The sequence below is a fragment of the Crotalus tigris genome, unplaced genomic scaffold, assembly GCF_016545835.1.
Source record: "Crotalus tigris isolate CLP2741 ecotype Arizona unplaced genomic scaffold, ASM1654583v1 scf7180000019366.124370, whole genome shotgun sequence".
Taxonomy (NCBI): Eukaryota; Metazoa; Chordata; class Lepidosauria; order Squamata; family Viperidae; genus Crotalus; species Crotalus tigris.
The window spans coordinates 1-124,370 of record NW_024097502.1 but is presented as its reverse complement, the minus strand read 5'-3'; the positions used below and the strand labels follow the sequence as shown (position 1 = coordinate 124,370).

Here is a 124,370-nt window from a genome sequence, read left to right as displayed (position 1 = left end):
GGGCTTGGGCTTGGGCTTGGGCTTGGGCTTGGGCTTGGGCTTTGGCTTGGGCTTGGGCTTGGGCTTGGGCTTGGGCTTGGGCTTGGGCTTGGGCTTGGGCTTGGGCTTGGGCTTGGGCTTGGGCTTGGGATTGGGCTTGGGCTTGGGCTTGGGCTTGGGCTTGGGCTTGGGCTTGGGCTTGGGCTTGGGCTTGGGCTTGGGCTTGGGCTTGGGCTTCGGCTTGGGCTTGGGCTTGGGCTTGGGCTTGGGCTTGGGCTTGGGCTTGGGCTTGGGCTTGGGCTTGGGCTTGGGCTTGGGCTTGGGCTTGGGCTTGGGCTTGGGCTTGGGCTTGGGCTTGGGCTTGGGCTTGGGCTTGGGCTTGGGCTTGGGCTTTGGGCTTGGGCTTGGGCTTGGGCTTGGGCTTGGGCTTGGGCTTGGGCTTGGGCTTGGGCTTGGGCTTGGGCTTGGGCTTGGGCTTGGGCTTGGGCTAGGGCTTGGGCTTGGGCTTGGGCTTGGGCTTGGGCTTGGGCTTGGGCTTGGGCTTGGGCTTGGGCTTGGGCTTGGGCTTGGGCTTGGGCTTGGGCTTGGGACGGTGGGACGGTGGGACGGTGGGACGGTGGGACGGTGGGACGGTGGGACGGTGGGACGGTGGGAGGGCTTGGGCTTGGGATGGTGGGATGGTGGGACGGTGGGATGGTGGGATGATGGGAGGGCTTGGGCTTGGGATGGTGGGATGGTGGGAGGGCTTGGGCTTGTGATGGTGGGATGGTGGGATGGCTTGGGCTTGGGATGGTGGGATGGTGGGAGGGCTTGGGCTTGGGATGGTGGGATGGTGGGAGGGCTTGGGCTTGGGATGGTGGGATGGTGGGATGTGCCTTACCTCCAGCATTTCTTACCTGTTGGTTGCCTCGCATTGCCACCATGCCATGTAAAGAAAGAAAGATAAAGATAGAGAAATACAGATAAAGAAAGAAAAAGAGAAAGAAAGAGAAAAAGAGAGAGAGGCAGAGGAAAGAAAAAGAGAGGAAAGATAGAAAGAGAAAGAGAGGAAAGAGAGAAAGAGAGGGAAGAGATGGAGAGGAAAGAGAGAAGAGAAGGAGAGGAAAGAGAAGTGAGAAACCGAAAGAGAGAGAGAAGAAAAATAGAAAGAGAGAAAGAGAGAGAGGAAAGAGTGAAAGAGAGAGGAAGGGGAGATGAAGGAGAAATAAAAAGAAAGAAAAAGAAAGAAAGAAAGAAAGTTGAGAAATAGAAAGAGAAGAAAAAGAGAAAGAGAGATAGAGAAATACAGATAGAGAAAGAAAGAGAAAGAAAGAGAGAAAGAGGAAAGAGAGAAAGGGAGGAAAGATAGAAAGAGAGGAAAGAGAGAAAGAGGGAAGAGATGGAGAGGAAAGAGAGAAAAGAAAGGGAGAGGAAAGAGAAGAGAGAAACAGAAAGAGAGAAAAGAGAGGAAGAAAAGAGAGAAAGAAAGATAGAAGGAGATAGAAAGAGATAGAAAAAGAGACATTGAGAAACTGAGAGTGAGAAAGAGAAAGAGAAAAATAGAGAAAGAAAAAGGGAGGGAGAGAAAGAGAATGATAAAGGGAGATAGAAAGAAAGAAAGAGAGAAAGAAAGAAAGACAAATAGAGAAAGAAAAAGAGAAAGATAAAGATAGAGAAATACAGATAAAGAAAGAAAGAAAAAGAGAAAGAAAGAGAAAAAGAGAAAGAGAGGCAGAGGAAAGAAAGAGAAAGAGAGTTAAGATAGAAAGAGAAAGAGAGGAAAGAGAGAGAGGGAAGAGATGGAGAGGAAAGAGAGAAGAGAAAGGGAGAGGAAAGAGAAGTGAGAAACAGAAAGAGAGAAGAAAAATAGAAAGAGAGAAAGAGAGAGAGGAAAGAGAGGAAGGGGAGATGAAGGAGAAATAAAAAGAAAAAAAAAGAAAGAAAGAAGGAAGGAAAGAAAGAAAGGATAAAAGGAACAAAAGCAAGAAAAAGAAAGAAGGGAGGTAGGAAAGAAAGAAAAATGAAAGAGATGGAAGGAAATAAAGAAAGAAAAAGAAAAGAGATGGAAGGAAATAAAGAAAAAGAGATAGAAAAAGAGAGACATTGAGAAATAGAGAGTGAGAAAGAGAGAAAGAAAGAAATAGAGAGGGAAAGAAAAAGGGAGAGAAAGAGAGAGAATGATAAAGGGAGATAGAAAGAAAGAGAAAGGAGAAAGAAAGGAGAGAAATAGAAAGAGAAGAAAAAGAGAAAGAGAGATAGAGAAATACAGATAGAGAAAGAAAGAGAAAGAAAGAGAGAAAGAGGAAAGAGAGAAAGGGAGGAAAGATAGAAAGAGAGGAAAGAGAGAAGAGAGGGAAGAGATGGAGAGGAAAGAGAGAGAAAAGGGAGAGGAAAGAGAAGAGAGAAACAGAAAGAGGGAAAAGAGAGGAAGAAAAGAGAGAAAGAAAGATAGAAGGAGAGAGAAGAGATAGAAAAAGAGACATTGAGAAACAGAGTGAGAAAGAGAAAGAGAAAAATAGAGAAAGAAAAAGGGAGGGAGAGAAAGAGAATGATAAAGGGAGATAGAAAGAAAGACAAATAGAGAAAGAAAAAGAGAGAAAGATAAAGATAGAGAAATACAGATAAAGAAAGAAAAAGAGAAAGAAAGAGAAAAAGAAAGAGAGGCAGAGGAAAGAAAGAGAAAGAGAGGAAAGATAGAAAGAGAAAGAGAGGAAAGAGAGAAGAGAGGGAAGAGATGGAGAGGAAAGAGAGAAGAGAAAGGGAGAGGAAAGAGAAGTGAGAAACAGAAAGAGAGAGAGAAGAAAAATAGAAAGAGAGAAAGAGAGAGAGGAAAGAGTGAAAGAGAGAGGAAGGGGAGATGAAGGAGAAATAAAAAGAAAGAAAAAGAAAGAAAGAAAGAAAGAAGGAAGGAAGGAAAGAAAGGATAAAAGAAACAAAAGCAAGAAAAAGAAAGAAGGGAAGTAGGAAAGAAAGAAAAATGAAAGAGATGGAAGGAAATAAAGAAAGAAAAAGAAAAGAGATGGAAGGAAATAAAGAAAAAGAGATAGAAAAAGAGAGACATTGAGAAATAGAGAGTGAGAAAGAGAGAAAGAAAGAAATAGAGAGGGAAAGAAAAAGGGAGAGAAAGAGAGAGAATGATAAAGGGAGATAGAAAGAAAGAGAAAGGAGAAAGAAAGGAGAGAAATAGAAAGAGAAGAAAAAGAGAAAGAGAGATAGAGAAATACAGATAGCGAAAGAAAGAGAAAGAAAGAGAGAAAGAGGAAAGAGAGAAAGGGAGGAAAGATAGAAAGAGAGGAAAGAGAAAGAGAGGGAAGAGATGGAGAGGAAAGAGAGAGAAAAGGGAGAGGAAAGAGAAGTGAGAAACAGAAAGAGGGAAAAGAGAGGAAGAAAAGAGAGAAAGAAAGATAGGAGAGAGATAGAAAGAGATAGAAAAAGAGACATTGAGAAAGAGTGAGAAAGAGAAAGAGAAAAATAGAGAAAGAAAAAGGGAGGGAGAGAAAGAGAATGATAAAGGGAGATAGAAAGAAAGAAAGAGAGAAAGAAAGAAAGACAAATAGAGAAAGAAAAAGAGAGAAAGATAAAGATAGAGAAATACAGATAAAGAAAGAAAGAAAAAGAGAAAGAGAAAAAGAGAGGCAGAGGAAAGAAAGAGAAAGAGAGGAAAGATAGAAAGAGAAAGAGAGGAAAGAGAGAAAGAGAGGAAAGAGATGGAGAGGAAAGAGAGAAGAGAAGGAGAGGAAAGAGAAGTGAGAAACCGAAAGAGAGAGAGAAGAAAAATAGAAAGAGAGAAAGAGAGAGAGGAAAGAGTGAAAGAGAGAGGAAGGGGAGATGAAGGAGAAATAAAAAGAAAGAAAAAGAAAGAAAGAAAGAAAGAAAGAAGGAAGGAAGGAAAGGATAAAAGGAACAAAAGCAAGAAAAAGAAAGAAGGGAAGTAGGAAAGAAAGAAAAATGAAAGAGATGGAAGGAAATAAAGAAAGAAAAAGAAAAGAGATGGAAGGAAATAAAGAAAGAAAAAGAGATAGAAAAAGAGAGACATTGAGAAATAGAGAGTGAGAAAGAGAGAAAGAAATAGAGAGGGAAAGAAAAAGGGAGAGAAAGAGAGAGAATGATAAAGGGAGATAGAAAGAAAGAGAGAAAGGAGAAAGAAAGGAGAGAAATAGAAAGAGAAGAAAAAGAGAAAGAGAGATAGAGAAATACAGATAGAGAAAGAAAGAGAAAGAAAGAGAAAGAGGAAAGAGAGAAAGAGAGAGGAAAGAGAGAAAGAGAGGAAAGAGAGAAAGAGGGAAGAGATGGAGAGGAAAGAGAGAGAAAAGAAAGGGAGAGGAAAGAGAAGAGAGAAACAGAAAGAGGGAAAAGAGAGGAAGAAAAGAGAGAAAGAAAGATAGAAGGAGAGAGATAGAAAGAGATAGAAAAAGAGACATTGAGAAACTGAGTGAGAAAGAGAAAGAGAAAAATAGAGAAAGAAAAAGGGAGGGAGAGAAAGAGAATGATAAAGGGAGACAGAAAGAAAGAAAGAGAGAAAGAAAGAAAGAAAGACAAATAGAGAAAGAAAAAGAGAGAAAGAAAGATAGAGAAATACAGATAAAGAATGAAAGAAAAAGAGAAAGAAAGAGAAAAAGAGAGAAAGAGAGGCAGAGGAAAGAAAGAGAAAGAGAGTTAAGATAGAAAGAGAAAGAGAGGAAAGAGAAAGAGAGGGAAGAGATGGAGAGGAAAGAGAGAAGAGAAAGGGAGAGGAAAGAGAAGTGAGAAACAGAAAGAGAGAGAAGAAAAATAGAAAGAGAGAAAGAGAGAGAGGAAAGAGTGAAAGAGAGAGGAAGGGGAGATGAAGGAGAAATAAATAAAAAGAAAGAAAGAAAGAAAGAAAGAAAGAAAGAAAGAAAGCAAAAAGAAAGGAAGGATAAAAGGAACAAAAGCAAAAAAGAAAGAAGGGAAGTAAGAAAAAAAGAAAATTGAAAGAGATGGAAGGAAATAAAGAAAAAGAAAAGAGATAAGGAAGGATAAAAGGAAGAAAAGAAAGAAAGAGAAAGGGGAGAAAGGAAGGAAAGAAAAAGGAAAGAATGAAAGAAAAACAAGGAAAGAAAAGAAAGGAAAGAAAAGGAAAAATGAAAGAGATGGAAGGAAGAAAGGACAGAAAGAAAGAAAAAGAGAAAGAAGAAAGAGAAGAAGGAAAGGAAGAAAGAAAGAAAGAAAGAAAGAAAGAAAGGAAGAAAGCAAAGAAAAAAGCAGGAAAGGGAGGAAAGAAAGAAAAATGAAAGAGATGGAAAGAAAGAAAAAGAAAAGAGAAGAAAGAGAAGGAAAGAAAAAAAATGAGGAAAGGATGGATAAAAGGAAGGAAAAAAGGAAAAAGAAAGGAAAAAAAGAAGCAAGTAGATAAAACAGCAAGAAAAGGAAGAAACGAAGGAAATAAAGAAAAAAGATGGAAAGAAGGTAGGAATGAAAGAAAGAAGAGAAAAGGAAGGGAAAAAGGAAAGAAAGAGAAAGAAGAAAGGGAGGAAGGAAGGAAAAAAGAAAGAAAAAGAAAGCAAAGAAAAAAGGAGGAAAGGAAGAAAGGAAGGAAGGAAAGAAAAGTGAAAGAGATGGAAAGAAAGAAAAAAGAAAAGGGAAGAAAAGAAGGAAGGAAAGAAAAAAAATGAGAGATGGAAGGAAGAAAGGACAGAAAGAAAGAAAAAGAGAAGAAGGAAAGAAAGAAAGAGGAAGAAAGCAAAAAAAAGCAGGAAAGGAAGAAAGAAAAATGAAAGAGATGGAAAGAAAGAAAGAAAGAAAGAAAGAAAGAAAGAAAGAAAGAAAGAAAGAAAGAAAGAAAAGAATGAGAGCCCAAGCCCAAGCTTGGGTTTGGGCTGTGCCATGTGCCTTACCTCCAACATTTCTTACCTGTTGGTTGCCTTGCCTTCGTGCCGTGCGGTGCAAAAAAAGAACTACAAACTATACAAATTACCTTCCCTTAAATATTCCACCATTAAAAAAAGACCTCTGCATTTTCAGATGCCACAACTTCAAAGTTACAAAGTTACAAAGTTACAAAGTTACACAGTTACAAGCCCAAGCCCAAGCCCAAAGTTCTCCCTCCCTCCCGTTGCGTTGCCGTGCCCACGATAGGACAGGCTAGGTTGGTCAGTTTGGGGGCAAAGTCATCAGAATGCAGCCTTACGTCGACCTTACTCTTTTCTAAGTAGAAAATTTGCAAAAGACCCTTTTTCCCGTGCCAGGGCGACGTAATGCTGTAGCCAGAAGCAGCTTGGCACGCAGGCTTTGCAATAGGCTTTATGTAGGGACCAGATGCCCTGGTCCCTGCACCGTTCCAGGCTGAGTGTTGAAATCAGAACTTTGATTGAAGAATCAGTCAGAGGCCAACATAACCAGCCCTGGGAGCCTGGGAACCAGCATTAACGTTTGTAAAGTGAGGCTTACCTATAGTGTATAGCCTTACAATTGCACACCAAGTGTATTTATCTTCCAGGATCACAACAAAGAATATAATAATAATAACATTGGAAAGGACCTTGGAGGTCATCTGGTCCAACCCCCTGCTCAGGCTGGAAACCTTATATCATTTTGGACAAATGGCTGTCCAGTCTCTTCTTAAAAACTTCCAGTGTTGGAGCATTTACTGCTTCTGGAGGTAGGTGGTTCCACTGGCCAATTGTTCTCACTGTCAGGAAGTTTCTCCTTAGTTCTAGTTTGCCTCTCTCCTTGATGAGTTTCCATCGTTGCTTCTTATCCTGCCTTCAGGGGCTTTGGAGAACAGCTTGACTGCCTCTTCTTTGGGGCAACCCCTGAGATCTTGGAAGACTGTTTTAATGTCGCCCCCCCCCAATCCTTCTCTTCTTTAAACCGTTCCTCATATGTTTTAGCCTCCAGTCCCCTAATCATCTTTGTTGCTCTTCTCCCTCCCTTGCCTTCGTGCCGTGCCGTGCAAAAAAAAGAATTATACAAATTAGCTTCTCTTCAATATTCCACCATTAAAAAAAACCCTCTTCTTTTTCATCTCCCACAACTTGAAACTCACAAAAGCACTCTCCATTTCCCCCCCTTCCTCCCCCCCAGACTGCATTTCTTGTCTGTTGGTTGCCTTGCCTTGCCTTCGTTCCGTGCGGTGCAAAAAAAGAACTATAAATTATACAAATTAGCTTCTCTTAAATATTCCACCATTAAAAAAAACTTCTGCATTTTCAGATCCCACAACTTCAAACTCACAAAAGCACTCTCCATTTCCCCCCCTTCCTCCCCCCTCCGCATGTCTTACGTCCAGCTGATATTGCATTTCTTGCCTGTTGGTTGCCTTGCGTTGCCTTCGTGCCGTGCCGTGTAAAAAAAGAACTACAAAGTGTAGAAATTAGCTTCTCTTAAATATTCCGTTTTCAGATCCCACAACTTCAAACTCACAAAAGCACTCTCCAAAAACTTCTAGCATTTTCAGATCCCACAACTTCAAACTCACAAAAGCACTCTCCATTTCCCCCCCTTCCTCCCCCCTCCGCATGTCTTACGTCCAGCTGATATTGCATTTCTTGCCTGTTGGTTGCCTTGCGTTGCCTTCGTGCCGTGCCGTGTAAAAAAAGAACTACAAAGTGTAGAAATTAGCTTCTCTTAAATATTCCGTTTTCAGATCCCACAACTTCAAACTCACAAAAGCACTCTCCATTTCCCCCCCTTCGTCCCCCCCAGACTGCATTTATTGCTTGTTGGTTGCTTTGCGTTGCCTTCGTGCCGTGCCGTGTAAAAAAAGAACTACAAAGTGTAGAAATTAGCTTCTCTTAAATATTCCGTTTTCAGATCCCACAACTTCAAACTCACAAAAGCACTCTCCATTTCCCCCCCTTCCTCCCCCCTCCGCATGTCTTACGTCCAGCTGATATTGCATTTCTTGCCTGTTGGTTGCCTTGCGTTGCCTTCGTGCCGTGCCGTGCCGTGTAACAAAAGAACTACAAAGTGTAGAAATTAGCTTCTCTTAAAAATTCCGTTTTCAGATCCCATAACTTCAAACTCACAAAAGCACTCTCCATTTCCCCCCTTTCCTCCCCCCCAGACTGCATTTCTTGTCTGTTGGTTGCCTTGCCTTGCCTTCGTGCCGTGCGGTGCAAAAAAAGAACTATAAATTATACAAATTAGCTTCTCTTAAATATTCCACCATTAAAAAAAAATTTCTGCATTTTCAGATCCCACAACTTCAAACGCACAAAAGCACTCTCCATTTCCCCCCCTTCCTCCCCCCCCCCAGACTGCATTTCTTGTCTGTTGGTTGCCTTGCCTTGCCTTCGTGTCGTGCGGTGCAAAAAAAGTACTACAAACTATACAAATTACCTTCCCTTAAATATTCCACCATTAAAAAAAGACCTCTGCATTTTCAGATCCCACAACGTCAAACTCACAAAAGCACTCTCCATCTCCCTCCCTTCCTCCCCCCCCCCAGTGCCTTACCTCCAGCCGATACTGCATTTCTTGCCTGTTGGCTGCGTTTCGTTGCGTTGCCCAGCGTTGCGTTGCCCAGCGTTGCGTTGCCCAGCGTTGCGTTGCCACCAGTTGTACATCGCCTCACAAGCTGCCGGCTTCCTTGCCGGCTTGCTTGCCTAATTATATACCTAAGGCTGTTGCTGTCTCCGCCCCCTCCTACTACGCTTGCCTGAGCAGGGCTGCTACTACCTGCCCCAGGTGGTATGCATACCCACCGGTTAATCATAATAGAGTGACGGGAGGCCCGGGGGCTGCAGAACAGGTATGGAAGCAGGAAACCCGTTTCTCAAAGCCTTAAACCGAGTTAAAAAGGTCGATGATGGCCTCGGTGCTAATGGTACGGGACAGAAAACTTCGCCCACCTGTGGTCAAGGCAGGAACAGCAGCCCCACGAGGAAATAAACGTTACCCCAAAGAGGGCAAAAAAAGCCAGGGTTACCCAAGATAGGACAGGCTGTGTGGATCAAAGTCATCAGAATGCAAAGTTTCTTAACTAGAACAATTGCAAAGAGCCTTTTTGCCTACACCCGTGCCTGCTTTGCAGAAAGATACAGAATAATAACCTTAAAATCCCATTGAATGCAGCCTTACGTTAGCCTTACTCTTTTCTAACCCCCAAAGTGGGCCAAAAGTCTGGCCCTAATATTTCCTTAGCCCAAAGAGGGCAAAAAAATCAGGCTTTCCCAAGATAGGACAGGCTAGGTTGGTCAGTTTGGGGGCAAAGTCATCAGAATGCAGCCTTACATTGTCCTTACTCTTTTCTAACTAGAAAATGTGCAAAGAGCCTTTTTCCCTGGCAGCGTGCCAGGGCAACGTAGTGCTATAGCCAGAACCAGCTGGGGATGCAGGCTTTGCAATAGGCTTTATGTAGGGACCGGATGCCCTGGTCCCTGCACGGTTCCAGGTTGAGTGTTGAAATCAGAACTTTGATTGAAGAATCAGTCAGAGGCCAACATAACCAGCCCTGGGAGCCTGGGAACCAGGATTAACGCTCGTAAAGTGAGGCTTACCTATAGTGTATAGCTTTACAATTGCACACCAAGTGTATTTATCTTCCAGGATCACAACAAAGAAGAGACAAAAAAAGTAGCCTTTTTTATTTTGTACATTAAAGTTTTTGTTTTAATTAGTGTCATACTTGGCACAGTGCCAAGGGGACAACATCTTTTTATTTCTGGGGCAAGCCTTGGCTTTTGGGCTTATTCTTCTGAGGAGCTTGTGCTGATACCGCTGCTGCTAAGGTACCCCCCCAAAAGAAAAGGAGATCAAAGCACCATTACCAAAACGAAAAGTTTACTGAAGAAAACAAACAAATAAAAAGAATAAAAACAAACAAATAAAAAGAATACATTTTCATTTTGAAGCCGACATTGACTTTTACATAATTCCAATTACAATTATTTCAAACATTTGTTTGGGAGCAATAAAGGAGAATCATTGTACCTCTGGGTTCGAATGTGGGATCCTTGGTGCTCTCTGAGCTTGCTTTTTTTCTTGTAGATGTTTCATGACCCAGCTAGGGAACATCATTAGTGCTAGAAGAGAGTGCACTTTCCTCCGTTGGGAGTTTCTTGATAGAGTGAAAAGAACTCCGTATGAAGTAATACCAAGTCGGACAAGGCACAAAGGGAAGACAGTAGAGGAGGGGATCAAGTATGAAATTAATCTCGAGGGGAAGGAAGGAAGGAGGGAAGGAAGGAAGGAAGTAGATAGGTAGGTAGGGAAAGAGAAAGAAAGAAAGAAAGAAAGAGAAAGATAGAATGAAAGAAAAGGGGAAAGAAAGAAAGAAATTAAGAAAGATAGATAGATAGAATGAAAGAAAGAAAGGAAGAAGGAAGAATGAAAAAGCAAGGAAAGATAGAGAAGGAAGGAAGGAAAGAAAGAAAAAAAAAGAAAAAGAAAGAAAGAAAGAGGAAGGAAAGAAAGAGAAAGAAAGATAGAATGAAAGAAAAGGGGAAAGAAAGAAAGATAGATAGATAGAATGAAAGAAAGAAAGGAAGAAGGAAGAATGAAAAAGCAAGGAAAGATAGAGAAGGAAGGAAGGAAAGAAAGAAAAAAGAGAGAAAGAAAGAGAAAGAAAGAGGGGGAGGGAAAGGAAGAAAAGAAAGAAAGAAAAAGAAAGATAGAGTGAAAGAAAGGGGAAGAAGGAAGGAAGGAATGAAAATGCAAGGAAAGAAAAAGAGAAGGAAGGAAACAAAGAAAGAGAAAGAAAATAAGGAAAGAAAGAAAAATAAAGAAAGAAAGAAAGGGGAAGAAGAAAGGAAAGAATGAAAAGGCAAAGAAAGAAAGAAAGATAGAGAAGGAAGGAAACAAGGAAAGAAAGAGAGAAAGAAAAATAAGGAAAAAGAAAGAAAGAAAGAAAGAAAGAAAGGAAGAAAGAAAGGAAGGAAGGAAGAAAGAAAGGAAGATTAAGGTAGGAAGGAGGGAGGGAGGATGGAAGGAGGAAAGGAAGGGTCAGGAAAGGAAGGAAAGAAGGAAGGAAAGAAAGAACAAAAAGAGGTAGGGAGGTGAGGAAAGAAGGGAAGGAGGGAGGAAGGCAGGGTGAGGGAAGGAAGGAATTAAGGAAGGAAGGAAAGTTGGAGCAAATGCAGAAAACAGCTGATCTCAGACCATCGATTATACAGGACATCAACTTCCCCATCAATCAATTAATTAATTGTGCCCAAGATCCAAAGGACAGATTCCTTGGTTGGGAGTCAGCTTACTGCTTCCCACCAGATATTTTACACTATGCACAAACCTCTTAGCCCGTTCAGCACCATCTGCTTTCCAGTCCCTTTGAGGCAGGTTTGCACGCACACACGCACACACACAGCCATCCCTTTGTACACACGATGGATGGAATGATTCAGCTTGCATTTTGAGCAATTCACCCCCTCTCCACCACATCTTATTGCTCACATATTCTTAAAAAGTGAAACCAAAAATAAAGTGCTGCTGGGTTAAGCTTTTTGGGTACTTGGAAGAAGTTCTAACAGCAGCCGTCAGCTTATATTGACGGCCTTTTGAGGCTGAGGGAATCAACTGAGAAGTTCTCAGGGTTAAGGCGAAGACTTAAGGAGGGTGGGCTGGCTGAGGAATGCTGGCAGTTGAAGTCCACAAGACTTCACGGGGCTAAGGTTGAACACCCCATCCCTGATTTAAGGTGAATGGATGGATGGATCAACTCCATTGGAAGAACGCTCCATGCTGGAAGATGGCCAAAGTTAAAATACAAAGCTTTAAAGGGGAATATTGATAGCTCAGGGTTGAACTGTGGGGTCCTTGGTGCTCTCTGAGCTTGGTGCTTTTCTTGCAGATGTTTCAGGACCCAACTAGTCAAGTACTGATGACGTTACCTAGTTAGGTCATGAAACGTCTGCAAGAAAACCACCAAGCTCAGAGAGCAACATGGTCCCCTCAATGCAAACCTTCCCTAGAACATATCTGAACAAGGCAAGCATCTCGGTTTTTCTATCCTCCCCTATCTAGCCCAACATTGCCTCTTGTGCCAAAGCTGCCTATATTTTTTATTATTATTATTATTATTATTATTATTATTATTATTATTATTATTATTATTATTATCATCATCAACATTATTAAGATCAATGTCCCTGAGAGGAAGCTACAAAGTCAAGATCAAAAAGAAAAAAAAGCAGAAGTCACCCCAATGGTTCAAGTCAGGGAGCAAAATACAGGAAGCACAGTTGCAAAAGGCTACTTCCTCCAAACACTGGAGGTTACATGATTCTCCCTTCTCAACTAAGCCTTGTTCTTTGGCACATAAAACCCAACCCTTGTGTCCAGAGTCGAACAAGCAAGCCACTCGGTCCATTTTATTGGTCCCCGTTCCATTCAATCTCTTGGTCCATCCTCATCAGAAGAGATGAGATGTCCTGGGATTCCTCGCTTTTTTTAGGGCCGAACGGAGAGATTGATTCATCTGTTCGGTGGTGAACTTCATGTCTTTAGCAGCTTCCACAGCCCGGCTTAAAGTCCAGTTCAAGTCTTCCAAACTGGCGGAGGGGAAGCAAAAGGGACGATCCTGGAGACGCTGCCGTGATGTTTTCCACTCTGAGGCTTGCCGTCTGCTGGAATCGTAAGCTGGGAGAGCTGCCGAGGAGCAGATTGAGGTAGTCAGCGGTGGCGGAGAATAGCTGTCCAGAAGGAAAGAGAAATGGAGAGGTCAGACAACTGTCGCAGCAAATGTTTGCACCCAGCTAAACCTCGGCTGATCCTTGGAAAAGCTAAGCAGAGGTGGACCTGGTTGAATGAGAAACTAGCATGAAGCCAAGGGTTTCCAACTCAACAGAGAAGTCAAGCCAGCAAGCTAAGGTTGCCAAGATCAAGTTCAAGCAGACCTTAGCTTAAAGGAGAATATTTGTAGCTGGGGGTTGAAATGAGGAGTCCTTGGTGCTCTCTGAGCTTGGTGGTTTTCTTGCAGACGTTTCATGACCCTAACTAGCTAACATCATCAAGGCTGATCATCTTCACCATTACTAGCCCTGATGATGTTACCTAATTTGGGTCATGAAATGTCTGCAAGAAAACAACCAAGCTCAGAGAGCACCAAGAACCCCACAGTCGTCGTCCTCCTCCTCCTCCTCCTCCTCCTCCTCCTCCTCCTCCTCCTCCTCCTCCCCACACATCCCTCTCTTCTAGTACTGATGATGTCACCTACTTGAGCACCAAGGGCCCCACAGTACTCCTCCTCCTCCTTCTCCTCCTCTTCTTCCTCCTCCTCCCCACATATCCCATTCCCTTCTAGTACTGATGATGTCACCCAGTTGGGTAATGAAATGTCTACAAAAAATCCCATCAAGCTCAGAGCACCAAGGACCCCACAGTCCTCCTCCTCCCCACACACCCCACTCCCTTCTAGTACTGATGATGTCACCCAGTTGGGTAATGAAATGTCTGTAAGGAAACCACCAAGCTCAGAGAGCACCAAGGACCCCTCAGACCTTACCTTACAAAAAATTTGGATGCCGCCCTAACCTTGGCTGATCTCTTAGGAGACATGTAGATGTCCCTTTGTGAGATTGTCCAGACCAGCCAGGAAGAGGACAGCGGTGGCTTTGCAGATGTTTTTTTTTTTTTAAAAAAAAAAAAACCTTTATTCGCCAAATAAAAATTACAAATCCGAGCAAGCAAAACTAGAAAATTAAAATGGGTCAGGGATGATAACGCACACGGGTACCCCTTTAGGGACTTCTTAAATATGGAGTGAGGTCCACAGAAGTCAACTTAAAATTAAATTAGAATGAAAACCTTGGGAAAGTTAACGGCTGAGGCCACTAAATCAGGTAAGCTGTTCCAAAGTTTGACAACTCGGTTAACAAAAACCCGACTTTTTTACAATCGAGTTTGGAACGGTTTACATGAAGTTTAAAGCGGTTGTTCGCACGCGTCACTAGTCGCTAGTCTCTGATTGTTAAGTGTGCCTGGACTAGAGATTCAGCACTTTCCTACTGCTAGGTAAGAAAACTAAGACATCATCTATTAAATCCTGTGGGGGAAAAACATTACTTACATTATGGACGAGAGTGGGCACTGTGCCAAGGGAATAGCCGGGATGTAATTCATAGAGGTAGCTGCAGATGGTACCGCCCAATACCAAAGACCTGCCTGTTTTGGTTGCTGGTGGTGGGTAAACTTTGGTTGAGTCCCAGAGATTTCTTCTGGAGCAATCTCCTTGTGGTCTCCTGCCCCTAAGAAGGACGAGAAAATAAAATAAAATAAAATATACTGGTCACCATATCACACACACAAAAAAAGATGTTGAGAGTTTGGAAAAAAAATTCAGAGAAGAGCAACTAAGTTGATCCAAGGCCTGGAGACTAAAACGTACGAAGAACGGCTGCAATAACAAGGGCAGCATTTTAAGGAAGAGAATAACTGTACGGATGAACAGCTGGGTTTTAGACTAATGAACTGGATTGAGAGGAATTTTCACACCCTTCAAGGCTGGCCCCATCTTGAACCGTCAAAAGTTTGTCTCACCGGCTATGTCTTTGTTCCTGGAGTTTGCCAAATCCTTACACGAAGGACACATCCATCCTTCAGTCAGTCTTTGCTTAGAAGGTCTGGATCCATCCGTAGGGGAACCTTAAAAAAAAAAGCGGGAGGGGGGAGGCGAAAATTCCTGTTATAATGAAATAGGCTACAATGCTAAATGAGCAGATAGGGAAATAGAAGCCTTTACGAACAAGCCTTAGTTTCTGAGACTTTTGCTAGAAATGTAATCAGCAAAGGGGTTCTTGTATCTTCTGAAAGGCATCTCCTTTTGGGAAATGCAGATCTCCTAAAGTTTTGCAAGCTTTGCTTATTTGCAGGTGCTCCGGCAGGGAATCTGCTGAGACTTGGAGGTTGATGGAAGAAAGAAAGAAAGAAAGAAAGAAAGAAAGAAAGAAAGAAAGAAAGAAAGAAAGAAAGAAAGAAAGAAAGAAAGAAGAAAGCAAGTAAAGAAAAAAAGAGGAAGGAAGGAAAGAAGGAAGGGAGGGAGGGGAGGGAGGGAGGGAGGAAGGAAGAAAATAAGAAAGAAAGAAAAAGCAAGGAAAGAAAGAAAGAGAGGGGGGGAAGGAAGGAAGGATAAAAGAGAGAGACAGAGAAAGAAAGAGGAGGGAGGGAGGAAGGAAAGAAAAAGCAAGGAAAGAAAGAGAGAAGGAAGGAAGGAAGAAAAGAAAGAAAGGGGAGGGAGGAAGAAAATAAATAAAGAAAAAACAAGGAAATAAAGAAAGGGGGAAGGAAGGAAGGAAAAGAGAGAGAGAGAGAAAGAAAGGAGGGAGGGAGGAAGGAAAGAAAAAACAAGGAAAGAAAGAGAGAGAGAGAGAGAGAAGGAAGGGAAGGAAGGAAAGAAGGAAAGAAAGAAAGAAAGAAAGAAAGAAAGAAAGAAAGAAAGAAAGAAAGAAAGAAAGAAAGAAGAGGTCCTGATTTTTAAACAGCAACGAATCAAAAGCCGGTTAATGTTTAACCAAGGGTTCCAATCATTTTTTCTATCCTTGCCTGTGTTCAATTCTGGTTATGACAAAGGGGATGGAGGGCAGGGCACGGAGCTGGTTGAAACTTGATTCCTCACCTGCAAACATGTTTTCACATTTCTCTGGAATTGTCCGCTGGTGCAAAGGCTCTCTGAACTCTGCTCACCAATTGTTCTTGAACAGGGCGATCTCCCCGTTTAAAAGATCAGCTCGAGTGTTTTTGAAGCAGATCTTTTTTGCTCCTCTGAAAATGTCTAACGAAACCAAAGCCAAACACTTCCCATATGTTTAGAAATTCTCAAATGGCCTGGATCATCCTGAAAGATGATCTTCTCCAGCTTGAGTATTCTCTAGCTAGACTGGCTTGCAGCACCCATCCGCCAAAATTTGAAGGAAACGGGTTCTGCTTAATTTGACTTTTGGTGAACCTAAAAAAAAAAAAAAATTACTCAACGCTTCAGCTAACTAATTGGGAGAAACGAGGAGCAGTTCCAGACAACTTTATGTGTTTCTCGCTTGATGACATTGGTTAACAATCTGGAAACCTTCATCCGCTTTCTCTCCAACATGGAATGGCATCCAACAAAGGGAAGTGTGAGTTTGGGGTGTCTTAATTTGCTTGTTGGCATTAGCGAAATTCCATTGATCGAGCCTGCAACTTAACAGCGGCAAGAATTGTTTTTGCGCAGAATTGGAAAAAAAAAAACGCCCTCTGAAGACGACGTAATTAAAATAAATACCGCAATGTGCAGAAATGGATAGACTGGAGATGAAAGAAAAAGAAGATCCAGAATATTTTCAAGTTATGGGACGCATTTTATCGATGGCTGGAAAAACGGGGTAGCGAGCAGGATTTGACTCCGTGTTATTAGAATAAGACCCGGACGGTCACGTCGTTTGTTAAGCGCTTATGAGTTGCAAACTTCAAAAAAATAAACAAAATAAAATATACACTAAAAAGAAAAACAAAAAGGTCTGTAGATCCTTTGCGTGAGAAGTAGATCAGCTCCCTTGTCTCTCTATATTTAAGAAAAAGGGATGCTTGATAGCTCAGTGCCCTCTCCTTCCAGTTCTTGTCTAGTTTATAATTTCCCATCGGTGTCCAGAATGCCTTTGTACGTCAAACGTTTCTCATAACTGATTAAATTTGCGTGCACAAACGCTTCCGTTGTCGAGATCCATCGTGGTATTTGTCATTTTTATCTTTTCCCATGTCTAAGCGGGATGCCTGCTAAGCGGGTTCTGCCCCGTTTTACGAGCTCACTTGCCAGAGTGGTTACGTGAAACACTGCGGCTGTCAAATTAGCCACACGGTTGTTAAATGAACCCAGATTTTCCCCCCATTGACTTTGCTTGTCAGACGGTCGCAAAAGGGGATCACACCTGTCACACTCCTGAATGTGTGATGCCACCAAGGAATGTATCACCGGAGGAGATCTGCGTTAGTCTCTGGCAGAAGAATGTCGGGAAGTAGCCTGGGAAACACCTTTCCCAGCTAACAATTTTTATTCGAATGTGTTTTTTTTTTTAATGCATCCGACGATGGACGCTGCCGTTTGCAAAAAACTGATGCCTGATGCCACTAAACAAACAATCGTAAGTCGAGGACTACTTGTATCACACAGAGGCAATGCACATCAATGGTTACCTTTGGTTTCCTTGCCTTGCAAGGGAACTGCAGAGTCTTCTCCGTGATGTAACTGGGCATTCTGAGGATCAACAGAAGAGTTTTCAAGTCTCTTTGGCTCTTGAGACTCCAGAGTGGAAATGGGATACTGTGTCCCTAGGAAAGCAAACAGAAAGAATCCAGCAGGTGCCGATAAAATTATAGAATACAGAAAGACAGAGTTGGAAGGGACCTTGGAGGTCTTCTAGTCCAGCCCCCTGTTCAGGCAGGAAGCCCTATATCATTTCAGACAACTAACTGTCCAATCTCTTCTTAAAAACCTCCAGAGATGGAGCATCCACAACTTCTGGAGGCAATCCGTTCTACTGGTTCAATCAATCAATCAATCAATCAATCAATCAATCAATCAATCAGAATAGACCTGAAAGGGACTGTGGAGGTAATAATAATAATAATAAAGTTGGAAGGGACCTTGGAGGTCATCTAGTCCAACCCCCTGCTCAGGCAGGAAGCCCTATACCGTTTCAGACAAATGGCTGTCCAGTCTCTTCCAGTGTTGGAGCATTCACCGCTTCTGGAGGCAGGTTGTTCCACTGGTTAATTGTTCTCACTGTCAGGAAGTTTCTCCTTAGTTCTAGGTTACTTCTCTCCTTGCTTAGTTTCTATCCGTTGCTTCTTGTCCTGCCTTTGGGTGCTTTGGAGAATAGCTTGACTCCCTCTTCTCTGCAACAGCCCCTCAACTATTAGAAGACTGCTATCCTGTTGCCCCTAGTGCTTCTTTTCTTAGACTAGACCAGGGATAAGCAACCTTGGCTCTTTTATGACTCGTGGACTTCAACTCCCAGAATTCCTGAGCCAGCATAGCTCAGCATGGAAACTCTCCATTTCTCTTCAGCATGGCTGGCTCAGGAATTCTGGGAGTTGAAGTCCACGAGTCATAAAAGAACCAAGGTTGCCTACCCCTGGATAGACTAATGTGGAACATTGAATCTTAGGGGTGGAAAGTTCCAAAATTTGCATCCTTCCAGCGAGTAAATGCAAACTTTTAAGGGACTAACAGAAGGGATTTTGCTTATTGATTTTGCCCCTCCTCCTTGCAAACCTAACTCCCTTCTAGCACTGATGATGTTACCTAGTTTGGGTAATGAAACTCCCATGGGTGTATGTTGGTTTACCCTACGGTGGTTTAGATGGTGCTCTTACCTGTGTAAGGTCCCCAGACAGTGCGTTGTTTGGAAGGTCTTATCCTGGAAGCTGGCTGGGGTCTTCCATTCTGCAACTTTGACGTTGCGTCATCTGACTCGGAAGGAGCTAGGAACAAAGCAGGAAAAGAGAGTCCTCAGATTAATTTGGTACGTAAAGTCTGACATTATCTCAGGGGTTCAAACAACACTGGGGAGCATTAACTGAATTGCAGAAGAGCATGCAATTGCCAGGTTTGACAAGGGGCTCAATCTAATCAAAGTATTTAATATGACTAGCACTGATGATGTTACCTAGTTGGGTATGAAATGTCTGCAAGAAAGCAACTGGGGTCAGAGAGCACCAAGGAACCCACAGTTGTCCTCCTCCTCCTCCTCCTCCTCCTCCTCCTCCTCCTCCTCCCTGCAAGCCCCATTCCCTTCTATCACTGATGATGTTACCTAGTTGGGTAATGAAATGTCTTCAAGAAAACAACCAAGTTCAGAGAGCACTAAGGACCCCACAATTCTCCTCCTGCTCCTCCTCCTCCTCCTGCTCCTCCTCCTGCTCCTCCTCCTGCTCCTCTTCCTCCTGCTCCTCCCTGCAAACCTAACTCCCTTTTAGCACTGATGATGTTACCTAGTTTGGGTAATGAAATGTCTGCAAGAAAGCAACTGAGATTAGAGAGCACCAAGGACCCCACATTCCTCCTCCTCCTCCTCCTCCTCCTCCTCCTCCTTGCAAACCCAACTCCCTTCTAGCACTGATGACATTACCTAGTTTGGTAATGAAACTCCTGAAAGAAAACCAGCAAGCTCAGAGAGCACCAAGGATCCCACATTCATTCTCCTTCTCCTCCTCCTCCTCCCTGCAAGCCCCATTCCCTTCTAAACACTGATGATGTCACCTAGTTTGGGTAATGAAACACTTGCAAGGAAACAACCAAGCTCAGAAAGCAAAATATTTTAAACAGACAGCACCCCCTATTTAGAGAGGATCATTCTTTTTGCCTAAAATAGGGCTCTCTACCTAACTAAATTAATCTCAGGGTCCTTCAGATGCTTCGGACAATATTTTGCCACTGGCCAGATTGACCGGCGTGGCTGCCAATTGAAATCCAGAGACTCTCCCAGACACCACGTTTCTAAATTCTAGACTAAGCCAACAACATTTAAAACCTTTGCCACCTACTGAAGTCCAATTCGGATTCATGTGGGGCCAACGGTGGCTTCTGACTCCTCCGTTTTGGTTCAGTCGCCAGAAATGACCCATCGTATTCCACCACGCTTTTCCTTGAGGTTCTGTGGAATAAGACAGCATGTTATACCAAGGCAAGACTATAGCCGAACACAAAACAAGAAACTTGCCCCCCTTTCATTCATTCTCCCTGATACTGTCCCCTCTGGATTCCTAAAATCTGTCTGGATTCGTTTGACTCAGATGTGATTTATTCTAATTTTTTGTTTGTTTGTGTGAACACAGACAAGGTGTATCACGAACAAGCCTGTATGGTTTAGCATTCACCTGGAGACAAGGCTACTATGGTTTGCTAAATTAATTTGATGAATTAAGGAGAAACTTATAATAATAATAATAATAATAATAGTAATAATAGTAAAGTTGGAAGGGACCTTGGAGGTCATCTAGTCCAACCCCCTGCTCAGGCAGGAAACCCTACACCATTTTGGACAAATGGCTGTCCAGTCTCTTCTTAAAAACTTCCAGTGTTGGAGCATTTACTGCTTTTGGAGGCAGGTGGTTCCACTGATTAATTGTTCTCACTGTCAGGAAGTTTCTCCTTCGTTCTAGGTTGCTTCTCTCCTTGGTTAGTTTCCACCCGTTGCTTCTTGTCCTGCCTTCAGGTGCTTTGGAAAATAGCTTGACTCCCTCTTCTTTATGGCAGCCCCTGAGATATTGGAATACTGCTATCATGTCCCCCCCTTGTCCTTCTCTTTGTTAAACTAGACACCCAATTCTAGCAACCGTTCCTTTTATGTTTTAGCCTCCAGTCCCCTAATCATCTTTGTTGCTCTTCTCTGTACTCTTTCTAGAGTCTCAACATCTTTTTTACATCGTGGTGACCAAAACTGGATACATTATTCCAAGTGTGGCCTTACCAAGGCATTGTAGAGTGGTATTAATACTTCACGTGATCTTGATTCTATCCCTCTGTTAATGCAGCCTAGCACTGTGTTGGCCTTTTTGGCTTCAAGGAACAAAGTCCAGTTTTCTTTTGAAAAAGCATCGTTGGGACAACCCTGACCTGGATGACGGAGCATCTTCAAAGACATGTAGTTATGAAGAGGCTCACTAGAGGAACGTTTGCCCAGAATCTCTTACACGTTCAACAAGAGCTTGGTTCATCCCTTACCCTGTTGGAGGGATGCTTGGATAAAGGTGAACCAGGTCCTGGATGATAGATGGGTGGGGAGAAGAAGACTGCCGATGGAGAGACTCTTCTAGACTTCGTCGCAACCGAGAGACTTCATATTGCAGAGCTTCAATGGCTTCGCTGGCGGAGGAATGAAACAAACACGGGAACACCAGGTTGACTTTGACAACTGCTACTAAGCGTGTGTTGAAATCGTACCAATTTTATCCAAGGCAAAAAAGGGCGGACACGAGTTTTACGTGCTTCTCTCCCTCTTCCCGTGCTGGAGGGATGGGGTGCGTGTGTGAAAAATTACAGGTAAAAAAATTGTTTCGACTTACTCTCGCTCCAAGCGTGTGTGAAGGACGTTCTTGTGGTGAGCCTGGGCCAGGTTCGGAGAAATTGGGGAGGGACTGGGAGAAACTCTCCCACGAGGAGGGGGGCTACCATCCAGACTGGTACCACCGTGGGTCTCGGTGTCTGTCTCGAAGTCAGGGTGAGCTGACAAGCAAGAGAGAGAACAAGCTATCACGAGTTTGCCTTAAGGACTGAACTCTGGTAAGCCTTCAAAATAGATACATCAAGATCTGTTTTTCTTAAATACGGTATGGAGACCACTGGCTAGAAGTCCCGTGGGATGGGTCCATGCTTAAAAAAAAAGGAGGAGGCTGAATTTATCTCTTGTACTTTCTTTCCACTTTCCACTTTAGCTCCAATCCCAATCACAGAAAAATTAAACTTATGGGGTGGGGGGAAACTAGCACATTATTTTTAACAGAATAATAAGGTGAGGAGGGACTTTGGAGGTCTTCTAGCTCAACCCCCTGCTCAAGCAAGAGACCCTAGACCATTTCAATCAATCAATCAATCAATCAATCAATCAATCAGAATAGAGCTGAAAGGGACCTTGGAGATCTTTTAGTCAAACCCCCTGCTGAAGCAGGAGACCCTAGAACATTTCAGTCAGAAAAATCTTGACCTAGTTCTACTGTAAACAGGGGAAGGGGGAGAAAAGAAAGGAGGAGGAGGAGGAGGAGGAGAAGAAGAAGAAGAAGAAGGAGAAGAAGAAGAAGGAGGAGGAGGAGGAGGAGGAGGAGGAGAAGGAGAAGGAGGAGGAGGAGGAGGAAGAGGAGAAGGAGAAGTTGTTCATGGTTGTCCAGTCTCTTCTTCAAAACCTCCAGTGTTGAAGCACCCACAACTTCTGGAGGCAAGTTGTTCCACTGATTAATTGTTCTCACTTCTCCTTAGTTCTAGGCTGGTTCTCTCCTTGATGAGTTTCCATCCATTGCTTCTTGTCCTGCCTACAGGTACTTTGGAAAATAGATTGACCCCCCCCCTCTTCTTTGTAACAGCCCTTTAGATAAATTGTGGCAGCCCCTCAAATATTGGAACACTGCTATCATGTCACCCCTTCTTTTCACTAAACATTTTTTCGTTAATCACTTCATTAACATGGTCTTGGTGACCTGGGATATATTTTTGAACAGTGTTGATCCTACGCCTTAAGATCTGATCTCCAGGATCTGGGACTTGTGAGTTGTGATGTATACTTATAGATGACAGCTTGATACTGTTCAGAAACATTGAGATGCTGGCCTCCATAGTTGAGTCAAAGCTTCCTAAGCAAACAGGCGAACCTTGGGTAGCTGGGCATGATGGAGGTGGTACCCCATCCACATGTGGAGTTCAACTCACAGTTCTCATTGTCTTCGGGCTCCCTCTCATTTGTCCACCTGCAAGGAGAGGTCTTCTGGAGGGGGCTTCTTTTCACCAAGGTACGTCTGCTTCTCCCAGCCTCGGGCTTCACTTGCCCAAGTGATTGGTTGGATCCCAACTGCTTCACTGCACCTGGTGCTTTCTTTGAGGATGGTGAGCAGGGAGGCTCATCAATCGTAGATGATAGTCCTGGGGTGCTGTAGGACCTGGAACCAAAAAACCCAGGTAGGTAAAATTGGTAAAGTGCATTACATTTGTTTTCTGTTCCGCTACATGTGCTTCCTTTCTGAACTGTGGACTGCCCTTCCGCGGAGGGCAGAATTAACAGGCTGGAAGGAAAGAGAAAAAGGGGAGTATTAAAAGTGAGTGAAATTTGAAAATAGAAGGGAAGAAGGCTGCAGAAGAAGAAGAAGAATGAACAGGAAGGAAGAGAGAGTGTTGTAGGACTGAAAAAGTGGTACATAAAGGAGAAGGACAATAGCTAACATGCTGTACCTCATCTTTGCCAACTGGCGCTTGGGCAACTGTGCCAAAGGGGATGCCCTGCTGGTTTCTGATCCCACAAAACCGCTGTCTGTCTCTGGAGACACAATGCGCAGATCCTGCAACAAGGACAGAGAGTGACTTATGGAGCTACTGGCCAAATCTAGACATCTACACTTCTCCTGAAGGCCACCAGGCTTGGTCATAGACGTATCTCCTTCATTTGGATTTACCTTCCTTCCCTGAATGTTAAAGATCTGGGTGAAAGGCCTTTAAGAAAAAGCCATAGCTCCATCCAAAATGGACTCAACCATGTCCAGTGGACTTACCTGGTGAGGTTTCTAACTATCTCCAATACCTGAAAGACCCCAGAAATGGGGAAACAAAAGTTTTCTTTCTATCCTGGTCTCCAAAATTCTGTTCTGGAGATATTTGAGATTATATTTCCTTCCTTCATCTTCCCAAGGAAGTCAATGGGATTCTCCCCCCCCCCACCCCATGTCTACCATCACAAACGTACCTCACACAACGTTGTGTTCGCCTTCCGGGGTAAATGTGGAGCTGCAGGTTCTGATGCTAGGCTTCCCCTCACACTCGCCATGCTGCTTTGAGGTGAAAACTCTGCCTGCTGTTTTCTGGAGAACGTCTTGGGGACAGCAACGGTGGGACTGTTGATCTCTGCAGGTTTACGAAGAGCTGCTTCAGCTTGGATGGAAGACAAACGTCTGCTCTGGCGGGTTGGCTGCTGGACCTTTCTGGAGTTCTTCTCGTGAAGTTCCCTGTCACAAAAAGCAAAGTTTGTGAACAAGTCCCTATATGTAAGGGACATGCGGATGTTTCCAAGAAGCTAATCAAGGTGGCAATTGACAATCTGACATGCAAGCTGAAGAATAACAGAATGGCAGAGTTGGAAGGGACCTTGGAGGTCTTCTAGTCCAACCCCCTGCTCAGGCTAGGACCATTAGTATCCAGAAGCCAACACAAACTCCAAATGTACGTTTGTAAAATGCAGACAAATCCTCCTACAACCAGTGTGTGCCTTGGGAAGCAAACATCTCCTAGCTAAGTGGTTCTGTGCAACTTAGACCTAATTCACAAGGGCCTAGAGACCAGAACATACGAAGAACAGTCGCAGGAATTGGGTATGGCTAGTCCGGTGAGAAGAAGACATGATAGCAGTGTTCCAATATCTGAGGGGCTGCCACAAAGAAGAGGGGCTCAGCCTACTCTCCAGAGCACCTGAAGGCAGGACAAGAAGCAGCAGATGAAAACCTATCAAGGAGAGAAGCAACCTAGAACTAAACAGAAATTATCTGACAGTGAGAACAATTGACCAATGGAACTGCTTGCCTCCAGAAGCTGTGGGTGCTCCATCACTGGAGGTTTTCAAGAAGAGCCTGTATGAAATGATAGAGGGTCTCCTGCTCAAGCAGGAGATTGGACTAGAAGACCTCCAAGGCCCCTTCCAGCTCTATTCGGATTGAAATCCTCCTTACCTCTTTTCTTAGAAACCAACCCTTCCCCTTCACTCAGAACCTCCATCCGTCCTTACCTCCTGTGTAGGAAATCAGAGTGATGCTGAAGTGTTAAAACCACAGAGAAATCTTTGTGGCAGCCTGGAGGCAGTGCCAGGTTTTACATGCAAGAGCTGAAAACTTGAAAAGTGGGGCACGATGGCCTCCAAACACACTCTCTTCCAGCCAAATCCCACGGCTTAAAAAAAAAAAAAAAGGACGTTGATTCTCAGCTATTGTTCCCACCTCTTAAGTTTTCCCCGCTGAGTTTTGACTTCCTTCTTGTCAAATTCCTGTCTGTTCTCCCTCCCCTTCTGCATTCTCTTCCTCTGCCTCCCTTCCTTGCCAAGGTAATCCATTTATAAGGCAGGGAGGGAGAGGGGCGAGGGGGCGGCGGGAAGGGGATGAGAGAGAGAAAATGAGAGAGAGAGAGAGAGAGAGAGAGAGAGAGAGAGAGAGAGAGAGAGAGAGAGACAGGAGAAAGAGAAAGAAAGAGACAGAGAGAGAGACAACAACAGAGACAGAGAGAAAGGGAGAGAGAGAGAGAAGAGAGACAAAGAGACAGAGAGACAAAGAGAAAGAGAGAGATGGGAGAAAGAGAGAGAGAGAGAGAGAGATGTTTATGTCCCAAAGATGCTTTTTCAAAAGAGGCTAAAGCTGCTTCTGACCCAGTCTTGGAAAGAAAACAAGAAAAAGCAAAGACGTTCTTTGTTCCTCAGCTTCAGATGATGCAGCTCAAAGAGCCAACAAGCCCTGTTTCTAATTTTAGTCACATCCTGGAATGCCCAAAGCACCAGAAAGAAAACAAAACAACAACAACAACAAAAAAAAGAGGAGCTGCTGCTTTTGCAAAAAAAAAATAATGTGGCCAAATATACGAGGCCAGGATTGGAATGTTAATTTTTCAAGTTGAAAGCATGGCTGTCCATCAGAGTCTAAAGCTTCGGTTTTGATCCGTCCCCTCGGTTAGATCCCGCTGTTCAAGGAGGGTCCATCAATCTGGTTTTTTTTTCCTTTCAACTTTATGTCCCACACATGCTAAAATATAAATGTTTGCGCTTTCCTCTGTGTAGGTGTGTTTCTTCAATTTTCTCATATATTTGCGTGCATGGTTTAAACTGGGAACTTGAACTTGAATATAGGAAGAACGGTTGCAGGAATTGGGTAGGTCTAGTTTAATGAAAAGGACTAGGGGTGACATGATAGCAGTCCTCCAATACCTAAGGGGGCTGCCACAAAGAAGAGGGGGTGAAAAGAAGGACTAGGGGTGATATGATAGAAGTCTTCCAACATCTAAGAGGCTGCTCCAAAGAAGAGGGAGTCAAGCTATTCTCCAAAGCACCTGAAGGCAGGACAAGAAGCAACGGATGGAAACTAACCAAGGAGAGAAGCAACCTAGAACAAAGGAGAAACTTCCTGACAGTTAGTACAATTAACCAGTGGAACAACCTGCCTCCAGAAGCGGTGGATGCTCCAACACTGGAAGTTTTTAAGAAGAGACTGGACAGCCATTTGTCCGAAATGGTGTAGGGTTTCCTGCCTGAACAGGAGGTTGGATTAGATGACCTCCAAGGTCCCTTCCAACTCTATTATTCTGTTATTCTATTCTGTTGTTCTGCATCTTATGAACTTCAGAGCAGTAGGAGGTCCAAAAGAGAAGCTTTTCTCGGTCATGTTAAGGCTGGAGGTGGCATCTTAGGTCTTCCAAGAAAATGAATTAGCTCGAATTGCTTTCTCATGGACTTACTTGGAGGCAGGGGGAGTTTTATTAGCCTCAGAGGACTTCTGCGGGGACCCATTCTTTGTCCCAGCAGCTGCGGTGGCTTCACGGCCCAGTTCTTCTGCATTGTGTTTGTGACTCAGAACCTCTGGCAAAGATCTGAAGCTGCTGCACCTTAGAATAGAAAATGGGAAATTAAGCTCAGCTTATTTGGAGAATCAAATAAGGTTTTTCCCTACACTGATTTCAACTTCTCCCATCTGATTTACCCTTAACAGTACCCAGGAGAGTGGAAAGAGTCTTCTCTTTCATCCTTCCATGAAGCTTTGATGACCTCAAGATCAGGTGGGAACACAGAGATAGGATGGTGCCAAGTCTGAATGAATGAACCCAGGGCTGAAAGTGCATGAAGCTTAGAGGAATCCATCATGGATTCTTTCTCATCCCCAACCTTTTTCACCTTCTTTTTTTTTCCACGGGTGGATATGAAGTTGAAGGACAGCCTTACTGGTCCAGAAGATGATCCAGGTCCTCCTCCTCCTCTTGGCGCTTGCAAGGTTGGGGGAGCTCCAGGAAATCCCCACCTTCTTCATCTTCTTCTTCTTCACCAGCCCCATCACTGATGGAACTCAAGTCCCCCTCCAGCTGGACTTGAGTGATGTTTTTCTTTGGGGTGGAGGCCTGCAGAGCAGATGAAAAAACTCAGGTGGGCCTACATGGAACCTTCCCTGGACATGCTACTTCCCTCACTCCCTCAGAAAAACCTTCTAAATATTCATAATTTCACCTCAGGATAGGGTATGCAGACAGCTGGGACTGGGGCATGGACGGAAGGCGTCGGGGTTCCCAATTGTTCCTCAGAAAGCTGGACTGAGAAGCCTGGATGTGATGGGGCCCTCCGTGGAGAACTCTCTGGTCCGATCCGTTGGTTCCACGCAGGCTGCTCCATTCTCTCTTTCAAGCCTTCCAGACGCAGGCCCAGATGGAAAATGTTACCTTCCACTGCTCTGAAAAACATTAAGCCGTAGCCAGAAGTCCTTTAGTTCAGTGGCCCCCAAACTTTGGGGGGACCAGGGATTGGATCTTTGTTTTTTCCATGGACTGCAGGGAGCATGGTTTTGTATGCTGCCCATGTCCCTCAGATGGGCTTCTCTTATTTGCAGGGACCGGTTCCCTGGCATGCTATCTATCTATCTATCTATCTATCTATCTATCTATCTATCTATCTATCTATCTATCTATCTATCTATCGTCTATCCATCCATTATCTATCTATCTATCTATCTATCTATCTATCTATCTATCTATCTATCTATCTATCTATCTATCTATCTATCTATCTTCTATCCATCCATTATCTATCTATCTATCTATCTATCTATCTATCTATCTATCTATCTATCTATCTATCTATCTATCTATCTATCTATCATCTGCCATGGTGTCGCAGTGCTTAGAATGCAGCATTGCAGGTTAACTCTGCCAACTGCCAGCAGTTCGATTCTGACCGGCTCAAGGTTGACTCAGCCTTCCATCCTTCTGAGGTTGGTAAAATGAGGACCCAGATTGTTGGGGGGGGGGCAAGAGGCTGACCCTGTAAACCACTTAGAGAGGGCTATAAAGCACCGTGAAGCGGTATATAAGCCTAAGGGCTATTTCTATTAAAACCCAATTGCCCCATGGGCAAAAAAAGGACCACTGTTTCTGACCCACTGAATCAGTTCTGGAGACCTGAATGGGATGATGAGGAAACCCAGGTGGATTTTTGAACGTGTGTTTTCGCTGGGTGGGGATGTCTACGTACCGGCTGGGATCAAATTCTCCTAAGGACTCCATCGCTCCATTCGGATTCAACTCCTGGTACTTATTCCGAGCCTGCAGATAAGCTTGCTCCAAGGCTTCCTGTGCTTCCTTCAGCCTTGTAAACCCCTACCAGGATGGGAAAATTGGAAGTGGAATAAGCGCAGGTACGCCTCGACTTACAGCGGTTCATTTAGCGACTGTTTGAAGTTACAAAAAAAAAGACTTAGGACCGTTTTTTTACACTTAGGGCTGTTGTGGCATCCCCACGATCCAAATCCAGGCGTTTGGCAACCGACTTGTATTTATGACGGTGGCAGGGGTCATGGGTCTCAGTACTGGACTGGAAAAATCAGGACTTAACAACAACAACAACACAACAGTGTTGGAAAGGATCTTGGAGGTCTTGCAGTCCAACCTCTTACTAAAATATTTTGTGCAGAAACAAGGCTGGGCCCAAACCTTCTGTTTGGTAAGCGAGACATTGGTTAAGCAAGTTTTGCCCAGGTTGTGACTTTTCTCACCACAATTGTTGAGGGAATTGTTTGAGTGCGGTTGTTAAGTTAGTGTCAGGGTTGTGAAGTGAATCTGGCATCCCCGTGGCCTTTGCTGGTCATCCTGACCCCAGGATGCTGCAACTGTCACAAAGATGAATCAGTTGCCAAGCGTCTGAATTTGGATCACATGACTCTATGGACGCTGAAAGGGTCATAAGTGTGAAAAACGGTTCTAAATCCCGTTTTCCAGGGCTCTTGTCACTTTCAGTGGTCACTAGACAAGCTGCTGTAAATCAAGGACTATCTTTGGTCACTTAACGGGGGGAGCAAAAATGGCGTACCTTCAGCTGGTCCATGGCTTCCAGCCTATCAGTTTGAATTAAATCCTCCAAGAATTCCATCTAAAAAAACAGGAGAGGGGTGAATCAATCATATCTCATTAATAAGGCATGTAGAACGGTGGTCCTCCTATCTCAGTTTCAAGATGTGGGGCAAGATTAAACAATGATTAAACGAAGGGCAAGAACGAGTGTGCACAAGGCCAAAAACAACTGCAACCCAAAATCCAGTAAATGAATTTAATCTACTTAATGTCAAAATATGCACAACAAATACTCCCCTCTTTTTCTGGCACTGATGATGTTACTCAGCTGGGTAATGAAACAAGAAAACAATCAAGCTCAGAGAGCATCAAGGACCCCACAGTTCAATCCTGGGCTACACATATTCTCCATTATTAGAAGTAAAAAAAAAAAAACTTACCTGGATCTGAAATTTACTTGTTTGGGCAGCTAACAATCGTGTGAGATGATCACCCAAGAAAGGCGTTTTGCTGGAGATAGGATGATCTGCTTCAGAAGAACTGATGACTGTGGAATTGTTCAAGGATGAGTGTTGTACTTGCTGCCTGGGAAAGCCTGCAATTCAAAAAAAAAAAAAACCCAGATAAATCCTGCTTGAAGTTCAGCTCATTTCACCGAGCGTAATACCTTCAGGATGTGATCCTTTATCTGTTGGCAACAATAGAGGAAAGTGGGGCCCTTGGAGCTCTCTGAACTTGGTGGCTTTCTTGCAGATGTTTCACGACCCAGCTAGGTAACATTATCAGAGCTAGAAGAGAGTGGACTTTGTGGAAGAGAGCAGAAGTGGGGAAAGAGGCAGAGGAGGAGGAGGAGGAGGAGTGTAGGGTTCTTGGTGGCTTTCTTGCAGATGTTTCAATACTGAACTAGTTAACATCATCAGTACTGGAAAGTAGTGGACTTGTGAAGGAGAAGAGAAGGAGCCAAAGAGGAGGAGGAGGAGGAGGAAGAGGACGACGACTGTGGGGACCTTGGTGCACTCTGAGTTTGGTTGTTTTCTTGCAGACTGTTTCATGACTCAACTAGGTAACATCATCAGTGCTAGAAGGGAGTGGGCTTTGTGGAGGAGGAGGAGGAGGAGGAGGAGGAGAAGAAGAAGAAGAAGAAGAAGAAGAAGAAGAAGAAGAAGAAGAAGAAGAAGAAGAAGAAGAAGAAGAAGAAGAAGAGGAGGAGGAGGAGGAGGAGGAGGAGGAGGAGGAGGAGGAGGAGGAGGAGGATGGTGTAGGGTCCTTGGTGCTCTCAGAGCGTAGTGGCTTTCTTGCAGACATTGCATAACCCAACTAGGTAACATCATCAGTGCTAGAAGGAAGTGGGTTTTCCTCCCTATTTATATACTACTAGCTCAGTGGAGCTGGGAGCATTCTTTGTAGTTATAGAGAGAAATGGCTTGCTCCGGTGTCTTTGAGGGAGCCTGTTCTGCTTGACAGTCTAGTCTACAGCCCTGGGACTTCCCAGTCATACCGTATCTAGTTACGACTGGTATTGACCATTGGAGAACCAGCCAATGAATGACTCGCCCAGTTTACAGTGGTTGCCTTTACTGGCAATCCCAAGAACCAAGGAGGAAAAGATGCAGATGCCTCAGACCTACCTTCACCACTCATGGACGCTTGGCTGGGCCGCCTTGTGATCTCAGCAGACCTGATTTGAGGGATGCTGAAGGTTACAACTTTGGACCCCTCTGATATTCTCCCCATTTCAGGGGCCGCCTGGCTGGGCTTCGGAGGGTCGCTGTAGAGGCGGACCTGAAAGGCAGAAGCAATGAGAAGAAACATCCCATCTCACCAGAATCTCCAAACAGAAGCAGGCAATGCAGAGGTATCTCATCCAAACCCGGCAAGATATCTACCTGGGATGGTTTAAAATAAATTGATCTCAACCATCCCTGGAAGACTTTGGAAATAAATAATCCAGTTTCTCGACTCGCCAAGACTAGCAACGCAGCAGTAAATTCAGGAAAAAGCCATGTTTGCACTTGCCTTCTTCTATACTTAAAATGAGAGTGGTCATGAAACATAACCTTCGGGTTTTTTCACAGCCTGGAGATTCGCAGAGTAGATCTGTGTCAATAGATTATATTCGTCTGGTTAAGAATACTCAAGACGTTCTCCAGTCAACCTATTCTCCAAAGCAGCTGAAGGCAACCCAAGAAGCAATGGGTGGAAAATAACCAAGGAGAAACTAGGGAGAAATTTCACGACAGTGAGAACAATTAACCAGTGGAACAATTTAACCTCCAGAATTTGTGGGTTCTCCAACACTGGAGGTTTTTAAAGAAGAGATTGGACAACCATTGGTCTGAAATGGTATAGAGCAGTGGTTCTCAACCTTTTGAATGCCACGACCCCCAACGGGTCGTAAGTCGAGGACTACTCAATCGGTCGCAAGTCAAGGACTACTCAACTGGTTCAGGACCATTTGCAGAATGGGACTTTTGGTGGGCTCAGCAGGGCAGAGACAGCCTGGACAATTCCTATTGGCTTTTGAGAGCCAATAGAATTAGACTCTATTCAAGAGAGTCTATTCTATTGGCTTTCAAAAGCCAATCGAATAAAAGGGAGTAGCACAGCTAAGGAAAAGGGGGAAAAAATGGCGGACTGCGTTGTTTGGCGACCCCCGTGAAATGGTCGTTCGACCCCAAATGGGGTCCCGACCCACAGGTTGAGAACCACTGGTATAGAGTCTCCTGCTTGAGCAGGGGGGTGGACTAGAAGACCTCCAAGGTCCCTTCCAGAACTATTATTTCTGATTGATATAGAGTCTTGCCAAGAAGCAGATATGAAATTTAAGGTTTTTAATGGATGGGGTTTCCTGCTTGAGCAGGGGGTTAAATTAGGAGACTTCAAGGTCCCTTCCAGCTCTTGTTATTCTCTTATTCCAGGCAGGGCCAACATCAGAACGATTCTGCTGGGTTTATCTCCATCTCCGTTCGCTCCAGGGCTGAAAATACGGACCTTCTCTTTGCTCCTTTAATTCATGTTTCAATTCCATTTCAAGCCGGAAGCCTGGATTTTATAAAATGGCTGCCATCTTTACCCGCTTTCTCTGGTCCCCGATTGCCATCGTCCTCTGAATATCACGAGGCGGAGGCGAATTCTAAACCGTCTCTCCTTGCTTATGTTCCACCAGCTAGAGCTGGATTTTTGAAACTGCGCCACATCTCTTTAAGCTGAGGCTCCAGTTGCCACAGCCAGCCCTCCTTTCCGTTGCTGAGTTGTCCCCACAAACTAAGCATTGTGACTGTGTAGGAGCATCATGGTGGACAGGGCCTTTCCCCCCCAACCAACAGGGAAAACTTGGTGGAGATTTTTTTTTTCCAGCAAAAGATGGGGAACAGGAGAAGAATTTATAGAAGGATGATTGGGCCAAGGAAGAGCTGTAAAGCTAGTGCTTCTCTCTCTCTCTCTCTTTTTTTTTTTAAAGGGAAAAGAAATCCATTATAAAAAGCAGCCAAAAGACGAGCAAAGACTCTTTTATACATAAATAACATCGGGGACAAGCGATCCTTAAATTAGGACAACCTCTGAGCCCAACCTTTACGATGCTAAGTGAGAAATTGGTCCAGTGAGTTTTACAGATTTTCTTGCCACCTTTGTTAAGTCAATCACTACTTCCATTCATAGTGACAAAAATGGTCACCTAGAATCTTAGATCATTCTACAGGATCTGACTGATTCAAGGAAGAACAGAGTGGGAAGGGACCTTGGAGGTCTTCTAGTCCAACCCCCTGCTCAAGCTAAGTAACAAAGCAACTACACCACACGGTATTCTCGCAAACCTGACCTTCTAACGTCTACCTCTGAGATTCTGGAGGCACAAAACTGAGATGGCGACTCGGTTTGGCCTCAGGACACTGGCATTTGGGGTGTTGAGTGACACAGTACTCCGTTTGGGCTTTTCCTACAAAAATCAGAAGCTGGAAGGGAACTTGAAGGTCCTCTAGTCCAGCCCCCTGCTCAAGCAGGAGCCCCTGTATCCTAAGACTTTTCTTTTAGTGTCACGACTGTTGCTGTGCTTCCGTTTTGGGGCTGCTGTGCTGTGGTTTTCAGAAAATGCTGCTGGGACCCACAGGAAGGGGAAAGAATCTGTCACAATTCTGAGACGCAGGAAGTTGACGAGCAGAGGACAGCCAGTTGCGAATGTGTTCTTCGGGGCAATGTTCTCAAATTCTCCCCCTCCTCCTCCTCTTTGCACTTCCTGTTCAAGACGAAACTGCCTGAGTCATTTTAATAAAGAAACAGCGGCGCTTGCTTCCCCCCTTGAAAAGCACAATTCTCTTTTCTTCTTTCTCAACCGCCCTCGGAACTAAAGACTTCCTCACGACGTGTTTGCAGAACTGTAGAGCTGAAGACAGCCTTTAAAGCTAGCCAGATCTGATTTTATTTGCAGACCCTTGGAGGGGTTTCTAACAGCAAGGATTTGTGACTCACAATTATCTTCTAAAAGTGGCAACAACAACCGTGGATCCAGCCTAACCTGAATTCTACCTCTGAAATGAAGTAAATCTGAGATTTAAAAAAAAAAAACACACACAAATGAATCGGAAGTAATGGTTTTGTGATCTTCTGGAGAATTTTGTGATGTTGAATAGGATGAGAGATGGGGCAAATTGATTCCGAGTAATCTAACCTGGGAACTAGGAACTTTGAGGACCAAGCTGGGTTGCGGATCCTGAGACCCGCAATCCAGCTGAGAGATAAACCCAGAATTTTCTCGCTCCAGCTGAAATAAAAACCCAGAGCTAAGATAGAAAGCCAGAATTCATGGCTTTAAACTTGGAAAAGCCACATTTCCACTTGTCCCCAGCCACTATGATCCTGATAGATCCAGGACATGATAATTGTTGATCAGAGATGAATGGGAAGGTACTAAACTTTCTGGATGGTCCAACTCTGATCATGCAACTTATATCCTCTAATATCCTTCTGTCGGAGCCATATGGAATCAGCATGGTCTTCTCCAAGCAGCAGGCACCATGAAGTCCTACGTACAAAACCTCAGCTCTACCGTCAGCTACTACCTCTTCCCCAAGCAGGTACTATGTCATAAGGTGTTCCATTTGGAGTATCTGGCACCCACAAAGGATCCGGGGCAAAAGTTACAGAAAGGACTTTGATAATAGGACCATTCCTTATCATCTTATACCTTGGCACTCAGCCGCAATCGGTCGATGGTGTTCTCAGCTTCGGCGTACTTGGTTAGAAGTTTGTGATAGTCTTCCTAAAAAATGATGAAGAGAACGTGATATTTCATTTAGAGGCCCCTTCTGGCATAGGAAGAGTTTTGCGTACAGTAAACTTAGTATGTTATATATATATATATATAAAAGGCAGCTATTACAGATATGATGAACGGTGTTGTTTGAAGGCAACAAGCTAGTCTTACCAATGGATTCAATTCTAATACAACGGCAAAGAGAAGCACCGCTAAAAACACATTCACATCCATCAAAACATAACCCTAGAATCCCATCGTTGGAGATGCTCCGATTGTACCTTTTCTTTTCTTTTCTTTTTTTTTTTAAAAAAGGACAAGTTTCCAGGGATTCAAATCGCAGAAAATAATACTCTCTGGAGTTCATTTGCAACTCCACGGTAATTCCAGATGGAGCCTCTGTATGAAAAGTAGGAGTTTGCGCCTATGGATGAATCAGAATGCTAGAAGCCAAGGACTGAATGGCTACGAAGGGTGCTTTAACCTTGAAGCATGTACACACAAAGGGGGGGGGACGACGACACAAAGAGGGACAAATCTGCATAATGTGTGCAGGTTGTGACCTCTTGGCTCGCTTAGATTGATGGAGACCTAGGCAGTGTGCATTAAAAGCTTGCTTTGGGCTATTAGCCTAGTTTCTTTGATGGCTTCGAAGCCAGGGCTCCCACATGAATGATCACACCTCCACACCAGCAAGAATAATAATAATAATAATAATAAATTGTTTTTGTTGTTAGTTGCAAAGTCGTGTCCGACCCATCGCGACCCCATGGACAACATCCCTCCAGGCCTTCCTGTCCTCTACCATCTTCTGGAGTCCATTGAAGCTCACGCCTCCTGCTTCAGTGACTCCATCCAGCCACCTCATTCTCTGTCGTCCCCTTCTTCTATTGCCCTCAATCTTTCCCAGCATTAGGCTCTTCTCCAGTGAGTACTTCCTTCTCATTATGTATTTATTATTGCTTTTGGGAACCCATGGGCAGTACCAAAAAGCAATAATAAATACATTTCTGCAAATTGAAAACCTCTATGCCAGACAGAAGTGTTTTCTCTCCCTAATGCTTGTGTGCTAAATGGGAGAAATTTTCTCCGGAGCCCACAGAGATAGTTTTTGACTTACAACAGTTCGTTCAGTAACTATTCAAAGATACAACGGCACTGAAATAAGGGGCTCATGACCATTTTAAGTCAAAAGATTATCTGTATTCAGGGAGAGAGTTTTTGCAAAGCATACAGGAAGATGCTACCTGAAGCTGATGCACCAGCTCAGTCGCCTGTCTGGGGGACTTCAGTTCCTCAGGAATAACGGAGACGGCCGGCGTGGGACATTTTTGAGGAGATCCTTCAGTGCTGCTCAACAAGACTTCTCGGACAATCTCAGCAGGAGACTTAAAGATCACCAGCTTCCTAACCTCCTTCCTACTAGCTGGAGAAGTCTTTCCTTGGGGTGGATGGTAGCTTTCACGATCCTTGGGGAACCTGACCCGGGGTTCCACTTTGGATAGATCTGGTAAGGGGTAGTTGAGCTGTCCTCGGCCGTATTGTGTGATGTCCCTTGCTCCAGAGTTTGATTGAGTCTCTCGATCCAGTTCTTTTAAAGCAAGATGTCCAGATTTCTTCTGAGGGGTCCTCCGTTGAGGGCTCAGAGACCTGGACTGCCTTGGACCTCTAGACAACAGCCCATGGGGTACATCTGTTTCCAGCTTCCGTGTTCGTTTCTCCAGTTGGCCACCAACTCGCCTTTGGGACATCTGTGTTGTCTTTCTCGAATCCAAAAGTCTTTCCTCAGTGTTGTTCAAAGCAAGCTGAGCTATCTCAGCTGGAGGTTCCTCCTCAGGAGATCGTTCCAAGTTCTCCATCCATGACAATTCTGGACAAGTCTCGGCATCAATGCTGGGACAATTTTGAAGATCTTCCAGAGATTGGAAGTCTAAGAGTCGCTGAGAAATTTCTAGAGAACTGTGTCCATGACTTTCCAGGCTTCTTCCTGACTCCAAGGAAAACTTTCGATCTTCAAGGAAGTCCAGACTGTCCCCAGGCAGACTCCGAGGTTCAATCTCCAGTTGGATGCAGATTGGAGAAGGACCACAAGGAGAAGGGCTGAGATTGGAGCTCTCAGATAGTTCATCTACATTATCGGAGGTAAAGCTGCATTTATACAAAGCGAGAGGGTCTTGCAGGATCTCAGGACTGGGACTGAAGTCTGAGACATACTGGTCCTCAAAAGAGAGCTCAGGATGAACATCCTCCTGGCTGCCAAACTCCCATGTCCCTCTTGGCTTCTCAGGTTCTGTGCTGCCTACTTCATACATCACATCTGGTTGCAAGTAGGACCTCAGGCCAAGATCCTTGGCACTTCCTTCATCCTCTAAACATGGGAAGGAGATAACATTAGAAGATCTATCTCACATTGCCCTAATTATCAACCCATTCCACTCCAAATTCCTTCTGTGTCCAACCATCCCAATAAAGAATTCTATTCTATTCTATTCTATTCTATTCTATTCTATTCTATTCTATTCTATTCTATTCTATTCTATTCTATTCTATTCTATTCTATTCTATTCTATTCTATTCTATTCTATTCTATTCTACTCTACTTTACTCTACTCTATATTCTATTCTATTCTATTCTATTCTATTCTATTCTATTCTATTCTATTCTATTCTATTCTATCCTATCCTATCCTATTCTATTCTACTCTACTCTATATTCTGTTGTATTCTATTCTATATTCTATTCTATTCTATTCTATTCTACTCTACTTTACTCTACTCTATATTCTGTTGTATTCTATTCTATATTCTATTCTATTCTATTCTATTCTATTCTATTCCATTCCATTCCATATTCTATTCTATTCTATTCTATTCTATTCTATTCTATTCTATTCTATTCTATTCTATTCTATTCTACTCTACTCTACTCTACTCTACTCTACTCTACTCTACTCTACTCTACTCTACTCTACTCTACTCTACTCTATTCTATTCTATTCTATTCTATTCTATTCTATTCTATTCTATTCCATTCCATTCCATTCCATTCTATTGGCACATCTAGCATCTAACATCTTGTGCTTTGGTATTTCAGGGTCTGGCCGAAAATATACCCAAGCTATCTAGGAGTTGGAAAAGCCAAAGAGAGACAGAATTTTAAAAGATGTTAAAAAAAAAAAATTAAGGATTGCATCCAGTTTTTGTTCTAGCTGCACCCAGTGCTTCCTTAAGATGCACCAGTGACAAGGGGGCTCTCCAGAACATCTGCTCTCAACCACTGAAAGCCCGATCAGTTACCTTCCCTGAATGCACAAAAGCTCCACTCCAGTTCAGATATTACTCCAAATAACCTTACCAGAGATTTGGGTCCCTAATTTCCTCTGCTACTCACCAGGCAGGAGACCTGAAGTGTTGACATCACGTTCAAGATCTTGAAGTTCACCGAGATCAAAACCTTGTTCGCCTTCTTCCAAAAGTTCCCCCAAAAGTTCTTCATCTTCCAGGATCTCCTGGGAAGAAGACAAGGTCCAGCAGTCCAAATTCCCTGGCAGGCTGCTTTCTCCAAGGTGAAGGTCTCCATCCCTTCTCCCCTCAACTTCAACACCTTCTTCTGACTCCTCCTTCTCCTTGTAGGGCTGCTCTCCAAAGCCATGGCTTCCTCTCCCAGCCATTCCTGCATTCCCAGGAAGGGAAGCTAAGGGCGTGAACGGTTGTGGGATAACTTCCTTAATGCAAAACAAGTAAAATAAGCAAGACCATTCATTGGGGCCTTTTCATCAGAGTTTCTGCAAAGACCCGGAGGATAAACCTGGAAGAAGATAGGTCATGTGGAGGCTTCATTGAAGGCTTCCATCCAAAGGAGAGTGAGGGAACAAATAACAGCCCAGAAAAATGGTCTCAGAGAAGGTCCAAAGTGGCATGGTTTATCCATAGGCTGCTAATTCAATACGAAGATGGACGCCTTTGACGTTCTCAGTTGGGGTGGACAATGTGCAATTCTCAGTGTATCTTTCATGGATCTTCTGCAGGCTCTCAATCAGGAAAGGGTCACCTGGAGAGAGAAAGAGAGAGAGAGAGAGAGAGAGAGAGAGAGAGAGAGAGAGAGAGAGAGAGAGAGAGAGAGAGAGAGAGAGAGAATTGAGAAAGAGAGAAGAAAGTAAAAAAGAAGTGTCCCTTTGACCAGTCCACCTTATGCTTTAATCCTATCACTACCTCAAGTGTTTATTCCCAACAGAATTCGACTTCCAAGTGTGTTAAAAGCTCCAGAAGGTATTAGAAGCCTAATCTTGAATTAAACTACTTAAAGCGAAGACACGAATATTCAGAGAGTGGAACCTTCTATATTTGAAACCAGCCCAGGAGTTAGCTTAGTTCTGGGAAGTCCCTCCTTTCCCCCCTCCAGCTCTTCTTTCTGTGCAGCTGGAGATGCACAGATGTTGTTTCAGGCAGTGCCATTTACCACACAAACACAAAAGTGGCAGCAAAAAAACCCCCAACCCTACGCCACCACATTTGTCCCGGCAGAATGACTGCATTGATTCTGTAGCTAAGAAAGAAATGAGGTCTCCCCCCCAGCTGATTCCCCAGAAGAAAATTAATGCTTCTGAAAGCAAGCTTTAATAATCACTTTCCTTCTTTCTTGTCCAGTTTAATGAAAAGGAGGATTAGGGGTGTTCCAACATTTGAGGGGCGGCCATAAAGAAGAGGGGGGTCAAGCTATTCTCCAAAGCCCCTAAAGGCAGGAAAAGAAGCAACGGATGGAAACTTATCAAGGAGAGAAGCAACCTAGAACTAAAGAGAAACTTCCTGACAGTGAGAATAATTCATCAGTGGAACAGCTTTTCTCCAGAAATTATGGGTGCTCCAACACTGGAGGTTGTCAAGAAGAGATTGGACGAGTCATTTATCTGAAATAGTGTAGGGTCTCTTCTTGAGCAGGGGGTTGGACTAGAAGACCTCCAAGGTCCCCTCCAATGTGGTTATTCTGTTTCTATTTGATAGCCTCCAGATTTTTTTTCTAATTTCCTCTCTCTCCTCCTCCTCTGAGGTTTCTTATACCTATCCTGCCCAAATTTCAGAAGCCCAAAATGAATTCAAGTGCACACATGGGGAAAGCACATGAAAACCATCTCTCTCTCTCTCTCTCTCTCTCTCTCTGTGTGTGTGTGTCTTTCTTCTCTTTCTCTCTTCTCTCTTTGTTTCTCTTTCTTTGTTTTTCTCTCTGTGTCTTTCTCTCTTCTCTCTCTCTGTCTGTCTTCTCTCTCTCTCTCTTTCTGTTTCTCTCTCTGTGTGTGCCTTTCTCTCTTCTCTCTTTCTCACTGTCTTTCTTCTCTCTTTCTGTTTCTCTCTCCTCTCTGTTTCTCTGTGTCTCTGTTTCTCAGAGAGAGAGAGAAAGGAGAGAGAGAGAGAGAGAGAGAGAGAGAGAGAGAGAGAAAAGAGAGAGAGAGAGAGGGAGGGAGGGAGGGAGGGAGGGAGGGAGGGAGGAGTTTCTTTGCTCCTATTTTATCCTTGCTGGTCAAACGTTGGATCACTGCCTGGAGCAGATCCAATCCGATGCGCGGAATCCTTCTGTATCCTCCACACAGCATCCAGGGCCTTTGCTGAATTACCAAGGCAACCCCAAAATAAAATAAAATAAAATCCAAGCATGCGCTCTGCACAGTCCTTGAGTTACTGACTGGAGCTCACTGGACACTTCAAATGACAGCCACCGATTTCAGACAGGGAGTCCAGGGTGGGGAAAAAAAACCAATCTAGGGGAAAAAATCTATCTAGGTCGCCCCCAGGAGTGGAAAACGACACAATCCCTCCACTGTGTGCCACAGTGGTCCCCATTTCTGCAAACTGCCTTACAGAATCTGCAAGTAGCTCCGATTACAGTTCCGTGATGATGCAAAACATATTTTATTTTTACTAAGGTTCCACCCTCAGAAAGCGTCCAAAATTCCTTGCTTTCCGCCGTGTCCATTCCATTTTGACCATTCGATTTGACAGCTGCGTTTGAGCCTGCCAAACACGGCGGATAGATTTTTTTTTTTTTTTTTTTGCAAACGCCTCTGCCCTATCATAAGACCTAAATGATTATTATTTTAATAAGAATAATAATAAAGAACGTTGCAATGGTTGTGAAGTTGAATTCCTTATGAAGTTATGGTTTGGTAGAAGAGTCCTGGGGTCTTGGCACCAAGCTTGAAAAGATGTGGCTTTTTTGACAGAGGAAGAACAGCCCAGCCGTAGAGCCATTAAAAGCTGGTAGCCTCTCTCATGGAGACAAAACCTTGAGATATCAAACTGAGGTCACACCAGATGCCTCCTGGCTTGCTCATGCTTTTCTCACACAATGTTTTGTTTGAGGAAAGGGTTGTCCCACACACAGTTCTGGAGGTAATCTAATCCAGGGACTGGATGGGACTCATGGAGATCACCTAAACTTTTCCCAAGGCGGGATGTTCTTCTGTTGCTCACGTGCTCCTAATGTTTAGCCCGTGAGTCTAAATCTTAGAAGCTGAGGTGTAGAAAGAAAAGGAACTCTCCGATTTAAGAGGTCCTAGACCAGTGGTTCTCAACCTTTCTAATGCCGTGACCCCATAATACAGTTCCCCATGTTGTGGTGACCCCCAAGTGGGTGTGGCCACCAATAAGAGGGAGTAGGACAGCTAGGGAAAAGGGAAAAAAATGGCGGACAGCGTGGTTTGGCGACCCCCGTGAAATGGTCATTCGACCCCAAATGGGGTCCCGACCCACAGGTTGAGAACCACTGCCTAGAGACCTAAGTTTGCTTATTTTGAAAGCATCTCTTGCAAAGATTAATAGAGATTTGAATTGAGCTACTAGCATTATCTGATGTAGGTTTACTTGATTGCATTATGGCAGGAAACGCAAACAGGAAGGGTAAGTGATAGAAATATGTGCAACTGAGACAGTTTTACACACACACACACACACACACAGAAACAGAGAGAGAGAAGAAAGACAGAGAGAGAGAGACAGAGAGAGACACAGAGAGAGAGAGAGAGAGAGAGAGATAGAGAGAGAGAGAGAGAGAGAGAATTGTGTGCAGCAAGGATAAAATCTTATTCAGTGGAACATTCTAAAACAATTTGCAATTGAGGTAGAAAACCACAAACTCTTTAACATGGAAAAAATAAACGTGTCAATTGCCACAAACTTTTTGTACACCATCAATTCTACTCTAAACCAGGTCACAGAAACAAAACACAGGGTGTCGGACAGACAAGATCCAAGACAGAAGACCTATAGCCTGAACAGTCAGACATGAAGTGCGAAGAGGAAGCTCAGAAAACCAAGTGTCGCCACACACTAAAAGCAGAATTGCCAAAGACTGTGATGGAGAAATAGGCCATCGGGGAAGCAAAAAAAGAAGCCTAACCGCAGAGGAGTGAGAAATACAGCAGCCAAATTGCAAAGCTAAAGAATTTCTTGCAAGCGGCAAAAGAAGCTTGGAGCAGCCCTGCAGAGGACCATTTATTTGGTGCAAAGTCTCCCAGCAACTCAGTCTCAAAATCCACTTTGAGCATCAGATGTTAACATCATGTTATAGACATCCTGATTCACTCAGAGATGAGACTCTGGCTGTAGAAATGTTGAAGCTGAGGCTTCCTTCCAGACATTAAGCCCTTAAAGAATTCTCCAGAGCTTCCAGACAGAAGATTTGAGGACCAGCTACTTAGCTATCAAAGTAGGTCACCTATTTTTTTTTTTTCACTTGGACCACGATCATCCCAAGAAGGGTTCAAAATCAGATAAACACATCTTCTCTGCGACTTTTGAACAGAGTTTAATGGCAAGATGGAAACAGGCATTGGAAAACAAGAGAGGGCTATATAAATACATAGGAAACTGTACCACACAGCAATATTTTCAGGATTATACAGTGAAGATAAGTCTATCCTTCCAAAAGGGGTATCATTCCATCCGGTGCTTCACCCTTCCAGGACACCGTGGGAAATGGGGAAGTCCAACTTCTCCTTCCCAATCCATTGGTCTATCATTAGACTATGATTCCCACCATCCCTGAAGAGCAATTAAAAGGCTATTAATTAACCAGAGTCATTCTAAAATCTTGGTTGGATCCATCCTGTCAGGCACAAAGAATCAGGACCGCCGGTTAGGTTGCAGCAGAGACGATTGACGTATTGATCCACAAGAATCTGGTCAACTAAAGTTCCACACTAAACTGGTGCACAGATAATGCAGGAGGAGTTAAGACTTGAATTGCTTTTGGCAACATAAGGAATCTAGGCTGATGACTTATTTCACTCCACCCTCCAGCTCTGCCTGCTTTTCTCCTACACATCCATGGTTGATGGGTTTTGGAGCTTTTGACATAAACGCTAGGGAGAGGTATTTCAGAAACTCTTAAAAAAAGCAGAGGGGACCTCCAAAGGGGGTGGGGGAGAAAGATAATTTAATTAGAGTGACACTGATTGAATGCAAAACACTGCAGTTCAGGACAGACTGTCTAGTTTGATTGGCTAAAGAGTCGCCTATTCAGTTCTTCTCCAGATGAGACTCAGCAAAAGATCCATCTGAGATTCTGGACAGCTGCCTTCCACCCCCATCCAGAATCCAGAGCTGGACAGCTGATGGCCTCCGCAATTCTGATTGTCCAAAAACTACATTTTTAAAGCGAAGATTGCCAGTTTTGTGTGTCTAAACGGACGCTATACGAATAAAAAGCAAGGAGTTTCTCTCTCTCCTTGCTAATCAAACAGGAGCAAGAGAAGCCCACGCCAGTAATAAGACAGGTCCTGTCCCTGCTAACCTAATTAATATCCATCTGCTTTTTTTTTTTTTTTCCAAACAAAGCAACTGTCCATTTCAGACACTCAATTCCCCCATCCCTCTAATTCGCAGCAAGCTTTTCCCCTCCTCCACAATTACACAAACATCTGGCTGGGAAGCTCACAAAAAGCCTGGGGGCATCTCTCTCTTTCTCTCTTTGATGCCCCTACTTCAGTTAGACAGAAAAATATAAAGAATGGAGACGATCTGATTTCTCCAGGTCACAGAGGACTTTTCTAAGGTTTATGGACTATACAAGGTCAAAGAGACACACCAAACAGGCAAGGAAATTTAAGGTGCTCCGTTGTGTCCCTTAAGTGCCCCTCCCATACATATACACCATTGTAAAGGAAGTTTTTTTTAAAAAAAATAAATAAACGCAGAGAGTCTTTAAAAAAAGAAGAGCTGAAATAAAATCAATTTTAACAAATCCATTTACTGCCCCCCTCAAATCTGAATTCTAGAAAAACATTTGCATTAAAAAAAATTATTCTAAAGCTAGAAAAAGCATGCAGTATATATTTTGTTGCTGTAAATAGTCAGGGTTTCCTTCTGTTTCTTCTCTTTCTGGATATTGACTCTTTTTTTTCAGATTCCCCACCCCCACCCCAGCTTTAGATGCCCATTTGGTCCAGTGGTTAAGGCACCTGGCTAGAAAGTGGGAAGCTGTGAGTTCAAGTCCCACCTTAGCCTGAAAGTTGACTGGGGGACTTTGCAACTTGTTGGATTAAACCCCCCTTTTCAAAGCGTGCACGCTGGCTTAAGGATTCAGGTTTGAACGCAACCTGTTTCCCAGTCAACATGCTTTAAAAGTGGTTCTTACTGGCTAGCTGAAAGTTTTTTATAATCCAGACATGTGCATGAATTCTGCCTGATGAAAGCGTTCAGCCTCTGCTGAATGCCAAGCCACAATTCATCAAACAACTTAAAAGGACGATACACGCTTCAAAGGAAAGAAACGAAAAACTATTCCACATGCAGCAAAGGGGTTCCCCACCCCAGCTCTGATTTGCAGACCCTCTTGACTTGAAGAAACTTCTTAAAAACAAAAGAGGGTTTTCAAAACTTGAAACCAAGAAGAAACTAGCTGCCTCTCACATTAGAATTTAGCATTTCTGTGCTAAAGTGCATACCTTTTAAATTTTAGGATAAGGGAACAGAAAGGAGAAGAGAAATTGGACATAAAGGCAGGGATGAATAGAATAGAATAGAATAGAATAGAATAGAATAATAGAGTAAAATACTCTTATAATAGAATAGAATAGAATAGAATAGGAGTAGAGTAGAATAGAATAGAATAGAATAATAAAATACTCTATAGTAGAATAGAATAGAATAGAACAGAATAGAATAGGAGTAGAGTAGAGTAGAATAGAATAGAATAGTAAAACACTATAGTAGAATAGAATAGAATAGAATAGAATAGAATAGGAGTAGAGTAGAGTAGAGTAAAATAGAATAGAAGAGTAAAACACTCTATAGTAGAATAGAATAGAATAGAATAGAATAGAATAGAATAGAACAGAACAGAACAGAACAGAACAGAACAGAATAGAACAGCTTTACTGATTGGACACACAACGAATTTGTCTCTGGTGCATAAGAGGAAGCACTTTCAGCTACCATGTTGAAGCTGTGCAAAATTCTTAATAGTTAGAAAGCTTAATGGTAGAGATCTTATCTCCCCCACTACTGTTTTCTTCTACTAAATTGTTTACATAACCATATTATTTTTGGTAAGCGCTGCAGGGACAGTTTCACGTGGATTTTGCTGGGGTTTTCCCCTCCCCTTCTCCTGAACATGGTCCACAGCAAGCCATCTGGTACCCTAGGGTAAGTGTGAGGCTCCCCTGTTCACTGAATCAAAACCTAGTTAATCTTCATAAGTGCACAAAGACACACCATCCACCCCAGGCGGCATGAGTGGGGTTCAAGATTTAAAAGAATGGTTTTCCTATTCTCCAAAGTATCTATAAAAGTGTCGCGAAGAAGCCTCTCTAGCAGAGAGCTTGGTAGCTTAATATTTGGAAATATTAACTTTTATTACCGTTAACTTTGGCTTCCACTTTGTTCCATCCTCTTTCGTTTTTTCCTTAGCTAGTTACCGAATCCACCCATTTTGTACGTTTCCACAAGACAGTGAACCCCTAGGCTTGCACAATGCAGGAAGCCGCAGAAAACTAAGGTTAAGACAAACAGAATAACAAGAGTTTTAAAAGGGGTCTTTGGAGGTCTTCTAGTCCAACCCTCTGCGAAGTGGCTGTCCACTCTCTTCTTGAAAAGCTGCTGTGATGGAGCACCCACAACTTCTGGAGGCAGGTTGTTCCACTGGTGAATTGTTCTCACTGCCAGGACATTTCTCCTTAGTTCTAGGTTGCTTCTCTCCTCGATTAGTTTCCACCCATTGCTTCTTGTCCAGCTCATAGACTATATTTAGCATATAGGGCCAGAAGGAACCCCAGAGGTCTTCTAGTCCAACCCCCTGCTCAAGGCGTAATACTCTGCCAGTTAAATCATTGACCAGTCTATTCCTGAAAACCTCCAGTAATGGAGCACCCATGACTCCGGGAGGCAAAATATTCCATTGTTCTCACAGTCAGAAAATTTCTCCTTACTTCTAGGTTGGTAACTCTTGCAAGCAGAATGACACCCCTTGAAATAAAAGTCTGGGGAGATTCTCGGTCATCCAGGCCACAGTTGTCCCAAAGGTGCTTTTCTTTTTTCAAGAGGCAGCTGGACTTCTTTTTTTTCTTGGAAGGCGTTTCGCCTCTCCTCCGAGAAGCTTCTTCAGCTTCTTCCCCACAATCCAGCTTTTTGGAGGAGAAGCCAAACGTCTTCAAAGAAAAACAAGAAAGGCCAGTTGCCTCCTGAAAAAAAGCAGCGTTGGGACCTTGAAATAAAAGCCCTCTGTTCCCCCTTGGAAGAAGAAACAAAATCTTAAAAACTCTTACAAGGAGAGGCAGATCAGCCGACCAGCGGCCCCGGCGTTCCCAACCGTTGCTTAGCGAGAGGAACCCAACAAGACGTCTCCGCAGGCGATGGCTTCCCCCCCCCCCTCCTTCAAGGTAACCCAGAGCAACAGGCGGTTCAAATCCAGCCTGGGCGAAACAGACCGGGCACAGCACGTTCCTCGCCCTCATGAAGGCGGGCGGAAACCAGCGCTTCTTTATTTTAGCTGTAGGGCATCTATTGATATAAATCAGCGCGCCAGGAAGGGTAGGAAGCAAAGAAGGCGCGACTGGGAACGGAAAGAGGCTCCGGGGGGTGGGATAGGGGTAGGGTGTGTGTGAAAGCGGGCACAAAGGGTTTCACTTCGGGAAAAATCAGAGAATCAAACGGGGCGGGTGGAGAAAGAGCGTCCCAACTGGTGATTTAAAAAAAAAAAGGAAAGCCACGTTTCCACTCCCCTTTTCTTTCCCTTTGCACAAAAATGCGCACTAAAATGCGCTCCCCAAGGATGCAGTTCTGGAAAGAGCGCTCACCAGCCAGAAAGACAAGGGGAGGGAGGGGGTGGTCGCCAGCCCCTTGTTTAAAAGCAACCCACCCACCCACCCGCCTTCCTTCCAGGACTGCATTGCCCACCCCGCCCAGATCTTTCCTGCAAGCCCACCACCTCTGCAAGCAGCTAGAGGAGAAGAACAGAAACGGACCACCGGAGGGGAAACCCCCCACCCCCAGCCCCAACAGTTACCGAGGAAACGAAGTTGTTTCTCCTTGTTTTAAGTTGTTTTAAGTTTTGCTCTTGAGTTGCAGCCTGCGAAGTTTCGGACAGGGCGGAGGGAAGCAACGTTTCCTGGAGTTGTAAAAATTGGCGGCTACCAGTGTCGAAACGCATCTGGAGGGTGGGGGGGGGGCTGGGAGGAGCCAGCTGGGCAGAGCTGCAAATGACAAGGCTATCCTCCAATGAGGGAGGCGAGGGGTGGGATGTCATTAACATAAGGAGATCCTTGAATGGAAGTCAAAGCCTCTCCTTAAGCTTTGGGTCCTTGTGGGGGGGGGTGATATTTGCCTGCACGAGCCAATAGGGGAAATTGGGATAGGAGGGGTCGGATCCCCCTGAACAAGGGGGGCATTTCCACAAACCCGACTGTCTTTGGCGCCGCCCGTGGCAACTGCAAAGGGGAGTGGGCTTGCGACCCTTATCAGCCAAGAATAAAAAAAAAAAGCGATGCGTGCATTTGTTTGTGTTTGCTTTACAAGAGCGGGAAGGTCTTGCCTCCATCCCTGCTCACATCCACCAGAAAAGAAACACCTATTTTAACGCCACTTAAACCGGGCAGCGAAGAAAGTCCTCGACTTACAACGCTTCGTTTAGTGACCGCTCAAAGTTACGACGGCACCGAAAACAGCGGCCGAGGAGTGTTTTCCACACTCGCAACCGTGGTGGCTTCCCCGGGGTCCCGTGATCCACATTCGGACACCCGGGCAAGCGACTCATATTTACGACGGTGGCAACGTCCCGGGATCAGGGAGTTTTGCCCGTTTGTGATGACAAACGGGTGGAACGAAATAATACCCACTGTTCTTCTCTCTTTTTTTTCTAACACGTTTATTGAAAAATTAAACCAGAGTCTCTCTTTTATGTACACAGAGTGAAATCGTGAAGGGTTGCCCCGTTATTGGCTAGGGACCGATGACAAGGCGGGATCTGGGGAAATGTCACTTCAAGAGGCGTCCGTCACAAAGATGAAATCCTGAAACCGTCAGAATCGGTGTCCCCAGATGGTCCTACTTGGTGTCCCCATCTTCTCATGCCCAAAATCTCTGGGACCTGGCATGATAGCAAAATGTTCCCGTAAGATACAAGGGGGAGATGGTACGCAGAGCTACGAGAGAAAGCAGGTGTTTCATACAGGTGTCTTGCCAGGTTATTCAAACACAGAGGCAAAAATGAAGAGACGGGTGAGCTAAATGGTGTTAAGATTGATCGCTGGGAAGAAGGATGATGGGCTTCTCTCCCATGTTCAAGGTCTATCAAGATTGGGGAGCCGTTAGAAGTGGGGGGCACTTAGCCGAGAGAAATTATATTGAGGAGCGGTCAATCCAATCCTACGTCTGCTCGGTGGGGAATCCTGTCTGGGCTCTACCTGAGTGTACAGGTGTGTACGCGACTGGATGCCTCAGACACCTTGTCACCCTGTTCTTTCCTGCCGTCTCTTGGGCGTTTGGCTTCGGGCTCTTCCAGACGGCCCTTCTTCCCCCCCTCCCTAAAGTGCAACGTTGAATTCTGTGACAAGGAAATCAATGTAATCCTTCTCTTTTGCCTTGAAAGCCTCAGCGATGATGCGGGCGGCTTCGCGGTGCTCCTTCCCGCGGAGGGCCGTGCCGTTGACTTCCAGGATGACTTGACCCACCTTCAGCTGGCCGCAGTTGTGAGCCGAACCGCCTTTCTGTGTCATAGAAGGAAAGACGGGAAAGAAAAAGGGAAGGGGAGGGAAGGGAAGGAAAGAAGGAAAGGAAAGGGAAGGGAAGGGAAGGAAGTGGAAGAGAATGAAAGGAAAGGAAAGGAGGAAAGGAAGGACAATTAAGGAAGGAAGTTAGGAAGAAAGGAGAAAGAGAGAAAGAAAAAGAAAGGAAAGATAGAGGAAGGAAGGAAGAAAGAAAGGAAGGAAGGAAAGGGAGAGAGAAAGTAAGGCAAGATAGAGAGATGGATGGAAAGAAGGAAGGGAAAGAGGAAGGAAAGAAGGAAGGAAAGAAAGATGGAGAGAGAAAGAAAGAGAAAGAAAGAGAAAGAAAGAAAAGAAAGAAAGGCAAGATAGAAAGAAGGAAGGAAGGAAGGAAGAAAGAAAGAAAGAAAGAAAGGCAAGATAGAGAGAAGGAAGGAAGGAAGGAAGGAAGGAAGGAAGGAAGGAAGAAAGAAAGAAAGAAAGAAAGAAAGAAAGAAAGAAAGAAAGAAAGAACAATTCAATCATTTTGTGGGAGTTGAGGGGAAGAGCTTATTACAACGGTCCTTCTTTTTCTCCAAGGTCAGGGCTGGGCTAAGAGCAAAACTATGGGGAAAACCTCTCCAGCATTTTGCCGACACTTCTTACAAAACACAACTGACCTGGATGTGCTTTCAGAGGACAAGGAAGCACCACTTCCTCAAGGAGGACCCTCTGAATTCATACCTGGATGGTGACAATCCTAGGCAGGGGCTGTCGAGTGTTTGCACCCCCTTGAATGGCTATGCCCAAGGTCGGAGCACTCTTAGGCACCCGGATGAGATGCGACGTTGGCTCCAGGAGTCCTGGCTGCAGAGAGACAAGAGTGGAGAAGAACATCAGTGGAGAAGGAGGAGCAAAGCTGGCACGGGAAGGGACGGGAAGGACTCATCTCCAAACTTTTACTAAAGTCCCAAATCTCGCGGGATAATCGATCCCAGGGAAACCCTGACTTGGGCGCAATCAAACCGCTGTTGCAAAATGTTAGGGTACGGGATGTGTGTGTGCGTAGAAGGAAGTTAGGAAGAAAGGAGAAAGAGAGAAAGAAAAAGAAAGGAAAGATAAAGATAGAGAGGAAGGAAGGAAGGGAGAGAAGGAAGAAAGGAAGGAAGGAAGGGAAGGGAGAAAGAAAAAGAAAGAGAGAAAGTAAGGCAAGATAGAGAGATGGATGGAAGGAAGGTTTAATTTTTTTTGCTTCTGGGCGAAGCGTAGGGGCCAAATGGACGGTGCCCCTACAATTACGGGAAGTCCTCAATTTACGACTACCGAGTCAGAGAGGAAGTTGTTCTGCAGGGAGCAAAACTTGCAAATTGCAAGGGAGGAAAGAAAGAAAGAAAGAAAGAAAGAAAGAAAGAAAGAAAGAAAGAAAGAAAGAAAGAAAGAAAGAAAGAATCTACATTGAAAGAAATCAGAATTCTCCTCTGTTGGCCCAACTTTATAAAGACGGTTCTCGACTTACGACCACAAGGGAGCCCAACATTGCTGTTGTTAAGTGAGACATTTGTTAAGTGTGTTTTGTCCCGCTTTACGACTGTTCTTGCCCCAGTTGTTAAGTGAAACTGGCTTCCCCATTGATTTTGCGTGCAAAAAGGGATCGCCTGACCTCGGGACACGGCAACGGTCGTAAGTGTGAGTCAGTTGCCAAGCCTCCGAATTTTGATCACACAATCATGGGGATGCTAGGAAGATTGAAAGGGTGGGAAAAGGTCCAAAGTCCCTTTTTTTCAGCATCGTCGTAATTTGAAACGGTCACTAAATGACCTGGAGTAAGTCGAGGACTTCCCGTAAGGCAGGATATGATCCAGGAATAAAAGCAATTATTTCTCTCACCAGCTTGGGACAAACTAGAGAGAGAAAAGAGGGCTAAATTAACTGCCTGGATGGGATTCATTTTTTTCTATGCTGAGAAATGAAGAAATGTGATTTGTTTTCGAATGTGGAAGGGCAATGCTGCCCTCTAGTGGACAAAAGTTGACCTGGCCGCCTTTATTTTCTGCCAAGTTCAACGCCAGCCGTTGTTAGTCAGCACAAATTACTCTATTACAAAGTATAATTCCTAGGAAAATGACATTATTTTGCATAAATCACAAGGAGGCGTTTCGTGTTGAGTTTTCATCCCGTCTCCTTGCCTAAGAGGGAATTTGGGCTAGTTGGTCAGCGCACCAGACTAGAAACAGAGGAGTCCTGAGTTCTAATCTTGCCTTAGGCAGGAAACCGACGGAGTGGCCTTTGGCCAGCCTTTCTCTTTCCACCCTAGAAAGAAACCAAGGGCAAAAGACTTGAAAATCTGCCCAAAACACTACAGGGAGTCCTCAAAGGTGATGCTTGGCTTTATAACGTTGAGAGCGCAAAGCTAAGCGGGGTTAGCTCTGATTTACAGGTTATCCTCGATTTACAATCATCCCGTTAGTGACCGTTCAATGTTACAACGGCATGGAGAAAAAGCGACTTATGGATTTTTCATGACTTTTGCAGCATCCCTGTGGGTCACATGGTCAAAATTCTGACGCTTGGCCACTGACTCCTATTCATGACGGTTTGCTGTGTCCTGGAGTCACATGAACACTTTTTGGTCATCTTCTGACAAGCAAAGTCAATGGGGAATCTGGTTTCCCTTAACCCACATGTGATTAACTTAGCAATTGCAGCGATTCAGTTAACAACAGTGGCCAGAAAGGTCCTCAAATGTAGTCATGAGTTGAGAACTACCTGTATTACATCGATGGGCACCAGCAGGAAATCACAGCCAATCACTTTCCTATTATTACAGAATAGAAGACAACTGGAAGGGACCTTGGAGGTCTTCTAGTCCAGCCCCCTGCTCAAGCAGGAGAACCTATACCATTTCAGACAAGTGGCTGTCCAGTCTCTTCTTAAAAACATCCCGTGTTGGAGCATTCACAACTTCTGGAGGCAGGTGGTTCCACTGGCTAATTGTCCTCACTGTTAAGAAAGTTTCTCCTTAATTCCAGGTTGCTTCTCTCCTTGATCAGTTTCCATCTGTTGCTTCTCGTCCTGCCCTCTGGTGCTTTGCAGAATAATTTGACCCCCTCTTCTTTGTGGCAGCCCCTCAAATACCGGAATGCTGCTATCCTGTCTCCCCTATTTCTTCTTTTCTTTAGACTAGCCAAACCCAAGTCCTGCAGCCGTTCTATGTATGTTTTGGTCTCCAGGCCTTGGATCATCTTAGTTGCTCTCCTCTGAACTTTTGGGTTAGGGGTTGAGCTTGATTTGAAGTTGTGACTTTAAATGTGGGGGCGGGGGGTAACGAACTGGGGCCAGGCTCTAGGATAACCCCCACCCCCCCATCTTTGCCTGTTGCTAATGCTCATGCCCGAGGGATGCCTTACCGGTTTGGCTCCTGTCTCCACTGCTCCACCCACTCTGGGGACTTCCTGCGGGCTTCGCGTCGGCAGTCCCCGGAGCCGCTGGCTCCTCTCTCTGCTGGTGCTGAGTTCCGCTTCTCCCAGATCGACACCGCTGTCTTCACTCAGGGTCTGCCCGCTGTCCGAGAGCTGGGAGAGCGTGGAGGCTGGGATGGGAAACAATGGCGAGAGACATTGCAGCAGAGACATTGCAGCAGAGAAAGAAAGGGGAGGGGGGGGGCTGAGAAGAGAACCACAGGGCTGGATGGGACCTTACAGGTCTTCTAATCTATGCGTAAATATTTGGATGAAAATATGTACCAGCTGCATTCACTATTTTATATGAGCAGAAAGGCACCAAGGGGGCAGCTCACTTCCCTTCGGAATGTATTGTCAAGCGCAAGGACTTCCGTGCCCACTTCATCGACTGTGCACTATTTATGTTAGATTTGAAAAGAAAAGAAAAGAAAAGAAAAGAAGAGAAGGTGGGAGAAAGGGAGGGAAGGAGGAAGGCAGGAAGAGGGAAGGAAGGAAGAAAGGAAGGGTGGGTGGGAGGGAGGGAGGAAGGAAGAAAGGAAGGAAGGAAGGATGGGTCAGGGAAGGAAGGGTGGAAGGGAGGGAGGAAGGAAGGAAAACAATGGGAGGGAGGAAGAATGGGTCAGGGAAGGAAGGAAGGAAGGAAGGAAGGAAGGAAGGAAGGAAGGAAGGAAGGAAGGAAGGAAGGAAGGAAGGAAGGAAGGAAGGAAGGAAGAAGAGAAAAAAGAACGTCAAAGAAATGAAGAGGTCACCTCTGGCCTGAGGCAATGCCTTGACTTCATTCACATCCGGTTCGCTATTCGGCCGGTGAACTTCAACCATGATAAAATGCTGGGTGTTCCCCACTTCAAATCCGCCCTTCTCGCTGGGAGGGGAAGCAGCTGGGTGGGAGGGGAGGGGTGGTGGGGTAGGGGAGCTTGGGGCTGGGCCAGCCGTCTCCGGGGAGGGCTGTCTCAACCGCGTGGGCGACTGGATCCGAGGGAAGGGTAGCATCGGGTGCTGGTTGATCAGCAACAATCGGGCCTCCGTGGGCTTCCTAGAAGCGCAAGTCGCTGGAGAGATGGAGGCGTAGATGGAGCTGGCGGCCGAGTCCTCCACGGAAGAGCCGGTGGTGGAGCTGGAGGCAAGGCTGTAGGTGTCCTTCTCAGAGAGGCTGGAAGATGGCCTGGGGCCTTGAGGAGCCCTGAAGAACAGCCCTGACTGGAAGGATTCAGAAGATCCCAAACCAGGTTTGTGTGCTTCGTCTGAAGAGTCTGCCCCGGACTGAGAGGAGGCAGCAGGAGGTGAGGGTCTAAAAGCTGGAAGTTCTTCACAGAATGAGGAGACATCATCCTAAACAAGGAAGGAATGGATGAAAGAACATTCAGACATGGCTAGAAGAGCAGGAGAGGGCCATCCTTCCATGGTGAGGGAGACATCAGGGGTTGAGATTCCAACTGAGGGAAGGACCCTGCCAGAAACAAGTGTGGGGTTGGTTGAATATGAACTACTTTGATGGGTGCAGGTCATCCAATTGCACTACATATTTAATCTCCACTCAATGAGTAACTAGTTCAGTGACCCACTGTGAATTTAGACATAGCATAAAGAATCCCTGGCACTGGTGACGTTGCCTAGTTTTCTAATGAAAGGTCTACAAGAAAACCACCAAGCTCAGAGAGCACCAAGGACCTCACAGTCCTCCTCCTCCTCCTCCTCCTCCTCCTCCTCCTCCTCCTCCTCCTCCTCCTCCACCACCACCACCACCACCACCACCACAAACCTTGTTTCCTTTTAGCACTGATGATGTTACCTAGTTAGATAATGAAATGTCTGCAAGAAAACATCCAAGCGCAGAGTGCACCAAGGACCCCATGGTCCTCCTCCACTCTGCAAACCCCACTCCTTCTAGAACTGATGGTGTTCCCTAGTTGGGTCATGAAACATCTGCAAGAAAACAACCAAGCTTAAAGAGCACCAAGGACCCCACAGTCCTCTTCCTCCTTTCTACCCATTACTTTCTAGCACTGAAGATGTTACCTAGCTTGGTTAATGAAACATCTGCAAGAAAACTACCAAGCTCAGAGAGCACCAAGGACACCACAGGTCAACCCTGAGCAACAAATATTCTCTTCTCCGTGTCTCAGTGGGATACTAGAATTAATCCTGGGATATCAATATCCTAAGCTGCTTTAAGGAGCAGCTTGAGACTCTGGTGACATAAATGGGACGTAACAGAAGTTCTACTCTCTGCCTCCCTCACCCTTACCTCCACCTCCTTTAGCAGAACAAAATGGTGGGATGGATGCTGGGTGCTCAGGTGAAGAAAGAAAGGCAACGATTTCATACATCAACGCATCCTACAACCATTGAAGCTGGAGAGAAACCAGGAGAAGAACCTCTTGAGATGGTCTCTTACCAGAGAGATGTCAGGTAAGGCATTGATCCTGCTTTGGCTTCCACTCCTATCCCCATTGGAAGAATTCTGGCAACCAGGGAATAAACAAGAAATGTGATATTACAGAGGGATCCAATCACAATGTCTTTCGGTATACAAAGCTCTTCTCCATTCAGCCGTTTGGGATCACTCTGTCTCTCTCTAATGAAAAAGTTGGCGTAACCAACTTTGGAAATTGGACCTCACCTTGTATTCTGGCTGATATCTGGAGCAGTATGCATTGGAAGTAGAGACTGTCAGGGGGTTGAATAAAAGGCCCATGTCATCATTCTTCAAAGGCTAAATATTGGGAAGCTTAAGAAAGCAGGAAAACTGCACACAAAGGTCACACAAAGCAACCAGCAGCTACTATTTCTTTCTTTCTTTCTTTCTTTCTTTCTTTCTTTCTTTCTTTCTTTCTTTCTTTCTATCCATCTACAGTGTCTATCTATCTTTCTGTCTGTCTGTCAGTCTGTCTATCATTTATCTATCATCCATCATTTATCACCTATCTATGCTCCATCCCTGTCTATCCATCCATCTATTATCTATCTCTATTATCTCTATTCTCTCCCCCCAATCCATTTCTCTCTCATCTATTCTCTTTCTCTCAACCCATCTCTCTATCATCTATCTATTCTCTCTCTCTCTCTCTCTCTCTCTCTCATTTCTCTGTTGCTTTGGCCATTTCATAATTACGGCAATTGTAAAATCTCTACTCCTCACCCATCCCATCTTTACTTCTCCTTTCAAAGTCATTTCCTCTAACTCAAAATCTCCTCGTCTGGCTTCGCCTAAGTCACGACCAACCTCTCTACTTGATGCACAAGAGGGCAGTCAATCCCAGGTTTCATAAAAAAAATCCGAGAAACCTCCGGAAGAATTGGAAAGAAAAGAAAGAGAGAGAGAAAAGAAGAAGAAGTAGTAGAAGTAGAAGAAGAAGAAGAAGGAGAAGGAGAAGGAGAAAGAAAAAGAGAGAGAGAGAGAAAGAAAGAAAGAAAGAAAGAAAGAAAGAAGAGAGAAAGAAAGAAAGAAAGAAAGAAAGAAAGAAAGAAAGAAAGAAAGAAAGAAAGAAAGAAAGAAAGAAAGAAAGAAAGAAAGAACATCCTGCCTCTCCCCCCCCCCCATCATAGCTTACTCCGTTCTAAAATCTATTTGGAAAGCAGTGAATGTCTGTGATCAGCCTGAGCCATTTTCAATTAGTACAAAGCACAATTAAACTCCCGCTAATAAAACATGACAGCGATTTGAGAAATCCTTAAGAGGAAGGTGGACAGGAACCAGGCTGTGCTGGCGGGTTCCTTTTTGACAAGACTTGAAGCGCAAGAAGCAAAACGGAAATTATTTCTTAGGCAATGATCAACCACCAGCAGCAAAATGTGCTGAGGGTAAAACAGGACTGTTAGCACAAGGAGCATCTACACGTAAGGAAAACAAAACACTGCAGGAAAAACGTTTGCCTGACATTGTAAAAACCCGCGGGAATCTGTTCAATTTTTTTTCTACCTCTTCCTTTTTTAAAAGGAAAATAAATAAAAACAGGAAGTTTCAGATTATCGGGACAGATCAAAATGCGTCCGAATGCCCTCAGAGGGCGCGTTTCTCTAAACTCTGCAGTCAGTGAATGAAATTTCACTGAAAAATTAAACAAAATTAAAAATTAAACAGCCTTTAAAGGCAGCGCGTTTCAAGGAGAAAGGAAAGTCGCATTCATAATTTAAAGTCAGCTTCCCTAAACGTTTTAAATTATGTCTCTCCTCATTAGAGCTCAACGGCCCAATTTGCCACCTACTTCCACTTGGTATGGATCAATCGATTGATGATGTGCCGTGAAATCCATTCTTAACAGATTTTCTTCAGGAAGATCCATTCCCAACCTGGTCCTCCTGCTCTTCATCATTTCACCATCACTGTCTATCCATCTATGTCGCTGCTGATTGTTGTCTTCTTTTTCTTTCCACCTCTCCCAACATCAGGGCTTCTCAAAGGAGCTGATCTTTGCACAGGATTGATGGGTTGATCTGATGCATTGATTCTACGCTACCGTTGAGTCTTAGCAGCCACAAGGATAGATTTTTCTCCACGAGGATCTGTCCCCAATCTGTTCAGGTCTTCCAATGGTGCATTCCTCGCAACTGTTACTACGTTCACCCCACTTGCTGTTGGTCATCCTCTTTTGTCCACCCACTTTTCCCAACATCAGAGTCTTCTACAGAGATCTGCTTGTAATAGACCTCCAGTGCCACTGCAACTAAGTCCATTGATCTTTCTGATGGTCATCCTCTTCTTCTCTTTCCATCCATCTTTCCCAGCATCAGATCCTTCTTCAAAGAGACATTCAAATGGTACAGTTCTCCAGAACCCTTTAACAGAATAGCAGAGTTGGAAGGGACCTTGGAGGTCATCTAATCTAGTCCAATCCTCTGCTCAAGGAGAAGACCCTAAACCATTGCAGACAAGTGGCTGTCCAATCTCTTCTTAAAATCCTCCATTGATGGAGCACCCACAACTTCTAGAAGCAAGTTGTTCCACTGGTTAATTGTTCTCGCTGTTAGGAAATTTCTCCTTAGTTCTAAGTTGCCTCTCTCCTTGATTAGTTTCCATCCATTGCTTCTTGTCGTGCCTTCAGGCGCTTTAGTGAATCCCAATTTCACTTAGGACCATGATGGCCCCCAAGTCCTCTTTCTGGATTCCCTAGCCTCCTAGTCCCTGTCCAACACCACACACACACACACACACACACACACAAATCCCTCCAGAAATTGCTTACCTCCATCAAATCAATCAGCCACAAGAGTCTCTCCTGGCCACGTGAGTTGAGCAGAGGTGGACACAGCATGCAATAAAGGGAAAAGGTGTAGAGGAATAAATAGGTTAGAAGCTAAAAAAAAAAAATGAAAAGCAATCTAAGCTAAACCTGGGCAGAGCAATTTCCTCGCTTGATTTCCCCTCACGGTCTTCATCACCCTGTGATGAAGGGGAATTGACTTTCAAAACGGGTTCTCAAGAGAGAAGATGGGCACTGAAATGTGACAGGTTTATATTGATTGCCTCGAAGTTGGCTGAGCTCTGCCTTGGAGAAAGCCATTCCTTCCCCTGAAGACCTGGATGTTGCGCAGGGCTGAGAAGATCTCTGCAGATGCCTCCCATCCCGGACACACACTTGGGATGCTGCTAGAGGGCATGGTGTGCCAAAACATCTAGACGTTTCCTTTGTGCCATCGCTCTGCTGAACACCTAATTCTCACAATCCTGTTTTATGCCTATTTACCCATGTTGTATGGCTGTAGTATTATTATTATCCTTCTTATTATCTTCTTTACTACCCTCTTTATTTGTATTATTATTATTATTATTATTTTGTTTTGCATGTACACTGTGTGCTTCTGTACAAGAGACAAATTCCTTATGTGTCTAATCACACTTGGTCAAATGAAGTCTTCTCTTCTCTTCTCTTCTCTCTTCTCCTCTCCTCTCCTCTCCTCTCCTCCCTTCCCTTCCCTTCCATATTCTATTCTATTCTATTCTATTCTATTCTATTCTATTCTATTCTATTCTATTCTATTCTATTCTATTCTATTCTATTCTATTCTATTCTATTCTATTCTTTTCTATTTTCTATCTTCTCTTCCCTTTCCTTCCATTCCATTCCATATTCTCTTCTTCTCTTCTCTTCTCTTCTCCTCTCCCTTCCCTTCCCTCAATGCCATCAAGCCATTCTAATGTTTGATTTCTTCTCCTTCCCTTCTCTCTTCTCTTCTCTTCTCTTCTCTTCTCTTCTCTTCTCTTCTCTCCCTTCTTTCATTTCTCCCCTGTCAATAACCGCCTTTGACTGAAACAGCCACAGGTTTTCAAACTGTTGGAGCTGGTTTTACACGGCTGGGTCGGTTGTCAATGAAAAAAAGAGGGATTGGATTTCAGTTTGCTTTAGCACATCGATCGGGCTGCCATTTGCCTGCTTGCTTGTTTTGCAAGATGGAAACGGCTTGGTAGAAAGACAGGACGGAGAAACCTATCAAGGGATGCCTCTGCAAAGAAAAAGTGGACAGAAAAAGGAAGAATGCCTCCTTCTCACTTCATCCAAGGCCTTTAGATAGGCTCCTTCAGAAAAAACAGGGGGCGGCTGATCCAAGTTGATTAAAAGTGGAGTTAGTTGATGCAATATAGGACATTAACAGGGAGGGCCTCCTTCTAATCTGAATGGGCTTCAGAGGAAGAGGGAGACTAATTTAGGAAAGGTAATTGCATCGTGACAGCAGACCGGAGACAAAAGCAAAACATCTCAATAAATGTGATTTGCTGCTTCTTCCTGTCGGTAAATTTTCAAGGCCCGAGTGGGAAAAAAAACACACACAAATGGGCATTAAAAAGTATTTTCGTTTTACTTATTAAGAATCTTCCTAGCTGCTTCTGTTACCTGGCAGCCCCCAAAAAATCAGGAGATTTTTTTTTAATTTAGGCATCAGATTTTTTGCAAACGGCAGCTCCCATCGTCGGATGCATTAAAAAAAAAAACCCTTCGAATAAAAATTGTTAGCTGGGAAAGCTGTTTCCCAGGCTACTTTCTGACATTCTTCTGGCCAGAGACTAACGCAGATCTCCTCCAGTGATACGTTCCTTGGGGGCATCACACGTTCAAGAGTGTGACATGTTTCAATGAGAGGCATTTTGTTGGCACGTTGCACCTTGGAGGAGATACCTGAAATCAAAGGCTGGGAGGGACCCTGGAGGTCATCTAGTCCGACCCCCTGCTCAGGCGGGAGACCCTATACCATTTCAGACAAATGGTTGCCCAATCTCTTCTTAAAACTTCCAGTGTTGGAGCATTCACAACTTCTGGAGGCAAAGCTGTCCCACTGATTAATTGTTCTCGCTGTCAGGAAGTTTCTCCTTAGTTCCAGGTTGCTTCTCTCCTTGGTTAGTTTCTATCCGTTGCTTCTTGTCCTGCCTTCGGGTGCTTTGGAGAATAGCTTGACCCCCCCTCTTCTTTGTGGGAGCCTCAGCCAACATTTTCTAACATTAAAAGGACCTTATCCAGCACTCCCTTCAGAGCTGAACACCACCACCTTGGGCTGTGGCTTCACTGGAGTTCAGGCATTCGGCAACCTGCTTCAGTCAAACCGACTTTCTCTCCCCGAGCTTGCTAATGAGGCTTTGAGGAAAGGTGTTTTTATTACCAGCAAATTGATTTCCTGGGCCTCAGGGCTGCACATTTAAAAAGGCGATTATCCTAATTTTGTTTGGCAGCAACGAGGGGAGATGGGGGAAGAGAAGACGCTGGCACAAGATCCAGGTGTCTTCTGGATTTCCTGGAGAGATTTGGTTTTTTGCCCTTAGGTATCTTTTCTATGCTGCTTCTGCTCTCTAAAAATCCTTTCCTCAGGAAGAAAAATGTTTTAAAAATGTTTATAGACAACAGCTTTAAATGTTAAAGCTACTGGACAGTAAGGATATATACAGGCAGGAAAGCCCACCCTTCCTGACTGATGACGTTCCCTAGGTGGGTAATGAAATGTCTGCAAGAAAACAACCAACCAACCTTATTATTATTGTCTGTCTGTCTATCTGTCTCTATATCTGTCTCTCTCCATCTATCTATCTATCTATCTATCTATCTATCTATCTATCTATCTATCTATCTATCTATCTATCTACTGTTTATCTGTCTATCTACCCATCTATTATCTATTATCTGTCTATCTAAGTGTCTGTCTGTCTATTTCTATTTTCATCATCTACCTACCTACCTATCCATCCATCCATCCATCCATCATCTATTATCTATTATCTGTCTATCTAAGTATTTGTCTGTCTATTTATTTTCCATATTTCTGTGTCTACACCATAAATACAGGGAGTCCTTGCTGTATGACCCCAAAATGTATGTCACTAAGCGAGACAAATGCTTAAGTGTGTTTCACCCCATTGTACAACTTTTCTTGCCACAGCTGCTAAGGGAATCAGCGCAGTTGATAACTTAGTCACACCGTCGTTAAGTGAATCCGGCTTCCCCCGTTGGCTTTGCTTGTCAGAAGGTCACCAAAGGGGAACAGGTGACCCCGGGACACTGCGACCATCATAAGTATGAACCAGTTGCCGAGGGTCTGAATTTTAATCACCTGACCGTGGGGATTCTGCAAGGGCCGTTAAGTGTGAAAAGCTTGTTGTAGGTCACCTTTTCTTCAGTGCCTTCATAACATTGGTCACTAAATGAGCTGTTGTAAGTTGAGGACTGCCTGTATAAGGTGATAGGGACATCGCGTGCCAATATCTGAGAGCCGAGCTTGAGTCAAGCATACCTACCCGAGCTGAACTGGCTGTGGTGGACGTGAAATGGCTTTCCGTACAAGAAGCAGAATCGCTGTAGGACATTGTAGAGTAACAGTCTGTTCCGGTCCCCGAGGGCTGCCGGGCCTTCATGAATTCTATTTCCCTCTTAAGGACCAGGTCGTCAAAATGGTCCAGGTCTTGTGGAGATATCACTCCTCGGACCTCTGATAGGAGGGAGAACTGCAAGAACAAGACGGAAAATGGGGCGCTGAAACCGAATCTGCGACAAGGATAATATGCGTATGTACTCTATGTTTCAGGAGATTCAGGCAGTTCAGATGAGTAGGATAAAGATTTAAGCTTTCTACAAGAATCTGAGCTACTAACGGTTAAGGGAAATGATAGGAGTTAAGAAGCACTCAAGGCAGGCTGGAGTCAGATCGCTTGTGGGCGTGCAGGGACTCCTGGTGCATTTGACCCCTTCCTCAAGCTTAGCCTGGTCATCTCCTACACAGTACCAGACATTCCAAGCTCCACTGCTTCTTTGCCCTCTTGGAAGCAGCCCTTCCCTCCCTCCTGGGAATCCAGACTCCATTCCACCACACTAACCTTGGCATGGGTGTTGAGCAGTTCAAAGAGAGCCAGGATGAGGGAATCCACCGAGATGTTGTTCTCCTTATATTCATCCAAGTAGTAAGCCATGGTGGACCTCTCGGGTTCATTCAGGAGGTGGCGTGCGTGTTCCTCCAGCATCACTCGGCTTTGGTTCACCAGGCTATTCAATGTTACTTGAGATCCCGCAAGGCCTTTATAAAAAGATGTCTAGGAGAAGAGGAACACAGAGCAGCTTTGGAGAAAATTAATTAGGATTACACAAACCGTAGCCTATTAGTTAATGAACATTCTGTGCAAGCAGTCCTAATAAATACTGGCAGAGGAAGGAGGCTGGCTAATAGATGATAAAGCACGCAATTATAACAGGAGGAATATGATAAATTTAAGGGATTTATAAGCGCTCATATTTCGAGAATGGCATTCACCAAAGCAATATATTGCAGGAATAACATTATTGTAGGCACTAAGCAGAAGAACTTTCTTTAGACTAAAATATCAGCTTCTTGTTTTATTGCGCTTGTGTGCGAGTGATTTTCTTAAACACTGCTTGGGCAACGCACATGTTCTTGTTCATGTAGAATTTTTTTTAAGTAGGTCTCTTGATAATTGTTGCCTTTTAATTAAAGAGGTTATGGATTCCAGTTTAAATCTGCTGTAGACAAAATATCTAAGAGCCTTGGGCTCTTCTATGCTAACTAGCAGGTTTAGTATTCTGTGTGTAAGAGAAGAGCAGGCAGAGCTGGGAGGGTGGAGTTAGTCATCAGTTTAGAATCATTGCATTCCCATGAGCGTGTCCAACCCTTCCTGAAGTCCGTTGACTCTTATCTGGCACCCAATTAGTGTTGGACTTCAGTTGTCCCTATTCTTGTTTATTTGTTGTTGTTGTTAGTTGCGAAGTTGTGTCCTGAATAAATGCTGCAACCTTACGAACAGTCCTGATTCTTCGTGCCTGACATGGTGTTATACAAAAGCCACATTTCTAGCAGTGATGACTGTGCTTTAAGGTGTCTGTGTGTGTCCACGCATGCACAAATACAACTTTCCATCTCACAAGGTTGCCCAAATAAGCTGACCCTCTACAGAAAAGCAAGAAGGCTAGCAAACAGAAAGGATTCCATGCATTGTCAGTCAAAAGTTGAACGTAAGAATGTAAGATTAAATCGAAACTCCAAATCAGGCATCAGCCAATAGAAAGAGGGAGCGGAAATGCAGGGGTTTTCCAGATGTTGCTGAATGGTCAATGCCTCTCCTCCCTATCTAGGGCTATTGGGTATGTGCTTAAAAAACATTTGGAGGTGAAATATGTATTCACAGTAACACCATCCTGTTATATTTCCTGTTTTGCATTTCAGCTGCATTCCAAATGCTCAACCATCTCATTACCTGCTAAGGTTTATGAATGCTGATGGGAACACATCCGGCTTAACCTTGAAACCTTGGCATTCTTCCTTTCTAGCAATTTCTCGAGCATGGAGAAACCTGGATTTTTTAAACAAGGGTGGGGTGGTGGATAACCCTGAACTGCACTGGAACAGAAGGAGCGGTAGCCTGCCGCGAGATGCCTATTATGCTGGAAGCATTGATTGGAGGGTGGCCCTTATTTTAAAAAATCAGGCTGATTGCTCTGCGGAGGTGGCAGTTTTTTTGTCCCTGTGCAGCTTCTCAGCCTGCAGAGTAATCGGGGGACTGAAGCGATAATGCTCCCATCTCCCGCGGGCTTTGGGAGGAACTTTGGCTTCTAGGAGGCCTTTAGAAGGTTCCGATGGTGGTAGGTTGGCCATGAGAATGTAGGAGCAGCTACATTCAGTGGTCACCCTCACCTAACATTTGGTTTCCAAAGGGACCTGGGATGCTTGTAAGTAGAACTAGATTCCTCCTCCTCTTCTTCCTCCTCCTCCATTCTTCATTTTCCTCCTCCTCCTCCTCTTCCTCTTCCTTCTTCATCTCTATTCTTCCTCCTTCCTCCTCCTCCATTCTTCATTTTCTTCCTCCTCCTCTTCCTCTCCACCCCCTTCTCCTCTATTCTTCCATTCTCCTCCTTCTCTTCCTTCTCCATCTCTATTCTTCTTCTTCCTCCTCCTCCTCCTCCTTCCTCCTTCTCTTTTTTCCTCCTCCTCCTCCCTCTGCAACTAGCATTAAAAGGGATAAAGATAATGGGGAATCTTCAAGGTTAACTATTCATAGACCTGTTCCCCAGGGATTTCTCCCAGGTCCTTTGAAATTCTGCGAGAAGGAAGCAGTAAAATGTTGCTCTATGGGTCCACAATAAAAAAGCCACTTCATGCCCCCAGGAAATCCACCTCTCCTTTTTCTCAGTTGTGACCCTGCTGAGCTGCATAGCTTAGCTCTTCCCATCTGGTGCCACAGTCCTACTCCCTGCAGGCCCCAGTGCTTCAACGTGGAGAGCAGGCTGATCTTCGGGATCCATTGTCCTTTGAAGAGTCTCATTGCAGATACCACCGAGGGCAAAAGCATAAATGGGTTCTGAATTAGGACATGAATTTCTGCTTTTTGCCTCTTGAGACCTTGTTCCCGAAATTGCTTGCTCTCTTATCCCTAGTTTAGAGAGCCCTCAAAATCCTGAAGGACACTTAGGGGAAGAAACCTCAACCTTGCATCTTCTTGAGTACTGAATAATAATTTGCTTTCTGGATCCAGAATGGGGTTTGTTCACAACACCGTAATTGCAACTAATTTGTTTATGCCTCTAGAGAAGCTATATCTATCATGCTATTGTAGGAATAGAATAGAATAGAATAGAGAATAGAGAATAGGATATAGGATATAGAATGGAATGGAACGGAACGGAACAGAACAGAACAGAATAGAAATTAGAATAGAAAATACTGAATTAGAATAGAAAATATAGAATAGAATAGAAATTAGAATTAGAATAGAAAATATAGAATTAGAATAGAAAGTATAGAATATAATAGAATAGAAATTAGAATTAGAATAGAAAATATAGAATAGAATAGAAATTAGAATTAGAATAGAAAATATAGATTAGAAAGAATTAGAATAGAAAATATAGAATAGAATAGAATAGAATTAGAATAGAAATTAGAATTAGAATAGAAATTAGAATTAGAATAGAAAATATAGAATAGAATAGAAATTAGAATTAGAATAGAAAATACAGAATAGAATAGAAGTTAGAATTAGAATAGAATTAGACAAGAACAGAGTATCAATTCCATAGCTGTTTTACTGCTCTCCCGCTGCCTTTTTCCAAAGACCGTAGCTGCAAACTGCTTATCGTGCAACTTTTGCTCTGCAGGAAAGGAAGGCTAACAAGCTCCAAGGGAGCCCCACCGAAAGATCCTCGTAAATCTCGGGGTCTGCAGAAAAGCCACCTCTGCCGTTCAGCAGATGTCCATTTGAAGAAGAGGGAGCCGAACTGGGGGAAGCTGCTTTAGAAGCAGAGACTTTGCAAAGTCCTCAGAGGCGCAAAGGCGCTTCTAAAGTTTGGATCGGTCCTGGAAGAGTTTAAAATTTACGAGGGGCAGTCTCCACAAGGTTCTATCCATCGCTAGCGGTCCAGGAGGAGGAGGAGGAGAAGCAGAAAGACAGATCAACTCAGCTTCTACCCCCTTGCCCGAAGGAGAAATCGGCCCCTCCTCCGGGATCATAATTGTTATGCACGCAGGGAAAGCCACAGGGCCCTTCTCAAACTGGGCTGTGGGAGAAACATCAGACTGGGTCTAGTTGAGGCATGAAGAATGAGAAACAAAAACCAAAAGAAAAAAGAAAGAAAGAAAAGCAATTAAGGAAGGTCTTCTGATTGGCAGACTTGAAGGGCTGCGGCTTCAGGGGTGAATCCTTCCTGCTTTTCTGGAGGTGATATTTCAATGCCAGGTAGGACTGGGGGGGGGGGGGGAGAAAGATCTTGCCAATAAATAAAATGCTGCTATGCCAACCGAATTAGACCTAGGCTTAGCTGAATGAATGAAAGGCACGCCTCGACAGAAAGCTGTTTTCTCCTGTTTTTTTTTTTTTTTTTTTTTCCTGTTCTCACTTGGAGAAGTCATAAGGAGCCCAGGGTAAATAACAATAGCTCAGAAGCTGCGGGGACTGTTTAGCAAGCAAATAAAATAAAATAAAATGAAATTCCGAAGCTGGTGCTTAACATTCCCAGGGTTACGATAACCTCTGCCTGCGAACACAGACAGGGGCGCCCCGTTACTGTCCACAATACAGGCAGTCCTTGACCCAAACTAGGTAACATCATCAGTGCTGGAAGGGAGTGGGGTCTGCGGGGAGGAGGAGGAGGAGTGGGGTCCCCCTCCTCCTCCTCCTCCTCCTCCTCCCCGCAGACCCCACTCCCTTCCATGTTCTCTGAGCTGGGTTGCTTTCTTGCAGACATTTCATTACCCAACTAGGTAACATCATCAGTGCTAGAAGGGAGTGGGGTTTGTGGGAGGAGGAGGAGGGGGGGGAGGAGGAGGAGGAGGAGGAAAATGTAAAATGGGGCAAAATTTGCTGCAGAAATGTCTCACTTAGCAACAGAAATGTTAGCTCAGTTGTGGTCGTACATCAAGGACTACTATAACAGAATAGGACACTAGCTTCAAAATGTCCATCTTACCTTTGGTGTCATCTCCCCCACAGGATCTCCAGAGGCCCTGCAAGGAAAGACAGGTGTTACCACCAAAAAAAGAAAGTTGGAAGTGAAGATAGACGGAAATCTTAGCTAATTGGTGATGTTAGAGAATAATAGTAATAATAATAATAATAATAATCATCATCATCACATCTGCCTATCCCTGCGATGATCCATAATAATAATAATAATAATAATTTTAAAAAAACAACTAATGGAATTCAATCTAGTGGAAATACCCTGGTCCATTATGATCTGAACTGGTGAATTTCTATTCATAGGAAGAAAGATTGGATTTGACTAGTTGTTTATTATTATTATTATTATTATTATTATTATTATTATTATTATTATTCCCAATTTGCTCCATTCTTGTGACTTGCACTGGTTTGTCTTAGCACCCTGTGGAAATCCAAGCCACCGAGGTTTGCAAGCAATGCTTTAAAAAATGGTCACGCAGCCCCTTTGAGCTTGAATATTGACAGTACGGTTTCCTCCCTTTTGAAGTAGGAAATCAATAAAGGTGTAATGGACGGTAAGCCCTGAAACATTCATGGGATGTTTAAAAAGAACAAAAAGGACTAAATCCTTTCCCTGGACCATAGATAGATAAATAGATAGATAGATAGATAGATAGATAGATAGATAGATAGATAGATAGATAGATAATGGAGAGAGACAGATATAGATAGACAAACAGACAGACAGAGATAGATGGATGGATGGATGGATAAGATAGATAAATAGATAGATAGATAGATAGATAGATAGATATGGATGGACAAACAGATAGACAGACAGACAAACAGACAGACTGATAATTCTGAATCCTTAATCCTTTGGCCAAAGACTGGCCTTCCTTAGTTATCAGGAAGTTTTCTACTCCAGAATTTCTCCACCTTGGGAACTTGAAGATGTGAGCAACTCCCAGAATTCCCCAGCCAGCATGGCTGGCTGGGAAATTCTGGGAGTTGAAGTCCACACAATGTCCAGTTCCCGAGGTTGAGAAACACTGGTCTGCTCTATTATGGAGCTTAGCATTCTTAGGAGAGAGCCCACGGTGACCAAATCCAACAGACGGCGTGTGTGCTTAGAACAAACCCACTCCTGCAAAGGACCTCTGTTTGAGGAGATACCAACCCTGCAGAATTGACCATCGTCTCTCCAATTCTGGAGCTGGCGATCCACCTCGTCTCATCCACAGTGGCCCGGGCATGAGGTAGCCTTCCCACGTCTTTGACGGTCATGATGAGATGGCGAGAAGATTTCAGGAGTTTCACAGCCTCGTCGTGGGAAATGCTGAGGAAGCTTCGTCCGTTCACCTCCAGAATCTGGTCCCCCACCTGTGGAGAAAGGAAGGAAGAAACTCCCATGGGTTGTCCCAAAGGTGTTTTGAAAGCTTCTTGGATGAGAAGTGAAATGTTTTCAAGGGGAAAAAAAAAAAAACATAAGAAAGTCCAGTTGCCTTTTTGGAAAAGCGCCTTTGGGACAACCATGACCTGGATGGTTGAGAATCTCCACAGACCTTCTCCCGTTGAAAGATGGAAGCCTTGGAAAATGAATCCATCAAAGATATTTTCATTTATTCCTCAAGACGGTAATAACAAGGGCGGTTCTTTTCAACTGGGCATCTTTTAGCTCTATTGAACATCAACGGCCATATTGACTATGATCCATGGTTGGGTGCTACCTACATGGAGGTATCCCGGAGAGAGAGAGTCTTCAAGCAGACCCAGTGACTGATGGGGTCTTTGGTGCTCTTTCAGCTTGTTTGTTTTCTTGCAGATGTTCCATGACCCAAACTAAGTAACATCATTGGTGCTAGAAGGAAGTTAGGTTTGCAGGGAGGAGGAGGAGGAGGAGGAGGAGGAGGAGGAGGAGGAGGAGGAGGAGAAAGGAGGAGAAAGGAGGAGGAAGAAAGAGGAGGGAGGAGAAGGATAAGAACAAACTCCACTCCCTTCTAGCACTGATGATGTTACTTAGTTGGGTCATGAAACATCTACAAGAAAACTACCAAGCTCAGAGAGCACCCAGGACCCCTCATTTGCAACTCTGAGTTAAAATATTCTCCTTTATTGACAGTAACTCATTTAACCTCCCTTTCCAAACTGCAAAGCAACAAAATACTCACACTAAATGACACACAGACATACACACACATACATACACAAACACACACAAAGATCTAAATAAGATTAAAGCTAACGAAGCTTGACCTTTGGTTGAAACTCAGACCCTGGATTTGGAATTGGTTAAAAGTCGTTTTCTCTCTGTTGTGCAACAGCTGCAGGGCCAGCTTATTAATCGCGATGGAAAAGATTGATCAACTCCGACCCCAATTTCTCTCTTCTTTCTCTTTACACGTTGAAATCCATTAACGGCCACTATTGACAAGGCCAACGGTTGGAAATAGCCTTCAGGGCTTCCTGCCACCTCTAAAACAAGGTGAACTCAGCAAGAGCCAGGGGAAAGAGAACTCTATTAAAAATTTTATGGCCTTCGTGACTTTATATTTTCACGCACGGGTGGCTTCCGAGAGAAGTAAGGGAGATACCTGAAAAGGAACCAGGTGGTCTTAATTCACACTTTTATAACCTTTGCACTGCTGTCTCTTGGTAATCGGGGGTCTACTATGGAGACAAGGAAGCGAAGGAACAAGGAGTTTTATGGGAAGGCTACTGAGATGCCAGTCAAATGGCACCAGTGTGCAGTGTTTGCCTCCGGTGTGACAGCCAGCACATTAAAAGCTAGGTCACGATGAATTATTCATGGCCAATCCGGGCTGCAAGATTTACGTTCCTGCCTTATGACAGGGGAAGATATTTACTTCCATCTCAGAGAAAGGGAGAGGAGAAACCTTCTGCCACTAGCCTCCACGTATTCTCCCGTGATCAGATGACAAGCAATCTGTCAGGTCTCTGCTAGGACAGCCTTTGTGGAAATCTGCAAAGAGGGAAGCTGGTTTTCGCTCCTGGAGAATGACCGTCAAAGCCAGCAGCTACGTGCAATAATCCAGTGGCTATCCGATTCTCGACAAACGAGGGGATGCAATGTCTAGAATGATCTCCCTGGAGCAAAATGAGAAGGTCAAGTTCCCAGTCTTTCCTAGAAAAACGGGGAGCTCCCAAGATGGATGAGTATCCCTAAAAGGCGCCACCACGTTTCCCCCTGTCCTTATTCCTGCTTCTTCTCCACATTCTAGCAGGCCAGGGCATTCTGGTGAAAACTAACAAGAACAGTGAATGAAGAAGAGAAGGTTTATTCTGTATTTTTTTAAAAAAAAAAAACAGCTTTGTTAGTCAGGAGATAATGTAGATGGGAGGAGCAGGAAATATGTAGAATCAGAGACAGTTCAGATTATGTTGGACAGCAACCATCCCAGTCTGGAGAAAAGATCAAACGGGGAATTAGCACGGACTCATTATGTGAGCACAAGAACGTCATAGAATAACACAGTTGGAAGGGACTTTGGAGCCCTCCTAGTCCAACCCCGTGCTCAACTAGGAGATCCTGTGCCATTTCAGACAAGTGGCTGCCCAATTCTATCCTTAAAAGCCTCCAGTGATGGGGCACCCACAACTTTCAAAGGCAAACCATTTCACTGGTTAATTGCTCTCACCATTAGGAAATTTCTCCTTAGTTCTAGGTCGCTTCTCTCCTTGATTAGTTTCCATCCATTGTCCTGCCCTCAGGTGCTTTGGAGAATAGCTTGACCCCCTCCTTCTTCTTTGTAGCAGCCCCTCAAATATTGGAACACTGCTATCGTGTATCCCCTACTCCTTCTTTTCATTAAACTAGACCACGGGTGTCAAACTCAATTTCATTGAGGGCTGCACCAGCATTGTGATTGCCCTCAGGGGGGCTGGGTAGGTGTGGCCAGGGTGGGTGCAGCCTACTGGGTGGGTGTGGATGGAGTGGGTGTGGCCTGCTGGGTGGGTGTGGGCAGCTCTACATCGTTCGCGTCAAGGGTGCCTGTGGGGGCCTGGGCAGGAGTGGGATAGATCGGAGGGTCTCTGGCAGAAGGGGGTGGGACCAGGGCAAGTGCCAAGGCATGGTTCAATGGAGGAGCCTCACTGTTCCTCTCAGGCCATGCAGGGAGGGGGCTTCTGGAGCTAAGACTGAATGTGTTTCAGCATAGATGGCCACCACAAAATTGTACATTGGCTCCTGGCTGGCCTGGGCCATGGCCAAGGCAGAAGGGGCCATCCCCTCACTGTTTCTAGGATGGCTTCGCAGGCCACATGAAACCACTTCACAGGCCACATCTGGCCCCTGGGCCTTGTGTTTGATATGTCTGAACTAGATGTACCCAATTCCTCCAACCGTCCTTCCTACGGTTTAGCCTCCAGCCCCCTCGTCATCTTTGTTGCTCTTTTCTGAACTCTTCCAAGAGTCTCAACATCTTTTTCATATTGTGGTGACCAAAACTGGATGCAATATTCCAGGGCAAGGTCTGACCGCCCTTGAATGCCGTTGAGTTAGTCTTTCCCAGCAAATCTGCCAGTCTCGGAAGATTCCTGTATTACAGGCAGAAAACAATAAAGTAGCTAGTTTGAACTCTAGGCATGTGGGTCTAGTTATTTGTGCCTGACAGGCGGCAGGTAGAAGAATGATACAGAAATCTAGGCAGTACTCTGGGAGGGCTATTATCTCCTACTTGTAAGGGGACAAAGGAACAGATGGGATGATAACCCTCAGCTGACGACCTGAAGTCATTTATTTGTAGGAAATAATGTTGCTTATATACCCGAAGTTATCATTTCACATCTCTTTCCTGAGCCTAATGTTCTGTCGCCGGCTTGAAACCATTTGGCATTTTACAAAAACAAGCAATTCTGTGATCCAGGATAGAAAAAAAAAAGAAATTTCCTCTGGGGCAGCTGAAGGGGGGAAGGGAGTGTCAGTGGGAGACTAATGAACAAATGAACAGAAAATCGCCATTGGGGGAAAATGAAGAATTGCCATCCGCTCTTCTTGATTCTGCATTTTGTCACCTTCTGAGCCATTTGGAATGACAAAATATGAAGATTGGTTGACAACACTTTCGAGGTGCAGTGACCTTGAAATAGGGGAAAAGAAAAATAGAATAGAACAGAACAGAACAGAATGGAGCTGGAAGGGACCTTGGAGGTCTTCTAGTCCAGCCCCCTGCTCAAGCAGGAGAACCTATACCATCCCAGACAGGTGAATGTCCAGTCTCTTCTCAAAAATCTCCAGTGATGGAGTGCCCACGATTCCTTGAAGGCAACTTCTGTTCCACTGGTTGATTGTCCTCACTGTCAGGAAATTTCTCCTTAATTCCAGGTTGCTTGTCTCCTTGATCAGTTTCCAACCATTGTTTCTCGTCCTTCCCTCTGGTGCTTTGTTGAATAATGTGACCCCCTCTTCTTTGTGGCAGCCCCTCAGATACTGGAAGGCTGCTATCATATCTCCCCTATTTCTTCTTTTCCTTAGACTAGCCAAACCGAACTCCTGCAGCCGTTCTTGGTATGTTTTAGTCTTCAGGTCCTTGATCATTCTCTGATTTTTTTCTCAAACTCTCAACATCTTTTTTGTGATATGGTGACCAAAATCGGCTGCAGTATTCCAGTTGTGGCCTCACTAGGATTTTATAAAGTGGTACTAATACTTCGTGTGATCTTGATTCTATGCCTCTGTTCATACAACCCAGGTTTGTATTAGCTTTTTTGGTTTCTCCTGCTTGAGTGGGGGGCTGGACAATTCTAGAAGACCTCCAAGGTCCCTTCCAGCTCTATTCTATTCTATTCTATTCTATTCTATTCTATTCTATTCTATTCTATTCTATTCTATTCTATTCTATTCTATTCTATGATATTCTAAAGTTGACTTATTCTCAAAACTTTGTAGCTTGTCCAAAGCTTCCCTCAGCTGAAAGCCTGGCCAAGATGTTTGCACAGCATATTTATAGGATGCACTGTATAAATACACCAGGGCCCTCCCGGATTCACCCAAGAGTCTCAGCTAAACTTACTTTCAAACCAGTGTTTTCCGCTTCCGAATCCTTGTCCACCCCTGTGATGTAAATCCCCAGGGCGTATTCAGATCCCCCTCGAATCATCAGACCCAGAGATCGTCCTTCATCCAACACAAGGTTGACCTACACCAAGAAGAAAAACAAAATTCCACTGAACAGGTGAGAGAGACCTAACCAGGTTGGGATGGCAAATTATTGCTTTGATTCTGCAGCCAAGCTCCTATTGCTAAAGCCCGCCGAGAAAAAAAAGCAGATATCATTTTGATTAAAATTCCGGCTAAGTACAGCTTTGGGCAGACATAGGTAGAAGCAGCTACCTCCCCTCACAGTTTTGAAATGTTAGAGTAGAGCCCTTATTGACCAAACACCGCTTCGGGCTCTAAGATGAGATACTGCAAAGAATCAGATCACTTATAGAATGATCCTTTTTCTGTCTTTTAGTCTCGGGAGCAATTAACTGAGCCAGAGAGAGAGAGAGAGAGAGAGAGAGAGAGAGAGAGAGAGAGGAGGAAAAAATTATACAACATTTGCAGGGAGCAGAGATCTTTTATTGCAAATCAGGAAACAGAGAAGAACGTTCATTCCATATTAATTAGGGAAATTAAGAACCAGCAAATATTCTAAAGAAGCTTGAAACCTTGATAGGTTTAATCAGATCTGGAACGCTGGGACTGGTTTCATTGTTTTGAAAAGCCCCACCAGCCGTTTGAATTATTAATGGGACAAAACAGGCATTGGGGTGGGGGGAGATGCATTTTGTACATATGAGGATTAAAGTTAAAAGCGTAGGCTGCAATAGATAACGATCATAATAGCTGCTTACAAACCAGGTTTTGGCCTTCCGCCAAGCAACTGGACACTAAATTTTGGGGGACACATAAGTTTATAGCTGGTGGCAGCAGCTAGTTGTATGTTTATGACCTTGAAAAAGCCAAACAAAATTGATTAGCGCATTAGGGTTTAATTGGAAAGTTGAAAAACCATTTTGGCAGACGTGAGGAGGAGGAGGAGGAGAAGAAGAAGGAGGAGGAGGAGGAGGAGGAGGAGGAGGAGGAGAAGAAGAAGAAGAAGAAGAAGAAGAAGAAGAAGAAGAAGAAGAAGAAGAAGAAGAAGGAAGAAGAAGAAGAAGAAGAAGAAGAAGAAGAAGAAGAAGAAGAAGAAGAAGAAGAAGAAGAAGAAGAAGAAGAAGAAGAAGAAGAAGAAGAAGAAGAAGAAGAAGAAGCAGTAGCAGCGTTGGCTGGTTTGGGTTTGTCATGTTGCTTGAACCCAGTCTTGATGGCTTATAAACCACGATAGTGTTGCACCCAGAAACTGATTCATTCAATAAACCATGTTAAACACATCATGGCTGAAGAGCCAGTCCTAGCATTCTGCCAGACGTGTCAGACCGCAACATTTTGGGTTATACATCCACAACAATTTGACCATGCCGATGTGAACTTGGCGGCCACAGTTCTAACGATTAACCTTACCAAGGTGCATCCTTGATCAATGCCGACGCGTCATCCAGAAACCCGGATTTAAATCTGGTTTAAGCCTGGATTTACTCGCTCCATCTCCTCAAGCCTTCCCATCTTACTTGTGTCTTGTGCGTATCTTGTTAGCCTGGTGACACCAAGGCAGAGTTGCAGGGCATCTCTGCCCATCAAGCCAGCTACTAGTAAGAAAGGTGCAACTGAACTGGGGCTTGGAAAGACAGCTGTGGTCAGATAAATTGGCTGGAGGAGATCCTATGATCCAAGGGCCAGCTTTGAAAGCTCAACCTTGTCTTCCCGATCATTAAAATATGTAGCAGTGGTCTGCCAGATATGACACAGAAAAGAAACGGGTGCTGGAACTGGACCAGATGAACAGATTCCAAAGATATCCTGTTTTTTATCCAAGCTTGTGGGCTGATGTGGCCTTTTGGCGGAGCGAGTGTTTCCATTAACCCTCCCCTTGAGCAATTTAGCAGTCCTGATGAAGTGAATCTGAAAATAGACAGTATAGATCTCAACGTTGGAAGGACAGAATAATTGGAGGTTACCAGCTACTCTGACCTACCACTGTTCGGCCGAGGCACTCAGCGCTGAATGCATGGAGGTGGACTCCTCTGTGTATGGATACACAGGCTTGCAATAGATTCAACATTTGTTGTAAAATATCTAGTGGCCATACAGGTTATGGAGACTTCTTTGTTTCTTTTCCACTTGCCTGGAAATCAGAATACAGAATAATAGGGTTGGAAGGAACCTGATTTCCTCGCTCGCCGAGGTGGTGGCCAAACTAAATAAACCCAGGTAATGCATCATTATGGAAGTTGGGATGAAGAATAACAGAATGACAGAGTTGGAAGGGACTTTGGAGGTCTTCTACTCCAACCCCCTGCTCAAGCAGGAGACCCTATACTACTCCAGGTTGTCCAACCTCTTCTTAAAATCCTCCAGCGATGGAGCAACTATAACATCTGAAGGCAAAAGATTCCACTGGTTCATTGTTCTCACAGTCAGGAAATTTCCCCTTAGTTCCGGGTTGCTTCTCTCCTTGATGTGTTTCCATCCTTTGCTTCTTGTCCTGTCCTCAGGTGTGTTGGAGAATAGGTGGACCCCTTTTCTGTAGAACCAGAAATATAGTGTTGGCTATTTAGATTTCATCTTCATAATGAAAAATTCCTGTCGCTAGGTTTTGTGCAGCATCCAGATGGTCAACCTCTAGAAGCTGTGGGTCTTCACCTTCATGGGTAGAGAAGACCTCCAGTGGAACCTTCCAATGAACCAGTGGAACCGCTTGCCTTCAGATGTTACAGTTGCTCCATCACTGGAGGATTTTAAGAAGAGGTTGGACAATCATTTGCCTGGAATGGTATAGGGTCTCCTGCTTGAGCAGGGGTTTGGACTAGAAGACCTCCAAGGTCTCTTCCAACCCTATTATTCTATCTTATATATCTTCTATCTCTGGAGGCTTTTAAGAACAGACCAGAAAGCCATGTCTGATGGGTGTTTAATTGGTTTTCTTTCAAGTTTGAATTAACTGATTCTTGTGGCCCTTTCTGTTTTTTTATTATTCTATGCCTGCTCTTTGAAAATTCATCAGAAGATCTCTTGTTCTTCCCAAGATGCTCTAGCTTGATCAAAGGAAATAGAAAGGAAAAATAAAAGATGGGGACAGAGAACATTTGGGGGATCTGACAGCTGTTGTCCAAACTCTTTTGAGAGAGAAGAGAGATGGATTTATACTGGAGCCCTAGGATGAAAGAAAAGTCAGAACTGCTTAGAGACCAGGATGACGTGTAGAAACCAAAATCAGAAGCCAAGGATAATTTTAGGCTTGGCATGAGGATCAGAAGGGAAGGGGTGTGTGTGTGTGAGAGAGAAAAACCAGTAACAAGAGGAGACAATAACTGTAGGGAAAACAATCGGTGGAGAGTGTCCTTCTCTTGAAGGGACAACTGCAAAAAGGGCATCAATTCTTGGCTTTATTAGTTTGTTTGCAAATTCGTTCCAGTTGTCTTGCTGAATCACGCTCTTGCTGATGCTGTCAAATCTCTCTCTCTCTCTCTCTCTCACACACACACACACACACACACACACACACACACACACACACACACACACGAACACACACACACAGAGAGAGAGCACAATCTTTGGTTTGGAACACGACAAACGCAAGCTTTCATGCTGAGTCTTGGCAATAAAGGAAAGGAAAAAAACAAAACAAAATGAAAGGCAACTTTTTTTTTCTCCCCCCCCCCTCCTGTTCTGAATGCTGATAGAACGTATGCGTTTAGTTTTGCATAATTATGCAAATGGCCTTTATTTGAGGCTTGCAAATAAGAGCTGGTTTTCTTTGTCTTTTTCTTTGCTTTGTCCTCTGAGGGCCAGTAATGTGAGCTAAATTGTTGATTTCAGAGGAACCTGTTTCAAACTTAATTTTCACCGGCCCTAATCAATGGCGGTTCAAGCCCTCACTGGTGCAGCTTGCCCTCTCTTTCAACGGATCCTAATGACTGTTCAGATTTGTTTCTACCGTTCTGATTAGTTTCTGTTTTGATTAGTTTCTACAATCTTAATTTATTTCTACAGTCCTGATTTGTTTCTACAGTTCAGATTTGTTTCTACAGTTACTAAGACTAAGAATGGCAGCAGGAATTGGGTATGTCGTTTAACGAAGAGAAGGACGAGGGGGGGACATGACAGCAGTCTTCCAATATTTGAGGGGCTGCCATAGAGAAGAGGGGGGTCAAGCTATTCTCCAAAGCATCTGAAGGCAGGACAAGAAGCAACGGATGGAAACTCATCAAGGAGAGAAGCAACTTGGAACTAAGGAGAAACTTCCAGACAGTTAGAACAATTAATCAGTGGAACAATTTGCCTTCAGAAGTTGTGGGAGCTCCAACACTGGAGATTTTTAAAAAGAGACTAGACAACCATGAACAACTTCTTCTTCCTCCTCCTCCTCCTCCTCCTCCTCCTCCTCCTCCTCCTCCTCCTCCTCCTCATCCTCCTCCTCCTCCTCCTCTTCTTCTTCTTCTTCTTCTTCTTCTTCTTCTTCTTCTTCTTCTTCTTCTTCTTCTTCTTCTTCTTCTTCTTCTTCTTCTTCTTCTTCTTCTTCTTCTTCTTCTTCTTCTTCTTCTTCTTCTTCCTCTTCCCCTTCCCCTTCCCCTTCCCCTCCTCCTCTTCCTACTCCTCTGCCCAGAAAAAAAAATGTTTTGTAATTTGCCTGGCTAAGAATAAACCTCACATTTTTAACCCAGAAGATTGCAATGTCCGTTTCTAATTCTGGGAATGAGAGCTGTCACTTGGATGTTTTTTGCATTTTATGCTAGCGAAAGAAAAGGACCTTGGATGTTCCTGAACAACCTTTTCAGGTGCAATTAAGGTCTTGGGAACCTATTTAAATAAGCAAAGTCTCTTAAAATGAACCAGTAATGAGTCAGTCCTTGCCCTCTTCCAGAGAGCGTTGATGAAAAATGCCCTCTCTGAGGCAAACTCAATTCAGTTGGTCAAAGATGTCATGCCCGCCCTTGAGTTAAGGTAAGACAAGCTATTTCTGTAGAGCAGTTTTCACGGTGGGATCCTACTTCCTTTTTTCAAAGCTAGAGAGACACGGAGGGAGATGGAGGGAGGAGGCACAGCTTCCTGCTGTTGAAATTATAGCTGGGCCTGGAAAACCAACTGTCTTTCCTTCTCCAAAGTGGAAGGGGAACAGCTCGTTCCTCTCAAAAGAACAGTTCTGGTTTCGAAGCTATTGTACATCCACTTAGAAGGCCAGCGGGATGAGGTGGGATCTAGAAGAACGTAGCTCAAGTGACTAACTTGATTCTCAGTGCTTCACAGCCCTCTCTAAGCAGTTTACAGAGTCAGCATTTTGCCCCCAACAATCTGGGTTCTCATTTTACCGACCTCGGAAGGACAGAAGGCTGAGTCAACCTGAGTCAATTAAACTGATGTTCTGAATCGGTTGGCAACTAGGAGCCGGCTTGGGGCGGGTTCACACATTCCTCATCCTCCAGTGCGCTAAACATTGAGAAGGGCAATTAGGAAAACAGAGCTTCTAGTCCTCACCTTTTTCTCATCCCCTTCCTGAAGAAGTTGAAGGTGGCTCCTTTTCTCACCCTCCTTGCCCAAAGGGCTGCTCTGGTGCTGGATCAGGCCGACCGGGGGAGAGACACTCCGGCCTTGGGGGTCCACCCAGGTGTAAATGTGGTTGGTTCTGTAGCCGCCAGGGATGCGTCCTGCCGAATGGACGGTCAAGTTGAGTTTTTTGGAGCCCTTGAGCACCTGGGGGTGGGGTGGGGGTGTCAAAGAGAACGTTTATATCAGTAGGTGAGAGTAAGCAGGAGAAAATAGGCCACTTAATTAAAAAAAAAAAACATTTCACAGCTCCAATATTTTTGCCGCCAGTGTTAAGGAAGTGTGAATCTCAAAAACAACCCCCCCCCCCAAAAAAACCCTTGTTATTTGCAACCCCTGGGCAATTTTGGTGAATACTGAAGGAATCTTCTGGAGCTGTTGGTAGATGTCCTGTAAGAGTTTTTATCTGATTTGTCTAAATTGCAGAGGCCATGGGTCCTCGTCTTTTTAAAGCAAGATTGACATATGAAAGAAAGAAAGAAAGAAAGAAAGAAAGAGAAGGAAGGAAGGAAGGAAGGAAGGAAGGAAGGAAGGAAGAAAAAAAGGAAGGAAGGAAGGTGAAGGAACAGAGTAAGAAAGAAAAGAAGGGAGAGAGAAAAAAAGACAGATAGAAAGAAATGATGATAGTGAGAGACAAGAAAGAAAGAAGAGAAAAAGAGAAAAGAGAAAGAAAGGAAGATAGTGAGGGAGTGAGGGAGAGCGTAAGAAAATAGAGTAGAGTAGAGCAGAGTAGAGTAGAATATCTTTATTGTCATTGTGTATCTCACAATGAAATTAAGTACTCACAACAAAATTAAGTTTAATTTAATTTAATTAATTAATTTAATTAAGCTTCTGCTTGAGCAGGGAGTTGGACTAGAAGACCTCCAAGGTCCCTTCCCAACACTGTTGAACTGCGGGATCTAATAAATCTAATAAATAAATAAATCTCAGTAGCAAGGTCTCTTTCATCAGAATCATGCCCCCGAAAAGCAAGAAATCCTTTTTGTGTGTGTGTTTTTTTTACATAATATAATTGTTGTCTTATTTGGTTTGGTAACTGCTGGCTCTCACAGCTTCGTACCACCAAATGTTGTCATTTTCAAACAGCGAAACGGCTCGAAATTACCCATCTGATTGACCAGGAGAATCTCTTTCCCCTGCAACACAGAAAGAAAGTGCCAGGCTGTTTTTTTTTATTTTGAACCACAAAATGCACCACCAGCAAAAGAGCAGCCAGAGTTTTGTCCTTAGAAAAGTAATATGGCAATTAGAGATAATGTCTAAATTAGAGGCCGGATTCCAACAGGCCTTAGATTTATAATAAGCAAGCGAAGTCGCACCTGGTTAATTTGACGCCCATTTGTTTTAACCGAACGGGCTATAAATTCAACTGTCCTCAAATTTTATTGTAGATAAAAGTTTGATTTTTCTCTGCTCAAGGGTCCAAATAAGGTGGTTGTCAGGTCGGAGAGCCTTTAGAATTTAGGTGGATCAAAGATAACAGAGAGGAGTGTTCGCTTGAGCAGGGATAAATAATCTGATATATTCCATATGTGATGCAGTGTTCTGCAAACTACGGATAGAAGGGAATATTTGCAGCTCAAGGTTGAACTGTGGGGTCTTTGGTGCTGTCTGAACTTGATGGTTTTCTTGCAGATGTTTCATTATCCAACTAGGTAGCATCATCAGTGCTAGAAGAAAGTGGAGTTATCTTGTTTTTATATAGTTGAGAACCCACCAAGAACAGTCCTCCTCCTCCTCCCACACCCCACTCCTTTGAATTACTGATGATGTTACCTAGTTGGATATTGAAATGTCTGCAAGAAAACCACCAAGCTCAAAAACACCAAGGACGCCACCGTCGTCTTCTTCTTCTTCCTCCTCCTCCTCCTCCTCCTCCTCCTCCTCCTCCTCCTCCTCCTCCTCCTCCTCCTCCTCCCCTCCGCAAACTCCACTGTCTTCTAACACTGATGATGTTACCTAGTTGGGTACTGAAATGTCTGCAAGAAAACCACCAAGCTCAGAAAGCACCAAGGTTCCTACAGTCCTCCTCCTCCTCCTCTTCCTCTCCCTCTCCCTCCTCTCTCTCTGTGTCTCTCTCTCCAAACGTCTCTTGTAGCACTGATGATGTTACCTAGTTTGGTATTGAAATGTCTGCAAGAAATCCACCAAGCTCAGAAAACACCAAGGTTCCCACAGTTGTCCTCCTCCTCCTCCTCCTCCTCTTCCTGTCCCTCCTCTCTCTCTGTGTGTGTGTGTGTGTGTCTCTCTCTCTGTCTCTCTCTCTCCAAACATCTCTTGTAGCACTGATGATGTTACCTAGTTGGGTATTGAAATGTCTGCAAGACAACCACCAAGCTCAGAGAGCATCGAAGACCCCACAGTCCTCCTCCTCCACCACCTCCATCTCCTCCTCCTCCTCCTCCCTCCTCCTCCTCCTCCTCCTCCTCCTCCTCCAGTGCCTTCTAACACTGATGATGCTACCTAGTTGTGTAATGAAAAGTCTGCAAGAAAACCACCCAGCTCAAAGAGCACCCAGGACCCCACCATTACTCGTGTTCATTGAACGTGATAAGGACGGGAGACTAAAAGAAGCTGAACAGAGTTTTCCACACAGGTTCGGATCTGCGTTCAACCCCTGAACCTGTTAAACGTCACCCATCGTTTCTCTTTTTCTAAGCTCCACAAACCCCAGATTTAGGGAACCCTGAGGTCTTGAGCCTGTTGCAGGAAGAACTGAGTATACATGGAAGGTCATTTCCCTTAGATTGTATTAAAAAACCAGTCGCACGTTGGCTGTGGTCCCATTGACAGCAGTGCTGCCCAGGTTTTTTTACTCCCAATAGGATCGCCCAAGCCTATCGAAGTCCTCCAGGCCCTTTCCTCTGCCCAAAACCTCATTGTCATCCATCTTGCTAGGAACTTCTCATCACCTGGCTGAGCAGCCGGGAACAAGATAAATCAAAGAAAGGCTAAACGCCAGATGGATTTCATTAGTCCATCTATTTCTTCTTTTAATTATGTGTCAGCTCAGTTACCGTGTAAGTAAATGCCTGGTTTTTGTTTTGTTTTTAAAGGGACAGAGAGACAGACAGACGAAAAAGGATTGGATCCTGAACATGATTCTTTTTTTTTAAAAGAAACACTTTGGGAAATTGTCCAGCCACATAAACACACCGTTTTCTCCCAGCTTGCCTTTTGTCGTCCTCCCAAGTTAGAAAGAGACTGACAGCAAAAGGCTGGAGGCTTTATTAGCGGGCCTGGTGAGGCATTGCTGCATTTGCTGGAAACGGAGGCTGAGACACGAGCTACCTTCCCTGCAGAAGTCAAACAGCATCTTTGCTAGTCGGCGCTCAGCATAAATAGTGGTCAGATCTGATCAGTTATTGTAAGACCGAGAGAAAATTGCTAGTGGTTTCCTCTTTTCAAAAGAACTGAGCACTCTCCGTGTTTCAGAATTGTCAGAAGGTTCCAGAGAACGCAAGCAGAACAAGACTTTCAGACAAACATGGGCTCTTTACAATGAAGGAAGGAAGGAAGGAAGGAAGGAAGGAAGGAAGGAAGGAAGGAAGGAAGGAAGGAAGGAAGGAAGGAAGGAACCAACTGTCAGCACTGACCTCCAGTTCTCAGGGGTCCTGCTCTACTGGGGTGGGGGGGGACATCTGAAAGTGAGAATGGTACCAATAAAGGAGAATATTTGTAGCTCTCTGAGCTTGCTCGTTTTCTTGCAGACATTGCATAACCCAACTAGGTAACCTCATCAGTGCTAGAAGGGAGGAAGGTTTGCAGGAAAGAGGAGGAGGAGGGGGGAGGAGGAGGAGGAGAACTGTTGGGTTCTTGATGTTCTCTGAGCTTGGTGGTTTTCTTGCAGATGTTTCATTATTAAACTAGGTAATATCATCAGTGCATGGGAGGATTATGAGGGACTGAGCCTTGGGCCTGATCCACCAGAGTTTCATGTACAGAGTATTTTTAGCTTAGCCTGAATTCGATATATTAAATGCCTAATCATACACGCCTAACTTTCTTCTAATAACACAGTGGTTCTCAACCTGTGGGTCGGGACCCCATTTGGGGTCGAATGACCATTTCACGGGGGTCGCCAAACCATGCTGTCCGCCATTTTTTTCCCTTTTCCCTAGCTGTCCTACTGCTTCTTATTGGTGGCCACACCCACTTGGGGGTCACCACAACATGGGAAACTGTATTATGGGGTCACGGCATTAGAAAGGTTGAGAATCACTGTAATAACAGAATAATAACAGAGGTGGAAGGGAGCTTGGAGATCTTCTAGTCCAACCCCCTGCTCAAGCAGGAGACCCTATACCATTTCACACAAATGGCTGTCCAGTCTCTTCTTAAAAACTTCCAGTGTTGGAGCATTCACCGCTTCTGGAGGCAGGTTGTTCCACTGGCTAATTGTTCTAACTGGAAGTTGACATGGAAGTTTCTCCTTAGTTCTAGGTTGCTTCTCTCCTTGATCAGTTTCCATCCATTGCTTCTTGTCCTGCCTTCTGGTGCTTTGGAGAAGAACTGATCCATTTTCTTTCTTTCTTTTTTTTTGTGCTTTTCAGATCTCTACCTCCTTAGGATCTTTCCGCCCGACTAATACTGTAGCTTCTTTATTCTGCAAATAAATCGATAACCACGAAGCCCAGAATGATTTCTGGGTTTGTTTGAGCGCCAGCTCTTATTCTTCCTAGCAGATGGAACCAGCCGTGCTGCCCTCTTAGCAAAACAAGCAATTTAGTCCAACGAACCCCGTGTAGCGTCCCTACGGCCCGACATTGATCCGGTTGTGTAATGAATATTGATCTGCACCACTTCTTCGTGCTTACATTCCTCAGGAAGAAAAGAAATCTGCTTTGTTCCATCAACAAACCCACCGAGCATTGGTTGGAGAAAGCAGGTTGAACACCCTAGAGCACAGGTCCCCAATCTTTGGGTCACCAGGGACTGGTTCCGTGGAGAGAGGTTTTTCCACGGACCGGAGGGTGCGTGGTTTTGCATGCTGCCTGCATCCTGCGGATGGGGCTTTGCTTGTTTGTGCAGACCGGTTGCTGGCATGCCATGGACCGGTACCGGTCCACTGCCCAGATGCTTCTTCAACTCTAACTGGATGGTGGGGAAGGATTTATACTCCTTGCAGACAGCCGGTCATTGTGGACTCTCTAAAACAGTGGTTCTCAACCTTTTTAATGCCGCGACCCCCAACCGGTCGTAAGTCGAGGACTACTCAACCGGTCGTAAGTCGAGGACTACTCAACGGGTGCAGCACCGTTTGCAGAATGGGACTTTTTGCGGGCTCAGCAGGGCAGAGACAGCCTGGACAATTCCTATTGGCTTTCAAAAGCCAATAGAATAAAAGGGAGTAGCACAGCTAAGGAAAAGGGGGAAAAAATGGCAGATCGCGTTGTTTGGCGACCCCCGTGAAATAGTCGTTCGACCCCAAATGGGGTCCCGACCCACAGGTTGAGAACCACTGGTCTAAAAGAAGGCAAATGACCAGCGGTCTGCAAGGAGTACAAATCCTGCCATCTCCCCACCATCCAGTCTGAACTGAAGAAGCTTCTGGGATGAGAAGCAAAATGTCTTGGAAGGAAAAAACAAGAACATCCAGTTGCCTCGTGGAAAAAGCAGCTTTGGGATGAAAATACAGCTTTTCAGCTATTTGGGCTCAGTTGTGTAGCCTCAAACAGTTGCCAGCTCAGGAGGCTGCCAGGACAAAGGGCACTCCTGTTGTTGGGACTGAGGATTGTGGTAATGAGGTGTCCCGGAAGCTCTGCAAGAGGAAGGAATGACACAACTGAATTGCTAATGATGTGGACACAAGGATGGGCAGGGCGGGGGGGGGGGGAAGGTAAGGAGAGGTGTTAATCTTTCACTTCATCCTAACACGAAGGTCAACTTTGAAGGCCTTGGCCTCTCCAAAATGGTTTTTCCCAGGCTGCACACATGGGGAAAGTATATAATTAAGTTATAAAAGACCAACGGGGATGTGACGAGGGAGGAGCAGAGCGAAGGATCAAAGGAGAAACCGCAGAGAGGAGAAAAGGAGGACCGTAAGCAGGGACTTTGAAAGCAGCTCTTCCTGAATCTGACATCCTCGACTTACATCCTCAAAGTCACAACGGCAGAGACACAAGGGACTTACGACCATTTTTCACCCTTACGACCTGTTCTATTCTATTCTATTCTATTCTATTCTATTCTATTCTATTCTATTCTATTCTATTTCTATTCTATCGTATTGTATTGTATTCTCTATCTTCTATTCCTATTCGTATTCTATTCTATTCTATTCTATTCTATTCTATTCTATTCTATTCTATTCTATTCTTCTATCGTATTGTATTGTATTCTCTATCTTCTATTCTATTCTATTCTATTCTATTCTATTCTATTCTATTCTTCTATCGTATTGTATTATATTGTATTGTATTCTCTATCTTCTATTCTATTCTATTCCTATTCCTATTCTATTCCTATTCCTATTCTATTCTATTCTATTCTATTCTATTCTATTCTATTCTATTCTATTCTATTCTATTCTATTCTATTCTATTCTTCTATCGTATTGTATTATATTGTATTGTATTCTCTATCTTCTATTCTATTCTATTCCTATTCCTATTCCTATTCTATTCTATTCTATTCTATATTCTACTCTACTCTACTCTACTCTACTCTACTCCATTCTATTCTATTCTATTCTATTCTATTCTATTCTATTCTATTCTATTCTATTCTATTCTATTCTATTCTATTCTATTCTATTCTATTCTATAGTCTATTCCATTCCATTCATTTCTATTTCTATAGAAATTTGCAGAACCTGACTTGCAAGATGGTCTTCCAGTCTCTGGACGGATCCTGGAAGTCAGCAGGATCATCCCTAGCATTGATCTGGAATTCTTCTTCCAACAGGCTGACGGCAGCTGGTGGATTTTGCCAAAGGTCACTTCATCCCTCAGCCAAAGGAACATTACAATAATTGCAGGGAGATTTGATTTTGAAGAGAGAGAGAGAGAGAGAGAGAGAGATGGTGACTTGGCGGAACCAGCCTAGGAGAAGAACGTTCCAAAAGAACATTGCTGAACAGACGTCCTTTGAGAAGAAAGACGACAGAAATAACAGCAAAAACAGCTCCAAGCGGTGAAGAGCCCATGGTGCCAATCTCTTCACGTGCGCTTGCAGCAAAGGATGCAGAACAACGGGCAAAATTAATTAGAGAGACAACGACTGAAGGTTCTTCTTCAAATACTTTTTACTTGTGTTTTTTTTCTAGAGGCAGTTGTCTTCTCCGAAAAATCTCTCTTTAGTAACAGAATAACAGAGCTAGGAAAGGACTGTGGGTCACCCTCTTTCTGCAAATGGCAAAAACCTTGCCATTTGGGGAGAAGAAGACGGGATCTTGGCCAGCAGTATGGAAGGGATGAAGAGGGGTAGTAGACTTTTGTCAGTCAAAGCAGAAGTATCTGCGCGGCCCTTGGTGCTCTCTGAGCTTGGTGGTTTTCTTGCAGACATTTCATTACCAAAGTTGGTAACATCATCAATGCCGGAAGGGAGCACTGATTCCTCTGATTAACACCACTCCTTCTTTTATTGACGATGTTACCTAGTCGGGTAATGAAATGTCTGCAAGAAAAGCACCAAGCACAGAGAGCACAGAGAAACCTGCAGCCACCCTCTTCCTCCTCTTCCTCTTCCTCTTCCTCTTCTTCCTCCTCCTCCTCCTTTCCAGAAATTCTTCTAGCATTGATGATGTTCCCTAGTTGGTAATGAAACATCTGCAAGAAAGCCACCAAGCTCAGAGAGCACCAAGGACCCCACAGTTCTCCTCCTCCTCTTCCTCCTCTCTGCAACCCTCACCTCCTTCTAGCACTGATAACATTACCTAGTTGGGTCATGAAACGTCTGCAAGAAAACCATCAAGCACAGAGAGCACCAAGAAACCCGCAGCCATCTTCTTCCTCCTCTTCCTCTCCTCCTTCTTACCAGAAATTCTCATCCCTTCTAGCACTGATGATGTTCTCTAGTTGGTAATGGAACATCTGTAAAAAACCCACCAAGCTCAGAAAGCACCAAGGACCCCACATTCATTCATTCATTCATTCATTCATTCCCTCCTCCTCCTCCTCCTCTTCCCTGCAACCCTCACCCCCTTCTAGCACTGATGACATTAGCTAGTTGGGTCATGAAACGTCTGCAAGAAAACCACCAAGCTCAGAGAGCATCAAGAAACCCTGAGCTATAAATATTCTCTTTTAACAGAACGGTCTGGCTTGACTCAAGTCTTCCCTTAGGGAAGTTTTCTCTTGAGGTTCATTCTTTGGAGTCCTTCATGCGCTATTATGCACGACATGTTTACACCACATACTTGAAGCCCCTCTCTCCAATCGCTCATTCGCCTTCCTTGCCATTAGCTGATTGATCCAAGCTGATCGATAGCCTGTCTTTTTGTTCTGATGGGTGCTCAAGGCAGCCAGCAGCCTTTCAAACAAAGGCAGAATAGAAAAGGTTTGTCAGGGAGACTAAAATCAAGAATCAATACTTAGCCAAGGAGCCGCACTTTTAGAAACACGGAGAGAAGGAAGAGAGTCTGCCAGGCAACTCCCAAAGGGGACTTTTAATAGCTCGGGACCAAAGTTATAATCATAACAACAGAATAGCAAAGTTGGAAGGGACCTTGGAGGTCTTCTAGTCCAACCCGCCGCTCAAGCAGGAGAACCTATACCATTGCAGACAAACGATTGTCCAATCTCTTCTTTAAAACCTTCAGTGATGGAGCGCCCACGATTTCTGGAGGCAAGCCCTTCCACAGGGAGGAAGGAAGGAAGGAAGGAAGGAAGGAAGGAAGGAAGGAAGGAAGGAAGGAAGGAAGGAAGGAAGGAAGGAAAGAATAGAAAATAGAGAATAGAGAATAGAGAACAAAGAACAGAACAGAATAGAATAGAATAGAGCTGGAAGGGACCATGGAGGTCTTCTAGTCCAGCCCCCCCACTCAAGCAGGAGAACTTATACCATTTCAGACAAATGGCTGTCCAGTTTCTTCTTAAAAACCTCCAGTGATGGAGTGTCCACAATTTCTGCAGGCCAGCTGTTTCACTGGTTAATTGTCCTCACTATCAGGAAATTTCTCCTTAATTCCAGGTTGCTTCTCTCCTTGGTTAGTTTCCATCCATTGTTTCTTGCCTTGCCTTCCGGTGCTTTGGAGAATAATTTGGCTCAGCCCCTCAAATTTCTGGGGGTGAACCTCCACACTGGAAGAGCAAATTCAGAACAGCCCTCCTGCTATTCTTAATAACTAGCCAGCTCTATAATAAGAGAGGCAGGTCCCGTGGAGAACCAGCTCTGAAAGTGTTTTAGGCTTTTAAAGGTCACCACCAAGTCCTCCCATTCGCCACTATTGCAAACCGTCAATTGAGCCTGGGAAGTCACTGGCAACCAGGAATGGATTTTTTTTTTTTTACAATTCAGGCATCGTATAATCCCTGTACACTCCGTAGTTAAGTGCTTAGCAGTTACATTTTGCTCAGTTGCAACTGCTGGGAACTTTTTCAAGGATAACCCCATGCAGGGCCCCCTTTTTTTTTTTTTAAATCAGCCGTTCACTTCATTTGCTTGAATAAATGCCCTGAGCTGTCATTCTTAGCATTGTTAAAAATGGCAAAAGGATTTAACCTGGTGGCAGAGCAGAGACTCCATTCAAAGAAAGTTCCAGATTTAATTTGCAGCCTCGTCCATGCAGGCTCTGAGGACCTGCTAAGCTGTCGTCAGGTTTTAAGTGATGGGGAAATGAGCCGTAAAAAAAGCAAAAGTACATTTTTATTTTTATGGTGTTTCTTTGTTTTTTTGCTGATGGAAAGCAAAGCGATCTGGATAGTTTTTTTTTAAAAAAGACTTGGGAATGGTGACTGCAAGATGTTTATCCACCCCATTGTCAGGATGAACGAATGGAGGCTGCCTCCCCTTTTTTTAAAAAAAAATTGTTTTGGCTACTTCCATTAAAAGAGGCATTCATCACATTGATTGGAGAGCAGAGTTAAACCGGCGTTCAGAATATATAAGCAGAAACCTCCAGGTTCAGCGAGTGTGAAATACAACTTTAATACCTTGCAGCAGTAATTTTCCCCCCTCCTGGGCTTGAATACGTGGGTGGTGGATGAGAAAAGCACACCGTGTTACAGATGTTGACGATGTCAAAGTCAACGAAGCCTAAAGGTCTCCATCCAACCTGTGGACCAGAGCTGCCCAACCTTGGAGACTTTTAAGACTTGTGGACTGCAACTCCCAAAATTCCACAGCCAACGTGAAATTTGAAGTCCACAGATCTTGAAGCTGCCAAGGTTGGATAGAGATGGTTTTTTTTTCCAATGACGAGATCTTGACCAATGACTTTGTCTTACAATGGAGCCTCATCCAAGGCAACCCTCTTCTTATCTCAATCATTCTTGAGACACGGGAGAGTTGCCTAAGAGATTGAGATAGCTTCCTTGCCCTTGGCTGGCGCCTTTTCCAATTTGATAGTTTCCAACTATCCAAGAAATCCTGATTTTTCTTTAGGGGGCTTATAAAAACACAAGAAACTTTTATGGGTCTTTGAGTACTGCAGAAAAGCATCCTAGCCTAATCAAGGAACTGCTAAGAACACTCCTGTAAACACTGACAGGGCAAGCCACTAGTATATAAACAGAGAGCAAACCCCACTCCCTATTACCACTGATGGTGTTACCTAGTTGGGTAATGAAACATCTGGAAAGAATACAACAAAGATCAGAGAGAACCAAGGACTCCATAGTCCTCTTCCTCTTCTTTCTTCTTCCTTCTTCTCCTTCCTTCTTCACTTCCTCCCTCCTCCATCTTCTCTTCCTCTTCTAACTTCCTCTTCTCTTCCATGTCTATCTTCTCCTCTTCCACTTCCTCCACCTCCACTTCCTTCTCCTCTCCTCTCCACAACCCCATTCCCTTCTAGCACTGATGATGCCACCAAGTTGGGTCATGAAACATCTGCAAGAAAACCACCAAGCTCAGAGAGCACCAAGGACCTCACAACAATCCTCCTCCTCCTCCTCTTCTTCCTTCTTCATCCCTCGTCCATCTTCTCCTCCTCTTCCAACTTCCCCTTCTCTTCCATGTCTATCTTCTCCTCTTCCACTTCCTCCACCTCCACCTCCTCCTCCTCTCCACAACCCCACTCCCTTCTAGCACTGATGATGCCACCAAGTTGGGTCACGAAACATCTGCAAGAAAACCATCAAGCTCAGAGAGCATCAAGGACCCCAACAATAACACCACGGGATGCTTGATTATAACTCTTCTGATTGGAAGTTTCTGAGTGCAACAATATTGTGATTTATAAGCCATCAAGACTGGGTTCAAGCAACATGACAAACGCAAACCAGCCAATGCTGCTGCTTCTTCCTCCTCCTCCTCCTCCTCCTCCTCCTCCTCCTCCTCCTCCTCCTCCTCCTCTTCTTCTTCTTCTTCTTCTTCTTCTTCTTCTTCTTCTTCTTCTTCTTCTTCTTCTTCTCCTTCTCCTTCTCCTTCTCCTTCTCCCCTTCTAATAATGCTTTCAAAGAAAAGCCTCCAAAACTGGTTTGGGTCAATGTCCTTGATCCACCTTGATGCTGCGTCATGGCCTTCCTCCCCCTTGGCAATATTATTCCTTGACGCCAATTCTTTGACATAGTTCTGTAGCTAATCCCAGCCAATCAGAGGCCACAGAATAAATGTGATGATTTTGCAGTGCTATGCGACCAACCAGAGTTGGGAAAGTATCAGGGAGGGAAAACATAGCAGATGGAGACTGTAGGATAATCATTCTTGGACCGTATTTCTCTTGGGTCTGATTTAGTAAGCATGTTTGTCCACTTCTGGAGCATCCTTTTAACAAACGGCTGATTCGGGGAGGAAGGTTTTTGAAACGGCCTGTATGTCTTCTAGAAAAGCTATCTCGGCAAGCCCTCAAGCTGCCTGTTTTGGTTTAGCTTCAGGTTTAAACACCCGGGTCTTTTTTTTTTTTTTTTTTTAGGGCATCTGGATACCCTAAACACGGACAAGGAAACTCAGATAAAGCAAGCAATGCAAAGTCCCTCACGGAATTCCTCTGGAGCGAAGATCTGGCATTCTAGTCTCACGTGCAATCGTGCGATGGTGTAGATTTATGCTGGAAGACTTGAGCAAATGACTCTCCAGTGGCATGGGGGAAGCTTATTCCAAAGGATGGAAGAAGGTCCTGTCGCCTAAACAGGGAGATTAGAGTAGATAGATAGATAGATAGATAGATAGATAGATAGATAGATAGATAGATAGATAGATAGATAGACGGACGGAATGGGTAGAGAGATGGATGGATGGATGGATGGATGGATGATTGATACATACGATAGATACAATAGAGATAGATAGATAGATAGATAGATAGATAGATAGATAGATAGATAGACAGATAGAGATGGATGGATGGATAAGATAGATAGATAGATAGATAGATAGATAGATAGATAGATAGAGAAATAAAGAATGGGTATAGAGATGGATGGATGGATGGATAGATAGATACATACAATAGATACAACAGAGATAGATAGATAGGTAGATAGATAGATAGATAGATAGATAGATAGATAGATAGATGATAGATACATACTATAGATACAATAGAGATAGATAGATAGATAGATGGATAGATAGATAGACAGACAGACAGACAGACAGACGGGATAGAGAGATGGATGGATGGATGGATGGATGATAGACAGACAGACAGACAGACAGATGGCAGGCAGAGAAAGAGACAAACAAAGGAGAATGGATCCCTTAAAAATATGCACCCTATAAGTAATTCTGCAATTGCGGTGAAAAAAATCCAGAATGCAGCAGTGACAGTATTCTATAGCAAAGTGCTTAAGCATGTTGGATTTTTGCTCTATTATTATTTTTTTAAAGCTATATTTGGTCTATTCTATTTGCAAAGGCTGCCTTCAAGTGTGTTGCAACACTTCTTGAAATTTCAGAGGTTTGGAAATCAGGGCAGGAAGCCCAACAAGGGTCAACCCTGATCAAAGCTGACGTTTAAGAACTGTGGTATCTTCATTAAGAGGGAAGCAGACTTGTGCATGCAAATGAATCCCCTTGATAGAGATGTAGTAAATTTGCATAATTAATGCTAACAAATCCAGCTCTCCTTGAGGAAGATGTTGATTTTTTTTAAAATGGCAGAATAAATGCCTTCCTGGGAATATAGATAATAGATCATTTATAGAAAGATAGATAGATAAATATAAATAGAACAATTAATCAGTGGGATAACCTGCCTCCAGAAGTTGTAGGTGCTCCATCACTGGAGATTTTCAAGAAGAGACTGGACAGCCATTTGTCCAGAATGGTCTAGAGTTTCCTGCTTGAGCAGGGGGTTGGACTAGATGACCTCCAAGGTCCCTTCCAACTCTGCTATTCTGATATTCTTCATCCCAGCTAATGATGCATCATCTCGGCTTATTTAGTTTGGCCGCCACCTTGGCGAGCAAGGAAAATCTTATTTGAGCCTTACTGGATGCAAAAGAAAATTAGAAAAAGGACTTTAAAAAAAAACCACTTAGCAGAAGTAGAATTAGCTTGATATTGACTTCGAGAAATCGGATTAAATAAGGAGCTAGAACGGAGCTCTTTCGAAGATTTGCCGAACAAGAGAGATGATTTCTCCTCGTTTAAGAATATAAGAACCAGCGGATCTGATCTCCGCAGCCCATAACAAGACAGCCTTTAACCTCAAGAGATCATCCCATATTAATTGGGATGTCAAGAGCCAATCAATGGGGCTGGGTGGTGAACTGTGTTTCTTCCAACAAGCCACCATTGACCGAGTTGGTTCAACATGGTGGAGTACAATTCATGGTTTATGAACGACAAAGGCTGGGCTTGCGCAAAATGCCAAACCCAACAAACCATGTAAAGGTTTCCTTAAATATGTGAACTCAGCTATGGAGTAGAGCAAGAGTCTTCCAACTTGGCCCTTTTATGACTTGTGGACTTCAACGCCCAGAATTCCTCAGCTAGGCATGCCTGGCTGAGGAATTCTGGGCGTTGAAGTCCACAAGTCATAAAAAGGCCAGGTTTGAAGACCCCTGGAGTTGAGGCGGGATGGAATAACCCCCAAGTACACCTGTTTATCTGAAGAAAGATATATTTGGCTCCTTTCTAAGTCCTCTGTTGAACATCTTCTCAACTTCTGCCGTTCTAACAGCGAGAAAAACCTTCTCTTTATGCGCTGCGTAATTTTATAGACCGTTACGATATTTTATCTCCCTCTTTAAAGAAGCTGTCCATTTTTTAATATTTTTTTTAATGCCCCTGTTTTAACAAGACTGGGAAGAAATTAGATTAAAACTGAGGACTTTTATGGCTTCTTTTCAAGGACAATTTCTGAATTGTGCAGCTTATTCTAACATTTACATCTGTTTCTTCCATGGGGAGCTCTAATAATGTCTCACTGGACAGATGGATAGATAGATAGATAGATAGATAGATAGATAGATAGATAGATAGATAGATAGAGCAATTATTTTACTCTGTTTTATGGATTTCAAAAATAAACTATCAGGGTTCTCTTCAGAAAATAGTATTTTAAAAAGATGAAAAAAGGAATCAATTTGACATCACCTTTTTCAGTTCAATTGATTGACATTAAAGAGAAGGAAGGACGACATGAAGGAAGGAGGGAGAGATGAGAGGAGGAAGAGACGGAGGGAGGAAGGGAAGGAAGGAAGGAAGGAGATGGAATAAAAAGGAAGGAAGGAAGGAAGGAAGGAAGGAAGGAAGGAAGGAAGGAGAAATATTTGCAACCTTCACGTGAGATGGGATTTAGCTACAGTAAATGGCAATTTTAGATAATCTTTGATCTTGTAAACCAGATATGGACCTGATTAATACTGGAGATCACCAGAAAGACCTATGGCTATAGGCCAAGTTGAGAAGTAAGAAAAAAAAGAGAGAGAACATTCTGAAAAAAAGAAGATAAATCAATTTTACTCATTGCAAAGAAAATTACTAGGGGCCATGCTTCCTAATTCACTAGGATTTGAACTCACTTCAAAGATATCTATACTTTCCATCGATTAACAAAGACAAGAAACTTTTGATGAGACAAAAACCATCTGTCCGAAATCCTCGTTCTACCCCGGAAAGGTCTCACATGCCACAGAAATTTGAATGAAAAGTCAGGAAATTTTTAATAACAACTTCACCCCCTCTCCCCCCCCCCAAAAAAAAGAAAGAAAGAAAAAAAAAATAGCCCCCGAGCCGATTTAATTACTTAGCAAGAATTAGATGAAAGAACATATGCTCTGCGTTTTACCGATCGTGCTTGCCAAATATTTTACATAAACGTTAATTGGCGAAAATCCCATGCCACAGAGGAAAAAAGCAAATGTAATTAGGGCTAGGTTAGCACCGAGTAAAGTTGGGGCCTGGAAATGTGAGAACAAATTACTCAATATTATCCTGAGAAATGCGTTCGTGCCTCTTTCCATCATACACGGCAATCCATCACTCTTTTTTTTTTTCTCTTTTCTCTCTTGCTGGTGGGGAAGGAGATTTTAATACCAGCGTTGCTGCCAAATGCGAGTTTCTCCCTAGTAAACATCCTGTTCTGTCTCTTGAGATAACCCAAATTGCTTTGCTCACCCAGAATTAATACTTCTATCAGTTCTCTACATCTTCCCGAGGAAGGAATCGCTCACTTTGCTTCGCACGTTCGAAAGCAATTTGCTGGAGCAACCAGCTGCACCGGGTACAGTATGGACACTCCTTGACTTACACCAGTTTGCTTAGTGACCATTTGAGGTCACAATGGCACTAAAAAAAGAGACAGATAAGATAAGATAAGATAAGATAAGATAAGGTAAGGTAAGATAACCTTTATTGTCATTTTTATACTGTGGGCACAATGGCACACATCAAAAATGAAATTTAGTGGCCCGCTCTCAAAGTGAAACACATGCACGACATACACCTAAACATACTATGAACAACATATGTATAGATCCACATCCCTACATATACGTAGCAAATAAATATTAAATACTGTCCATCTTGAATATATAACGGAAGGAGGAAGCTTGAGAGTTCGCAAGGTTAATGCTGTATGGAATGAAACTCTGGCTGAATCTGGATGTTCTGCTTCGGATAACACAAAGCCTCCTCCCAGAAGGTAACAAGGAAAACAGATCATGGAGAAGATGTGTAGTGTCCCAGACAATCTTACGGACCCTGCTCAAGCAGCGCTTCTGTGCTATGTCCTGGATGGGAGGGAGGGGAACTGCCAATGATTTTTTCGGCCATTCTCACCACTCTCTGCACCGCCTTCCTGTCTGAAGCAAGGATGCCTCCAAACCAGACTGTGATGCTGTATGACAGGATGCTCTCGATCGGCCCCCTGTAGAAAGTGGTCAGGACAGGAGAAGGAAGATGTGCTTTTCTCATGCGGCGCAGAAAATGCAGGCGCTGCTGTGCCTGCTCCACCAGTTTCTCACTGTTGAGCGACCAAGTCAGCCTACTCGTTAGCTGCACAACCAAGAATTTGATGCTGGTAACCATCTCCACTGGTGAATCATTGATGCACAGGGAAATGTGGCTGTGTCTGCCTTTTCTGAAATCAACAATGATCTCTTTGGTTTTTCCGGTGTTTAAAACTAGGCTGTTTTCCTTACACCAGTTCACCAACCCTTCAACCTCCTTGCGGTAAGCTTCCACCTTGTTACCCTTGCAGCATCTCCATGATCATGAGATCCAAATTTAGATGCTTGGCAATTGGTTCATATTTACGACGGTTGCAGTGTCCCGGGATCACATGATCCCCTTTTGCAACTGAGGCGAGAAAGGTTGTAAAATGGAGCAAAACTCACTTAATCAAACAACATAAATTTTGGGCCCCACTGTGGTCATCAACAGAGGACTACCTTGTGTTATAAAGTTGGGTCAACAGTGGAGAATTCTGATTTCTTTCAATGTAGATTTTTTTTCTTTTCTTTCCTTCCTTGCAATTTTGATCCGGACACGGTGGTCTGCAGAACGAACTGCTTCCTCTCTACCAGCGAAGAGAGGCAGGTGGGCAGAGGGTTGGATTAGAAGACCTTCGGTGTCCCTTTCACTCCTCTGATTTTGTGATTTGTTGGCCTCTGCATTTCTTCCTCAAAGCTTTGCATTTTGACAGAACCACCCAAAATTTGACACCCCCGCTGAAGTCGGCTGGTTTGACTGACCTACCAAAATTGATCAGATTCAACACAACATACTGCATTCTCTCTGCCACACACACACAAAAACACATCCTATACGTGTATGTTCCTCACCACGCCTAGCTTGCTCAGTTGTAATGGGTGAAAAAGTCTCTTGGTTGCTGTTTTTTGGAAGGAAAATTTAATAATCTTTAATTTGAGATCTGCTCTCTGGACTCCAGGCTGTCTTCCTAGATTGATGAGTAGGTTCAAGTGAAAAGCAAAACTTAGGAGGGTGAGACTTAGAAGATGCCCAAAACACTTGGTTAGTCTTAATTTTGGAGAGTCTTGCAGAAGAGGTCAACAGTATTAAGTATCTGGGGGTGCTAACTAACAATCTGAATTGGTCTAGATTCTGCGCAGCAGCACTGGGGATTCATCAGAAACATAAATAAGATACATATTTTTAGATCTTTTTAATAAACCTTTTTAAATTAATTTTATTATATGCGTTCTTACTCGTCATTAGATCATACTCAGTGCATTTTTATATATGTATGTACGTAAATAGTATACATTGGAGGTGGTGACGCTTTTGAGAGCTGGATGCAATGAAATTTCATTTTAATGTATGCCGATTAGTATACATTTAAAGTGACAATAAAGTTATTCAAAGTTTGTGATAGTTTTGCAAGAATCGATATGGGTTTGAGGACCCAGAAAAGGATGCATTTGTTGACCCCGTCAAGGATGCTGGATTAACATGGCCTTTATAAAAAAAGACGTTTCAAAGGTGTAACTTTGAATACATGTTTGCAATCCCCGGCAATATGCAAAATGCAAATCCGAAGAAGTGTGAAGAAGCATTTGCTGGAACAAATCTACGAGCGTCAGAAATGAAAACTGTGCAGTTTTCTGGGTCGGTAAATCTAAGCTCCACATAACATGTGAAGAGATCTTAATGGGCGGGTAAGATGGTTTTCGTTCAGCTTCTTTTTACATCTTACCTTTCAGCTCTCTCCATCTTCCCCCAAACCTATGCTTGCCAGCTTTTTTTACTATTAATGATTAAATTAAAATTATCTGCTCTATTCTGTTTGGGTACAACAGTTCCTAATAGTCTGAGTTTCACCCAGACCACTGACCAACACAATTTTAGATTTGTTCCTGAGTCACATCTGACAGAGACATCAAACTTTTCCATTGAGGAAAGTGCCCTAAAAAAATAAATAAACAGCAAACACACTGCTCAAATTTATGTTCCAACACCCAAGAAACTCAAGCCAGCCTCAGTGTTCTTTTGCAACACTGATCTGGGAAAATAAACCTTACCACAAAGAAAGGGGAAAACAGCAGAAATATACTATTTGGAATGTGAATGTTAGCGGCTGGGGTATCTTGAAAGTATATATATATATATATATATTAAAGCCAATCCCACCTGTCCTTAAATTAGCTTCAATATCTTTCATTCAGGTCCCTAGCACTGAATTCTCTCAGGCAAGCCAACTTCCAAACAGGACACCATGATTCTTAGCCAATGTTTAGTCAACTAAGCCCACTCCTAACCAATGCTTAGAAACGTCAGGTGAAATCTAACTCACTTGCTAGACAATCAAGGAGAATCTTTGTAGCTCAGGGTTGAAATGAGGGGGTCCTTGGTGTTCTTCGAGCTTGGTTCCTTTCTTGCAGACGTTTCATCCCCCAAAGTAGGGAACATCCTCAGTGCTAATAGCTGATGATGTTTCCTAGTTTGGGAAAGGAAACATCTGCAAGGAAACAACCGAGCTCAGAGAGCACCAAGGATTCCTTACTTGGTGGACACTTGGTTGGAGAAAGCAGATCTAACACCTTGGGAGATCTGGCGCATTCCATACTTGTTGGCCATCTCATTCTGGAGGGTTCTGGGACCTGGAATGGGATAAATTTTGGCCGAGCTCTCCTTGGTCTTAACCACTACGTTTTCTCTGCCACTCTGCTTCGGTTAAGACAGGGGTTCTCAACCTTGGCAACTTTAAGACTTGTGGACTTCAACTCCCAGAATTCCTCAGTCATCAAAGCTCGCTGAGGAATTCTGGCAGTTGAAGTCCACAAGTCTTAAAGTTGCCAAGGTTGAGAACCCCTGGGTTAAGAGGACACTTCAAATTGGGGGGGGGGGAAACAATACTTAGAACCGAGGCCAACAAAACATGGCAAGTTGGATTGGCATGCATCGGCACAGGGGGAGGTTGATGTTGGCTGCTTTGGGCCGGCCCTCTCCTCACCTTGACAGCATCCGCATGGGTCACCTTGTCCAGCGGCTTGTCGTTGACCTTCAGGATCCGGTCTCCCACCCGAAGGCCCTCTTTGTCGGCCAAGGAGCCCGGCTCCACCAGGGAGACGTAGATGCCAACGCCGTGCTCGGAGCCTCCTCGGATGCTGAAGCCCAAGCCTTCCTGAGCTTTTTGCCTTTTGAAGGTCACCTGCCTGACCTCTGCTCCAAGCTCCTCCAAGCCAGCAATGGGCTCCGCGGGAGCTGTCCCGTCCGCGGTGGTGCTGAATTCTTGCCGGAGCCTGCCGGAGGCCAAGGAAGGAGGCCACAAACGGGCAGCCGGGATGGGAGAGGGAAAGCGGGAGGAGGAGGAGGAGGAGGAAGAGGAGGAGGAGGAGGCAGCGGCGGGCGAAGGGAGGACTCGGGAAGACCCGGCGCCCTCGTACCCTCCTGCCCCAGCGCTGGGCAAGAAGTTCGCCTTTAAGTAAAGCCCCTCCGAGGTGTACTGGTCGAAGAGGAGCTGGTCCGAGCGAGGGATGACCAGGCGCAGCATAGGCAGCAGCTGCCTCTTCTCCGGGCCGTCCAGCAGGACTTTGAGCGTCTGCACCAAGTCGTAGACGTTCCGCCGGCAGTGATAGACGTTAAGGCAATGGATGAATTGCTCGCGCTCGCCTTCGCTCAGCAGCTGGTTGAGCGCCCCGTGCAGCTTCCGCACGTTGGCCGACAGCAGGCGGATGCCGGGTCCGGGGGGCCCGCTCCTGAACCCGGCCTGTCCCGCAGCCCCCTTGCCCGCTCCGTCGAAGGAAGGCGAGGAAGAGGCGCTGGAGGCGCGCGAACCCACCGACAGACGGTCCAAGTCTGTGCTCATCGCCTCCGGCCAGAGAGAGAGAGAGAGAGAGAGAGAGAGGCGGATCCTGGGCGGCCGCTGGGGAGCCGGGCATCGGAAGACAGCCGGACGGCGGGCCGTTCACTTGGGGGGCTCCCTTCTCCTCGCCCCCCTTAGCCGGAAGGGCGGAGGAGCCATCGGGGGAAGCAGAGCGGCCGGAGAAGCGAAAGGAGACGCCGGGTAGGGCGGCGGAGGGGCAGGCGCGCTCCGGGGGAAAGGCGTAGGCGAGCTGGCTCCTGGCCGGCGTCGCTTCTTCCCCTGCGGCGGCGAAAGTCTCGGCTTGCCCTTCGCAAGAAGAGGGGGGAGGAGAGAAAGGGCGGGAGGGAGAGAGAGAGAAAAAAGAAGAGAGAGGGGGAGAGAAAGAGAGTGGGAGGGAGGGCGGAAGAGAGGGAGGGAGGGAGAAAAAAAGGAGAAAGAGAGAGAGGGGGGAGGGAGGGCGGAAGAGAGAGGGGGGAAGGGAGGGAGGGAGAGAGAAAAAAGGAAAGAGAGAGAAAGAGGGGAGGGAGGGCGGAAGAGAGAAAAAAGGAGAGAGGGGAGAAAGAGGGAGAGGGGGGAGGGAGGGAGAGGCGGAGAGAGAGCGAGAAAGAGGGAGAGGGAGGGAGGGAGGAAGGAAGGGGAGAGAGAGAGAGAGAGAGAGATCAGAGCTGGGGGTGGCTCAGGCCGGCGTGGAGGATGGGATCCATGGCCGAGTTCTCCGCGGCCAGCTCGCCTGTCTGCCTTCCGCGGAGCGCCTGCATCTCCACCACGCTCACAGCTCCCCGACGCCACCTGCTTGGCGCACAACTCCGCTTCCCCCGAAGAGCAGCAACAACCATACCAGGTCTCCCAACGGGCTTTTGTGCAAAGGGTTGCCTTGCCCGTTTCCCCCTGTTCAAATGATCACAACTGGCGCCTCGCCCGAGCTTGCTGGAATCGCCTCTTTCCGCCGACGGGACTCCTCGCTCTCCCCACCACGCCGGCCCAGACTTTCCCCAACTGTTGAGCGCCCCTTCGCCCTGCCGAGCAGCCAGGCTGGAGGGAGCAACCTCTTTGGCAAGCACCTGCTCAGGAAGTGACGCGCCTCCCGGTTGCCAAGAGACGGGATGATACAGTCCGGGCTGGGCAGAGGTGAAGGTGCAGCCCAGCCGACTTCAGCCAGGATGCTACTTGAGGACCAGGACGCGGTTTCTCCTCTCCTGGAGGAGAGAACTGATGTTGTCGCCTAGTTTGGGTCAGGAAACGTCTGCAAGAAAATCACCAAGCTCAGAGAAGCACCAAGGACCCCACAGTCCTCCTCCTTCTCTCTCTGCAAACCCCACCAACCTTAAGGCCAAGATTCTCCTCCTCTTTGAGGAAGCCCTCTGTGCATGCTCTCTGCTACTCATGAACCAAAGCAGAGCACCCGGCTCTTTCAACATTTTAATTTTAATTATTTGACTATTTTAATTAAGGAGGAAAAGCAGCCAATCTCCAACCGTTAAGCAAAAAGCTCCAGATTAGGCTAAAATGCCTTCCCTTGCCAAATGCGTTAGGGACACATCAAAAGAATGGCTTTCCTTAAAAGAAGGGTTAATTGTATGCAAAGGCGGCTAATCTCCTTGAAGGCTTGCTTCATGCTGCTTAGCCAGGGCTGCTTAATTACCCCTCCCAATATAAATTTATTTATGGCTCTCTCTCTCCCCCCCCCTCTTTTTCTCTTCTCTCTCTCCTCTCTCTCTGTCTCTTTCTCTCGTCTCCCTCTCCTCTGTCTCTTCTCTCTCGCTCCTCTGTCTCTCCTCTCTCCTTTCTCTCTTGTCTCTCTCCCTCTCCTCTCTCTCCTTCTCTTCTCTCTCTCTCCTCCCTGTCTTTCTCTTGTCTTTTTCTCCTCCCTCTCCCCCTCTCTCTCTGTGTGTGTCTTCCCCCCCTCCTCCGTCAATCAACATTTGCCTGTCCCAGGTCTAAGCATCTGGCTGAGTATGCAATGGAGTCACAACATTTGGACCCCCATTGACATTGACACAACCCCTATAAGTCAATTGCAAAAGGCGGTTTTACTTGGAATGGCTTACATCCTGCAACCAGACCTTGAACATCATCAAGGAACAACGTCTGCCTGTCTGAGGTCTTTGGAAAGGACTGGATAGATCAGGGGTGTCAAACTCGCAATGTCACGTGACGTGTCACGACGTATTGCGACTTTTTTTTTTTTCATTGCTGGCAATGGGTTGGGTGCGGTTTCGCTAGGATGCATCCGGCCCACGGGCTGGCAGTTTGACACCCCTGGGACAGATGGACCAAACTGCCAAATCCAGTCTAAACATTGGGTTGGCTTGTACAAACAACCATAATCATAATTTATTAAATTTGTATGCTGCCTGATTCCCAGCCACTCTGGGTGGTTAACTACCAAAACATAGAACACAGAACATCATCCGAGTTGGAAGGGACCTTGGAGGTCTTCTAGTCCAACCCCCTGCTCATGCAGGCGACCCTATACAATTTCAGACAAATGGTTGTCCCATCTCTTCTTGAAAACTTCCAGTGATGGGGCACCCACAACATCTGAAGGCTAGTCATTCCACTGATCAATTGTTCTCACTGTCATGAAATTTCTCCTTAGTTCTAAGTTGCATCTCTCCTTGGTGAGTTTGGCCATGTCTAGTTTCTGAGCCCAGATGGCTATCTCATAAATCATGAATGATATTCTGGATTATGAATGGTTCATCTGTTCTTCACTTGATTCTTCCCCATATCCATTTCCCTTACGTTGTCCTTTTCTGTGTTAGGGGTGCTCGCCATCTGTTTCTCCATTTCCTCGTTCTTCATACACTTTTTTAACGGTGATATTCTGGTGGTCTTTTTCCCTTCCCCTTTATTCAAAAACACAGAGAGATTTTCCCCCCTCCCTCCCAAAAAAATAAATGGAATGACTCACGACATAAACCCTCCCCGAGTCTTTTCCGAAAACTTAGAATGAAATGGAAATGAATTATTTCACCATCACACAAAAAAAGTCCAATAAAATTACATGTAATTCATCACCGTGGATCCTTTTTTTAAAAAAAGAAGAAAAATGCAAAAGCACTGCTTCTAGAATGAGCCAGAATGAAAAAAGAGAAGGAGAGAGAATAAGGTATGAAAACATCAGATAGGGGAAAGGGTTTAAAATACTTCTGTTCCAAAAGGAAATGAAAAGAAATTGATTATTTTTTTTAAAAAAAAAAAGAAAGAAAAAAAAACCAATACGTTAGACCCCATTGAATGAAAAGGGCCGTTGGCTGATTATAGGACTGATAATTCCTTTTTTATTTTTTATTAATTTAAGGACTTTTAAGCTGTTTCTTTAGAAGCAACACTCACAAAAGGAACCTTTCCAAACCATTTTGAGTTTTTTGCATTTACAAAGAAGAGAATGAAGACGGTTCTTGCCATGGACTCCCAACGTTATTTATTTATTTTAAAAAAAGAAAAGACTTGCCGTGAATAAAAAAAGCAGATTTTAAAGGCTTTTTTTAAACAATGAAGCCCTGGAATTCCTAGGAAAATTCCGTGAATGCTTTAAAGTATGACCCGTCTTTCAGCCCGCCCATCTGTTGTGGTTGGATGGTTCTCTGGATCAACTTCTGACTTTCATTCCATATTTGAGACCTCAGACAACCTTCCATAATAACAAGGTAGGGTTGGCAATGGGTCTCTTTCATGCTCCCAAACCAGGAAGATGATTGAGCCAACCAGCTCATTCTATGTTGTTATGTTAGCCCTTAAAAAGAAAGCAACATCAAATAAGGGAGTTAAATGTACGTGTCTACGTGTCTGTCTTGATGGTTTTCACCCATATGTGCTCAGGTTAGGGGGAGGAACATCCCAGCCCATGAATGACATCTATCCATTACAGGAATCAGTTCAAGGGGAGGAGTGCCTGGCTTTCAAGAGAGACCTCTACACCTCCGAGGCCCCACGGACAAAAAACTGGGTACTACTTTTGCCAGCCCAACCCATTCCACCTTCAGAAGATCCAAAGCACCAAAGCAGATTAGAGGGTGAGAGTAGAACAACAAAGATGGTGTTCCGGCATCGGAGAGACTACCACAAAGAAGAGAGAGTCAACTTAGTATTCTCCAAAGTACCAGAGGGCAAGACGAGAAGGAATGGATGGAAATTAACCAAGGAGAGAAGCAACCTGGAATTAAGGAGAAATTTCCTAACCAGATGAATGGCTTGCCTCCAGAAGGTGTGGGTGTTCCATCACTGGAGTTTTCAAGAAGAGTTTAAATAACTCATTACTCTCCTAATCAAGGAGAGAGGCAACCTAGAATTAAGGAGAAAATTCCTAACGTTGGGAACAGCCAACCTTTGGAATGGCTCGCTTCCAGAAGTTGTGGTTGCTCCATCACTGGAGCCTTTTAAGAAGAGACTGGACAGCCATTTGTCCAAAATGGTAGAAGGTCTCCTGCTTGAGCAGGGGGTTGGACTAGATGACCTCTAAGGTCCCTTCCAACTCTGACGATGTTCTATCTAAGTTCCATGTTCTATCTATGTTTTGCCTAAGTTCTTGAGTCCATTTGTGTGTCCTGAAAAAAAACCCAGAGCATAAGGAGACCTTCACAGTGTAATAGTGAACATTTGTGACAAGACTCTCTAGGCTACATTCACTAAGATCTGAAGAACACACACATCCTAAAAACCTTGAGGCTTTATCCTTTGCATTCACACCTCGCTTTTCGAGCAACTATTAAGCAATGACCCTGGATGCAACTATTAAGCAATGACTTGATTCACGGAGGAGGGGGGGGGGTTTCTCTGTTCTATGAGGAACAGCTGCTGCCTTTCGAAATAGAGATTTATTTATTTATTTTACTTTTTCTTCTTCAAAGGAATTCTAAATGCCAATTCACCACTGAACAAAAAGTGAAAGGTGCTTACGATTGACCTCCTAAACGAGAGTGATTATGTTTGGCACCAGAAGCAGGAGAAAAACCAACAAAGATGGAACAATGGATTAAAGTGGTGTTTTTATTGAGGGGGGGGAAGCCTAAAAGCACGGGAGATGGGCTATTAAGAATTGGGGAGAAACAAGCAAAATCAGTGTGAACAAAAGCACCTGTTTTTCAAGAGCTGGAGAACAAGAGGTGAAAAATGAACGAAAGATTATTTCCATTTTCCTTGTATGCTAGATTCGAGCTTTTTTCCCAGCTGGGGATGATGGCAGATGTTAATCTTGGCCAAAGGTGAGGGAAATGCCTGTGTGATTAGAATATAGAAAAATAGAATAACAAAGTTGGAAGGGACCGTGGAGGTCATCTCGTCCAGCTCCCTGCATGAGCAAAAGAGTCTCTACCATTTCAGACAAATCACTGTTCAATCTCTTCTGGAAAACTTCCAGCGATGGAGCATTCACCGCTTCTGGTGGCAAGCCGTTGCACTGATGGACTGTTCTCACCGTTAGGAAATTTCTCCTTAGTTCTAGGTTGCTCCTCTCCTTGATTATATTTGATGGACTATTATATTCGATTATTGATTTTATTTCACACAAAAGGGAGGTCTTGATTTTAAAGCTGAGAAAGTAGAGTTCTACCAATTACGATGTTTCTTCGGAGGTCGTGGATGCTCCATCACTGGAGGTTTTCAAGAAGCGTTTAAATAACTATTTGCTCTCCTAATCAAGGAGAGAGGCAATCTAGAATTAAGGAGAAAAATTCCTAATGGTAAAAACAGCCAATCTCTGGAACCACTTGCCTCCAAAAGATGTGGGTGCTCCATCACTGGAGGCTTATGAGAAGGGACTGGACAGTTACTCGTCCAGTGGTGGTGAACCTATGGCATAGGTGGCGGCACTCAGAGCCCTCTCTGTGAGCATGCCCACCGTCGCCCTAGTCCTAGTCCTTTGGCTGGGTTTTATAAAACCTTTTTGCTTTAGGCCCCCGCCGCCGTGTGCAAAAAAAAAATAAAAATGGTTCAATCAATCAGTCAATTTCAACTTCTCGCGGGAAAAAAAAAAGATCTTGCAAAGTTGGAATTGATTGATTGAACTTTTTAGTCCCACCCAGTCTGCTGTTACCACCGCAGCCATGCCCACCCGATGGGCCACACCCACCCAATGGACATACCCACCCAATGGGCCACGCCCACCCGATGGGCCACGCCCACCCGGCACCCGACGATGCATAAGTGGGTTTTAGGTTGCAGTTTGGGCACTCGGTCTCTAAAAGGTTCGCCATCACTGGTATAGACTCTCCTGATCGTGAGGAGGGCTGGATTGGATGATCTCCAAGGTCTCTTCCAACTCTTGCTATTCTATGTTATTATTCTATTTGTACAGAACGCTGTAGGGTGTTCTGCTTGAGCAGGAGGTTGGACTAGAAGACCTCCCTGGTCTCTTCCCACTCTGCTATTCTGTAATTCTTTGTTGGCTGTGAACCTGGGTAGATAGCTGAATTCCATGGGCCCACATGCTCATTACTCTCACACTTAATTCGATTTTGATGCATTTGGGTACATATTTCTGCAGACTTACGCCTTATGTTTGCACTGCTGCCCCTCGTGCTTGGCTTTTGCAAAACCCGAGTATATTTCATCCATTGTTTTCGGCATTTTTAATCGATTTTTCCTTCCTGCATCACCCTCATTGTTCTCCTCCTCCTCCTCATCTCATCCAGCCGTTCTGGGGAAAAAAACCCACAGAACTGCATTTATTTCTATACGATATTAATTCTATAAATTGAGAAGCGTAATTATGTTCCTGCGCATCGGTCCAAAAAATGCGCACTTAAACAGGGCGGCGTTCAAGCGTGACCCGAATTAATTTCTCCCCTGTTGCTAATGAAACTTTTCCAAGGTTGAGAGGGAGAAAGAGAAGCAACCAAGGAAACAAAAACAACCCCCCCCACCAAAACCCAATTATTATTATTATTTTCCCCTTTTTTCCATCCGTTTGAGAGCAGCAGCGACGGTTGAAAGAAATTGCAAAAGAGACTTGGGGCACATCAATCGTCTCGTTCGGCTGATGAGGAGCAAGGAGATTCTCCTCTTCTGATATGTTTGACAGCTGGGGAGGTATCTCCACTCTGCAGCTAAGAAAGGCTGGACCCATTGCAGATCAAATGAGGCCTCTGGTCCCTGTTAAAATGTCTTTTGTTTGAGACAGATGGAAGGAGAAGTTTTTTGAGGATTTTGCTCACCTGCATGGTGTGCCTTCCGGCCTGGTGGGCAGCGAGACTGGATCGTTTTTTTGGGGAGAGGGAAAGGTGAGGTGCTATCCGTGCCTGCCCCTTGTCCAAATGAGCAGGAGAAGAGAACAAACAAGAGAAAGTGGTGCAGGCTGTCATTTCCATCAACCTGTGCGATGCATTTTGCTAGCTGGGAGCATCGCCTCGGTTGAGTCGGAAGGCTTTTCTTTCCCTCTAGTTTTCAGGTTGTCCTCCGGAAAGCTTTTCTATCTCCTCTTTGTTGTTAAAGGAGGCAGGGATTCAGCAAAGCTGTTTTTCAAAGGGCAGCGGATTGGGGGAGGGGAGAATGGAGTTTCTCCTGGGATAAGACACCACCAGGAAATCCAACAGCCGGGAGTGGAAAAGCATCGGAGAAGAAAACAATGGCGCTAGCAATAGCACTTAGACTTACTGATAGGTAGGTAGGTAGGTAGGTAGGTAGGGATAGATAGATAGATAGATAGATAGATAGATAGATAGATAGATAGATAGATAGATAGACAGACAGACAGATAGATGGGTGGGTAAGATATATATATATATATATATATATATATATATATATATTGGAGATAAATAGATAGATCGGTAGGTAGGTAGGTAGGTAGAGAGAGATAGATGATAGAGAGATATATATTGCAGATAGATAGATAGACAGACAGATAGACAGACAGATAGATGTAGGTAGGTAGGTAGGTAGGTAGGTAGGTAGGTAGGTAGGTAGGTAGATAGATAGATAGATAGATAGATAGATAGATAGATAGATAGATAGATAGACAGACAGACAGATAGATGGGTGGGTAAGAGAGAGATAGATATATATATATATTGGAGATAAATAGATAGATCGGTAGGAAGGTAGGTAGGTAGAGAGAGAGATAGATGATAGAGAGATATATATTGCAGATAGATAGATAGACAGATAGACAGACAGATAGATGTAGGTAGGTAGGTATGTAAATAGATAGATAGATAGATAGATAGATAGATAGATAGATAGATAGATAGATAGATAGATAGCAATAGACTTATCCACTGCTTCACAGTGCTTTATAGTTCTCTTTAAGCGGTTTAGAGAGTCAGCATTTTGGCCCCAACAACCTGAGTCCTCATTTTATCAACCTCAGAAGGACAGAAGGCTGAGTCAACCTTAAGCCGGTGAGAATCGAACTGCTGGCAGTTGGCAGAATTAGCCTGCAATACAGCATTAAGCCACCGATGCCCTCACTCTTTTTCTTGTTTGTTCTCTTCTCCTCCTTGCTTGGACAAAGAGAAGACAAGGATAACATCTCACCTTTCCCTCTCCAAAAAACCCGATCCAATCTTTGCTGTCCGCCATGCCGGAAAGAGCATGGGGCAGGTGAGCAGAATCCTCCAATCACCCCTGGTCCTGTACTCACCAGCTCAGCGAGTTATGGGGTTTTGAGTCTGAGCAACATCTGAGGGCTCCATCATTTGGTCGCTTTCCCTGCTGCAGAGAAGTTGAAATCAGAAGCTGGCTGAGGTCTGGGGTCACCACGGTTAATGTCTCCCCAGGCGTTTACAATCCCATCTATTGCCATTCATTATCTAACCACTGGCCGGGCCCGGAGCATGCTGTGTTACAGTTTAAATCCTGTTAGCTCCTCAGTGACTCCAATTACGTTTTCAAATATTTATTCATCATTCTGCCCAGCAGGAGATATCTAGACAGAGGCAAGGAAGAGCATCCGAAGATACTCAGAGGACAGGAAGAAGGAAACATACATTGAACATTAGCCTTCTTCTGTCTCCCTTTGTGCAAGTGCAGTGCAGAGGAAGCTCAACTGGACACATCTGTATTGGGGATTACTGGGATTGGGCTGAAAAGGGACATTTTGTGCCTCTCTCATGTCGAGGTTCCATTGTGACATTGTTTCTCCAGCTTCCCCCAATTCTATAGCACCCCCAAAAAGACACCAGACATCATTCTCTCTCTCTCTCTCTCTCTCTCTCTCTCTCTCTCTCTCTCTCTCTCTCTCTCTCTCTCTCTCTTCTATGAAGAATCGCTGCGGAATTTGGTTTGGCTAAAGAAAACAAGAAATAGGGCTAACATTCCAGTATTTGAGGGGCTGTCACAAAGAGGGCAAAGGACAGGAGGCAGGACAAGAAACAGTGGTTGGAAATTAAATGAGGAGAAAAGCAACCTGGAATTAAGGACAAACTTCCTAACGGTGAGGACAATTAAACAGTGCCTCCAGAAATTGTGGGCGCTCCCTCACTTGAAGTTCTTAAGAAGAGATTAGACAGGCAGTTATCTGAAATAGGTTCTCCTGCTTGAGCAGGGGGCTGGACTAGACGACCTCCAAGGTCCCTTCCATCTCTATTCTGTTCTAAAATTCTAAACCCCTTGGGACCTGGACGCAAACGTTCGTTCTTCTCCTTCAGATCAAAAGCCATCGATTTTCCATCCAACAAAAAGAACACCCAGTAAGAAAAGGCAGCACAAGTTGCTGGGCTCAGCCAGATATTTGTTGGTTTTAAATCCGCAGACTTGAATCTTAACAAAGTGGAGTGGGAAACAGCTTGACTGTAAAAAAGAAAAAGAAAAAGAAACAGCCGAAACAAAACCTCTGACATACGTGATTCTCAACTCCGCTTCCTTCGCTTTGAGTGTTTTTTGTTCTCCCCCCCCCCAACCCAGTGTAGCTGGAAGTAGAATGAATTATTTTTGCAGGGGTTGAGTTAGAAAGCATCAGGTTTCCTTCACAGCTCTGTAGCCCTTCTGACAGACTTTGATAGCTTTTCTCCCATGCTGGGTGAAGCTCACCTCGCTGATATGGTGGTGCATAGAAGAGTGCAAGATTTCATCTGCGCATGCCTGTTTTTATAGTTCGAGATGGAGGCTAGGAAAGAATACACAAACGTTCGGCTTTCGGTTCCCTATTGGTAATAAAAAAATCTCCTTAGAAGTTGTCATTGGCAGAGAGGAATAAATATTTATAGCCCTTCACTTTTCACTAAACTGGGATTGACTTGGCTTCTCTTGTTAACCTTGATTGTTCTGGCAGCTCTGCCTTGCAAGGCTTAATCAGGAGAGCTGCTTTATCAGAATTTCAGTGTCCCTAACGGTGGCTTTTTCTTCTAATCAACAGTAAAAAAACAACATGACCCCCATCATTTGCTACCACCAGGTCATTCCAGCCAGAGGCGAAACAAGATCAGATATTGGCCCAGATGCTTCTGATTCAGAATAGAGCTGGAAAGGACCTGGGAGGTCTTCTAGTCCAGCCCCCTGCTCAAGCAGGAGACCCTAGACCAGTGGTTCTCAACCTTTTTAATGCCGCAACCCCCAACCGGTCGTAAGTCGAGGACTACTCAACTGGTCGTAAGTCGAGGACTACTCAACGGGTACAGCACCGTTTGCAGAATGGGACTTTTGGCGGTCTCAGCAGGGCAGAGACAGCCTGGACAATTCCTATTGGCTTTTGAAAGCCAATAGAATTAGACTCTATTCAAGAGAGTCTATTCTATTGGCTTTCAAAAGCCAATAGAATAAAAGGGAGTAGCCACAGCTAAGGAAAAGGGGGAAAAAATGGCGGACTGCGTTGTTTGGCGACCCCCGTGAAATGGTCATTCGACCCCAAATGGGGTCCCAACCCACAGGTTGAGAACCACTGCCCTAGACCATTTCAGACAGATGGATGCCCAGTCTCTTCTTAAAAACCTCCAGTGATGAAGCATCCATAACTTCTGAAGGCAACTTCTGTTCCACTGGTTAATTGTCCTCACTGTTAGGAAGTTTTTCCTTAGTTCCAGGTTGCTTCCCTCCTTGATTAGTTTCCATCCGTTGTTTCTTGTCCTGCCTTCGGGTGTTTTGGATAATAGGCTGATCCCCTCTTCTTTGGGGCAGCCCCTCAAAAACTGGAATACTACTATCATGTCCCCCCTAGTCCTTCTTTTCTCTAGACTGGCCATACCCAAGTCCTGCAACCGTTCTTTATATGCAATAGTGGTGAATATCCGTAGCTCAGGTGTAGAATGAAGATGAAGGTTCGTTCTCTGAGCTTTTGGGTTGGTTTGCCTGGTAATGAAACCAACTCACAAGCTTGGAGAACGAAGCTTCATTCTCATTCTCCATCTGTTTTTGTCTCCAGGCCCTTAATCATCTTAGTAGGTCTTCTCTGCACTTTATTTTCCCAAAGTCTCAACATCTTTTTTGCAAGGCGGTGACCAAAACTGGATGCAGTATTCCGGGTGTGATCTTACTAAGGTTTTATAAAGCGGTACTAATACTTTGTGTGATTTTGATTCTATTCCTGTTGTTTATACAACCCAGGATTGTATCAGCTTTTTTGGCCGCACACGGCTGGCTCGTGTTTAAGTGATCGTCCACTGGGACTCCAAGATCCCTCTTGTAGTTACTGTTTTTGAGCCAAATTCCGCCTTATCTTTACTTGTACCTTTGTTTTTTCCTGCCCAAGTGTAAGATTTTGTTCTTCTCCACGTTAAATTTTGTTTTGTTGGATAGGGCCCATTGTTCAGGTCTGTCAAAATCCTTTCAGATTTGGGATCTGAACCTAAACCAGCTTCTTAAACCTCCAGCTGCTTTCATCCAGAGCCTTTTGCGTCATACCTTGGGAGACCCAGCTATCTCATTATTAGCAATTTTACATTGAGTCCTCTGGAAACATTCCCGTGCGGGCAGGAGCTGTGGCTGCCAATTGGCTCCTGAAAAAGCCACTAATTAAGTCTCTCTGTGTGTGCATGTGTGTGTGTGTATAAGATTTCCCCTCCCCTTAACTCAAAAGCTTGTTGACTGCCATTCAAGCCCACCACAGTGGCAAAGTCCAAATGTTTTCAGCTTGGCTCCACCATCATTCCTAAAGAGGGTATCAAGGGACACGGACCCCAGCGTGCCAAGAAATGTTTTTTTTTTTTTTAGCATTTGCCCAGTCACAGAAGGTGCACTTAAAAGCTACAAAAACGATGCTTTTCTCTGCCAACTGCAGCATTAGCTCCTGGGGTTGACAAGCCGGAAGATTAATATGGTGGGAGAGGTGAAAAGGAGAGAGGGCAGCTTTGCTTCCGGGGATGGCAGCAGAAAGAGCCAAGTTTAAGCCAGAGCGCGGATGGTTTTAATGGATGCTAATTTTACCTGGAGACGTTTTCCATGACTCAGCTGGACCCAGAATTGGCGCCAGACGCCAGGCGTGGCAACAGAGGGCCACAGCCTCCTCCATCTGGATTGTGAACTGGAACAGATGTGAGGCCAGCTGTTCCTTCATCCCACCTGAGCCTTGCTCTGCTCCTGGGCGCTCCCAAATGGGCTCATGTCAGCTTTTGAAAGCGCAATTCTTTGCAGGCAGCCCATTCCCAAAGAGCCGGTCACAGAGTCCATCAAAAGAAGACTTTCCGCCTAACCGGGATAGGAGAGGTGGGATGCAGCACCCACCACAGGCAGCCCCCAACAACAACAGTCTATTTAGTGACTTCGAAGTTACAACGGCACTGAAATAAAGCGACTTATGACCATTTGTAGCATCTCCGTGATCACAAGATGCTTGGCCACTGAGTCACCTTTATGACGGTCGCAGCGTCAAAAAAGTCACGATACGTCACGACACGTCACACGGCGTGGCGAGTTTGACACCCCTGGTGTAGACAGGTAAATATGCAAGATAGATAGATAGATAGATAGATAGATAGATAGATAGATAGATAGATAGATAGATATAGAGATAATAAAAATAATGAAAGATAGATATAGTGATAGATAATAATAGCAATAATAAAAATAATAATGAAATATAATGATAATAGATAAAAATAATAGATAATACATAATAATAATAGTGATAAATAATGATGAAAGATAATGAAAGAATAATAATAAAGAGAGAGAGAGAGAGAGAGAGAGATGGATGTTAATACTATGCTTTTGCTCCTTCCGTTATTCAGTTATAGGTATGAATGGGAGGTGGTTCTATAAAAGCTATAAAAAATTGCAGCAGCCAACGGTGCTGACCTCTGCTGTCTAGTCTGGGTCTCCAGCTGATCTCCAGATCTCCAGCCACCAAACAGAATCAGCTTCCTCTCTTGGCTTCAGCTCCTGATTTTTGCGCTCTGTCAAAATTGATTCTCATTTGCTTTCATCTCAATGTCACCGGCCTTCGGGAGAAACATTTCCAAAGGGAGTATTGATTCGTTCAAAACCAGCTGATTGCTGGCAAGCAGAAACTGGGGGGGGGGGGAGGACAAAACAAGCAAAAGATTTTTGCAGGGAGGAGGAGGAGGAGGAGGGGGAGACAGAGGCTGGAGGCGGATTTCATTTAATCTTGCCCTTGCCTGATTGATTTTCCTGAATGCATTTCGAATAAGGCAGGGAGAGGGGAGGGAGGCCTTTGGGAAGAGAAATGGAGTTGCACAACTCCTGACAACATCAGGGAAGCTTTCTTAGCCCCAAAGAGGAGCAGGTTCACGAGTGCTTTCCAGGGTCAGAGCTTCCCAGCCCTGTCTATCTTCTAGTCACTAGGAGTTCAGCGCAACTAGGAAGAATGCGATCGATTCGTTAGTTGGTTATTTGCCATAAAGCGTTTTTTTTTAATTCCTAGTGACCACATAGATAGATGATAGGTGGATGGATGAAAGGAAGGAAGGAGAGAAGGAAGGAAGGAAGGAAGGAAGGAAGGAAGGAAGGAAGGAAGGAAGGAGAGAAGGAGATGGGAAGGAAGGGATGGAGAGAACAGAAGGAAAGAGGAAGAGAGGGAGGAAGGAAGGTAGGAAGGTAGGTGAGGAGATGGGAAGGAAGGAAGGAAGGTAGGTAGGTAGGAAGGAGAGAAGGAGATGGGAAGGGAGGGAGGGAACAGAAGGAAAGAGGGAGGGAAGGAAGGAAGGTAGGTGAGGAGATGGGAAGGAAGGAAGGAAGGAAGGGTGGGAACAGAAGGAAAGAGGAAGGGAGGGAGGGAAGGAAGGAAGGAGATGGGAATGAGAGGAAGGAAGGGATGGAGGGAGGGAATGGAAGGAAAGAGGGAGGGAGGGAGGGAAGGAAGGAAGGAGGAAGGAAGGAAGGGAGGGAGGGAGGTGAGGAGATGGGAAGGAAGGAAGGGAGGGAACGGAAGGAAAGGGAGGGAGAGAGGAAGGAAAAGATGAGGAGATGGGAAGGAAGGAAGGAAGGAAGGAAGGAAGGAAGGAAGGAAGGAAGGAAGGGAGGGAGGGAGGGAGGAAGATAGGAAGGAAGGAAGGGATGGAGGGAGGGAAGGAAGGAAGGAGGAAGGAAGGAAGGGTGGGAACAGAAGGAAAGAGGGAGGGAGGGAAGGAAGGAAGGAAGGAAGGAGATGGGAATGAGAGGAAGGAAGGAAGGGATGGAGGGAGGGAAGGAAGGAAGGAGAAAGGAAGGAAGGGTGGGAACAGAAGGAAAGAGGGAGGGAGGGAGGGAGGGAAGGAAGGAAGGAGATGGGAATGAGAGGAAGGAAGGAAGGGATGGAGGGAGGGAGGGAAGGAAGGAAGGAGGAAGGAAGGGCTTATTACACCACTCATAGAGACCTGGCTTAGAGCAACCAACCATTCTTCCCTTCTGTGTCATCTTTTTACTCTTGCCCATGTTTTTTCACCTTCCTCTCCCTGCCAGCTCCTCTTCCTTAGGCTCTGCTCTACACACTCGTTTCATTCTGCTTTTGACAATAGCGGGGAAATGTCTCCAAATCAATCCAAACACTGAAACATGACACGAAGAACCGACTTCTCATTCATATTGTATCCTGCTCACTGGTTTGAAAACTATCTGGGCCCGAATCAAAGAGCTGGTTTTGTAACCTAGAAAGCATGGGAGGGTTAGAAAAATCGCCTCTTTTCCAATATTCTTACCCAAAGGTTCAAGTTGTCCTGTTCTCCGGGCCTGGCCAGGGACAATAAAGTTATTTTCAACTGTTGATACATCACCGCAATATCTCCTCCCCTAAAGAGATCAATTTCCCCACTGCAGACATCTGCCTGACAATTTCTGCGTTTCTGCGGGCTTTTAAAACCCTCAATGAATTTGTGTTGCCATGGTGTGCTTTCAAGTGCATTTGATGCGGTGGGATTATTTTAGATCTCTTGTTTGGTCTGAAGCAAGAAGAAGCAAGAGAGAGGAAAGTAGAGAGAGAGAGGAGAGAGAGAGAGAGAGGAAAGGAGAGGAGAAAGAGAGAGAGAGAGGAGAGGGAGAGGGGAGAGGGAGAGAGAGAGGAAAGAAGAGGAGAGGACAGAGAGAGAGAGAGGAAAGGAGAGAGAGAGGAAAGGAGAGAAGTGAGAGGAGAGAGAGAGGGGAGAGAGAGGAGAGGAGAAAGAGAGAGGAGAGAGGGAGAGAGAGGAAAGGAGAGGAGAAAGAGAGAGAGAGAAGAGAGGAGAGAGAGAGAGGAGAGAGAGAGGAAAGGAGAGAAGAGAAAGAGAGAGAGAGGAGAGAGAGAGGAAGAGAGAGGAGAGAGAGAGGAGAGGAGAGGAAAGGAGAGAGAGAGAGAGGAAAGGAGAGAGGAGAGAGAGAGAGGAGAGAGAGGGGAGAGGAGAAAGACGCACAGAGAGAGAGAGAGACAGAGAGAGAGAGAGGAGAGAGAGAGAGGAGAGAGAGAGGAAAGGAGAGGAGAAAGAGAGAGAGAGAGGAGAGGGAGAGGGGAGAGGGAGAGAGAGAGGAAAGAAGAGGAGAGGACAGAGAGAGAGAGAGGAAAGGAGAGAGAGAGGAAAGGAGAGAAGTGAGAGGAGAGAGAGAGGGGAGAGAGAGGAGAGGAGAAAGAGAGAGGAGAGAGGGAGAGAGAGGAAAGGAGAGGAGAAAGAGAGAGAGAGAAGAGAGGAGAGAGAGAGAGGAGAGAGAGAGGAAAGGAGAGAAGAGAAAGAGAGAGAGAGGAGAGAGAGAGGAAGAGAGAGGAGAGAGAGAGAGGAGAGGAGAGGAAAGGAGAGAGAGAGAGAGGAAAGGAGAGAGGAGAGAGAGAGAGAGAGAGAGAGGAGAGAGAGGGGAGAGGAGAAAGACGCACACACAGAGAGAGAGAGACAGAGAGAGATTTCCTGAGGGGACATTCTTCAACTATATCATGTTTTAGTGAGATACCTTTTTGTACGAGGGCTGTCAGAACAGCAGTTCTTCCTCTTGTCTGCCAAGGTCGTTCTCGCAGACCAGAGCATGGTTAGAGCATGTCACCTTGGAAGAAAAACAGGGATGTAAAACTAATTTTTAAAGCCTTTTAAAAAGGCTGGAAATTCTGCAACTTGTTCCCCCCCCCCCCGGGAAGGTAATTTTTCCCTCGGGCTTTATCATTCATAAATAAGTGAAGAGGAATGTAAAACAAGCAGACAAATGAAGGGACTTTGAGGTGGTGTTTGTCTCGGTCTGCTGGGAACTGGCGATGACTAAACCGCGATGAGATATTTTCTCCAACTAAGGAAAAAGTCTTGAGCTGCCTGAGCTGGAAAGAAATATGTTTGTACAAGGACCATCTCTCTCTCTCTCTATTTCACAGAACACTGGAATTGTGAAAGGCAGGGAATAAAGGCATCCCAATCTTTCTTTCCCGATAATTTATTTTCTTTTTGTTGAAAAAGAGGGACAAGCTAATCTGGGAAATTAAGACACCCCCCCCCCCCTACCATGAGCTCAAGAAAATGTCCCGGTCCTCAGATCTGCTTCCTGGGGATATCTTACAATTCCTTAAATAAAAGAAGTCGACACAACAGGCTGTGATTTACCTTTACTAGATAGATCATGGTATGGTCCTTGGAGCTCTCTGAGCTTGGTGGTTTCCTTGCAGATGTTTCATTACACTACTAGGTAACATTATCAGTGTTGCAAGGGAGGAGGATTTAAGGAGAGGAGGAGGAGGCAAAGGAGGAGGAGGAGGAGGAAGGTCCTCATTGTTCTCTGAGCTTGGTTGTTTTCTTGCAAATATTTCATTACCCAGCTAGGTAACATCATCAGTGCTAGAAGGAATTTGCACTGATGATGTTCCCTAGCTGGGTAATGAAACGTCTGCAAGAAAACCACCAAGTTCAGAGAGCACCAAGGACTCCACAGCTGCTCCCCTTCCTCCTCCTCCTCCTCGCCACAAACTCAACCATCTTCTAGCACTGATGATGTTCCCTAGTTGGGTAATAAAATGTCTACAAGAAAACCACCAAGCTCAGAGAGCACCGAGGACTCCACAATAATCCTCCTCTTCCTCTTCTTCCTCCTCCTCCCAGCAAACCCCACTCCCTTCTGGCACTGATGATGTTACCTAGTTGGGTAATGAAATGTCTGCAAGAGAACCACCAAGCTCAGAGAGCACCAAGGACCCCACAGTCCTCCTCCTCCCGCAAATCCCACAGCCTTCTAGCACTGATGATGTTACTTGGTTGGGTAATGAAACGTCTGCAAGGAAACCAACAAGCTCAGAGAGCACCAAGATTCTCTCATTTCAACCCTGATCTACAGCTATTCCCTTCTGTAAATAGATTGGCTGAGCTCATGCCAACACTCTAAAATACAAGCAACATCTGAATTCAACCCCTTGCTGGTAGACCACAAACAAGCAAACTGCAGAGTTTTCCAGATGAACATTAGGTAAACAATATATTTTTAAAGCCTTTTGTGTGTGTGGGAGAGTTGTTAAACCGCTGTCTTGGGGGATCTAATTAGGAGCATAAGGAAGTAAGAGCTTTACTCCTTTTCCTCAGTTGCACATTGCCCGAAAGAGTAGTGTCATTCACATCCAGTCATTTGTTACTTAGCGCAGAAATGGAATTTTGTCTGCTCTGCTTGGTTGGGGGATTTGAATTGTGCCCAGAAGGAACAATGATTTAGTAAGCCATCTTTTCGCATTTAAGACACCACGTGGCTGGGTGCTTCCGAGAAAGGCAGAGATGGAAACAGGCACACGATGCTCCTTGAATGGAGACTATTCAATTTATGGAACCTTTTTTAAGAATCCTTCGGGCCAAACTCACATCCCTCCCTGCAAATTAGAGCTATTCACACAGCAATTTTTGGCTCAAACAAAAGAATAAAATTGAATAATCGTGTCATCTGTTTGGGAGGTTTTTGTTTAATTTGATCGAGGCCCTGAACGGAGGATTTTAAAGATCAATATTCAGTTGAAGCCAGAATGTTTCCTTTTTTAGGATTAATGGATAAATACTGAGGAAAAAAAAGCCGTGAAAGATGATTTCAATATTATAATTATAATGGGGAGATTACTTTACGCAGATGGGAAAGATTTTGACAGAGCCCACTATGGAAGAATGGTGGGTGAAATTGACGAAACTTGAAAATGACTTCTTTGATTAAAGACATTGTCTACATTTATTGGGGACTGGAAACCTCTTGTGGACTTTTTGGGCAAAAATAAAAAAAAATGGAATTTGTGATTTATGATGATTAGACAAGACAGATTTAGAAAGAAGAGTAACATGATGTAACTTCAGAAAGAGAGGTTGACATATATTTGAACTTATAACTGCAGTGAAAAATATTGGAACCCATTTCTTCTTTCTTTCTTTCTTTCTTTCTTTCTTTCTTTCTTTCTTTCTTTCTTTCTTTCTTTCTTTCTTTCTTTCCTTCTTTCTTTCTCCCTCCTTCTCTTTTTCCTTCTTTCTTTCTCCCTCCTTTTCTCTTTTTCCTTCTTTCCTCCCTCCCTCCCTCCCTCCCTCCCTCCCTTCCTTCCTTCCTTCCCTTTTCTTTAACTGTTTTCTTTCCTTGCACTTTTTACTTTCCCTTTGATTTTTTTTCTTCCTTACTTTATATTAGTTTCAAGGTTTTTTTAAAATCTTGTTTCAGTTTTAATAAAAATTATAAAAAACAAATTGATTGAATCTCAACACATGGCACCACTGACCCAACCCAGCTGATCTTGGAAAGCAAAGCAGAATCAAACCTAGTTAGGACTTGGAAAGGAGACCACAAGGAGAACTGAAGCTAGGTGGGAAATAAAAACAAGAGATCACAGAATGTCCATACTCCGGCAAAGAGAACTTAATGGATGTCCATCAGGCTACCAGAGTAGATTCAATCTGGATCGGTCACCAGGATCAGAGGTTGAATCTTCCAAACTTTTGACTCGTGCTGGATCCCATTCTCAGGGAACTTCTCCGGGACAGGATGCCTCTCACATCCTGGTGACAGAGAAGACTCCAGAATGAGTCTCAAAGTTCAGAAGACTAAACCTCTGGTCCCGGTGACCGATCCAGATTGGATCCTGCAACTTTATCCTGGGACACACGCATAATTGCCTTCACTGTACCAGCCTAGAGCTTCCTCTGAAGACACGGCGACCCACATTTAATTGAAACAATTGCAAATCAAATGAAGTGGATTTTGCCCTGGTCCCTGCTTGCTGGGATGCACGTTTGGATGAATCGAAGATGGGAAGACCAAAAAATTTAGGATGCTCCTTCTCGATGTATCTTCCAAACACTTCCCTTTTCTCAAACACATTTTCCTTCTCGTTGATCCAGGAAACCTTTTCCCAAGACCTTCTTTGAATCACCTTTGTCTGTGGTTCAGCAGCATTTTATTTCTGGATGGCTGCCGAGTTGCTATGGTTATCTCAGGAGGAACCAGAGTGAATCCTACAGAAAGGTGATCTTTGTGCCACTCGGCTCCAGCTACACCCTCCCCACTTCATCCCAGGTGTCACTCCACGTTTGGTCTCCTTCAACATTCTCTGCTCCAAAATATCTAAGTTTTGGCTCCCAAGGGCTTGAAGGCCCCCCAGGGCAGTGAACTCTAATTACAGCCTTGGGAAGCGTAGATGACATCTCACCCAACCATCTGAATCCAAACGAAATGTAACCCATTGGGAGTGAAGAGACAGAGATGAAACCCAGTCTGGGCTTCGGTTCTGCTTGAAGATGCGTTTCACAAAACGACAAAGGAAAATGCAGATGGCGTGTTGGGATGTACAGTTGTTTTCCATTCTTGATGTGCAAAATGGGAAGTTGGGCTTCTGATGGAGGAGGGGAAGGAAGCCTCTGTCCTCTTCTGCCCATATACAGAGAGGCAGAAAATGGTGGCAAAACACGTCTTCTCCTCCTCCTCCTCCTCCTCTTCCTCCTCCTCCTCCTCTCCTTTCCTGCTCATTATCTACATTCTTTTCCCCTCATCTAGCTACTCCTTGTTCTTTCCTGTTCATTATCTATCTCCATCTCCTCCTCCTCCTTCTCTTTCTTTCCTGCTCATTATTCATCTTCTCCTTCTCCTTTTCTGCTCATTATCTTCTTCTCCCTTCATCCATTTGTTCTTTCCTGCTCATTCTCTATCTGTCAGAATCCAATTATATTTCATCTTTAATTATCAAACTAGAAACTCCCAATTCTCCTTCTCTGGATTCTGCCATAAGAGGGAGAAAAGGGGGAGAGCAAAGGGCTTTATGGCCCTCACTTCCTTCAGCACACTTCAAAGGACTGAATGTGTGTTTATTGTGGCCTCAAGCTTTAACAATCAAAGAAGAGTAATTGCCTTTCATGTAGTTATCTGAAGTCTCCATCCAGACGGAAGAAGAAAGGGGATGGAATTGTGATACTTGAAACTATCACTGGAAGGGGGGTTGATTGGGTGGGACTACTGGGGAACCCCTTAAAACCTTGAATGGGAGAGCTTGAACCCCAAGTCCTGTCTAGCATGCCTGCAACCATTTTCTCTTAATAAAGGATTCCTGTTGGAAGAACTATTCCAAGAGTTCTGTCTTCTTAAGATGCAAAGTGGGGTGGGTCCTTACATTAGACAGGACTTGCAAAATTAATCCACCTGGAAGGTAGACCCTTGCCGGGGGATTTTGCAAAAATTTACCATGTCAGACAACGAAGCAAGAGAGGGAGAAAACTCCCTGGAAAGAGAGCCGCTGACCCAGTTGGAACCTTGCCAGATGTTGGGATCCGAGAGGCCAGATTTCTCAGAAGAAGAAGTGGTGGAGACACAGGACCACAAGCCTAGCTGGTCGATGGGCGTTGGAAAGAAAAGCGAGTGGGGAAAGGAATCAAGAAAAGTGACCCTGAGACGGGGGACCAAGCAACCAGAATGGAAGCAGGAGATGGAGAAATCCCTGCACGCAAGTGAAGAGGGAGGAAGCTGTATGCCGTACTCAGACTGGATCCTAGAGAGAGCTATTGACCTGATGAAGAGAACTCTCAGCTCCCTAGGAGAGGAGATTCCTGAGCCCTACGCCCGCCCCAGTTCCTGGAGCCACAAAGGGAGAGACACCGAGGGGGACGTGGAACCTGCAACCCCAGGGACATTTACTGATCCAGGAGCTCCCACCCCCTACCGGACCCAAGATGGAAATCTGGACGGAAGACACTACCACCCACAATGGAGGCACCGATCCATTCCAAGACGTCCACCGTTGGAGGTGAAATTCAAAGGGGAGCCAACACGCTTGGGGTTTTTCCTAACCCAAGTCCTCAGCTACATGGAGGAATATGGGCAGGACATCCCCAGCGACAAAGCCCGCATCCGGATCGTGCAATCTGCCCTGGATGGACCAGCTGCAGATTGGGTGGTGAACCTGCATGACTCCAATGCCCCAGAACTCAGTAACTTCAACCGTTTCATGTCCTCGTTGAGAAGACGATTTGAAGACCCCCTGGCTGATCGCAAAGCCCGTGAAAGAATAACAACGATGAGGCAGGGCAAACGCCCAGTGGCTGAGTATACACAAGAATTCCGAGCCATTGCCAGCAAACTGAATTGGCCAGAAGACATCCTCCTTGGCCGTTTCAAAGACGGACTAAACTATGATCTATATGATGCTTGCCTGCCCCGATGAGACCCACATCGACTTGAGGAATGGTACGTCTTGGCAGAGGAAGCAGAGATCGACATATTGAAGAGGCATCGCCGAGGAAAACAGGAGCCGCCCCCACGCCTGAGCTGACACACCAACCGGTGAAATCATCGGATACAGCCAAGAAGCAGATGTGGTGTTTCAAGTGCGGAAGAGAAGGGCATCGAGCTGTAGAATGCCGCTCAAAGGCCCCCCAGCACAACCCAGACAGATCCCCAATCAACAAACCCAGAGGGTATTCAGCTAAGCCAAAAGAAACAGCCATGAAAATGATTGAAATTGCAGAAACCCCCACCTCTGCTCACCAAGGGGAAAGAACTCCAGCCTACACCACAGGGACGGTGGATGCCTCAGATGACAGCTCGGAAGGCGAACCCCTGGTAAGTGGACGCATCACACCCATCTTCAAAACAGTGACTATATTAATCCCCCCATGCCCGAAGCTGTGAAGGTGAAAGCCTTAATAGACTCTGGCTGCACCCGCTGCCTCATTTTAGCCCAACACTATGGGAATCTGGGCGATCCCATCCAGGAGACTGGAACAACCAATCTCATTGCCAGCTAGATGGATCCTAGCAGGGGTTGCCAGCTACCCTAGCCACTCTGCCATAACGCCCTCTTCCCTCCTGGGCAAACATGAGGAGGACATAACGTTTGTGGTGACCCCAGGCATGGAATGCCAAATGATTCTAGGGATGGAATGGTTGAAAAAATGGAACCCCTTGGTAAATTGGAGGACGACAGAAATCAAATTCCTGAAGGGGGACCCTATGGACTTAAAACCCCAAGGGAGGCTACCAGAATCAAGAATAGAAAAAGCATCCATAGGAGAGGAAAAAAGATTAACAGAAATACCAGAGGAATATAGGGACCTTGCTGAAGTCTTCATTGAGGAGAGGGCGAATGAGCTTCCCCCCCACCGACCCACAGACTGTACCATTGAATTCAAGCCTGGGGCAAAACTCCCGAAGCCCAGATTATACTCCATGACCCAAAGGATAAGGAGGAATGAAAGATTTATAAAAAAAAACCTGAGAGAGGGTTCATTTGAACCAGCTAAGCCCTAACAGTGCTGCCCCGGTGCCTTTTTAGAGAGAAGAAGATGGCTCTTTACGTTTATGCGTGGATTATAGGGCCCTGAACACAATCTGAAAGCTAACCTTATACCCGCTGCCTCCTCATGAAAGACATGCTGTCACACCTATTCGAACGGAAAAATTTTTTCTAATACTAGACTTAAGGAAGCTTACTATCCGCGTGAAATCAAGGAAGGAACGAATGGAAACTGCATTTAACTGCCCCATGGGGTGCTATCAATTCAAAGTCTTGCCATTTGGATTACAAGGGGGCCCTGCAGTCTTTATGCAATTAATCAATGACGTTCTAAGGGAGCACCTGTTTAAGGGGGTCCTTGTTTAATTGGACGACATTCTTATCTTTACCGAAACAAAAGAAGAACACGTCAAACTTGTCAGAGCGGTTTTAAAGAAGCTGCGAGCCGCTCACCTATATGCCAAACTCTCAAAATGCGAAGTCCACCAGGAAAGGATAGACTACCTAGGCTATCGCATATCCCCACAGGGCATTGAAATGGACCCAGAGAAGGTCAGAGCAGTATTAGAATGGGCACCACCCCACACAAGAAAGCAACTACAAAGTTTCCTGGGCTTTGAAAATTTTTACCGCCAATTCATCCCCTCATTTGCACAGATAGCCTTGCCCATCACCAACTTACTAAAAACGAAGGGAACATCCTCAGTAAAACCTAGCCAGCCACTAACATGGACAATGGAGTGCCAAGCAGCGTTTGAGAGACTAAAGAGACTTTTTTCCGCCGAACCAGTACTAAGGCACCCAGATATGGACAAGCCCTTCATAATACAGGCAGATGCAAGTGATGTGGCAGTGGGGGCTGTGCTATTACAAGAAAATGATGATGCAGTATTGCAACCCTTTGCATATACATCTAAGAAACTCACGGAAACAGAACAGCGCTGGCCCGTATGGGAGAAGGAGGCTTATGGGATACGTTGGGCATTACTCACGTGGCGACCGTTCCTGGAAGGCAACAAAATCCCCTTCCAGGTATGGACTGATCACAAAAATTTAGAAGCCCTGAAAACTTCCAGGAAACTCAATCCCAAACAAGCCCGCTGGTCCCAGCATTTTCACCAATTCCAATTTAAGCTCAAACATTTACCAGGAAGAAAGAACTTCCTGGCAGATGCACTATCTCGCATGCCCCAATATAACAACGCACGAACCACAGACTCTAGACCAATAATGGCAGAATCACAACTGGCAGCGCCAGTAACCACAAGAACCCAAGCCAAAATAAAACCACAACTGGACAGCCAAACTGGGATTGAATTCAGAAAAAGTTTGGAAACAGATGATTGGTTCCCGAAAAACAAACATGTGTGCACAATGAGAGACGGATTGCCTTGGGTAGGGGAAAAGTTATATATACCAACAACTCAAAGACTAACTTTCATGCAACTTGGCCATGACACAAAATCAGCAGGGCATTTTGGATTTGTAAAAACTTTACACTTAATTAAACGGCAATTTTGGTGGCCATCAATAAAACAGGACATAGAAAGTTATGTTGCCAGCTGCCCAACCTGTGCATCAGCAAAGAGGTTGCAAGGGAAATCGCCAGGGCTGTTACAACCAGTGGCAATTCCCTCAGCCCCCTGGAGGGAAATAGCCATGGATTTTATAGTGGAATTGCCTGAAAGCAATGGGAATACTGTTATCTGGACAGTCACGGACCTATTTTCCAAACAGGTGCACTTTATCCCTTGCCAAAAAATTCCCACTGCAAAGGCCTTAGCAAAACTTTTTATCCAGCACATTTACAGATTGCACGGGGCACCCAAACGCATCATCTCTGATAGGGGAGTGCAATTTACGTCTACATTTTGGAAGGAATTTTTATCCCTCTTAGGGACCACTCAGGGACTGACATCTAGCCATCACCCTCAGACAGATGGACAAGCGGAACGCTGCCAGTCGGTACTTGAGCAATATTTGAGATGTTTTTTAAATTTCCAACAGATTGATTGGACGGACTTACTTCCTTTTGCAGAAGTTGCCTACAATAATGCAGTCCACTCCAGCACAGGCTACACTCCTTTTCAAATAGCCAACGGTCAAAATTTCAACCCTATGCCAAAGTTAACCCCAAACGAACCAACGATCCCTTCACTGAAAGAATGGATGGAAAACCTACAAAACACCTGGCCAATAGTCAGAAAATCACTAGATGAAGCTAGGCGGGCATACAAAGCACAAGCCGATAAAAAAAAAGGGTTGAGCCTACACCATTCATTATAGGAGAAATGGTGTACTTATCTACAAAATACCTAAAGTCCCTATAGCCCTGTAAAAAACTTGGACCAAAATATATAGGACCTTTTCCAATTAAAAGAATCATAAATCCAGTAACAGTAGAATTAGAATTACCCCAAAACCTCAGGCAAATACACCCAATTTTTCATTGCAGCTTGCTGAAAAGAGAGCATCAGTCACCTCTACGGCCAAAAATCCCCCCCACCACCACCTCCAATCATGGTGGAGGGGGAACAACACTTCGAAATAAAAGAGATCCTTGACTCTAGGAGATATCGTGGAACAACTCAGTACCTAGTTGCCTGGAAACACCTCCCTGCCTCACAAAATGAGTGGGTCCATAAACGTCACGTCAGAGCCCCGAAGCTATTGAAGAAGTTTCACACAGAGTATCCTAACAAGCCTAACTAAATGTTTTACTTGTGTTTTCTTTCAGGTGGATCTCTCTTATTGTTAAGAGGGGCCGGATGTCAGAATCCAATTATATTTCATCTTTAATTATCAAACATAGAAACTCCCAATTCTGCCTTCTCTGGATTCTGCCATAAGAGGGAGAAAAGGGGGAGATCAAAGGGGCTTTATGGCCCTCACTTCCTTCAGCACACTTCAAAGGACTGAATGTGTGTTTATTGTGGCCTCTAAGCTTTAACATATCAAAGAAGAGTAATTTCCTTTCATGTAGTTATCTGAAGTCTCCATCCAGACGGAAGAAGAAAGGGGATGGAATTGTGATACTTGAAACTATCACTGGAAGGGGGGTTGATTGGGTTGGACTACTGGGGAACCCCTTAAAACCTTGAATGGGAGAGCTTGAACCCCAAGTCCTGTCTAGCATGCCTGCAACCATTTTCTCTTAATAAAGGATTCCTGTTGGAAGAGCTATTCCAAGAGTTCTGTCTTCTTAAGATGCAAAGTGGGGTGGGTCCTTACACTATCTATCTATCTATCTATCTATCTATCTATCTATCTATCTATCTATCTATCTATCTATCTATCTATCTATCTATCTCCTCCTCTTCCTCCTCCTCCCTCTCCTTCTCCTTTCCTGCTCATTATCTATCTTCTCCTTCTGTTTCTCCTTCTCCTGCTGGCTCCAATGTTCTTCCAGCAATGCCTGGAACCAAATGCTATGTGCGAAATCCTCCCCAGTAATCTGATTAGCAAGGCAATCACGCTTGGCTCTGGCTGTAAATAGGGTCATTTGTTATAAGCCGTTTTTCTTCGCAGAGCTTGCAGCTGCCAACAATCTTTACCTTAAAACATGGGGGGGGGGGTTGTGGATCACAGGGTGCAGCCCCCGAGTTTTGTGCTTCATGGGCCGCTTATAAACTTCAGCAGAAAATTACCCTTATGCCAAGTGTTCTGGTCTTTAGTCATTCTGAAGCAGACGGTTTGCAGATTTTTCCTTCTCCTACAGTAGCTGGGCTGATGCTGCTAGAATACGCCTTGCTTGCTTTTCACTTAACACAGCATTTACACAGCCATTAATGTGTAAGTGAGGTTTATAGCTAAAGCATTTAGTGTCACTCCTGTTAATACGACTTCGATCACAGTGGAAATTCACAGGATGTAGCCCTTCCTTCCTTCCTTCCTTCCTTCCTTTTTCTTTCTTTCTTTTTGTTTCTTCTTCCTTCCTTTCTTTTCTTTTTCTTTCTCCTTCCTTCCTCTTTCTTTCTTTCTTTCTTCTTTCTTTCTTTCTTTCTTTCTTTCTTTCTTTCTTTCTTTCTTTCTTTCTTTCTTTCTTTCTTTCTTTCTTTCTTTCTTTCTTTCTTTCTTT

At 44.5% G+C, this 124,370-nt stretch overlaps 2 protein-coding genes across 5 annotated transcripts; both read right to left on the bottom strand.

Moving 5' to 3' along the window:
- Positions 1-12,207: 12,207 nt before the first annotated feature.
- AKNA (AT-hook transcription factor) lies at positions 12,208-46,486 on the bottom strand. 4 transcript variants are annotated; one of them, XM_039362207.1, is made up of 23 exons: positions 46,351-46,486; positions 44,707-44,839; positions 37,246-37,905; positions 35,102-36,222; positions 33,786-33,860; positions 30,232-30,385; positions 29,044-29,198; positions 28,623-28,682; positions 27,789-27,913; positions 26,772-26,991; positions 26,493-26,665; positions 26,012-26,158; positions 23,271-23,529; positions 22,763-22,869; positions 22,247-22,473; positions 20,893-21,052; positions 20,552-20,692; positions 19,372-19,481; positions 18,202-18,309; positions 17,020-17,154; positions 14,395-14,499; positions 13,925-14,102; positions 12,208-12,548 (listed from the first exon to the last, which is right to left on the bottom strand). In XM_039362207.1, the coding sequence occupies exons 3-23, from the start codon at positions 37,523-37,525 to the stop codon at positions 12,269-12,271; spliced, it is 4,320 nt and encodes a 1,439-aa protein (XP_039218141.1). In that variant the 5' UTR covers positions 37,526-37,905; positions 44,707-44,839; positions 46,351-46,486; the 3' UTR covers positions 12,208-12,268. The 4 variants fall into 4 exon arrangements, with proteins under 4 accessions (XP_039218141.1, XP_039218139.1, XP_039218140.1 ...); XM_039362205.1 differs by lacking the exon at positions 44,707-44,839; XM_039362206.1 differs by lacking the exons at positions 44,707-44,839; positions 46,351-46,486 and adding an exon at positions 40,710-40,768.
- A 705-nt stretch (positions 46,487-47,191) lies between these two features.
- On the bottom strand, positions 47,192-97,724 carry WHRN (whirlin). The gene is made up of 13 exons (XM_039362209.1): positions 96,463-97,724; positions 76,929-77,144; positions 71,380-71,505; positions 66,528-66,730; positions 65,373-65,409; positions 60,779-60,991; positions 60,203-60,409; positions 56,670-56,702; positions 53,882-53,947; positions 52,236-52,815; positions 51,433-51,614; positions 48,770-48,892; positions 47,192-48,049 (listed from the first exon to the last, which is right to left on the bottom strand). Exons 1-13 carry the CDS (start codon positions 97,315-97,317, stop codon positions 47,867-47,869), a joined length of 3,024 nt encoding a protein of 1,007 aa, XP_039218143.1. The 5' UTR covers positions 97,318-97,724; the 3' UTR covers positions 47,192-47,866.
- Between the last annotated feature and the right edge of the window lie 26,646 nt (positions 97,725-124,370).

Coding starts and splice junctions, on each gene's coding strand:
- AKNA (XM_039362207.1), bottom strand. CDS start 37,525: ATGGCTGGGAGAGGAAGCCATGGCTTTGGAGAGCAGCCCTACAAGGAG. Junction 21,053..22,246: donor GCCCGAAGACAATGAGAACT/GTGAGTTGAACT, acceptor CTTGCTTGTCAG/CTCACCCTGACTTCGAGACA. Junction 20,693..20,892: donor CACACACGCTTGGAGCGAGA/GTAAGTCGAAAC, acceptor TTCCTCCGCCAG/CGAAGCCATTGAAGCTCTGC.
- WHRN (XM_039362209.1), bottom strand. CDS start 97,317: ATGAGCACAGACTTGGACCGTCTGTCGGTGGGTTCGCGCGCCTCCAGC. Junction 77,145..96,462: donor CCCATGCGGATGCTGTCAAG/GTGAGGAGAGGG, acceptor CCCCACCCCCAG/GTGCTCAAGGGCTCCAAAAA. Junction 51,615..52,235: donor GGCATTGCCTCAGGCCAGAG/GTGACCTCTTCA, acceptor TTCCCATCCCAG/CCTCCACGCTCTCCCAGCTC.